The 144,179-nt window shown below is 45.0% G+C and overlaps 2 protein-coding genes and 2 long non-coding RNA genes across 6 annotated transcripts; 3 read left to right on the top strand and 1 right to left on the bottom strand.

Moving 5' to 3' along the window:
• Positions 1 to 362: 362 nt before the first annotated feature.
• LOC120977908 (butyrophilin subfamily 1 member A1-like) lies at positions 363 to 63,396 on the bottom strand. Of its 3 annotated transcripts, none has more exons than XM_040406067.1 (9): positions 63,328 to 63,370; positions 63,017 to 63,174; positions 16,272 to 16,622; positions 3,207 to 3,482; positions 2,945 to 3,061; positions 1,624 to 1,644; positions 1,504 to 1,524; positions 1,076 to 1,102; positions 363 to 978 (listed from the first exon to the last, which is right to left on the bottom strand). In XM_040406067.1, the coding sequence occupies exons 2-9, from the start codon at positions 63,069 to 63,071 to the stop codon at positions 449 to 451; spliced, it is 1,398 nt and encodes a 465-aa protein (XP_040262001.1). In that variant the 5' UTR covers positions 63,072 to 63,174; positions 63,328 to 63,370; the 3' UTR covers positions 363 to 448. The 3 variants fall into 3 exon arrangements, with proteins under 3 accessions (XP_040262001.1, XP_040262002.1, XP_040262004.1); XM_040406068.1 differs by having other exon boundaries at positions 63,017 to 63,192; positions 63,328 to 63,351; XM_040406070.1 differs by lacking the exon at positions 63,017 to 63,174 and having other exon boundaries at positions 63,328 to 63,396.
• LOC120977907 (butyrophilin subfamily 1 member A1-like) lies at positions 63,203 to 95,837 on the top strand. The gene is made up of 9 exons (XM_040406066.1): positions 63,203 to 63,362; positions 65,364 to 65,714; positions 67,522 to 67,800; positions 70,822 to 70,938; positions 72,766 to 72,798; positions 91,655 to 91,675; positions 93,010 to 93,036; positions 94,291 to 94,980; positions 95,012 to 95,837. The coding sequence occupies exons 1-8, from the start codon at positions 63,311 to 63,313 to the stop codon at positions 94,878 to 94,880; spliced, it is 1,470 nt and encodes a 489-aa protein (XP_040262000.1). The 5' UTR covers positions 63,203 to 63,310; the 3' UTR covers positions 94,881 to 94,980; positions 95,012 to 95,837.
• Positions 95,838 to 107,092: 11,255 nt separating this feature from the next.
• LOC121009581 lies at positions 107,093 to 109,461 on the top strand. Its single transcript, XR_005780778.1, has 3 exons — positions 107,093 to 107,274; positions 108,738 to 108,840; positions 109,288 to 109,461. It is a non-coding gene; the product is annotated as an uncharacterized LOC121009581 (long non-coding RNA).
• Positions 109,462 to 130,324: 20,863 nt separating this feature from the next.
• On the top strand, positions 130,325 to 132,023 carry LOC120977399. The gene is made up of 3 exons (XR_005773889.1): positions 130,325 to 130,440; positions 131,305 to 131,407; positions 131,855 to 132,023. It is a non-coding gene; the product is annotated as an uncharacterized LOC120977399 (long non-coding RNA).
• Positions 132,024 to 144,179: the final 12,156 nt, after the last annotated feature.

Here is a 144,179-nt window from a genome sequence, read left to right on the forward strand (position 1 = left end):
CTATAGCTCTAACCTCTGCCTCATATAAAAAATTTAAAAAACCTGTTTCTGGCCCCATTGTGCCCAGTTTCTGGCTGCTTCTGGTCCCTGCAGTGAGGTACCGTTCATGCAGCTGTGACGACAGTGGTCATGAGACGGGAAGTGGCCGTGAGCAGTCACATCTGCTTGAACGATATGACAGCAGTGACAAACCTTTCAAGCAGATGTGACCACTGAGGCCTGTGATGGACAACAGTGGACATGGGACAAAGTCATCTCCTGGTCCTGAAGGGACTGGAAGTGATCTGGAATGAGGCAGTGGTGCAGGCATGGTGGGAGAGCAGACAGGTGATTGTATTGTTTTTTATGAGAAACATGGGTATTGATGGCTCCTAGGCAGAACAACTCCTTTAAATTCCATGATTTCACAAAGAGGCGCTCTCCTTAAATATTTACATCCGTGAACTGATTATTGGTCTCTACCCTTTAACCTCAATTTGTTTCCATTTCTGCCCAACCAGAAAAAAGGTAAGACGTTTCCTCTACCATGTCCGACATTATTGAATGTATAGAGTTTGTCCCAACTTGTTGGATCATAAAATGTAATCTGCCGGGGCCCAGAAAGATTTAAGTAGACCCCAACTCGCTCAGGCTGTTCAAAAGGCAAAGGGGCTTCTTGATTGTCTAGAGCTCTAAAGTCTTCCATGAAACGGGAAATGCACCAAATATTTTCCTGAGGACGAAACATGTATGCATGTCCTTTTCTCTGGACCTCGGGGGAGGCCACTCCAACAGCCCATTCAAGACAATCCCCTAATTCAACTTCCCAGTAATGACAGCCACTGGAAAAGGCAGGTAGGCCAAGGCAGCAACGCTCAGTTTCAAACCGGGAATTGGTTGGAGGTGGTGGGTCCATTGGTGGTTCATTCATGAGTGTTGCAAGGCTGGGGGCAACAGACAGCTCAGGGTGGGCCGTCTCAGGACATAATGTAATGTATTCTGAAAAGAGTAGGGTGAAATTCGGCTGGAGTAAAAAGAAGTAAAACGGTGATAGTAAATGAGTAGAAAACTGCAGGAGGCAAATATGGTCACTTACCTGGAGTCATAACAGCTTGCCTCCAGGCTACAGTAAAGAAATGGCAAAAACTTTATAACCAAGACATAAAATAACCAGTCACAGATGAATATTCAACTCATTTTAACTAAATAATTTTTTGGTGATATTGACATTTTTATTTAATTGAGATTTCGGAACCCTGTTCAGCTACTTAGGGCCAAGGGGGATGGGGTGACATGAGCAATGTCAATGAACGCAGGAAGATGATGTGGTAATGTTCAAAAAGTTTTTTTTTTACTCCAAAATGATGGTTTCTATTAAAAGTTTGAGGGCATTTGAAAGCTTAGTTTGGTTGACACTTCTGCATTTCAGCACATTCTGGACCTGGGGGAATTTTATTGTATCGGTGCCCAATTTTTGGATTTCTTTTAAATTGTCATCTATTATCTATGTCCTTGGAGACTTACCTACTTCAGAAGAGAGGTCATCTGTGAAAAGATAAATCATGTTAGACAGAATACATGTCTGGATACCTTTTACTGTACCTGGTTTGTATAGTATGATGATATATAGTGTAGTAAACTCACCTATGGCCTGTTGGAGGTGCACTAAAACAGAGGAGAAGAACAAGATTACATCCCATCACTTGTCAAAGTCATTATCTTGAAGGTACAAGTAAAGAAGGAACCTCCATGTGGCTATGTTTAATGCAGAAGCTGCAGTCAGACTGAGGACCAGTGGACTGTCCAGGTTTTCCTCGAAGAGGTGAGGTCTATGTCATGGAAGAATTGTGACACTTGACGTATATTAGAGGGCAACTTTCAAGGATCATCATCATAGGGTGCCAACCTGGTCAGCCCGCAGTTCACAATCACAAAGCACAACACCATATTAGAAAAGAGGACAGCACTGATGGACAATTTTTTGACCAGCAGGCAAAATGTACTCCCCCTTAATCCCTTGCTATGCATCTGATGGTAATTGGGGAACTTGTCTACTTTTATGGTGCATTTCCACATAATGGAATCAATATCCATATACTGATATGTTATGCAATGACAGATCAATAATTTCAAGATGCCAACATTTAGTTGCATACCTTGAACCAGATGCAAGTTTTCTAAGGTTGGCCATAGACTTATCTGTCAGCCAGATGCTTGTTATACACACGCTGCTTGGCTCTGTTGAGCGTGCATATAATGTGAATGGGCACCAGACATCTCTGGTGGTCACTTAACTCCCAGTCCAGTCCTTCATTCTTTCCCCTGACATTTGGCTTTGGAGGAAAGTCAGAACATCTCCATAAACATTAGATGGTTGTCTGGTCTAGCTGAAATCAACAGGTTCAGCCAACATTAATTTTATGGGTTTGGCCACCTTAAAGCATTGCTTCATATTGGGTGGAATGCAATATTTTCAAGAGATGGCTGTTTCAAAGATCTAACCCAGATAGATTTGGTATTTTGGCTCTGATTTTCATTTACCCAAACACATATTTGCTGTACTTGCCCTTTATAATATTCCTATAAATGTCTTGTTATGCTTTTTCTATCAATGATTTCTGTACTCTTAAAAAACTTGCCTTCTTTGGACCATTGCTTTTTGTTAGAAGGGTGCTACTAATCTAAGCTGATAAACCTGATGTTAGGACCCCCTCCAACCAGATGTATTTGGTAAAGAAACCTGGAGGCCTATGTTACATTTCCCTATAGCACCCCTACAGGGGAAAGAAAGCATTACATGATTCCCATGGAAATCAATGGACTGTTTGTGTAACGTAGGGACATAATGGGTCCTCCAGACTGGGATATGTTTTTTGTAGCTGCCCTCTACTCTGGCTACTAGATTGGAGTCCTGCAAGGGAGACCCCTTCCCCCCTATTCATTTATAATGCCTTTTATGTCCCACCTTTTTGTTTGTGCTGCTTCTTAATGTGCACAATTGTAATTATGACTCCCGCTGTCAATATCAGAAAGATGAAGATAAAAGCATAGGCCCACGATGAGAGACGAGGAAACATGTCCGCTGGGGGGGGGAGACAAAAAATGGTCACTGATATATTAGGATGAGCAATGGAATAAAATAAAGACTATGATGACAAGGTTGTGGCAGATGACAGATATGGTCCGGAGGTTGTGAAGAGGTAGTGACCAAGTAACATGGGACTTACCTGCAATTTCCATATAAAGTCCAACTTCTTTTCCGGTCACTGGATGCCGCACTGCACCGTACACATGTCTATCACTGGGGCTTTTGAGTACTATTCTGCTCTGCAGTTGGAACAGACCATTGCTCTGGTTGTGAATGTTCTCCTGACCTGTGACCAGTTTGTTGCCATCCACTTCCCAGTGCATTTCTGGAATTGGGAACCAGTCTGACGTGATGAAAGAGATCCCAATGGAATTATCTTGCAAAGAGACCCCCAAGACAGGGATGGAGCCAATGCCTACAAAACATACAAAGCAAACATATAGAAAGTCTGATGGAGAAGGGGGACCCTCTTCAAAACGTGTTGCCTTCTTATGCTTTTTATTCACTTTTACAAAATTATTTTCCTGCTAGTAGCGTCCAGTAGTCCCAGTAGCGCCCATGTAAAAAAAAAATAACTATAGTCAATGAATGTGAACACTAATATTAGTTGTCTATGAACATTACGCCATATCCTGGTTCCATTAAGTGAGATCAATTGTTGCTTTTGACCCCTAGTAGGGTTGAATGAAGACCTGTTGAGGCCTTGAGGCAAAACAATGGGGGAGATTATGAAACTGTCTAAAAGAAGCAGACTCTAGTGTCTTGATATGAATGGCTAGGCTACCACTGTCAGCTGTGACTTCTCTTGACAGAATGATCAGCTATTTGCTGGGGTCAGGGGAGCCTTACCCACAGCATTCATGCCAAAGGCACACATGCCTCCCGGACTCCCAGAAGAGCTCACAGCTCATGAAAGGCTGTCATGTCTATGCTGGGTTTTTGAAAAGGGAGTGTGTTCTCGAGTGTGCACAGGTTTGTGCCGAAACACGTCACATTTTTAATATGTGGCAATAATTGATTAATGCAAGAACACTACATGTAAGTGCCGTTTCTTCATTATCATAATCCTCATAATATCATCAATATCTGATTGGGAGGGGTCTGGCACTCATGGCATATATTAAATATTGTTGAGTTTTCCTGTCAGGCTGCTCAGCCATGATGGCATATCATAGGCAGGATCACATCATTACCATCTATTGTACAGTAGAGTTGTGATGCCCCTTAACCCTACTAATTTATAGTTGACAGTCAAGTCACCCCTCCCCATCTTGGTTCATCCACTCTGTTCCCACCGTAGCCAGGACCACAAATAATATAAATACAAAAAAAACTCCAATACTTTGCCTCAATTGGTTGCCGCAGCAGGTCCCAAATGTGAAGTGGGCTCAATTCACAAAGTGACCTTTTTGGGTTGAACCATCCAATTATACGTATACAGGCGAAGCACCGGATTCACCAGATTTCCCCCTTCCACAACAGCTCCTGTGAGACGTCAAAAACCACACCAATAGTGAGGTACTGTGAATACCATTCACCCACACCAGTCAATCGTTTCCTACAATATCCTGCCAGGGGAACATCACGTGGTTCTTGCTGACCTATCCTGTACGATTGGGTGGACCCAACTTTACAACTCACTCCAGGAAATCTGGTGAATCCGGTGCTTTGCCTGTATACAGTACAGACCAAAAGTTTGGACACACCTTCTCATTCAAAGAGTTTTCATTGTTTTAATGACTATGAAAATTGTAGATTCACACTGAAGGCATCAAAACTATGAATTAACACATGTGGAATTATATACATAACAAACAAGTGTGAAACAACTGAAAATATGTCATATTCTAGGGTCTTCAAAGTAGCCACCTTTTGCTTTGATTACTGCTTTGCACACTCTTGGCATTCTCTTGATGAGCTTCAAGAGGTAGTCCCCTGAAATGGTTTTCACTTCACAGGTGTGCCCTGTCAGGTTTAATAAGTGGGATTTCGTGCCTTATAAATGGGGTTGGGACCATCAGTGGCGTTGAGGAGAAGTCAGGTGGATACACAGCTGATAGTCCTACTGAATAGACTGTTAGAATTTGTATTATGGCAAGAAAAAAGCAGCTAAGTAAAGAAAAACGAGTGGCCATCATTACTTTAAGAAATGAAGGTCAATCAGTCAGCCAGCCGAAAAATTGGGAAAACTTTGAAAGTAAGGGCTATTTGACCATGAAGGAGAGTGATGGGGTGCTGCGCCAGATGACCTGGCCTCCACAGTCACCGGACCTGAACCCAATCGAGATGGTTTGGGGTGAGCTGGACCACAGAGTAAAGGCAAAAGGGCCAACAAGTGCTAAGCATCTCTGGGAACTCCTTCAAGACTGTTGGAAGACCATTTCAGGTGACTACCTCTTGAAGCTCATCAAGAGAATGCCAAGAGTGTGCAAAGCAGTAATCAAAGCAAAAGGTGGCTACTTTGAAGAACCTAGAATATGACATATTTTCAGTTGTTTCACACTTGTTTGTTATGTATATAATTCCACATGTGTTAATTCATAGTTTTGATGCCTTCATAGTCATAAAAATAAAGAAAACTCTTTGAATGAGAAGGTGTGTCCAAACTTTTGGTCTGTACTGTACGTATAATTGGATGGTTCAACCCAAAAAGGTCACCTCATCTAAATATTTGGATTTCGCGTGGTCCTACAGAAACGCACAGGAACAAGTAATGTTTGCATTATTAATTCATTCAGCCAACGTCATTCATTTTATTATGTTTTTGGAGGAAATGACCTTCACGTGTTGGCAGATCTCTTTTGTATAAATAGTGTCTTGTGAGGAGGTAAAATGTCACATTAAAGATTTATTGGTAATATGCACTATATGTCAGTAGCTTCACCTGTAAGCTGTGTACAGATATTTCCAAGCTGAAATCATACATTTTGCTACTCATTTATTGATGTTAATGGGGCCAAGGGTCAAAGCTGAAGCTTGAAGTTAATGGGCCCTTATGCACACTCTGCAACAGGGCCCCTACACCTACCATGTGCCATTTATAATGCTGGTGATCTTATACGGCAGATGGGCCTTTGGGCCTCCTCGGACACCAGGACCTAGTGCAAGGGCTACTTCTGCCTCCCCTACAGCTACACCTTATCAAGGATTGTTTCCAATGTCCGGTATCCGGGGTCATTTAATCTAATTTTAGGTTGAACTGAAGCCTTTAATCAAAGGCAATTCAGAAAGAAGTGAGATTAGGGCTAGCGGACTGACAGAATCAAAAGTCGAAAATTATCCAAGCAATTATAGACAACTGCAAAAATTCTCTCTTATGCTGCATACGTTCTTTAAATAATCATTTACCACTTAAAGGTTAGTTCTACTTAGAACCTGAAACTCTCCTCAATATCTCATTGCCTGAATTTTAGACTCTTAACCTTGAAGCTGAGATCCACTATGAAGACCTGTTTGTTGGCCCCTTCAAACTGTAGAGCTATATTGACTATTGTGACTTGTTAAGATCTCCAGAATATTTTTTCTGACATTTTTATCCTGTGGAGCCACTATGCTATAGTATGAGGACCCATCACACAGCGCTGCATAATCCCAACTTCATGTACAAAAAGAATCAAAGGTGGCTAGGATATTTACAGTAGTCAACCATGAAGGTTCAGAGTTTTGGTGCCCTCAAAATTCAATATGAAAGTAAGCATACCATCATGTAGGGTAGGAGCCATAACTCTCTTTTAAAAAATCTGGTCCTCTAATACTTCTTTTTATCCAAATCAGGTTCTTGGTGCACTGTGGGTAGGGCTGCTCTGGGTCCCCAATGTCCTTTCTACCAGCTTTAAATCTTAGGGACGGTCAAACAAAAAAGAGGGGGAGGTTATTGGCATAGCGGTGGTGCACCAAACTAGGCGACCTCACCCATGGTGAAACCTTGGCAGTATGCTTACTTTGAAAACAGGCTTCCTTTAAGAGGTACAGTATCTGCAGAACATATGACTAATAATAGCAATTATCATAAGTGATCTCGATCTTTTAAAGTGGACGGATTACCTTCTATTGTTAGCAGATCTGTGCCTATGACCCTGGCTGACCTGTTCCATGTGCTCGGCAGCTGAAGACATCTGTGTTGGTCCCATGTTCATATGTGCCCACATTACTGAGAAAAATGATGTTTTAATATATGCAAAAGAGCCTCTAGGAGCAACGGGGATGTTGCCATTACACCTAGAGGCTCAGCTCTCTCTCTGCAACTGCTGCGCCCTCTCCACTTTGATTGACAGGGCAGGGAAGTGAAAACATCATCACGTCTGGCCCTGACTTCTCCTAAAGTCTCATGCTGCGCTGTGTGCTTCAGTAGGAAAGAGGCTCACAGTATAGAAGAGAACTGCGTGCGAGCCTCTTTCCTGTCCTGCAACTGTCCCAGATAATGAAGCGCACGATGCAACGTTGCTCCTAGAGGCCCATTTGCATATATTAAGACATCATTTTTCTCAGCAATGCGGGTATATATGAACATGGGACCAACACAGATGCCTTCAAGTGCACATGAAACAGGTCAGCCAGTGTCATAGGCACATATCTGATGACAGTTTTAATTCAAGGGCATGTGTGCATACTGGGTGCAAATATATCCCTGGAGCGGGGAGTAACCCATTGGATGCCAAATATCAATAATGACCCATCCATTAGACAAAGAGGTGAAGCCTTTCTTTTCATACTGGGCAAGAAGACTCTACAGGCGCTCCTGACTGGGGGGTTATTGGTCCATGCTGGTGTCTTGAGTTTATCCAGCTGGCCACCCCCGTGAACTGAGTTGATCATTATCTTTGGCTACTGCAATATACCTTCATATGGTTAATATATGTGATTAATTCCACTAACTGTGATTATAGGTATGCTATAGTAGTGCGTCTATTGTCCACTAACTCCCCCTTTTTCCTTTTAGTCACCCTGATCAGGGTGAACATCCAACCCTTATTTCCAGCTAATTATCTTTGGATCACTTGATTATATACATAAAATTGTTCTCTGATACACCTTTGGGTTTTGGCGCTTCTTATAGGGGTGTAACTTCCTTGACTTGTTAGTCACTTTTGTTTACTTCCATCCATTAGACACCAGGGTTATTCCTATTAACCACTTAACCAGCCTAGACCATCAGGACTATACTGTATTAACCACTAAACCATCCTAGACATACTATAAGTTACCCTCACATTACCCTTGACCATCATGAATATAAAGTTTAACCCTAAAGGGCATCTGTCAGCACAGAGGATAATACATATAAAAGCCAATTACCCCCTTCACCAAACTAGATAGCCAAAGACATTATCATTCATTCCTAATCCACCCTAGACCACTAGGAACATTTAGTATTAGCCCTTATGCCTTCCTTAACTGCCAAGAAAACAGAATAGCAAAAGTTTTGAGAGCTGTCGTCAATGTATCCTGATAAAAAGACAATGCTGAAAAATTTGCTGCTTGCACCGATCAGCTTCTCCCACCTGTATAATGCTTGTGTTAACTTGACAGGTCAAAAATGACTGCACAAGGGGGTGACCAAACCTTCTGTCTTTTTGGTGACCGTAGTGAAAATACTCACATTAGGTCCATAAAAGGTACCAGATCTCTGTGCCCCTAGACAAATGTTAATTGGACTGTAAGCCACCCCGCTAAAAGTTTCAAATAACTCAGGAACTCTGCATGAGGCAAATGGAGTTCTTGTAGAACCACAGCATCCATGCTGTCACTCTGCCAAGGCTGGTGTTTCCAGATCGGTACCATGCCATACAGTCTACCTAATGTACGTATTATGATCTAGTATTAATTCTCTCAAGGTGTATTCTGAAGAAAGATATCTGCAACTGAAAACTTTCCAACAATTATATGTTATTACAATCCATGTGTCAAGGATGCGGTGTGGGAGGAAAACTTCATACCGAGCACAGGAGGAAAGGGGACAGGAACTAGGCCTGCAAACTAGGGTAAAGGAGAAGGTCACCTCCTAGAACAACCCTAATCCAAGTCCTGACAACCTATCAGTATGAACTGACCTCAATGGTAGGAAAGTTCATACACAGGAACCTAGAGCCCTAACACACCCTGTAGGGCCCTAGTATAGTGACAGGAGTTGGGACAACCAATTTCTCCACCAGAAGGATGAACAGGAGTCTCCCTTAGGCCTAGATACAAAAGTAAATACAAAATACAAATAGGGAAGACGACACTTAACTTCACGTGGAGCAAAGGCAGTGCCAAGAGCTCAACCGAGATCCAACAACTAGCTAGCCCAGAGTCCAGAAACTGAAGCTATAAACTGCACCCCCAGAAGGTGTAAGCACTAATAAATAGGGGAAATTAAATGACCAAACCAACAACACCTGCAAGAGGTGTGGTCATTACCAAAACAAGTTACAAAAAATTCACAAGGAACCAGTCAGATTAACCAACGTGTTGCCAGTCTCTCTGATCCCCTGGAACCTGTCATGGGAGTGTCCGTGACGCCATGCATATTTGGAACCGATAAGATCTTGTTGTTTCGCTCATAAAGCTTGAGGGTTTCAGGATCATCTACTTTCCTTTCTTGCAAGAAGCTCTGTGACTTGTGCTAGTGACTCCAGGAACTTGCAATTAAAAACATTCAGGAATGGAACTCTGCCAAGATTATCAGTTGCCAGATGGGTCACCCTACTAAACATGACATGCCATAGCCTAAAAACCCAACATAGATCTACAGTACAGACCAAAAGTTTGGACACACCTTCTCATTCAAAGAGTTTTCTTTATTTTCATGACTATGAAGGCATCAAAACTATGAATTAACACATGTGGAATTATATACATAACAAACAAGTGTGAAACAACTGAAAATATGTCATATTCTAGGGTCTTCAAAGTAGCCACCTTTTGCTTTGATTACTGCTTTGCACACTCTTGGCATTCTCTTGATGAGCTTCAAGAGGTAGTCCCCTGAAATGGTCTTGCAACAATCTTGAAGGAGTTCCCAGAGATGCTTAGCACTTCTTGGCCCTTTTGCCTTCACTCTGCGGTCCAGCTCACCCCAAACCATCTCGATTGGGTTCAGGTCCGGTGACTGTGGAGGCCAGGTCATCTGGCGCAGCACCCCATCACTCTCCTTCATGGTCAAATAGCCCTTACTTTCAAAGTTTTCCCAATTTCTCCGCTGACTGACTGACCTTCATTTCTTAAAGTAATGATGGCCACTCGTTTTTCTTTACTTAGCTGCTTTTTTCTTGCCATAATACAAATTCTACCAGTCTATTCAGTAGGACTATCAGCTGTGTATCCACCTGACTTCTCCTCAACGCAACTGATGGTTCCAACCCCATTTTAAGGCACGAAATCCCACTTATTAAACCTGACAGGGCACACCTGTTGTAACGGTCAAGTCCACACACACACAGGGGGAAGGATAGTGACCACTGGAGCTCCACCCTCACCCCTGGCCCTGCCTACTTGCCTCACGAGTCCTGATGACAGGGGACAACTGGACGACAGTCCCTAACTTAGGATACGTGCAGGGAAGACAGACAAGACAAAATACGGAACATGAACGGACCGGGTCAGAACCAAGAGAGCTACGCAGTACAAAGGGTTAAGCAAAGAATGGTCAGGAGAAGCCGGGGTCAAATACCAGGAGAGTAGAGAAGTACAAGAGGAGTCCTAAGAGAGTAGTCAGGTGGGAGCCGAGGTCACAATACCAGGACGGATGCGCAGTACAGGAGGAGCAGGCAAAAGGATCGTCAGGGAACAGAATCAGGTGAGTATTCAGTAGTCCAACAAATAGCCAGGAACCTAGAAATTAACAGGCAACCTGTGGCTAGCAGGCTGCCTGTATTTATAGTGGGGAGTGAGGGTCATGTGACGTGGCCAGCGTCACATGACCGACAGACCAACCAGTTGAGCACCGAGGGATCAGCTCGGCGCTCAACGCAGACTTAGGAGCAGGGAGCCACCACGCAGTAAAGCCGCCCTGGGAATGAGGTCAAACACAGATCCTCATTCCCAAAGCTAAGCAACAGTTCTGCGGGCAATGGGGGACTGAGTGCACCTTCGGAACCCTGTTACAGTACCCCCCCTTTTACGAGGGGCCACCGGACCCAAGACTTCAGGCGATGGCTTTTCAGGGTGTTCTAAATGAAATTTACGAACCAGTCTAGGAGCATGAACCTCCCTGGCAGGTACCCAAGATCTCTCTTCAAGTCCATACCCCTTCCATTGAATCAGGTACTGCAAGGAGTTACGCACCTTCCTGACATCCACTATTTTAGACACGACATACTCGACAGCATCCTTAACAAGAACCGGCGGAGGCGAGGCTTTCGATGGTACTACCGGTTCAAAATATTTTTTAAGTAGAGATTTATGGAACACATTATGAATGTGGAATGACTCGGGCAGCTCCAACCTAAATGATACCGGGTTAATCACCTCCGTGATCTTATATGGTCCAATAAAACGAGGAGCAAATTTTCTAGAAGCTACCTTGAGAGATAGATTCTTGGAGGACAACCATACTGGGACGACCCAGAATGAAAACGGGGAGTAGCATCAATAGCCATGACATGGATAGGTGTAGGTAAAGCAAACATTGGAATACCCAATTTACAAGCAAACTCAAAGTCAATAAAGCTGGCCGCTGAACCGGAGTCAATAAAGGCCTTACCCGGCCACTTATTATCCCCCAGAGAAATTGTTATGGGTACCAAAAGCTTACCTTTAGAAAAATCTGGGTGTACCTGGTCTTTAGGTTGTCTTGCCTTAGGAGACTTGTCAGAGAGGACCCTCTTAGGACACTTGTTGATCCAATGGCCAGGATCTCCACAGTAGAAGCACTCTCCGTGACGAAGATTACCCCGGGTTATGCCAACCTGCATGGGTTCCTCGGTGGAGACCTCAGTGTTGTCCCTGGAAAAGGCCTCTGGCTGGACCACCATCTGAGAACAGAACTGTCGTTCTTGTCGTCTCTCTCTAACTCGTCTGTCAAGTCGGACAACTAGGGTCATCATCTCCTCTAAGGTCTCAGGAATTTGGTAATTGACTAATAGATCTTTTAAATTATCAGATAGACCAGACCTAAACTGACTCTTCAGGGCTGGTTCATTCCATCCTGAGGGGACACACCACCGTCTGAATTGGGTGCAATACTCCTCCGCAGGGAGATGGCCCTGAACCAGTGCCCTAAGAGCCGTCTCGGCTACCAGGGCCCTGTCTGGTTCGTCATAGAGGGTACCCAGGGCCTGAAAAAACCCCTCCACAGAAGTTAGACAACTGGCCCCAGGAGGTAACTAAAATTCCCAGTCCTGGGGCTCACCCTGTAGTAGAGAAATGATAATCCCCACGCGTTGGCTCTCGGGACCGGAGGACACGGGGCGAAAACGGAAGTAGAGTTTGCAATTCTCCTTAAAGGAGAGAAACCTCTTCCGGTCTCCAGAAAAGGGTTCTGGGAGCTTGATCTGGGGTTCAAAATGTGGACTGGAGGACAGAGGAGTGGAAGAACCTTGCCCTAACTCATAAGAACGGAGTTTCTCTCCTAGCTCCTGCAGTGCCATCTTAAGAGCATTATAGGCCCCCGGGCAATACAGTGCACTGGGGCCCTGTCTACACAATCACGCACTAGAATAGTATACACCCTATAGTATACAGCACCACACAGTATGCAGTATAGCACCCTATAGTATACAGCACCACACAGTATGCAGTATAGCACCCTATAGTATACAGCACCACACAGTATGCAGTATAGCACCCTATAGTATACAGCACCACACAGTATGCAGTATAGCACCCTATAGTATACAGCACCACACAGTATGCAGTATAGCACCCTATAGTATACAGCACCACACAGTATGCAGTATAGCACCCTATAGTATACAGCACCACACAGTATGCAGTATAGCACCCTATAGTATACAGCACCACACAGTATGCAGTATAGCACCCTATAGTATACAGCACCACACAGTATGCAGTATAGCACCCTATAGTATACAGCACCACACAGTATGCAGTATAGCACCCTATAGTATACAGCACCACACAGTATGCAGTATAGCACCCTATAGTATACAGCACCACACAGTATGCAGTATAGCACCCTATAGTATACAGCACCACGCAGTATGCAGTATAGCACCCTATAGTATACAGCACCACGCAGTATGCAGTATAGCACCCTATAGTATACAGCACCACGCAGTATGCAGTATAGCACCCTATAGTATACAGCACCACACAGTATGCAGTATAGCACCCTATAGTATACAGCACCACACAGTATGCAGTATAGCACCCTATAGTATACAGCACCACACAGTATGCAGTATAGCACCCTATAGTATACAGCACCACACAGTATGCAGTATAGCACCCTATAGTATACAGCACCACACAGTATGCAGTATAGCACCCTATAGTATACAGCACCACACAGTATGCAGTATAGCACCCTATAGTATACAGCACCACACAGTATGCAGTATAGCACCCTATAGTATACAGCACCACACAGTATGCAGTATAGCACCCTATAGTATACAGCACCACACAGTATGCAGTATAGCACCCTATAGTATACAGCACCACACAGTATGCAGTATAGCACCCTATAGTATACAGCACCACACAGTATGCAGTTTAGCACCCCACACTATACAGTACCCCACAGTATATAGTAGAGCAGTATAGACCCCCACACTATACAGCACCTCACTGTATACAGCACCCCAAACTATACACGATACAGCCCCCCACACTATACAGTACAGCACTCTACACTATACCGCACCCACAGTATACAGCCCCCCACACTATACAGTACAGCAGTATAGCACTCCCCCCACTATACAGGCCCCCCACACTATACAGGCCCCCCACACTATACAGGCCCCCCACACTATACAGCCCACCACACAGTATACAGGCCACCCCCCCCCCCCCCCACACACAGTATACAGCCCACCACACAATATACAGCCCATTACACAATATATAGCCCACCACACAATATACAGCCCACCACACAGTATACAGGCCCCCACACAGTATACAGCCCCCCACACAGTACACAGCACCCCACTATACAGTAGTTTACAGTATATTAAAATAACAACCCCATGTCACCTTTTTCTGATGTAATCTTTACACAGAAAAGCTCCACAGTTAACTTCTGCAACACTCCTGATAGGACCTGTGATGACTTCATAGCCATGTGACCAGTAATTGCTAGGTTACTGGTCACATGGTAATGATGTCATTAAGGTCCTAGATCAAAACTCATTAAGGTCCTAGAATTAAGATCATTAACACAGTACGATCATGATGCCTGTGTAGCCGACAGCCTGACACCCGGGGCAGTAGCTAGCAGGGCTCAAGAGGCAGCTGCCTTGGGCCCCCCCAGGAGCAACTGGGCCCAGGGCAGCTGCCCCTTTTGCCCCTTGGTAAAGACGGCCCTGGCGGCAACGCTGCTAAATGACGGTTGGGAAGTTGGCTGGTGGGTTCACTGGGCAGGCGGGCCCCCAGGCAAGTGGGGCCCCCGGGCAACTGCCCAGCGTGCCCATTCGAAAAGACGGCCCTGAGCTCCTGCACCCTCTGTGTCAAGTTAGAGACATGGTCAGTTAGGGTAGTAAGAGGATTCATGATACTGTGGTTATTGGGCCTGTTAATCTAAGCAACAGTTCGGGACCGAGTGCACCTTTGGAACCCCGTTACACCTGTGAAGTGAAAACCATTTCAGGGGACTACCTCTTGAAGCTCATCAAGAGAATGCCAAGAGTGTGCAAAGCAGTAATCAAAGCAAAAGGTGGCTACTTTGAAGAACCTAGAATATGACATATTTTCAGTTGTTTCACACTTGTTTGTTATGTATATAATTCCACATGTGTTAATTCATAGTTTTGATGCCTTCAGGGTGAATCTACAATTTTCATAGTCATGAAAATAAAGAAAACTTTTTGAATGAGAAGGTGTGTCCAAACTTTTGGTCTGTACTGTATGTACGTAAATACCTGACTACACGTGTACACTCCCTTTCCCACAGCAGCTACTTCACTTTCTGCCTCACTAGTTGTGCATTCTGATGGGTATGAAAAGTGCATTCGACTGAAAGGTCATGGAGATGAAGAACTGCAGAGAGATGTTTTTGAGAATTCAAAGTAGGTGGAAAGCTGCTGGTTTGCGAATAGACATGCTGTATGTTCAAGGATATCTGCAGTCATAAATAATCAGTTTCAAGTTCAAATTTTTTCTCGAAAAATAAATTCTAATGTCTCCAAATAAAAAAAAGTATGCATTAAATTTGGTTCCATTCCCACACAGCTGAGGGATCTCCATCATCGGTATCTCCTACCATTCTCTGTTGCATTGTTGGCTACAATCACTGGTCTCAGCTAGGTCACTATGCACAATACTTCGCTGTGTATGAAATGTTGTTGCCTGCGATGTTTACATGACATCAGATGGAACCCTATGGAACCCAACATAAGTCAATAGGGTCCATTGGGCGCCATTGATGTCCATTGTGTAATGATTTGGCACAGCAAGAAGTTCACAGAAAATGTATCACCTAAAATTTGTGCACGGTCTTTTCCATTATCATATTTATTCCTTGGCCAAGAAATTTTCACTATTAGGTCATTTTGAGAGCATGTGGTTTGGAAGGCCAGAAAAGAGCAATGGGACAAGTAGAGCCAATTGAACTCTACAAGAAAAGTTGACCGCGCCTAACCAAAAGTTTCACAAATGACCATGCAAATATTTTATCTGATGCTAGATCTATTATGAAGGGAACCAGTTCACTGGACAAGTTCATTAGGTTAAAGGTAAAGGACAATAACTGGAAAAAAAAATCTATGCTACCATTGAGAAGTTAAAAACGTAAACAGAAGACAAGACGAGGCGGGTCTTGCAGTCTTTTTGCTGCCCCTGGTGGAAACTGCCATAGCTCCCCAAATATTTTTGATGAGAATAAGCAATAGACTGTTGTGACCTCATGTCATGGAATGTCTACCCATGGACGGACATTCTGGAGAAACCTAATTCCTACCTTTCCCCACAAGTGGTGTACTGTTGGCTGGGGGAACATTTGGTAACTTAATTCTAAAGTTGCCCATGGAAGATCACTCTTCACCGTACTTTCTGGAGGAACGCATATTAACAATAATGACCCCCATTCTCACATACTTACCTATGACAATGAGTTCTATGACCACTTCTTTATAAGCTTCGCTGCTGATGTTTTCCACCAAACAGTGATACATATCTGTATCAGAGAGGCTGACATTGCGCAACATCAGAGTGAGGTCTCCAGTGTCAGGTTGTGATCGGAGAACTGTCCGTCCACTGTACTCAGAACTCTGCCGCTCTTTTTCCTCTTTCCCATTGCTCATTAAGAATACTGTTGAGTGGTACAAAGAGCGAAACCAGTGCACTTTCAACTCGGAAAGACCCTGTGGAGACGACAAGGTGCACGGCAAGAAAGTATTTGAGCCGACTTCTGCTACTTGTTTTGTGTCCTGAGTTTTTAGATGAAATTGCCCTGGAAAAGACAGAGAAACTAATTAGATCAATGACACTTGACACCTGTAAGGTAACGGCCAAAGGGTGAGAAAGGCGCTCATAGGGTAAGTAAGTCGAGGTGCAACAGCTTCTTTCAGAGAGCTGGTGGATGCGATAGACTCACCTGTTATGGTTGCACCGAAGTTAAGTGCAACCGTATTGTAGGTGAGCAGTGAAGTATAAAAGGTGCAGGTCAGTGCTGCCAGATGCGTCAAGAAGCCCCTTGGGACGAAGGCCAAGTCGCCACTCGGGTATATATTGGAAAACGTATCTTAGCTTGTCACTGTGGGGTGATCAAGCTGGTAGACGATCATAAGGCGCATTACCACGACCCGGTACAGGATACAATAAAGTTTATTTTGAGACAACGCGTTTCGGGGTCTCGACGGCCCCTTTATCAAGTCTACATGGAACATAGATAATAGGAAAAGTACAGTAAAAAATTATAATAAATAAAAACATATATATGTACGTTTCAAAGTTGTATATGGAATTTGGTATAGACAGATGTGTACATGTATATGTACATTTAAGAGTCGTATATGGAATTTAGTATATATAGTTATATATTTGCATGGATGAATATATAGATATTGATAAAACATATAGATATCAATAAAACAGGGGAAAACACACTCCATTGGGTGGGCAGGTGCATCAATAATTATATGAATATATAAATAAATGTATATAAAACTATATAAAAGAAGGCTGTAAGAAATCTCTCTGTATACATTCATAAATAAATAGGTTAATTATAAAAAATATATAAAACATAGATGATAAAATATTCAAATACTCGGTTAGGTGAGTAGATATCTCATTGGTACTGATTCATTAGCACATGTGAAAATGCCGTATATATATAATTAGTTGACGTATATTGGTAAGACTGTCTTACCAATATACGTCAACTAATTATATATATACGGCATTTTCACATGTGCTAATGAATCAGTACCAATGAGATATCTACTCACCTAACCGAGTATTTGAATATTTTATCATCTATGTTTTATATATTTTTTATAATTAACCTATTTATTTATGAATGTATACAGAGAGATTTCTTACAGCCTTCTTTTATATAGTTTTATATACATTTATTTATATATTCATATAATTATTGATGCACCTGCCCACCCAATGGAGTGTGTTTTCCCCTGTTTTATTGATATCTATATGTTTTATCAATATCTATATATTCATCCATGCAAATATATAACTATATATACTAAATTCCATATACGACTCTTAAATGTACATATACATGTACACATCTGTCTATACCAAATTCCATATACAACTTTGAAACGTACATATATATGTTTTTATTTATTATAATTTTTTACTGTACTTTTCCTATTATCTATGTTCCATGTAGACTTGATAAAGGGGCCGTCGAGACCCCGAAACGCGTTGTCTCAAAATAAACTTTATTGTATCCTGTACCGGGTCGTGGTAATGCGCCTTATGATCGTCTACCAGCTTGATCACCCCACAGTGACAAGCTAAGATACTTGACACCTGTAGCAGTTATCTCTACATGTAAAGGACCGATGTAATATTTATGGCTTATCCTTTAAAGAGGTTTGATCATACACTGTTTCGGTATCTCCCATTGACTTTAAAGGGGCCCTCTTCATGAGAATTTAATTAGGACGCGTGAACATCTTGGAGGGCAGTTCCTTGCTATCTGAATGGCTGCCATGTAGCACTACTTTTCCCCTACAGTAAAAAAGTGTAGTGTGTCAGGAGTCAGACGTGCAATGGCTCTCATGTGTATCTGGTGCATGAAATTTGTGAACTGCCACTTTTCGGCAGGAAATGCAACTTTGTAACCCCATTCTTGGGACTGTTGAGGGTCCAGCCACTGGAGGTCCATGGAAGATGTTTTATTGAGGGAAGTCCTGTGAATTGTCTCAATTGAACGTGTACATCAAAGGTGAGATTGTCATTGCTTATTATGGCCAAGCAATGATGTTTTGCACAGAAACCATATCATACCTATTGGCGTCTTAAAAAATTCATCTTTTTTCATATAGGATGACTGATCTGGACGCCTTGACTGAGGATTATAATATCAGATGGTGACAAGTACGGACTGTCACCCGCCGGCCGGATAAAGTGTACATCATCATACCTCCTGACAGTGGGATGATACAAAAGATTAATTTCTGCTTCCAGTACATTGAGACTAAGATAGTGCCGAGGGCATAGAGCCCCGTACTGAGCCGGTCAGCCACTCCTGCTATCTCTGTTCTCTGCACCACAGCGGGAGGTCAGCTGGAAGAATAGACACGACCACGTAAAGCCAAATAGCCAGTCATATATATTGCTGAGGGATTGTGCTACCTGGATACCAGAACTGTTCTATTTGATATTTTTTGTTATAATGAGATTATTTTTTAATACAATTTCTGAAAAACATATTTAAATGTAAATTAAAGGGGTTATCCCACGAATAATGTAAAAAAATGAAAATCAGACATAATGTAGTCCATGATAATGCTTTTCAAAGAAAGCTAAAACCAGCCCTGTACCTAACATGGATCCAGAGCTCTACCCATTCATTGCTCTACTAGATTTATATCAGGCTGGCAGCTCAAGGGGAGTGTCTTTTCTGCTGCAGCTAAGTGGGCGTGTCCATGCTTTCCCTATCACAGCTCAGGAGACAGTTGAAAGGTGAAACTGAGCATGTGCGACCTTCCTAATGAGCTGGTCAAAGAAATAAGAAATTAAGTGGCACTATACAGATACATTTTATTGAATTAATCAACTTTTTTAATTACATGCAATTACAAAAGTATTCAGATCCAGGTACTGGTTCGAAAACTGTAGATTCTTTTTCACGAGACAACCCCTTTAAAATGCAACCCCCCAAAAAGAGTTCTGTGGAGCAATCTATTGGCCACCATCGTAGTAATGAATGGGGTTGGCATCCAGCTAATACAGACTCCTGAATTAGAAATCTGCCTAGTTATCTAGTGATATATTCCTCTGATCTTGTATTAATTGACACCGGGCACATTGGTCTTAGGGTTAGGGTCAGTGCAGAACACTGAAATTAAAATGTTTTCCAAATTAAGAAGACACCCAACAATAAGGTTCTTAAGGCCCCTTTACACTGCTAAATCTTCGGGCAGATTATCTCTAACAAGTGTTCATATGAATAATATGTTGGTGTAAAGATTCCGCCGATTATAGTTTTACAGTTGAACATAGGCCCGGGCGTCAGCTTGGAAACGCCGATGCCCTGTCCAGGATGTACTTGTCACGAGGGTATCAAGAGCCACGTCTGACTCCGTTATACCCGGGGTCAGGAAGTCGCAGCGGGTGGCTGCGCGCTCTATATCTAAAGATCACGTTGTTTCTTAGTGATTGTTTTCTGTGTTTGCCTTTCTATCCTCTTTGTCTCTCTCAGGGATCCGTAGCTTCTCCTCCTCAGCTGTTTCTTGTCTGCCACTCCCTACCTCCTTATATTCTCCCCTCACACTTCTCTAGTTGCCAGTTATAGAGCTTCCTGCCTGGACATCTATACTGACCCACTGGAGTGGTTAATCCTGGTTGTCGTTCCTGAGTGCTACCCTCCGGATCCCTGTTGGGCTTATTGTTGTCTCCTGTTGTCGCCCACCTGGGAATATATGTTGAGTCTGTGTTGTCTGTCCTCCCCTTGGTGTTTTCCCTTAGAGTTAGTGGTGCGGACTAGTGTTCCCATCGCCCTGTTCACTACCTAGGGCTCAGCTCAGGGAAAGCCAGGGCTTTAGGCACGTGATCGGCGTACGGGTGAGGAACCCGTCTAGGGACGTCAGGGCAGCCAGGTGCCAGGGGTCACCATCTTCCCTCTCACTTGGGCAGGGCCTTCCTCGTTCCCTCCCTCACTGTCACGTATGTGATAGCCACGCCGACCGTGATAGTACTGTTTAAGGGCACAGAGTGTTCCTACCCCAAGGTCGAAACAGGGGGGGAGGATATGTGACAGGACCAGGGGGAAAGTGGTAGAAGGAGTCTACATTTCACCTAGGTTCCTGTCCTAAGCGTTCTAAAAAGCAGCCAGGGAATTGACAGCAAGAAAAACTAGGTTTTCTCTTTGCAAGGGTTTTGTTAAAAAACCTGGTTAGAAGGGCCTGGCTGCTTGGAGCAGGGAGAGTTGGGTGGGTCCCTGCTCCAATTAGCCACTCCAGGTATTCAGGGTAACTGTGGCTAATCACCTTGGAACCTGAGTGTGCTATAAAAGGGCAAACGGCTCACTAGCTGATCTCTCTGCTCCTGGGAAGAACCCTGCTGGGTGAGTGAAAAACAACAGTGTGTTTTGTTGATGGAGCTGGGCATAAGGCTCAGTTTCATGTAGTTAGGGACTTCTGCCTGTTTAGACGTAGTGGCCAGACGGCCAGGTATTTCATTTGTTTTGAACTGTTTTGTTTAATATTTCTTTTTCTGCAAAAGTCAATAAAACTGTCTGAGGCCAGTTGCACCATACTTGCTTGGACTGGACTGAGTTTTATGTGCCTATAGCGCCCGTCTATCCCAGGAGACGGCGGTCCCGTGAGCTAATCCCGTTACATATGGTGGAGGATGTGGGCACAAAAAATCCAGCAAGTTTTATTATCCTGGGTTAAGTCTGCTGTTCTGAAAAAAACAAACAGGGCAGATATGGAGGAAGTGCTGAAACAGCTGATCCAGGCTAACATACAGCTCCAAAAGGCGAATGCTAACCAGCAGGAAACCAATCGGTTGTTCATGGAGACTACGCAAGCTGGTTTCAGAGAACAGCAATCGCTTAATAAAAGTCTGGTGGAGCAGATAGCGGTGCTGGCTGAAAGGCCCCATGTCCGGGAGGAATCCATCTCTGTGGGGAGGAGAGTGCAAGCTTCCCTTCAAAAAATGGTAGCAGGGGATGATGTGGAGACCTACCTCACCATTTTTGAAAGAGCCGCTGAAAGAGAGAAACTCCCAGCCGAACAGTGGCCAGACACCCTTGCTCCATTTCTGAGTGGGGATCCACAGAAAGCCTACTATGATTTGAGTGAGCAGGATGCCAGACAGTACCCAAAACTGAAAGCAGAAATTCTCGCTCGCTTAGGTGTAACATCTGCGGTCAGAGCCCAGCGAGCGCACAACTGGACTTTCCAATTGGATAAACCAGCGAGGTCGCAAATGTATGATCTTTTTCACCTGGCTAAAAAATGGCTACAGCCAGAGGTATCTACAGCCACTCAGGTGGTGGAAAGAGTAGTCCTGGACCGGTTTGTTCGTGCTCTACCAGTTCGGATACAGCGATGTGTGGGACAAGCGGACCCCAGGGATGTGGATCAGATCGTTGCCCTAGTGGAGCGGTATCTGAACACCGAGGAGTATCTCCAAGACCTCTCTCCTACTTGGCCGGCCCCAGGGAGCCAGAAGTCTACTGATCGCGGTAAGACTGTTCCTAATCTAAAGGGGGCGAGGGAGGGCCATAAAGTAGGAACGGAGACTGACCTATTAGCCAGACCTCTTAAGCCAGTTAGCCCTAGACAGCCTTGGGCGGTCAAAAACATTGTTTGCTGGCGATGTCAAGGACTGGGCCACGTGGCTGCCAACTGTCCTTTGGCTGATGAGCCTATGGAGTGTGACAGTGGGCGGAGGAGGTCATTGTTTGCGGGACCTGCCTACTCTGTCTTGCTGACCCCAGATATGGAGCGACAAACTTGCAGCTTGGTGATTGAAGGACACTCAGTTCAAGCTCTGTTGGACTCTGGTAGTCTAGTGACTCTGGTGCATGGCAGCCTGGTGGACACTAGGAAGCTGCAAAAGAGACAGATGGGGGTCATCTGCATACATGGGGATACAAAAGAGTACCCCACTGCTATAGTCTCTTTTGAAACCCTGTGCGGGAAAGTAACCCATGAAGTGGGGGTTGTAAACAGTCTGTTGCATACTGTCATTGTGGGGTGTGATTTTCCTCTGTTTTGGCAAATGTGGAATATGCTTGATAAGTGTTTAAGTGGGTCTGCTGTAGATCCCATTCCCCTGGCTGAACCTGAAAATGTGCAAACAGTAGGGATGAACCAGAGAATTTTCCCTTAGCAGTGCTTGCAGGTGATACTGATGATGTCCCGGATATTGGTCTCCCTGACTTACCAGTCTCCAATGATAACTTTGGGACAGCTCAACTCAGGGACCCTACATTAACCCACGCATGGCAAAGTGTGAAAGTAGTCAATGGGGTGCCTCAAGAAACTGGGGTAGAGAAAATATTTCCCCATTTTTCTATAGAGAATGAACTCTTATATAGAGTTGATGAGCAAAATGGATAAGTTGTGGAGCAACTTGTGGTCCCAAAATCGCATCGCCAAAAGGTGATGGATCTAGCCCATTCACATGTGCTAGGAGGGCACTTGGCTTATAAAAAAACCAAAGACCGGATTTTGCAGAGGTTTTATTGGCCCTCTTGTTAAGTCTGCCAGACGTCACCAATACATTTTGGTTGTCCTTGATTATGCTACCCGCTATCCTGAAGCAATACTTCTAAGGAAAACCTCTGCAAAAGTGATAGCCAAGGAGTTGTTCCAGATGTTTACTAGAGTGGGCATACCTAAAGAAGTACTCACTGACCAGGGGACGCCCTTTATGTCAAAGGTTACAAAAGAGTTGTGTAAACTGTTGAAAATAACTCACTTGCGTACCTCAGTTTATCACCCCCAAACGGATGGACTAGTCGAAAGGTTCAACAAAACCTTAAAAGGGATGCTCAGAAAAGTGGTGGCACAGGATGGGAAAGACTGGGATTGTCTTTTACCATATCTTATGTTTTCTGTATGGGAGGTGCCTCAAGCATCTACCGGATTTTCTCCCTTCGAGCTAGTGTATGGTCGGCACCCTCGGGGTCTTTTGGATATTGCCAAAGAGACCTGGGAGAGTGAGGCTACACCCTACAAAAGTGTGATTGAACACTTGTCCCAAATGCAGGAAAGGATTGAAAAAGTAATGCCCATTGTAAAAGAACACTTGCTACAGGCCCAGGAGAGTCAGTCCCGGGTTTACAACAGGTCGGCTAAAGTAAGAAACTTCAACCCTAGGGATAGGGTATTAATCCTTGTCCCCACAGTAGAAAGTTAATTTTTGGCCAAATGGCAAGGACCTTATGAAATAGTTGAGAAGGTCGGAGAGGTGAATTACCGGGTTCACCAACCAGGTAGACGTAAGCCCTACCAAATTTATCATGTGAACCTAATCAAACCCTGGAAGGACCGAGAGGTGTTAGCAGCTTACAGCAGTGGAAAAAAGGGATGTAGCGTTGAGATACCAGAGGTAAAAATTGCAGACACTTTGTCGGGATCTCAAACCCAAGAGGCAAAGGAGTTTGTACAGAAAATTAAAGATGTCTTTTCTGAGCTACCTGGTCAAACAGATATAATTAAACATGATATTGTAACCGAACCAGGGGTCAGAGTCAACCAAAAGCCTTATAGAATACCTGAGGCTAGACGTAAAGCTGTCTCCCAAGAAGTCCAAACAATGCTTTAGTTAGGGGATATAGAGGAGTCCCATAGTGACTGGTCTAGTCCTATAGTGTTGGTTCCCAAACCTGATGGCACCATACGTTTCTGTAATGACTTCAGGAAACTGAACACTGTCTCAAAGTTTGATGCTTACCCAATGCCTCAAGTGGATGAGCTGATTGATAGGCTTGGTAATACTAGGTTCTTTACCACATTAGATATTACAAAAGGTTACTGGCAAGTACCGTTGACTGAGGGGGCCAAAGAAAAAACTGCTTTTAGTGTCCCTGATGGCCATTTTCAGTATGTAGTCCTTCCCTTTGGTTTGCATGGGGCTCCGGCCACATTCCAGAGGATGATGGACAAAATTTTAAGACCACATCGTAGATACGCAGCTGCCTATTTAGACGATGTGATAATCCATAGCACGGATTGGGAAAGTCATCTACCCAGGGTAAAAGCCGTCCTGAATTCTATTAGGGAAGCGGGTTTGAAAGCGAATCCTAAAAAATTTGCCATTGGGCAAGAAGAGGCAAAGTACTTGGGGTACACGATTGGGCAAGGAGTTATAAAACCTCAAATAAACAAAGTGGAAGCCATCCAGAGCTGGCCAAGGCCTTTGAACAAAAAACAAGTCAGAGCATTCCTAGGTTTAACTGGTTATTATAGGCGTTTTATTGAAAATTTTACCAGCATTGCGAGCCCTTTAACAGACCTTACAAAAGGGAAGGATTCAACTATGGTCAAATGGACCACGGAGGCAGAACAAGCCTTTCAGAACCTGAAGCAGGCTCTATGTGCCCACCCAGTGTTAGTCACACCAGATTTTAAAAAGGAGTTCATTGTGCAAACAGATGCCTCGGATGTTGGTATAGGGGCTGTGTTGTCGCAAGTAAGGGCTGGGGAAGAGCATCCAGTAGTGTACCTGAGTAAAAAGTTAAATGAACATGAAAAGAAATACTCCATTGTAGAAAAGGAGTGTTTGGCAATTAAGTGGGCCGTAGAAGCTCTCAGGTATTATTTGGTAGGGAAAACATTCAAACTGGTAACTGACCATGCCCCCCTTAAATGGATGTGCCAAAACCGTGAGAAAAACAGGCGAGTGACCCGATGGTTCATGTCTCTTCAAGATTATAGTTTTACAGTTGAACATAGGCCCGGGCGTCAGCTTGGAAACGCTGATGCCCTGTCCAGGATGTACTGTTTAAGGGCACAGAGTGTTCCTACCCCAAGGTCGAAACAGGAAGGGGGGGGGAGATATGTGACAGGACCAGGGGGAAAGTGGTAGAAGGAGTCTACATTTCACCTAGGTTCCTGTCCTATACGTTCTAAAAAGCAGCCAGGGAATTGACAGCAAGGAAAACTAGGTTTTCTCTTTGCAAGGGTTTTGTTAAAAAACCTGGTTAGAAGGGCCTGGCTGCTTGGAGCAGGGAGAGTTGGGTGGGTCCCTGCTCCAATTAGCCACTCCAGGTATTCAGGGTAACTGTGGCTAACCACCTTGGAACCTGAGTGTGCTATAAAAGGGCAAACGGCTCACTAGCTGATCTCTCTGCTCCTGGGAAGAACCCTGCTGGGTGAGTGAAAAACAGTGTGTTTTGTTGATGGAGCTGGGCATAAGGCTCAGTTTCATGTAGTTAGGGACTTCTGCCTGTTTAGATGTAGTGGCCAGACGGCCAGGTATTTCATTTGTTTTGAACTGTTTTGTTTAATATTTATTTTTCTGCAAAAGTCAATAAAACTGGCTGAGGCCAGGTGCACCATACTTGCTTGGACTGGACTGTGTTTTATGTGCCTATAGCGCCCGTCTATCCCAGGAGACGGCGGTCCCGTGAGCTAATCCCGTTACACACTGTTTGCCAGTGTAACACCCCAGAGTTGTGTTACTAAACTCTTTTAACCCGTTACAATCTCTTAGGCTCCATTCACACGTCCGCAATTTTCCTTACGGTCCGTTTTTTGGCGGATCCGTGTTTCCGTAAAAACCTTCAGTTTTTTTTACGAAAGTGCATCCGTTCCGTGTTTCCGCAGAAATAAAAAAGGAAGGAGTAACCTGTGGATCTTCAATTGCGGACGTGTGAATTGCGGATGACATGCGGAAGACATTTGGTGTCTTTCCGCATGTCATCCGCATTTTTGCGGACCAATTGAGTACAATGGTGCCGCGGACCGCAATTTGCGGCCAAAAGTAGGACATGCTTCATTTTTTTTGCGGAACCGCATCACGGAAGTGCGGATGCGGACAGCAAATCCGCATCTTTTACTCCCCCATTAAAATGAATGGATCCGCACCCGTTCCGCAAAATTGCGGAACAGATGCGGAAGGAAAATTGCGGACGTGTGAATGGAGCCTTAAAAGCATTTACATTGTCATCTGATGCATTGTAAGCCTTGTTAAATGTATATTGTTATCATTCTTCATGTTCACCAGCAGGTGGTAGCAATGTTCTGGCAAGGACTTAAGTTCAGTTTAGTACATCAAGGCTGGAATAGTACATTCCAGCTTAGCTTTCCCCTTTGTGAGCAGAGTGGGTTAAGCCCATATCCTGCAGCATGGGGAGGGAAGGAAGTTAGAGTCAGTGTGCCAGCCACCCCTGCTAGGGGAAGGCTGTGCGTGTAGGAGCTCCCAGATATAGGGAATAAAGCCAAGATCTTGTCTCGGCTGAGACATTGATCATTCCCAGCCTGAGCCCTTCAGTCTCAGCTGGAAGAAGCAAGCAGACAACTCCAGTTCCAGGAAGAAGCATACCCTGTTAAGATAACTGTGAGTACAGTCCAGAGACCCAGGAGAAGCCATATTTGTCCTCAGCTAGTCAGTCCCCAGACAGCAGAAGATAGAAAGTGCAGAAGCCAAATTCCTGCCACATTACAGAGCTAACAAGCAGACGTCCTTTCCTGCAAGCTCCAGGTACATGAGAGAGCAGAAGATAAATTCCTCCCAACCATTGCCAATACCTGCTGGGACCTAAGACTAAAGCTGTATCTTGCTTGGATGAAAGATACCATCAGTAAAGACAAGTTTGAACTTTACCCAAGGTCTGGATCTCAATTACTGCTGCAAATTCCTCTATTACTCCTACTAGCACTACACTCAATTTATTGCAAGTGAGCCAGGATCCAGGAGTCCAGCCGTACCCAGGTTTGAGACACCGTTGACACCATTATCACCACCAGACAGAGATATTACACCACTCTGGCATTCCTAACCTGGTACGTGAGCTATAACATCCTTAAAGGGCCCTGTGACAGTACCCTGCGCACGCTGCAATTGGAGTCACGAACAAGCAATAGACTATTATACCCCTATCCTGACCCACTGCATAATTTGGCGTCCGTGTAACCGTACCACAGTCCTGCTCATTGCACCAGCAGCAGATTGTGCAGTCTAAACAGCAATAATTCTGTATGGGGACGAGAGATGGCATTAGCGATCGCTGCTTCCCATACTGTGGAGAACATCGTTGCATGTAAATGCAGCTTTCTCCTTCACTGACGAAGAAATGATTGTAAGGAAGGAACGCATCCTTCCAGACAATAGTCTGCTCCATTGGGTCTTGTAAAGGGACCCTTATTCTCCAGACCAACTGTTCGCACAGTGCTGCTATAAAGGAGCTACAATGTGGGGGAACGCTAATCGATGATATAAAAAGTTGGGTGGCACTCCTTTAAAGGGACTTTCACACAAACCGATCCACACTTTGTGGGGATTAACAATCATTAGTGCGAAAATTTGCCCCCAATTCGGTTTAGCTATTGTCAACAGCACAGGCCCTGTTTGCACAGTGAAAAGTGCCTCCGACAACTAATGACAACATATAGGATCTGATCAGTCGACAAACTTCCTGCCATCGGCTGTGCTGTGACCCGATGCACACTGCGCAGCCATAGCACAGCCGATTGCAGAGGACCAGGAAGTGGGTCACAGAGCCTTCACCGCTTCCTGGTCCTCCAGTACTAATGAGCGCTTCCATAATGAAAGCGCTCATTAGTATTCGCCCCATAAACGCACTGATGTTTTCCCCCCACTTTGGGGGGAAAAAAGTGCATCTTATGGGGCGAAAAATATGGTATATTCTCCCCCACCCCCGCCCCATATTGCATAAAGTTTACAAAAACATCAATATCTTTCGAAAGTTAAGACTTTTTTGCATGACCCAATCTTTGATATATGATCAGGGTCAGAAGAAAGGGTAATGACTAGAAAAACCTGTAATGTTTATGTTCCAGGCAGTGACTTGCATCTACCAGGCTGCTCCAGGCAGATAATTGTGATCTTATCTCAGGATATGCCCAGTTCTGGACCTTGCACAAGCTCAATATTTACTGATATATTTTTAGCTTTTATTAATAGTCACTTTATTGTTTGATTTGTACATTTTTGGCATGGAGTGCACACCCACCCACGTTCATGTGAATTAATATCGTAGAGGAGCCCATGGAGATTTGTAGACAAACACAGGTCCTATGTTAACGGGAACCAAAGGACCCTTTGTAGACCCCTAATAGGAACCACAGACAGGGGCATAGCTACCATAGCGGCAGACCCTATGCGACTGCTATGGGGCCCAGGGCAGGAGGGGGCCCGGTTGGGATCATCTCCTCTTCTACTGGGGGTGAAAACTTGGTCAGGACTCTAAAGCAGGGTTTCTTAACTCCGGTCTTTGGGACCCACCTACCGGTCATGTTTTCAGGATTTCCTTAGTATTGAGCAGGTGATATAATTAGTGTCCATGCATCAGGACTTACCACAGGTCTTCACTCTGTGGGATATTGTCAAATCCTGACCGGTAAGTGGGCACTGAGGACCGGAGTTGAGAAACCCTGCTCTAAAGGAACAACTTTTAGCAAATGAAGCAGTGGAAAAATGGCCCAAAAGTCATTGAGAAGGGTTTAAGCAGAAACCCTTCTATCCTGTGTGGGGGGCCTTGCTATGGGGCCCTTACTTCTCTATGTACGCCACTGACCACAGGACCCCCTGTAAACCCTCACATTTACAAAGGAGGAAAAAAATAAGTCTAAAGGTGGGTCTACAAATTAGACTAAGGCTAAACCTGCCTGAACCTGCTAGTGATTGACCATCTAATGAGTATTAGATGTTTGACCAAGTTTCATTCAGCAAATGTCAGAGTAAAAAAGTTTAGATATGAAATTCAACATTTCGGATGCTTTGTTTTCCAGGGAGCTAAGACGCGGTCACGGGAGTCTGGCAGTGATTTATTCTCCTCTCCCCAATCCGAACACATGCACATTTAACCAAACCAAGTGCACATGCATATGTGGAGGTCGGAAAGCATAGCTGTCACCAACAGCTTTTTATAATCCAGTATCCTACAATCCAGAATGTCACATAATTCCGCACTTGTTCAGGACTACCATGTAATGTGGAATTTCATAAAAGCAGAAGACTGAACAGATAGAAGCGATAGTAACAGTTTTTCACTTCTCAAGTGAGCTTGATATAATTATCCAAGAATCCAGAATATTGGATAATCTGACACCTATCGGGTCCAATCGATGACAGATTAGGGTACTTTCACACTAGCGTTTTTGTTTTATGGCATTGAGATCCGTCACAGGAGCTCAATAACGTAAAAAAATTGATCAGTTTTATCCTAATGCATTCTGAATGGAGAGCAATCCGTTCAGGATGCATCAGTTCAGTCCCTCTTACGTTTTTTGGACGGAGAAAATACTGCAGCATGTTGCAGTTTTCTCTCCGGCCAAAAATATTAAGTGTTCCGGCAAAACGGAACCGGCTAAAAATGCAATACAACGGAGAAACGGATCCGGTATTTCAATGCATTTGTCAGACGGATCCTCATCTGGATTCGTCTGACAAATGCCATCAGTTTGCGTCCGGATTGCCTGCTGGAATCCTCTGCCGCAAGTGTGAAAGTACCCTTAATAATAAGTATACAGGACAAACAAGCTCCCTGCTATAGTTGTTCGACTTTATGTTTTTCATGCAAATTCCTAAAGGAGTCACCTTTGCATTCACACTGTCTTTGCGTCACAATTTGGCTATAACTGGAAAAGAACTTCCACGGCTTGCTGCTATGCCAGTGTAACCTGTTTTGCTTGCAGGCAGAGTCAGATATGTTCATATATTGGTCTCGAGACTGGAAATATGTGACATTTACTCTACAAAAACAGACTTAATAATAATAATGTGCTATAAAGTTTTTCAGCAGCCGGCGGTGTGGTTGTTTACCCTTGCTACCAGGAACACATTCGTTCCCCGGCCATAGGTTTCCTTGTTGTTCAGTTGAGTGGGACAGATGATCGTCCTAGAGGACTCTGGATGCACGTCATTGCCTTACCTTTGCACTCGCATGACATTTGCAACCATAGGAAGGCCTTAAATTACACAATTTGTCAGTTGCAGGTGATAAGCTTGGCCGAAGTTACAGCAAATCGGGTCTAAAGCATTTGCATAACCGTTTTACGATATGTGAAAAACATAACGTGATTTCGGTTGCGACATCAAAGTCATTGTTTAGCTCTACCTACCTTTACTCTTTGTCCCTGAGGTGCCTGGTGTTTGAGGCCTCTGAGGTGCCTGGTGTTTGAGGCCTCTGAGGTGCCTGGTGTTTGAGGCCTCTGAGGTGCCTGGTGTTTGAGGCCTCTGAGGTGCCTGGTGTTTGAGGCCTCTGAGGTGCCTGGTGTTTGAGGCCTCTGAGGTGCCTAGTGTTTGAGGCCTTGTGTAAGGTGTTGAAAAGCGTCTCAAGTGTGGACCCATTTTAGGCTAATTGTGTTATATGTTTGCCTGCTACTACTTTATTGCAGGGATGAACTTTGCTTGTGTTATGTGCTTCAGGACCTATGGTCACATGTTCTTTTTGTGCAGGTCCTCAAGTCATTCAGGACATGCTGCTGTAGACAGGCTGTGATGTTTCTCCCTTGGCTACAGGGCTGGGTAGGAAATGTCCCTGAGCGCCATTACAGATGTGTCAGTGTATACCTTTCGGTGTGTGCTGAGGCATGAGCACCCTGTGCTCACATGTTCAGGAGTCAAGTCAAATAGAGTCTACAAAATCAAGTGCCCTCGGCCCCAAGTGTTATTATGGATATACCTGCAGTGGAGAATGGAAATTCAGTAGCAGCAGGGTCAGGATGAAGCTGTGATACAGCAGTGTGGAGATGCAAGTTTAGATGGGCTGGTGTTCATCAAACTGGGCGGAAACGGCAGCCAGTGTAAAGCATTGAGGGACGGTAGGCCAAGACATTATGTTGCGAATAGGGTCAGAGTGTCTGAGGCTGCCCTAGTGTGTGGAGTGCTGTGTGACAGCAAGTAAGACCAGTAGTTGGGGGCTGCTCCTAGAAATCCCATGGATGAGAACAGAAGCTGCAAGCAAGTGAATGATTGATAGGATCCATGCAGAGTGACAGTATGAGAGTCATCATACCCCATAAGATTAACAATGTGTCTCACAGTAAGAAGATGGTGTCAGAAACTATGAAACAGGACAAGCCACCACAGTAAAGCACTATTCATCTGGACACTGTAAAATGCTATATATTTGGACCCTATAAACACCACTTATCAAGACACTGTAAATCACCATGTATGTGGACACAGTAAACCACTATTCATCTGGACACTATAACATACTATTCATCTGGACACTATAAAATACTATTCATCTGGACACTATAACATACTATTCATCTGGACACTATAACATACTATTCATCTGGACACTATAACATACTATTCATCTGGACACTGTAACATACTATTCATCTGGACACTATAACATACTATTCATCTGGACACTATAACATACTATTCATCTAGACACTATAACATACTATTCATCTGGACACTATAACACACTATTCATCTGGACACTATAACACACTATTCATCTGGACACTATAACAAACTATTCATCTGGACACTATAACATACTATTCATCTGGACACTATAACAAACTATTCATCTAGACACTATAACATACTATTCATCTGGACACTATAACATACTATTCATCTGGACACTATAACATACTATTCATCTGGACACTATAACATACTATTCATCTGGACACTATAACATACTATTCATCTGGACACTATAACATACTATTCATCTAGACACTATAACATACTATTCATCTGGACACTATAACATACTATTCATCTGGACACTATAGCATACTATTCATCTGGACACTATAACATACTATTCATCTGGACACTATAACATACTATTCATCTGGACACTATAACATACTATTCATCTGGACACTATAACATACTATTCATCTGGACACTATAACAAACTATTCATCTGGACACTATAACATACTATTCATCTGGACACTATAACATACTATTCATCTGGACACTATAACATACTATTCATCTGGACACTATAACAAACTATTCATCTGGACACTATAACATACTATTCATCTGGACACTATAACATACTATTCATCTGGACACTATAACATACTATTCATCTGGACACTATAACATACTATTCATCTGGACACTATAACATACTATTCATCTGGACACTATAACATACTATTCATCTGGACACTATAACATACTATTCATCTAGACACTATAACATACTATTCATCTGGACACTATAACATACTATTCATCTGGACACTATAACATACTATTCATCTGGACACTATAACATACTATTCATCTGGACACTATAACATACTATTCATCTGGACACTATAACATACTATTCATCTAGACACTATAACATACTATTCATCTGGACACTATAACATACTATTCATCTGGACACTATAACACACTATTCATCTGGACACTATAACACACTATTCATCTAGACACTATAACATACTATTCATCTGGACACTATAACATACTATTCATCTGGACACTATAACAAACTATTCATCTGGACACTATAACACACTATTCATCTGGACACTATAACAAACTATTCATCTGGACACTATAACATACTATTCATCTGGACACTATAACATACTATTCATCTGGACACTATAACATACTATTCATCTGGACACTATAACAAACTATTCATCTGGACACTATAACATACTATTCATCTGGACACTATAACATACTATTCATCTGGACACTAACATACTATTCATCTGGACACTATAACATACTATTCATCTAGACACTATAACATACTATTCATCTGGACACTATAACATACTATTCATCTGGACACTATAACATACTATTCATCTGGACACTATAACATACTATTCATCTGGACACTAACATACTATTCATCTGGACACTATAACATACTATTCATCTAGACACTATAACATACTATTCATCTGGACACTGTAACATACTATTCATCTGGACACTAACATACTATTCATCTGGACACTAACATACTATTCATCTGGACACTATAACATACTATTCATCTGGACACTATAACATACTATTCATCTGGACACTAACATACTATTCATCTGGACACTATAACATACTATTCATCTAGACACTATAACATACTATTCATCTGGACACTATAACATACTATTCATCTGGACACTATAACATACTATTCATCTGGACACTATAACATACTATTCATCTGGACACTATAACATACTATTCATCTGGACACTAACATACTATTCATCTGGACACTATAACATACTATTCATCTAGACACTATAACATACTATTCATCTGGACACTATAACATACTATTCATCTGGACACTATAACATACTATTCATCTGGACACTATAACATACTATTCATCTGGACACTATAACATACTATTCATCTAGACACTATAACATACTATTCATCTGGACACTATAACATACTATTCATCTGGACACTATAACATACTATTCATCTGGACACTATAACATACTATTCATCTAGACACTATAACATACTATTCATCTGGACACTATAACATACTATTTATCTGGACACTATAACATACTATTCATCTGGACACTATAACATACTATTCATCTGGACACTATAACATACTATTCATCTGGACACTAACATACTATTCATCTGGACACTATAACATACTATTCATCTAGACACTATAACATACTATTCATCTGGACACTATAACATACTATTCATCTGGACACTATAACACACTATTCATCTGGACACTATAACACACTATTCATCTGGACACTAACATACTATTCATCTGGACACTATAACATACTATTCATCTGGACACTATAACAAACTATTCATCTGGACACTATAACATACTATTCATCTGGACACTATAACATACTATTCATCTGGACACTATAACACACTATTCATCTGGACACTATAACAAACTATTCATCTGGACACTATAACATACTATTCATCTGGACACTATAACATACTATTCATCTGGACACTATAACATACTATTCATCTGGACACTAACATACTATTCATCTGGACACTATAACATACTATTCATCTAGACACTATAACATACTATTCATCTGGACACTATAACATACTATTCATCTGGACACTATAACATACTATTCATCTGGACACTATAACATACTATTCATCTGGACACTATAACATACTATTCATCTGGACACTATAACACACTATTCATCTAGACACTATAACATACTATTCATCTGGACACTATAACATACTATTCATCTGGGCACTATAACATACTATTCATCTAGACACTATAACATACTATTCATCTGGACACTATAACATGCTATTCATCTGGACACTATAACATACTATTCATCTGGACACTATAACATGCTATTCATCTAGACACTATAACATACTATTCATCTGGACACTATAACATGCTATTCATCTAGACACTATAACATACTATTCATCTGGACACTATAACATACTATTCATCTAGACACTATAACATACTATTCATCTGGACACTATAACATGCTATTCATCTAGACACTATAACATACTATTCATCTAGACACTATAACATGCTATTCATCTAGACACTATAACATACTATTCATCTGGACACTATAACATGCTATTCATCTAGACACTATAACATACTATTCATCTGGACACTATAACATACTATTCATCTAGACACTATAACATACTATTCATCTGGACACTATAACATACTATTCATCTGGACACTATAACATACTATTCATCTGGACACTATAACATACTATTCATCTGGACACTATAACACACTATTCATCTAGACACTATAACATACTATTCATCTGGACACTATAACATACTATTCATCTGGACACTATAACATACTATTCATCTGGACACTATAACATACTATTCATCTGGACACTATAACATACTATTCATCTGGACACTATAACATACTATTCATCTGGACACTATAACATACTATTTATCTGGACACTATAACATACTATTCATCTGGACACTATAACAAACTATTCATCTAGACACTATAACATACTATTCAACTGGACACTATAACACACTATTCATCTGGACACTATAACACACTATTCATCTAGACACTATAACATACTATTCATCTGGACACTATAACATACTATTCATCTGGACACTATAACATACTATTCATCTGGACACTATAACATACTATTCATCTGGACACTATAACATACTATTCATCTGGACACTGTAACATACTATTCATCTGGACACTAACATACTATTCATCTGGACACTAACATACTATTCATCTGGACACTATAACATACTATTCATCTAGACACTATAACATACTATTCATCTGGACACTATAACATACTATTCATCTGGACACTATAACATACTATTCATCTGGACACTATAACATACTATTCATCTGGACACTATAACATACTATTCATCTGGACACTATAACATACTATTCATCTGGACACTATAACATACTATTCATCTGGACACTATAACATACTATTCATCTGGACACTATAACATACTATTCATCTGGACACTAACATACTATTCATCTGGACACTATAACATACTATTCATCTGGACACTATAACATACTATTCATCTAGACACTATAACATACTATTCATCTGGACACTATAACATACTATTCATCTGGACACTATAACATACTATTCATCTGGACACTATAACATACTATTCATCTGGACACTGTAACATACTATTCATCTGGACACTAACATACTATTCATCTGGACACTATAACATACTATTCATCTAGACACTATAACATACTATTCATCTGGACACTATAACATACTATTCATCTGGACACTATAACATACTATTCATCTGGACACTATAACATACTATTCATCTGGACACTAACATACTATTCATCTGGACACTATAACATACTATTCATCTGGACACTATAACATACTATTCATCTGGACACTATAACATACTATTCATCTGGACACTATAACATACTATTCATCTGGACACTATAACATACTATTCATCTAGACACTATAACATACTATTCATCTGGACACTATAACATACTATTTATCTGGACACTATAACATACTATTCATCTGGACACTATAACATACTATTCATCTGGACACTATAACATACTATTCATCTGGACACTATAACATACTATTCATCTGGACACTAACATACTATTCATCTGGACACTATAACATACTATTCATCTGGACACTATAACATACTATTCATCTGGACACTATAACATACTATTCATCTGGACACTATAACATACTATTCATCTGGACACTATAACATACTATTCATCTAGACACTATAACATACTATTCATCTGGACACTATAACATACTATTCATCTGGACACTAACATACTATTCATCTGGACACTATAACATACTATTCATCTAGACACTATAACATACTATTCATCTGGACACTATAACATACTATTCATCTGGACACTATAACATACTATTCATCTGGACACTATAACATACTATTCATCTGGACACTAACATACTATTCATCTGGACACTATAACATACTATTCATCTGGACACTATAACATACTATTCATCTGGACACTATAACATACTATTCATCTGGACACTATAACATACTATTCATCTGGACACTATAACATACTATTCATCTAGACACTATAACATACTATTCATCTGGACACTATAACATACTATTCATCTGGACACTATAACATACTATTCATCTGGACACTATAACATACTATTCATCTGGACACTAACATACTATTCATCTGGACACTAACATACTATTCATCTGGACACTATAACATACTATTCATCTGGACACTATAACATACTATTCATCTGGACACTATAACATACTATTCATCTGGACACTATAACATACTATTCATCTGGACACTAACATACTATTCATCTGGACACTATAACATACTATTCATCTAGACACTATAACATACTATTCATCTGGACACTATAACATACTATTCATCTGGACACTGTAACATACTATTCATCTGGACACTATAACATACTATTCATCTGGACACTAACATACTATTCATCTGGACACTAACACACTATTCATCTGGACACTATAACATACTATTCATCTGGACACTATAACATACTATTCATCTAGACACTATAACATACTATTCATCTGGACACTATAACATACTATTCATCTGGACACTATAACATACTATTTATCTGGACACTATAACATACTATTCATCTGGACACTATAACATACTATTCATCTGGACACTATAACATACTATTCATCTGGACACTATAACATACTATTCATCTGGACACTATAACATACTATTTATCTGGACACTGTAAAACTGTATATATTGACACTATAAAGCACTATTTATCTAGAATCTGTAAATCCCTATTGATCTGGACACTAACATTGTATTTATCTGGACCCTGTAAAGGTGGATTTACACAGGCAGATTATTGGGAATGAACGTTCCTGTGAGCAATCTGCCCGTCTGAAGGTACAGCATATCACCCGATGAATAAGCAAAGCGCTCGGCTATTGAGTGATCCTGTAATTTGTGCAGGCACCTAAATTATTGTTTCTGGGCAGCATATTGTGCTGTCTAAACAGTAATAGCGACTGCTCATTCTCATACTGTGAAGGTGATCGCTGCATGTAAATGCAGCACCTCACCTCTCCTTTAACGAGCAGCCGACAGTCGGGAAGGATTCTTTCTTCCCGACAATCTGTTGATCCTTGGTGCGTGTAAATGCGCCTCAAGGGACGATTCATCTGAACACTGTAAACACCATTTATCAAGATACTGTAAATCACTATTTACCTGGATACTGCAAAGCAATATTTATCTGGACCCTGTAAGGCACAATTTATCTGGACAATGTAAACCACCATTTCTGAAGATACTGTAAAGCACTATTTATCAGGACACTGTAAAAAGCTTTTTATATGGACACCATAAAGCATTACTTATATGGACACTGGAGTTTTATATATCTAGCTACTGTAAATCATTTTTATCACCATTTGTCTTATATAAATGACTAATTACTAATACATTACTAGAGTGGAGCCTAAATATGAAATTTGAATGAGTCACATTAAGCATGTTGCACAATTTGGCACATGTCTCGAAGAGACAAAATGGCGGACAGAAAATATAAATATGGCTCATGTTTTCAACCTACTTTATTAAAGGTGCCCCAGTGTTATCAAGCGCCTAAGATGCAATGTACAGTCGTGGCCAAAAGTTTTGAGAATTACATAAATATTGGAAATTGGAAAAGTTGCTGCTTATGTTTTTATAATAGCAATTTGCATATACTCCAGAATGTTATGAAGAGTGATCAGATGAATTGCATAGTCCTTCTTTGCCATGAAAATGAACTTAATCCCAAAAAAACCTTTCCACTGCATTTCATTGCTGTCATTAAAGGACCTGCTGAAATCATTTCAGTAATCGTCTTGTTAACTCAGGTGAGAATGTTGACGAGCACAAGGCTGGAAATCATTATGTCAGGCTGATTAGGTTAAAATGGCAGACTTGACATGTTAAAAGGAGGGTGATGCTAAAAATCATTGTTCTTCCATTGTTAACCATGGTGACCTGCAAAGAAACGTGTGCAGCCATCATTGCGTTGCATAAAAATGGCTTCACAGGCAAGGATATTGTGGCTACTAAGATTGCACCTCAATCAACAATTTATAGGATCATCAAGAACTTCAAGGAAAGAGGTTCAATTTTTGTAAAGAAGGCTCAAGGTCGTCCAAGAAAATCCAGCAAGCGCCAGGATCGTCTCCTAAAGAGGATTCAGCTGTGGGATCGGAGTGCCACCAGTGCAGAGCTTGCTCAGGAATGGCAGCAGGCAGATGTGAGCGCATCTGCACGCACAGTGAGGCGAAGACTTTTGGAAGATGGCCTGGTGTCAAGAAGGGCAGCAAAGAAGCCACTTCTCTCCAAAAAAAACATCAGGGACAGATTGATCTTCTGCAGAAAGTATGGTGAATGGACTGCTGAGGACTGGGGCAAAGTCATATTCTCCGATGAAGCCTCTTTCCGATTGTTTGGGGCATCTGGAAAAGGCTTGTCCGGAGAAGTAAAGGTGAGCGCCACCATCAGTCCTGTGTCATGCCAACAGTAAAGCATCCTGAGACCATTCATGTGTGGGGTTGCTTCTCATCCAAGGGAGTGGGCTCACTCACAATTTTGCCCAAAAACACAGCCATGAATAAAGAATGGTACCAAAGCACCCTCCAACAGCAACTTCTTCCAACAATCCAACAACAGTTTGGTGAAGAACAATGCATTTTCCAGCACGATGGAGCACCGTGCCATAAGGCAAAAGTGATAACTAAGTGGCTCGGGGACCAAAACGTTGACATTTTGGGTCCATGGCCTGGAAACTCCCCAGATCTTAATCCCATTGAGAACTTGTGGTCAATCCTCAAGAGGCGGGTGGACAAACAAAAACCCACTAATTCTGACAAACTCCAAGAAGTGATTATGAAAGAATGGGTTGCTATCAGTCAGGAATTGGCCCAGAAGTTGATTGAGAGCATGCCCAGTCGAATTGCAGAGGTCCTGAAAAAGAAGGGCCAACACTGCAAATACTGACTCTTTGCATAAACGTCATGTAATTGTCGATAAAAGCCTTTGAAACTTATGAAGTGCGTGTAATTATATTTCACTACATCAAAGAAACAACTGAAACAAAGATCTAAAAGCAGTTTAGCAGCAAACTTTGTGAAAACGAATATTTGTGTCATTCTCAAAACTTTTGGCCACGACTGTAGATGGGGATAACGAGTTTGCAGATGAAGTCTTGAGGACCTTAGTCACCGGGTCCTGGTGCCTCCTGATAAAAGTATTGTAAAGACATTCGCTTCCCCAGCTGCAGGAATCCTAAAGTCTTCTGTCACACATGTCACTTGATTGTTAGAGATAATGACATAGTAGGAGCAGATGTAATGACATGGTCACTGGCTCAGAAACAAGATGGTGATGAGGGGTCCTGGATAATGACTTACATCTTCCCCACAACATCCGGAGCTATTCCTTACACTCGGGATTTAGCTTTTAGTTGCTATTGTTGTATTCCTGCTACAACTTGCACTCGGTTTCTTATCAATAAGCCTTATTTATAGTCAAAAGAGGAGAATTCATCCTATTCATGACTGATGACGGCATCAGCAAAAAAAAAGCTAACATCCAGGCAAAATCCCCACAGCTGTCAAGGTCAGAAGATTGGTTCTTATGAGTGGTTGCCCATCAAGAGAAATTCTGTGGGTGAGTTTAAGACAAGAAGAACCAACAATCCCAGAATACTAGCTAAAAATATACCAACTGTGACATCAAACTGGGGCCCTCGGTCGTTTGGTGTGGCTTCAGAAGCCTGCAGCTCACTCCTTCTGCCACGTCAAGTGCCACCAACACCAAACCATGTGAAACATTGGTCGGTATCCCATCGAGCTACTGATCTAAAAACATAGGCCAGAGAAGCGTAGTGACTTAGATAGGAGACTGTCATTGGCAATCCCATAGCATTCCCAGCCCTGATGAATTCTGCTTGACCATACAGGGTCTGAGGAATCGCTAAGGTGCAAAACAGCCTTCGCCACGAGGTACATGCCTGCTTTATGCTGGTCCACCCCATGTGTACTCTGATGCTTGTTTTTTTGCAAGAAATCTTTGGAAAAAAGGAACCCCCTTGTTTGTGAGTGCCGCTTTTGTGTTTTTTCTTCTCTACTTGGACATACATTCACAAGATTGTCTATTCAGCTGGGACAACCTAGTGGTCACGAGTAATACTGCGCTGTATCACAGGTTGGGGGTTGTAGTTTTACAACAGTTCGTGTGTCACAGGTTGCACACCATATGTTAGGGTTGACTTCTGATCCCACCAATAAGAAAAACGTTTGTTACTTTTTTCTTTACTTTTAAAATTCATTTACCAAAAATATTTTCTTGTGAAACTCGTAAATTACAACTCTCAATATGCACTGTCAACTGATATATTAATACTGATATATGGTATATAAGGAAAGGTTCCACACCATTCCTGCCATAATATAGTTTGCAAACTAACTTAGGTCCCATTCACTGATGCGTTACGAGGTTCAGGCCACCAGAGCTCACCGTATCCGGCAATGCCGAATTCCTATTGACTATAATGGGATCAGGTGGAGATCTGTCTGCTCCCTGGGCAAATATGCCGGGAATCAGCAGGACAAAAAATGCATGCAATGCTGGGTACCGGATTCCAAACACAACTGGGAACAAGGCCTTACCCAGTCTGAACTTGGAAGGAACTGTCTCTAGAGGTCACCAGTGGTACTGGGGTGTAACTTTTCATAACCCCCTACATAATCAGTCCCATGTTATCCAGTATAGAGAAGATGTATTCGGGCAACAACATAACCAAAACTTGGGCAGCATCTAAGACTCTTACAATATAAGGAGGAATCTGCTATGGTGGAGACAGGACTGGCTGTGCAGTCAACACCTCCAGAAGCGATTGCATGCAGCTTATTAATAGTACTATGGGAGGATGCATCCATCTATTTTTAGTACAGAGAAATTATCAATGTCAAGGACAAACCTATAATCAACTATCTGCGATGGAGTATCACAGTACAGTCAGGTCGAGAAGATAAAAATAATCACTATCTATATCTGACATGGCTTCACCTGTACATGCCAATGCCTCCTGGTGCCGTCTCCTGCACTATTATTATCTATAGGTCTATGCTCCCCTAATTGTTTCGGCACCAGCCAACCAAAAAATTGCTAAACTGGTTGAAGGGTATTCTGGTGGTGTCTACAACCACGGCCACATTGGGTGACAACCTTCTAATTAGAGATGGCATTACGGTTCGCCCGGCGGTCAGTTCGTGGCGAACTTTGCTCGTTCACCATTCGCCGAACATGCGAACATATGGCGATATTCGCATGCGCCATATTTTTGTGCATAGCGCCGAACTTTGACCCATGACACATCCATCAGGTGGGACAGGACAGCCAACTGAGACCTTTCAGCACATGGACGCACACCCTACCCTATAAATAAACCCAATCTGGCAACCATTTTACCTTCAGTTTTTTGCCAGTGTAGGGAGAGGTTGCTGTGTGGAGCAGGGACAGACTGTTAGGGACACCAAATGCTAGCTAATAGGGCCACAAAAGTCCTTTTAAGGACTGGTATAGGTGTGCTATCGATAGGTGTGATACACTGAGGGGTGTGATATACCTATAATATACTTTCTAACATCGAAAGTATATTATAGTGCATTTGTATTGTGCAGCAGTTGTGTGCGGTTCTGCTGAGATACCGCAGCTATATAGAGGGACAAACGCTATTCGAATAACTAATTGCAACTGGTGTGATATACCTGTTGCCCCCCCAAAAAACTAATTAAGGGGTGCAATATATCTGATTCCACAAAATACTGATTGAGGGGTGTGATACACCGGCTTCCGCCAAATATAGATTGAGACCTGCGATACACCGGCTTCCACCAAATATTGATTAAGGGGTTTGATTTACCGGCTTCCAGCAAATACTCATTATTGGGTCTATATACCTGTTTCCACAAAATACTGATAGAGGGGATTGATATACCGGCTTCCACAAAATATTGATTGAGGCCTGCGATACACCGGCTTCAACAAATACTGCTCTTCTATAGGGACTTTGTCACAGGGTCATTTTGAAAATGACAGGCAGAGGAAGAGGCAAGCCATTCCGCAGGGGTGGTAGGGGTTGGGCAGGTGCACCAGGCCGGAGCCTAAGTGGGAAGTTGGAGAAGGTGCGTGCGATTATGTCAAAGGACGCACCAGACTTGGTTGAGTTGCTCACTCAGCCTTCCGCTTCTGCACCCTCCTCATCCTCTGTATCAGCACCCTCCTCACTCCCTGCTGTGTTCACCCCCAAAGACACCACCACCACCAGACCTTACCAATGCACAGCCTTTCTTGGCATCGGATAAGTAAGAGGAGGTAGCAACGGCCTCCATCCAGCGGTCTGACGACAGTACCCAGATCAGCCCAAGCAGGGTGGTCCCCGCTGTTGCTGTCTACTCTGAGATCTCTAATGTAAGTGGTGGTGAAGGTGACGATGGTGACGTGTCGATGGAAGTCACGTGGGTGCCAACAAGAGAGGAAGAGGAGGGGAGTTCAGAAACAGAGACGGAGCAGCAGATAGGGAGGAGAAGAAGAAGAAGCAGGCAGAACTCGCAGTGCACAGGAGGCAAAAAGCAGACTGCAAATATATCTGAAACGAGCCATTCACCATGCACGGTCACATCTGGCACTCCCAAGACGCCGGCACATGGCTCCGCAGTGTGGGCTTTTTTTAACGTGTCCGCTGCTGACAATAGTGTTGCCATCTGCAGCCTGTGCTGTCAACGCATAAGTCGCGGTAAGCCCAACACTCAACTAGGAACGACTGCCTTAAAAAGGCACCTGGTCTTCCATCACCGAGCCCAGTGGGAGCAACGCCGTCAGAACCCACAAAGCCACACTCCCGGTGCTCCACGTCCTGCCTCTTCTCCTTCTCCTCTGTCCTCCCATTTGTCCTCCACTCCACCTTCCACCATGCCGTCATCGCGTTCATCTGGCACAAGGCAGGCTTCCGTGGCCCAAATGTTCGAACGCAAAAAGTTGATGACGTCGGATAACCCTCTTGCCCAACGGCTGACCGCCGGCTTGTCGAAACTGCTAGCCCACCAACTACTGACATATAAACTGGTGAACTCTGAGGCCTTTAGAAAATTTGTGGCCATTGGCACACCGCAATGGAAGGTCCCCGGAAGGAAATATTTCTCCCAGAAGGGCATCCCAGATCTATATGACCATGTTCAGTGGCAAGTGAATGTATCTCTGGCACACAGTGTCGGTGCCAAGATACATCTGACCACAGACACGTGGTCTAGCAAACACGGGCAGGGAATGTACATAACTTTTATTGCACACTGGGTAAACCTTCAAACGGCTGTCAAGTATGCAACCCGTGGCACTCGTGTGGATTTGGTGTTACCGCCATAGATTGCATGCAGGCCTGCCTCTTCTTCTCCTCCTCCTACTTCATCCTCCATCTCCTCCTCGGCTGACTCCTCCTTTTCCACTGCTACCGCCTCTTTCGCTGCACCCCCCCAGCTTCCCAGAACCTTTTTCGACGTGCCAGGTGAGACGTTGCCATGCTGTGCCGCAGCTGTTGTGCCTGGAAGCCAAGAGCCACACCGGTCCTGCACTCCTTTCAGCTCTGCGGTCACAGGCAGATCAGTGGCTAACCCCGCTCAATTTGACAGTTGGTAAAGTGGTGTGCGACAACGGTGCCAATCTGAAACAGGGCAAAATGACACACGTGCCGTGCATGGCACACGTCCTAAACTTAGTCGTGCAGTGATTCGTTGCCAAATACCCTGGGGTCCAGGATGTCTTGCGGCAGGCCAGGAAAATCTCTGGCCATTTTAGAAGATCTTACACGCCCTTTGCTCGCCTTGCTGACATTCAGCGGTGACACCACTTGCCCGTCAGATGTCTGATTTGTGACTGCCCGACGCGCTGGAACTCTACCTTGTATATGCTTGATAGGCTGCTCCGGCAGAAAAGTGCCGTTAACGACTACCTGTACGAACTCTGAAGCAGGACAGGTTCTGGGGAGCTTGGTTTTTTTCACCGCGCCAGTGGCTGCTCATGCGCGACGCATGCAGACTTCTGCGGCCATTTGATGAGATCACCAAACTGGTCAGTCGCAGCCAGGGCGCCATCGGTGACATCATTGCGTCGTGTCATTGATCAAGCCGTCGAGGAGCAGGAGCAGGAAGATGAGGAAGTCGCAATGCTGGATGAATTCCCAGGGGGGGCTACTCCATCTGAGACAAGTCAGCAGGAGTCTGAAGAGGAGTCAGAGGAGGATGGTGCCTGGGGGGAGGAGGAGGAGAAAGAAGAGCAGGCTTTAAACTTTTCTGGGATCCCTGGTATTGTCCGTGGCTGGGGCAGGAGACCGAGGACGACATTCTCCTGGGCGATGAGCAGGAGCCAGGCCACTCCACTGCTTCCAATTTAGTGCAAATGGGGCCTTCATGCTCCAGTGTTTGAAGAGGAACCCCCGTATAAAAAGCATCAAGGGTATTGTCAAGGTTTGAATCTCTCTGTGACAATGGCCACGACCATCTGCCTCCCAGCCAAGCTCTTGAACTAATCCCTGCTTACCTCATTTGCATAGCCAATCAGAGGGGGGTTTACAATTTACCAATTGAAAGAGGTGTTCCAACTGTCAATATAAATATTTGTGGTGCATTCAATAAAGAATTCTGTCAGTTTGAACTCACATACAGCCTGACTGGTGTTAGTTCTGTGAGGATTAAAACGACACGAGCGGTCGTTTGAGGCCGGATCATCAACGGCGGAACCAGCAGATATTGTGGTCACATCAGGGATCGCCGTGAGAGCAGAATAGAGCGAGCAGGGGCTCGTTACAGGCATAAAGGGTATAAAGCTGTACGGTGAATGAATCATTTTTGGGGCCTGTACTCCACTGGCCTGCAGTAAAATTGATATCCAATGACCGTCTAATACCTCCAGCCACATAATCACTTGATGTTTTCTGTCCGGTGAATGCCTAATCTTTGGGGCCTGTACTCTCGTGGTCTAAAATAAAAATTTTCTAGGCTCCAGCAGGGCACATTTTTGACAGTTTCCCTCTAAGACGCATAAAAACACATATTTTTTGTGGGAAATTTTGCCATTGATCCCCCTCTGGTATGTCACTGTCCATGTTGTGGGACTATTTGTACACTTCTAGTAAGTATTTGGTGGCTGCAAATATGAGCTAAAGGTTTTTCAGGTTCACCTGCCATTTAAGTGAATGGGGCCCGTCGCGAACTTGCGGTTCGGGAACATTTGATCGTCCCGGCCGATGTTCTTCCATCACTATTTCTCATGTCTATTGTCCACTTCTTGTAAAGCTGCTTTCACCAGATTAACCACAGATATGGTTAACACTTTCCCTGTAAACCCTCCTGATAAGTCCCATGCGTATTTGCTCTTAGATGCTATCGGCCGAGGTCAATATGGCTGCAGGAACCATTATGTAATTGAAGTCTATCAGCTGAACTTCCAAGGAGTTGTTCCAAAGGGTCACCCGCTCCTGGATGACGCACCTATGTATGTAGCGTTCCTCCCGAACAGTAAATAGGATCACGTTGCTCCTGAACAAGATTCATTTCACTGTACTGTATTCAAAAAAACTAGAAAACAAAAATTCCAGTCCAGTAAGATACCAGCAGCTTCCATCAGGGATTAGACAGGACCCTGGTGCCAACAGCGGTCATTCCTCGGGTAATGTATCTGCCTAGGCCTCTAAGGTATAGTCCAGTTTACAAAACCCTTTTCTACTGGGGTTGGGGTTCAATAAATAAGAAGCAGTTATTGGCAGGGACATCTGGCACCAAGTATTCATAAGATAAATGGGCCATTTATATAACACACAGAGTGCCTAAGGCTCTGAAGTACAGATGATGCTCTGTTCCCATTACACCGTACAATACATTCTGCATATGTGCCAGAAACGCTTTAGGCGTATGCACCAAGTAATATCCATTGGATGCACACTTGACATATGCCAAAACTGTGGTAGTAGGCTATGTTATGCAATGCAGACCGGTAAAAAAAAAAAAACATACTCTATATGCATATACCATACATTTTTTTTTATATGGGTAGATATTGGCAATGGATTGTACCTTCCGTCAGAGGTATACACAGCGTACCTGTATCAGCCTTCTTAAGGAAAGTTAGGTAAACTCCAAGAAGTAATGTACTGAGGAGAACAACACTTTTTAATACATGTGATGACCCACTTCATCACATCCAAAAATGTATAAGGCATACAGATCCCAGACCAGAACCCTTAAATATAGACACCAAATTAGACCCGCTAAATACAACCCCCAGAAAACACACGTTAAATTCATATAGACTCTTAAAAGGGTTTTCCGAGATTTTTTTTAACTGATGACCTATACTCTGGATAGGTCATCAGTATCTGATTGGTGGTGGTCCGACACCTGACACCCCGGCTGATCAGCTGTTTGAGAAGGCATCGGGGGTCCCAGTAGCGCAGCAGCCTTCTCGCAGCTTTTCCTAGGCCAAGAGACGTCATGTTCATCAGTCACGTGGCCTAGGCGCAGCCTAGCCCCACTGGAGCGAATGGAGCTGAGCTGCAATACCAAGCGCAGCCACTATACAAAGTAAGGCGCTGTCCTTGGTGAGCGAGGGAGAAGGCCGACTGTGACTGTGAGCACCAGTGGCTTCTCAAACAGCTGATCGACCGGAGTCCAGGGTGTTGGACCCCCACCGATCAGATACTGATGACCTATCCAGAAAATAGGTCAACAGTATAAAAGTCTTGGAAAGCCCCTTTAACTAAAGACCCCAAAGCCCTTAAAACAGAGCCCAGATCAACCCCCTAAACAAATACAGAACTAGGACCCCTAAACTAATACAAACTCCAGACCAGATGCCCAGACCTAATAGAAAACTAGACGCCCTAAACAAATATAGACCCCCCCAGACCATATGCGGCGCACAGATCCGCCGCACTACCTGGGGTTTTCTTAAAGTACATATTTTGTCGTGATGCCAGTTGCAGTGAAGCAACAAGGGCACAGGGCCCCTTTTTGTGATTTGGATGGTACCCAGATGTAGTAATGACAGAGTAGTGTAGGGTGGCCTAATGTCCTTTATTGGTGTTGCACGTGTCCCAGTGCTCCTACCTGGATACGCCGTAACCCCAGGCATGGCCCTCCGAGGGGCGCAAAGGGATAGCTGGTGAAGGGGATGATGAAACAAATTGAGTCCAGACCTTGTGATGAAGTTGATAACAGCTTTACTTGAATAAAATTTTCTCCAAACTATTTACAGGCTTTGTCTTGGTTTCCAGCAGGCTTTGGCATTAACTTTGGCAGGCAAACAAACTCAACTCTGCTACATCAGTTATTCTCTTTGGCTCTGCTGTGCTAACAGGGTAACAGTAGAATTTAGCTGTAGCTGTAGGCTGTACTTTGCTTGGTAATCTGGTCTCTAAATTTATCCAGGGAACTTTCTCCTCCTGGCTTCTGAGGCTTCAGGCTTTGACCTCTATGTGCAGCAGAGCTGAAGGTGCTCTAGCTGGCCTAGGCAAGGCTCGTCCAGGAGGGGCGGAGTCCTGCTGCACACCCTCCCTTGGCAGGGGCTAAAAAAGTGACTTCTAACTAACTAAACTCCTCCCTCCCTTAGAGAGAGCTAGAATGGAAAGAGGGGTTCCATCCTAGGTAAAATAGCTCTTTAATGTTGCCACCATCTGCTGGTGAACCAGGCACATTACACTTGAACATAACAATTGCATGGAAATTTGAATGCACATTTTGCAAGACCTGGAAATTTATTTATAGGATGACATTTGGTTAACCATGGGAGATAATAGCAAGGCGCAAAGGTGGTAATGCCACTCTGGGGTGTTACACATACTCCCTTAATAAAGACGCTAGACCCCCTATACTAATACAGAACAAGATCACAGACTCCAGGCCAGACACCCTAGTAAAGAGCTAGACCCTCTAAACAAAAATAGGCCCTCTGACCATACTCCTGTACCGCCTATACAAATACGGAACAAGATTACCCAAACTAATATAGACCCCTAAATAAAGACTCCGGGCCTCCTAAACTAATAAATACCTGACACCCTAGAGAAACACAGAAGTAGACACCCTAAATCAATATTGCCCCCAGACCAGACACCCTTACGAAATACAGAACCCAGGCCAGACTCTGAAAACAAATAAAGAACAAGACCCCATTAACGAATACAGACTATTGACAAGACCCCCTAAATGAAGACCCCCAAATACCTAAACTAATACAAACACCGAAGTAGGCCCTGGAATCTCTAAACTATAAAGAGACACCAGACCCAAAGCAATACAGAAAGATCCCGAATACATTGTACTGGGACATCCTTATCATCTTCTAGCTGAGAACACACGGCTGTATTATTGCTGTCGCTGGTGCCCTCTTCTGGTAGATGTAACTTACTGCAGAGTCCACAAGTGTATTCTGCAAAGAAAATATTGTTCCTGCATACCAGTGGTTCTAGTGCTTTGTCTTTTATTTGCAATTCAAAGATAAAATAAAATATAATAAAATTACAGAACTTTTCACATGTGTTCTTTCTATGGAGAATCAAGCACAGGCTGCTGGAAGACATGCAGAGGAGACACAGGAACATTGTATTCCTTGCAGCCTCCACTGCTCTAACTGGATATTAATGTTATATTGTAGTATTGTGTTGTGTGCTGTTGACATCCCTTTATTTTACAGGTCTACCGTTAAATGCTATTGTTATGTCTGCATTGTAAATGGTGGACACAGTAGGGTCTGGTTGTGTGTGCGGATACAGGAGCATGGTGTAGCATGGGCTCCATAACTAGGGGCAGCAGGAAAATATTTAGAAGCTCCTTGTGGTTCTGGAGTAGTGAGCTACTAGTGTGTATAAAGTGTTGTACAGAGAACCTGTCAGGTGTGGAATCATTACATATGAGACTGACAATGCAGCACACAACCCACATGGATCTGTGAATGTGGGGCCAAAGGAGTGAAGCCATGCCAGCATAGGACAATCAACAGGTGCATGCCCTGAGAATCCTGCCCTGAGTGGTTGTGGACTGCTTCCAAGACTTTGACCTGACCAGACTGCGGCTGTACTGTAACCACCAAGCTGTATACCAGTGCGTGCAACTGTCAAGCTGTGTGCCTACTTGTGACTGTAAAAGGCAAGCTGTGTTCCATGCAGATATTGTAACCACCAAGCTGTATTCTCAGCAGGGACTTAACCACCAGCCTGTGTGCCCTTCAGAGACTGTAACCTACAAGCAGTGTGCTCAGCAGAGACTGTAACCACCAAGCTGTGTTCTCTGTAGAAACTGTAGCCACCAAACAGTGTGTCCAGCAGAGATTGTAGCTACCAAGATGTGTGCCCAGCAGAGACTGTAACCACCAAGCTGTGTTCTCTGTAGAAACTGTAGCCACCAAACAGTGTGTCCAGCAGAGATTGTAGCTACCAAGATGTGTGCCCAGCAGAGACTGTAACCACCAAGCTGTGTTCTCAACAGGGACTTAAAGGGGTTGTCCCACAAAAAATATTCTACAGTTTTCACACCAGCACCTGGATCTGAATACTTTTGTAATTGCATGTAATTAAAAATTTTGTATAGCTACTGAATTATTCAATAAAATGTATCTGTATAGTGCCACCTGCTGTTTGCTCTTTTTCTTATTTCTTTGACCTGCTCACTGAGAAGGCCGCACATGCTCAGTTTCATCTTTAAACTGCCTCCCGAGCTGTGATAGGGTAGAGCACAGACACGCCCCCTTAGCTGTGATAGGGAGAGCACAGACACGCCCCCTTAGCTGTGATAGGGAGAGCACAGGCACGCTTCCTGAGCTGCAGCAGAAAAGACACTCCCCTCGAGCTGTCAGCTTGATATAAATCTAGCAGAGATCTCTGGAGATCTCTGGATCCATGTGAGGTACAGGGCTGGTTCTAGCTTTGTTAGAAAAAGATTTTCATGTACCATATCATTTCTGATTTTCTTTTTTTTTACATTATTCATGGAATAACCCCTTTAAAGGGGTTGTGCAGGCAATATATATTAATAAACTATTCTCAAAATAGGTCATCAATATCGGATCGGTGGGGGTCCTAGACCCAGCACCCCTGCCAATCAGCTGTCTGAAGAGGAGGCGGCGCCCCATGCGAGTGCTGCTCCCTTTTCATTACACTGTGCTTCGTATCCCTTGCAGCTCAAGTGAATAGAATGAGTACTTGTAATTACATTGTGCCACCAAGACGACGGGCAGTGTAATGATGAGGAAACAGCACTCGCATGAAGCGCCACCTCCTTTTCAAACAGCTGATCGGCATGGGTCGAACCCCCGCCAGATATTGATGACGTATCCTGAGGATAGGTCATCAATATATATTGCTTGCACAACCCCTTTAACCACTATGCTGAGTGCCCAGCAGAGACTGGAACCACCAAGCTGTTCACCAATATTTGTAATCACCCTTCTTTCTGCCCAATTGTGATTGTAACTACCAAGCTGTGTGCCCAGCAGAGACTTTAAGGGCTCATTCACACGAACGTAAGCCACAAATTGCGGTCTGCAATGCACAGGCATATTGACTTGAATAGGTCTGCAATCCGCGTTATTCAGCAAAAGATAAAACCTGTCCTATCTTTTCCGGTGAGGAAGCACGGACACCACAGCCCACGGAAGTGCTTCCTCCATCTGTGCCTCCACTCCACTCTGTATCTTGCAGGTTGCATACCCATGCAAATCAATGGGTCCACATCCGTGATATGGAATTCACACGGCCGGTGCTCATATATTGCGGAACTGACGTTTGCGGTCCACAATATGGGCACAGATGGCTTACGGTCATGTGAATGAGCCCTAACTACCAAGCTGTATACTAATATTTGTAACTGCCATAATTTGGACCCAAATTTGACTGTAACTGGAAAGAAGTGTGCCTCTGCAGAGGCTTTAAACACCATGCTACATATCAGCCAAGTTATATGTCCAATTGTGACTGCAACTTCAAAGCTGTGTCCGATAATTGTGGCTGTAACTACCAAGCTGTGTGCTCAATATAGACTATAACCACCCCACTGTGCACCCAGCAGAGACTGTAAGCAGCAAGTTTTGTGCCAAGCTGTGACTGCAACTTCCAAGCTGTGTCCAGTAATTGTGATTGTAACCACCAAGATGTGTTCTCAACACAGAATGCAACCACAAAGCTTTGTGCCTAATTATGACTGTAACTGCCAAGCTCTGCGTTCAATAATTGTATGAATGTAACCACCAAGTTGTGTGCCCAAATGTGATTATAACCATTACACAAGCATGCAATGTCAATCAGCTGCTTTAAGGCTACCAGGATATTGTCATGTATTAAACAAGGCATGGACATGTGGGAAAGGGATGTAATAAAACCACTTTACAGAGCTTTCGTGCGGCCTTCATCTGGAATATGCAGATCAGTTCTGGGCACCAGTACATAGAAAGGTGGTGCCCCTTAGTCTTTTGAGGGCACGGCTTTTCAGCATAATTTTTGTACGGCCCATTTATATATTTGTATAGGTAATCATGTCCCCCCTTACACGTCTCTTCTTAAGACTACCATATTTTTCGCTTTATAAGACGCACTTTCCCTCCCCAAAAGTAGGGGGGAAATCGCAGTGCGTCTTGTAAAGCGAACGCTGACATTTTTACTTTGCTGACACTGAACATAGGGGCAGTATTATAGTAGTTATATTCTTGTACATAGGGGCAGTATTATAGTAGTTATATTCTTGTACATAGGAGCAGTATTATAGTAGTTATATTCTTATACATAGGGGGCAGTATTATAGTAGTTATATTCTTGTACATAGGAGGCAGTATTATAGTAGTTATATTCTTGTACATAGGAGCAGTATTATAGTAGTTATATTCTTGTACATAGGAGCAGTATTGTAGTAGTTATATTCTTGTACATAGGAGCAGTATTATAGTAGTTATATTCTTGTACATAGGAGCAGTATTATAGTAGTTATATTCTTGTAGATAGGAGCAGTATTATAGTAGTTATATTCTTGTACATAGGAGCAGTATTATAGTAGTTATATTACTGTACATAGGAGCAGTATTATAGTAGTTAAATTCTTGTACATAGGAGCAGTATTATAGTAGTTATATTCTTCTACATAGAGGCAGTATTATAGTAGTTATATTCTTGTACATAGGAGCAGTATTATAGTAGTTATATTCTTGTACATAGGAGGCAGTATTATAGTAGTTATATTCTTGTACATAGGAGCAGTATTATAGTAGTTATATTCTTGTACATAGGAGGCAGTATTATAGTAGTTATATTCTTGTACATAGGGGGGAGTATTATAGTAGTTATATTCTTGTACATAGGGGGGAGTATTATAGTAGTTATATTCTTGTACATAGGAGGCAGTATTATAGTAGTTATATTCTTGTACATAGGAGCAGTATTATAGGAGTTATATTCTTGTACATAGGAGCAGTATTATAGTAGTTATATTCTTGTACATAGAAGCAGTATTATAGTAGTTATATTCTTGTACATAGGAGGCAGTATTATAGTAGTTATATTCTTGTACATAGGAGCAGTATTATAGGAGTTATATTCTTGTACATAGGAGCAGTATTATAGTAGTTATATTCTTCTACATAGAGGCAGTATTATAGTAGTTATATTCTTGTACATAGGAGGCAGTATTATAGTAGTTATATTCTTGTACATAGGGGGGAGTATTATAGTAGTTATATTCTTGTACATAGGGGGGAGTATTATAGTAGTAATAGTCTTGTACATAGGAGCAGTATTATAGTAGTTATATTCTTGTACATAAGAGCAGTATTATAGTGGTTATATTCTTGTACATAGGAGGCAGTATTATAGTAGTTATATTCTTGTACATAGGAGCAGTATTATAGTAGTAATATTCTTGTACATAGGAGGCAGTATTATAGTAGTAATAGTCTTGTACATAGGGGCAGTATTATAGTAGTTATATTCTTGTACATAGGAGGCAGTATTATAGTAGTTATATTCTTGTACATAGGGGGGAGTATTATAGTAGTTATATTCTTGTACATAGGGGGGAGTATTATAGTAGTTATATTCTTGTACATAGGAGGCAGTATTATAGTAGTTATATTCTTGTACATAGGAGCAGTATTATAGGAGTTATATTCTTGTACATAGGAGCAGTAATATAGTAGTTATATTCTTGTACATAGAAGCAGTATTATAGTAGTTATATTCTTGTACATAGGAGGCAGTATTATAGTAGTTATATTCTTGTACATAGGAGCAGTATTATAGGAGTTATATTCTTGTACATAGGAGCAGTATTATAGTAGTTATATTCTTCTACATAGAGGCAGTATTATAGTAGTTATATTCTTCTACATAGGAGGCAGTATTATAGTAGTTATATTCTTGTACATAGGGGGGAGTATTATAGTAGTTATATTCTTGTACATAGGAGGCAGTATTATAATAGTTATATTCTTGTACATAGGAGCAGTATTATAGGAGTTATATTCTTGTACATAGGAGCAGTAATATAGTAGTTATATTCTTGTACATAGAAGCAGTATTATAGTAGTTATATTCTTGTACATAGGAGGCAGTATTATAGTAGTTATATTCTTGTACATAGGAGCAGTATTATAGGAGTTATATTCTTGTACATAGGAGCAGTATTATAGTAGTTATATTCTTCTACATAGAGGCAGTATTATAGTAGTTATATTCTTGTACATAGGAGGCAGTATTATAGTAGTTATATTCTTGTACATAGGGGGGAGTATTATAGTAGTTATATTCTTGTACATAGGGGGGAGTATTATAGTAGTTATATTCTTGTACATAGGAGGCAGTATTATAGTAGTTATATTCTTGTACATAGGAGCAGTATTATAGGAGTTATATTCTTGTACATAGGAGCAGTATTATAGTAGTTATATTCCTGTACATAGGAGCAGTATTATAGTAGTTATATTCCTGTACATAGAAGCAGTTTTATAGTAGTTATATTCTTGTACATAGGAGCAGTATTATAGTAGTTATATTCTTGTACATAGGAGCAGTATTATAGTAGTTATATTCTTGTACATAGGAGCAGTATTATAGTAATTATATTTTTGTACATAGGAGCAGTATTATAGTAGTTATATTCTTGTACACAGGAGGCAGTATTATAGTAGTTATATTCTTGTACATAGGGGGGAGTATTATAGTAGTTATATTCTTGTACATAGGGGGGAGTATTATAGTAGTTATATTCTTGTACATAGGAGCAGTATTATAGTAGTTATATTCTTGTACATAGGAGCAGTATTATAGTAGTTATATTCTTGTACATAGGAGCAGTATTATAGTAGTTATATTCTTGCACATAGGAGCAGTATTATAGTAGTTATATTCTTGTACATAGGAGCAGTATTATAGAAGTTATATTCTTGTACATAGGAGCAGTATTATAGTAGTTATATTCTTGTACATAGAAGCAGTATTATAGTAGTTATATTCTTGTATATAGGAGCAGTATTATAGTAGTTATATTCTTGTACATAGGAGCAGTATTATAGCAGTTATATTCTTGTACATAGGAGCAGTATTATAGTAGTTATATTCTTGTACATAGGAGCAGTATTATAGTAGTTTAACCTATGTACAGGGAATGACCCGAAGGGTACAACCACACAGTCAAGTTTCTACATGTAGTTTTAGAAACCCAAATCAGGAGTGGATCATAAAAGGCGAAAAAGTATAAAAGACAGATACTACTTCTCTTTTTTTAAAATGAAATCTAACCACGTGTCCATACCCTAAATCGGCCAGGAGAGAAACCGGACTGCTACCTCCTGGGATAGTTTTGGTTTAATTGGCAGTTCACCGCCTGGAATTAGATCAGACATACAGACTGGCAAGGACTGGAAAGGCGAAAAGAACATCAGAAGCAGATACTGAAACTAGTACTGTTGCTTAGCCAAGGGGCGAGATAGACAGCACATAAAGCTGGGCTCATTAGCCCCAAAAACACAGGCAGGCACACTCAAACAGAAGTAGGCATTAACCCCTGCACAACTCAGACAGCAAGAGGCAGAAATCCCTGTCAAGGCACACAGATACAGATAGGAGGCAATAGACATTGGGGCACATTTACTAGTGTTTGCGCCTGTTTTTAGGCTTAAAAATGCCAGGGTTTTTTGTAACATTTGCTGTTAAAATTGCGCATATATTGGAGGCTTTTGCACCTCGTTCAACTATTTAGAAGTTTTCTAACTTTTGCCACTTTTTTCCAATCTAATTATGAGAAAGCTGGGTATTCCTGGTGATATGCGTGGGCAGTGGCGTACATAGAGAAATAAGGGCCCCATAGCAAGGATCAAATCGGGCCCCCCACACAGGACAGAAGGGTTTCTGCCTAAACCCTTTTCAATGACCCTTGGGCCATTTTTTCCTCTGCCTCATTTGCTAAAAGTTGTTCCTTTAGAGGGTAGAGACCTGACCAAGTTTTCACCTCCAGTAGAAGAGGAAATAATCCCAACTAAGGCCTGTTGCACACGACCGTATGGCTTTTTCAGTGTTTTGCGGTCCGTTTTTCATGGATCCTTTGTTCCGTTTTTTGTTTCCGTTGTGTTTCCGTTGCTGTTCCGTTTTTCCGTTCCGTTTTTCCGTATGGCATATACAGTATACAGTAATTACATAGATAAAATTGGGCTGGGCATAACATTTTCAATAGATGGTGAAGCAAAAAACGGAACGGAAACGGAAGACATACAGATGCATTTCCGTATGTGTTCCGTTTTTTTGCGGACCCATTGACTTGAATGGAGCCACGGAACGTGATTTGTGGGCAATAATAGGACATGTTCTATGTTAAAACGGAACGGACAAACGGAAATACGGAAACGGAATGCATACGGAGTACATTCCATTTTTTTGGCGGAACCATTGAAATGAATGGTTCCGTATACGGACCGTATACGGAACGCAAAAAACGGCCAGTAAACGGGGGAAAAAAACGGCCGTGTGCATGAGGCCTAAGACTGGGCCCCTCTTGCCCTGGGCCCCGTAGCAGTCGCCGGTCTGCCGCTATGGTAGTTACGCCCCTGCATATGGGGCAGTCTGTTTGACAATGCTCACTTTCTAGTTTGGAACCTATTTTTTTTTGCAGATATTTTCTCATATTTATTGATGTTGCATTATCATTATAATTCTACTATTTGATTTGTTTTTGTATTGTCCCTGACTTTTTTATGTTTGGTCCTTTGTGGTGAGCTTTTTGTCTGTGGCTGGTTTTACCACTATTTATTGTATGCAATTTTTAAAGTGCTGTTTGTGTTTTTCCTCGATAATAACATTGTACTATGTATTTTATATAATTGGAAGTGCAGTCTTATTGCGGTTTTCTTGGTTCTGGTTATGTCTAATTATATAGGTGTGTCTTTTTTATGCCTTAATTTGTGGCAAGAACGGTCTAATTTCTACTCCACCCCAGGGCTGGCGCACTTTTTTTTTGTTTGTTTTGAGTGGTGAAGTATGACTTTTTTGTATTAAAAGTGAGACATGCGACTTTTCACAGCTCATTTGCCCCTTTTTTTTCATGTGCATAGTAATTAGACCAGTCTAGGTGAATATGATCCTGTCTAACTGAAAAAGAACCACCAGAGGTCAGACTAATAACAATACGTCTAGTCTAATTCATCAAGTGCTGACCGACAGATGTAACAAATACGTCCGTCTAACTGTAGCTTGATAAATGTGCCCCATTGGGTCTCATTTATCAAAACTGTCTAACAGTAAAACTGTCTTAGTTGCCCTTAGTACCCGAACAGCTCTGAAAAAAATTATAGCTGAGATTTGATTGGTTGCTATGGGCAAGTAAGACAATTTTAGCCTTAGGCAGTTTTGATAAATGAAGCCAATTAAGGCCTCTTTCACACTACCGTTTTTTTTTTCGTTCTGCGGGCCGTTTTTTGCGTTCCGTATACAGAACCATTCATTTCAATGGTTCCGCAAAAAAAGAGGAATGTACTCCGTATGCATTCCGTTTCCGTATTTCCGTTCTGTTGAAAGATAGAACATGTCCTATTATTGCCCGCAAATCACGTTCCGTGGCTCCATTCAAGTCAATGGGTCCGCAAAAAAAACAGAACACATACAGAAATGCATCCGTATGTCTTCCGTATCCATTCCGTTTTTGCGGAACCGTCTATTGAAAATGTTATGCCCAGCCCAATTTTTTCTATGTAATTACTGTATACTGTATATGCCATATCGAAAATCGGAACGGAAAAACGGAATGGAAACGGAAACAAAAAAATGGAACAACGGATCCGTGAAAAATGGACAGCAAAACACTGAAATAGGCCTCAGGCCTCATGCACACGACCATTGTTGTGTTCCGTTCCGCAAAATGGGGTTCTGTTGTTCCGTGATCTGTTTCCGTTTTTGTTTCCGCGTGTCTTCCTTTATTTTTGGAGTCAATGGGTCCGCAGAAAATCACAAAAAACTGAACAACGGACACGGAATAAAACAACGGTCGTGTGCATGAGGCCTCATGGACACGGCCGTGCCGCTTTTTGAGTTTCGCAAACCGCGGATCTGCAAAAAACGGAAGCCGCCCGTGTTGCCTTCCGCAGTTTCAGGAACGGAACTGGCACCGGCAATATAAATGCCTATTCTTGTCCGCAAAGCCCGGACAAGAATAGGACATGTTATATTTTTTTAACGGGGCCGCGGAACGGAGCCACGGATGCGGATAGCACCCGGAGGCTCGGATGCAGACCCAAACAACGGTCGTGTGCATGAGGCCATAGCCATACGGTCGTGTGAAAGAGGCCTAACTCAGGGAACAGGGAATAGGATGCAAAACACAATGGTACCGTTCACACCCTGAAGAAACCGAAGCATGCACATGGGAACAGTGACACCAGCGAATTGCGAGGAATGCCCCAAAATCGCTCCCATAAATAGCCTGCACGTGTGCACCGAACAGTGAACTGTCAGAAGTGACCACAAATATACACACGGAACAGTGGCACCTGTGAACGCCATGGGAGCAACTCGGTAGCTGAATTTCTGCTTTCTGTGCCAGCAACGTTAACTTTCCCCTACAGCACATACAGGAAGTTGTTGTGACTCCATAGATACAACATTTTTTAGTAACAATTCAAAAGCCAATAGTAAAAACCACTGACCACGGCCTGGAGTTTCCCCGTGTGTGGCTTCAGGGTTACAGATAACAAGCAAGCTGACATGGCACGCACAGAAAAAGGTTGCATGAAATTAAAGAAAACACATTGACACAACCTATGAACAAAGATGGTGCAACCATGGTTTTCTAATATCATAGCTTTAAAAAAAAAACTGCAATGATTAAAGAGGAAATCACTACTGGACCCACAGGAAGCAGAGACTTCGTGGACAGCTTTTTAAAGGGGAGTTTAGGGGTTTTCTATATCGGATCCCAGCTTTAATGGTTGTTTACTGGTGGCACCACATTGAGCAACAACCATTGCAACCAAAAGCTTTGTATATTTTATATCAGTCTTTCACATCATTAAATCTAGAATCTGGTGTGTAAGTCGTAGTTAGGGTTTCCCATTAAGACCTTACTTTCCTCACAACAGTGGCACAAATACTTGGTGGTTACAGGCACACAAAGAGGGCAAAAATGCTTGGTGGTTACAGGAACACGAAGTGCCACAAATGCTTGGTGGTTACAGGAGCATGAAGTGGCACAAATGCTTGGTGGTTACATGCACACAAAGGGGCAAAAATGCTTGGTGGTTACAGGAACATGAAGTGGCACAAATGCTTGGTGGTTACAGGCACACAAAGAGGGCAAAAATGCTTGGTGGTTACAGGAACACGAAGTGCCACAAATGCTTGGTGATTACAGGAACATGAAGTGGCACAAATGCTTGGTGGTTACAGGCACACAAAGAGGGCAAAAATGCTTGGTGGTTACAGGAACATGAAGTGGCACAAATGCTTTGTGGTTACAGGCACACAAAGAGGGCAAAAATGCTTGGTGGTTACAGGAACATGAAGTGCCACAAATGCTTGGTGGCTACAGGAACATGAAGTGGCACAAATGCTTGGTGGTTACAGGCACACAAAGAGGGCAAAAATGCTTGGTGGTTACAGGAACATGAAGTGGCACAAATGCTTGGTGGTTACAGGCACACAAAGGGGCAAAAATGCTTGGTGGTTACAGGAACATGAAGTGGCACAAATGCTTGGTGGTTACAGGCACACAAAGAGGGCAAAAATGCTTGGTGGTTACAGGAACATGAAGTGGCACAAATGCTTGGTGGTTACAGGCACACAAAGTGGCACAAATGCTTGGTGGTTACAGGAACATGAAGTGGCACAAATGCTTGGTGGTTACAGGAACATGAAGTGGCACAAATGCTTGGTGGTTACAGACACAGTATCCCCAGGCTCCTCATAAGGTCTAACTTTTGCCCCCTCCTCCTACTGTTGGGGCAGAGCCCTTCAGCACCACACAGCGCACACCTACATCACTGTTAGGATCTTCCTGGGACTGCGCTAAGGCTGGCAACTCTTCCTGCAAGCTAGCGGCCAGGAAACTATCATTGCTGCTGCCCAGCTACTCTGACAGGACTTGGCAGTACTGCTGCTTACCGTGGCCCTCTATCAAACTGTAACATGGACAACAAAGAGCACAGACAGTGCAGGGCAGTAGTTGGTTGGCAATGAAAAGCACTGTTGTTTCGTACTATTTAGATACATTATGGTCATATTATTTCAAGAGCCTCTGTCAACAAGATAAACCATATTTGGGACTATTGTTTGTATCAATGGACTAAACAGTCTGACATTTCCAGTGACTCCTCTGTCAGCATGATCAACCCTATAAAAAGAGGTATACTGCACGGTAGGTTTGATCACGCTGATTAAAACAATACAGTACCTGTCTTTTGTCTGCATAATAAATAGCTGTGTCCTAGCATGTACATATCACATATACACTACTTACTTTAGCATTACCATGTTGACAATATAGGCTTTCTATACTTACATAGCTAACACATATTATTGGTTTATTCACAGGTGAGACTTCTAGATTTTTCTCCCTCATTTAAGCCATAATAAAAGGCTATAGCCTTACCATTTAAAGAATAGAGGTTAGAAAGCTAGAACATATTACTGGTGTTTTCATAATCATATATTGTACCTATGGAAAAAAACACTAATATGTATTAGCTTTCTAAATATAGAAAACCTCTATACTTAACATGGTAAGGCTATAGTAAGTAGTTTGTATGATATGTACATGTTACTACACAAATCTGCCCTCAGCATGGTGATGTCTAGCCCTAACCCTAACCCTAACCCTGTCAATCAAGGGGAGGGAAGCACATGGGTGTTACAAAACCATAGCTCCAAGGATTCAGCTCCACCCCTTGGAGCTCCAATCTGCTCATTTGCATATGAATCAAACACAGATATCTTTGTAGCTGTTTAACATACAGACAAAAGAAAGGTTTAATTTTAACCAGCATTATCAACCTCACCAGACAGTCTGCTTGGATTAATAGGGTTGATTATGCGGATAGAGGCTCTTTGAGCACTGTATGTCACCTTTGAGGTTTCTTCAAATTGTAGTACACTCTCATTTACTTAGCTAATTCTGTATTAGGCCTCACGTACACGACTGCGTGTCAGCTGAATGGGGTTGAATGGGGTCAGTGATCCACATCCGACGGTCCGCACCGCAAGTGAATGGGTCCGCATCAGTGATGCGATGTGCACACGGCCGATGTCCGTATTTTGCGGACCAGCTGTTTATGGGCGGCAGTACGGGCAGGGACCTGCTACGGTTGTGTACATGAGGCATGAATCCTTAGGCCTCCTGCACACGACCGTTTTTTTCCCCCGTTTACTGGCCGTTTTTTTTGCGTTCCGTATACGGTCCGTATACAGAACCATTTATTTCAATGGTTCCGCAAAAAAAACTGAATGTACTCCGTATGCATTCCGTTTCAGTATTTCCGTTTTTCCGTTCCATTTAAAGATAGAACATGTCCTATTATTGCCCGCAAATCATGTTCCGTGGCTCCATTCAAGTCAATGGGTCCACAAAAAAACGGAACACCTACGGAAATGCATCCGTACGTCTTCCGTTTCCGTTCCGTTTTTTGCGGAACCATCTATTGAAAATGTTATGCCCAGCCCAATTTTATCTATGTAATTACTGTATACTGCATATGCCATACGGAAAAACGGAACAGAGACGGAAACACGCCGAAAAAAATAAAAACGGAACAACAGATCCGTGAAAAACGGACCGCAAAACACTGAAAAAGCCATACGGTCGTGTGCAGGAGGCCTTATGCTGTAAATGTTCCATACACAGAAAGTCTGCACATAATATGCAATGCGTAAATATGCTGATAGGGTGGATGCACACATACGTTTTTAGTGGCGTTTTCTGCAGATTTGCGGTTTTTGAAACGCCAGCTCCAGATGTTAGCTGAATGTTTATGGGGATTAATAAATTCAGGACACATGAATATTTTTTGGCTATTGCTGTAGAGAAAAAAAAGCCTGAAAAAAATGTCACCCCCAAATTCGTTTTCAAGAAAACTCCACTTAAAGCCATAAAAAACGCAAGGGGTCCACGGCAGTAAAAAAAACAAAAAATTGCAAAGAGCAAATCTGTGTGTGAGGGAAGCCTTCATGACTCTTGCTTGCAAAGGAAGCAACTATGATTCAGGGAAATGACTGCCAATGCCGTCCCCTGATATATCGGTCTACGCTTCTGTATAGATTACTGTACCTGACACGGCAGCAGCCACGAGGGTCAGAATAGAAAACAAGAAGGGAGGCTCCATCTTCCCAGCTTTCCTCAGCCCCTGCTCCTTCCGTCAGCTCTCCCTATTCATCATGTGTCTGCGATTTCGGTCTCTGTTGCAAGACTCTGGTCATGTGGTTCTTCTGTTTGAGGAAATCAGACTGACAGAATTAAATAAAGGGCGTGAGAGGCGGCGGCGGCCGGGGAGCAGGGAGGGGGACGAGGAAGGTGGAAGAGTTCCAGAAAGGGTGACACTGTGCTGCATGGTAAAGACGAGGAATGGAGAAGCTGCTCACCTCTCTGGTTCTGCTCCTGGTCCCGGCGGCGTCAGGTAATCTCGCCTTCCACAGTGGGCAGAGGCTGCACACCCCATCAGCTCTGCTTTGCCGAGTAGGGTAAATCTGTAACTCCTTGTTTGCGTTTGATTTGGCGGCCCCCAGTCCTGTCCAGCAGTTCCTCACTGTCTTCCAGATTTCTGTGCTGGCGACATTTTTTTTACATGCCGAAACTGAATGCGAATCCCGCGCAAAGCTGGAGGGTTCGTGGGATCCGATACATTGTAACAAGTCCTGCAGCTGCGTCATCCTTTATACTGAGCTATTTTTCTCTGTTTTCTTTTCAGGCTGATCCCTACTTTATAGCGACTTAGATTGTGAGCCCCATTGATGATAACGCCTGTAAAGCGCTGCGGAATAGAGCAGTGCTATATAAGTGCAGAAAAAATAAAAATAGCACATATCTCCAGAACCGGCCTTAGGCCTCATGCACACGACCGTTCAGTTTTTTTGCGGTCCGCAAAAAAACGGAAAGCCACCTGTGTGCCTTCTGCAATTTGCGGAACGGGCGGCCGATTGTAGAAAACGGACAAGAATAGGACATGTTCTATTTTTTTTTTTGTGGGGCCATGGAACGGAGCAACGGATGCGGAAAGAGTGTGAAGTGAATGGGTCCGCAAAAACGGCGGCTCGGATGCGGACCCAAACAACGGCCGTGTGCATGAGGCCTTAGGGGTGTGCATACTTAATGATATTTTGGTTGGTAAATGCAAGGCATTTAAGGGGGCCACCAGACAATGGCCAAGCCCACCCCGGAACCCCCATTTATGGGGACCCCTATTTTGGCCTGGGGCAAGCAGGATTTGCCAGGATTGCATCTGAAAATGAGGGACAATCCTGGCAGATTCAGGACTGTTGGTAGTAGTGCCCCTTCAGCTTCCCGGGCACTGAAGGCTAGCAATCACCATAAATCCATAAGGGGTTTTCCTGGACTTTAATACTCATGATCTTTAGGATATGCCATCAATTTCAGATCAATGGGGGTCCGATCAAGTGCACTGGAGCAGCACAGCAGTAGCCAGACATGGTCCCTTTATTCCAGGACATTTTGGGGATCACAGGCGCCCTTCAATATCATTGTCTCAATTAAACTAAAGGTAGAATTCCCCTTTAATAACCCAAGATGTAACTGGGCATTTATTATACCTGATGTCACCCATACATGGCACCCGCAGCTTTGTCGCTCTCATGTCTGCCAATGCCATGACAGCAGAATGGAACCGGGTGTAACAAGCGGGCGGACTGGCACCAATAATCTCATGTACGGGGATTGTTGATTTCTATTCAACTACAAATATCATGAAATGAGAGTAGACCAGGACTGCCATTCCCCAGAGTTATATGGAGCATTGTATTACCTATCCGGTGTATACATCCCCTCTTACAAACAAGCAGCTACATCCATTATCATTAAATCCTGCATGGAGGATTTTTTTGGGGACGAAAGCCAGAATTCATTGTCAGGGCCGAAAGCGGCCAGATCACCAACGGATCCTATTATAGTCAATGGGGATCCATTGTGCACAGCCCTATCCGGCAATGTCAGATCAGGCTGCCGGAGTTCTCATCGCATGTGTGAACTTAGCCTAAGCATATCATGTGGGATACTGTCTGATGAGCTGTGTATCTAATCCCAGTCTGCATAGCTGAAGTATCTAAGCCTATCATGTGTGATACTTGGAGTGAACACACCCATGTATAATGCTTTGTATGTATCCACCTGCCCCCTGATGTCCCATTCCTGCCCCCATGATGATGATAAAAATACATCAGAGGCCTGGTCCTTCTCGTTAACCCCTCCCAATTTTTGGAAAAGTGGTGAAAAAAAAAAAAAAATCCCCTTCACATCTGTGGTCCCCCTTTACATCTGTGGTCCCCCTTTAGTTAACCCTTCATTATACTCTGGAACTGTGTCACACACTGCCCCCCAGAGAGGGTTGAAGGTCCTTTCCTGTATCATACCTCGGTAATTGCGTCCCTCTTTCTGTCTATTACAGGTCAGTTTCTGGTACACGCTCCAGTTAAAGAGTTGGTGGCAGAGGTGGGATCGGACATTCTCTTGCCATGTATCCTCACCCCAAGGCTGGCCGAAGCTGGGCTGGAAGTGCGATGGTTCCACAAACTCTTTACCAATATAGTCTTTTTGTTAAAAGATGGAACCGAGGGTCGGCAGCAACAGAGCCCACGTTACCGGGGCCGGGCATCCATGAACGAGAGGTCCACCACTGGGAATTTATCACTTTTTCTACATAATGTCCAACTTTCCGATTCTGGGAAATATCACTGCTTGGTGGAGAACAGCACAACTAAGGTCTACGAAGATGACTCCATGGAGCTCCATGTTGTGGGTCAGTCTTTCATCCATATGTGAACCATGGATGGGTTCAATAAGCCCCCTCCATAAAGCTGCTCTATAAACCATATAATAGAGTAAGGTCAACCCGAAAGGTCTTTTGCTAGGTCACCAGAGGAGAAAAGGTGGCCATATGCCCTAAATAGCTGTCATTTGGCCAACAGCTATTTTTCCCAACTCCCCCATATACACTCGACGTGGCTTGGGAGAGTGGAATATGCCACTTTCAGATAATTGTGGACTTAAAGAGGATCAGACTTGATAAAAAGCACACACACCTGACCCTTTCTTTCCCCGACATCTACTCTCTCATACTCATTAGATGGTCAGCCAATCCCACCAAAACCATCAGTTTCAGATGACAATCATCTAATATGTATGGCTACTTAAAGTTACTTCTTTCTTGAATTAAATTCACCATATGGATAATGTATATAGTGTCAAGCCAGCTCATATGGCTACTACCGGGCCCAGGAAAGATGGCCCTAACGGGTGGAGAGAACCTCTCTAAACACACTACAGTGTTAGCAAGCAGTATCAGACCAGGGTTCTTTGGGCCCACTACAAGACATGATTGTGTGGGCTTCACTTCATTCTTGCTAACATGCCTTTATATTTTTTTTTAGGAATTTCTACAAATTAGAATTTCCTGGTTGCCATTGGAAACAAACATTGGTTTTGCTTCACCCCTACGGTCAGACGTGAACTAACAGTTTAGCTCTAATTGTGTTACTCTGTGCTCCCACAACGCACTGCTCTCTGGTTATATTATGCAAAAAGAGACCAATATAAGTGTTTAGAACGTACCTCGACATTCAATGTCGATTTTAATGGTGAAATGTTGAGTTCTTCCTTAAAGGGTTCATCAAAATTGGGAAGCCCTTTAGATATTGCCAGGTGGAGTGCAGGAATTAGACTAACCTGTCCAGTGTCAAACTCCTTTCTCCTCCACTTCTGGTTCATACGCGGCTGGAATTGTGTGACATGTTGTCTACATGCATGTCACCTCTGCCGGCCAATCGATGCTCCTCAGCGGTGATGTGTGCAGGGACGGCATGTGACCGCTGCTACGGCTGTGAATATTGAATATCCTGCAGATGTCACATGTCCGATCCAGTTGAGGCCAGAGACAGAGGAAAAGAGAGCGCCGGAGTGCCGGTGACAGGTGATTCTTTTTTTTTTAAAATCCCTGCACCCTGCCTGACAATATCAAAAAGGGTTCCTCTGAGAACCCCTTTAAAAGTGTCAGTTTGCTTTAAAAAACATTTGGTAATTGTCTGTCAAAAACAGGAAACGAGGTGGGGAATTTCTCATTTTGTGACAAAGCATAAAAAGAAAAGTGAAACAACTGGCAGACCAGCATGTACGCTACACGGGGTGGATTTTGTTTAACTCTCTCATGCATTTGACTGGTACTGTAAAAATATGTGGATTTGCAGCACACAGATCAAATTTTGCAGTGTCCCGCAGGGGCATCCTGGCCATAGACCCTACAGGGAAATTTCCTAGGGGGCCGATGTCCAGGGGACCACCCGAGGCCTCCTCATGGACACCAGCCAGGAACACAAAGATCTAAAGCTCTCATTAATTTATGTAGAAGCATCAGGGACTTCTGCATCTGGCCAGAGGGCGCATGTGCCTTCCTAAATTCAACTGTATTGCTGTCCTCAGGACAATGATTCAGTTTCGTACTGGTGTCCAGTGTGGCTAGACCTTTACAGTGTTAAACAATGTCCAGAGAGCAGTGCTCAGGTCCTGCACCATAGACCTAATAGTGTGAATTAAACCTCTGTTTCTCCCAGGGTCGGGGTCTCCACCGCTTGTAGCTGTTGCTCTTCAGGGCAGCTCCGTGGTCATCTCCTGTTCCTCTGATGGTTGGTTTCCAAGACCCACAATGTTCTGGAAGATGGAAAATGGAGTCCTCCTCAAACCAAGTGATCCAGAGAATGACACAGACAACACCGAACTGATCCGCGTGAAGAGCCGTATGCTTCTGAACCACTCCTCAGAGGGACGGGTCTACTGTGGCTTCAGACATCCCGTGACTGCGAGAGAGATTGGATCATATGTGACAGTCTCAGGTTTGCATCTGATAGCAAAGTTTTTTTCCCCTCTAAAAACATCCCAAAATGATTATAACCCCCCGACTCTGTTCGGGCATTTTTGTGGGATCAATGTGGTATCATTAGAGCCCTCCTACAGAGGTTGTGTTACCCAGATTGCTGAATAGTAAAACTACCCCGATAAACAATGATGCATCCTGGTCGATCTACCATTCAGAAGTCGGCCATTTGGTTATCACTCATAATAAAACAAAAGCTGGATGGATTTTGATATTAGGGGGGATTATGCTTCAAAGGGGTTGTTCGAATAAAAAAAATTGGCTAAAACCAAGGAATAAGATAAAATTTTAATGACCAGCGGCAAAGCTTTAGTATTTCCAGGCCAGTCTCTGTTTATTTGTCCTGCAGTCATGCATCAGGAACATCCATGTGACCACTGCAGCCAATCACTGACCTTAGCAATAACGTTAGCAAATATGGCATGTGATTTCTGAAATCAGTGACTGGCTGCAGCAGTCATGAAAGTAAGTGATGCCATTAGTACAGGACAACTAAGCAAAGCCCCTTGGTGACCACCAAATTGGTGGCACTACAGCAGCGGGGGATTGAACAGCTACTGTGAGTTCTGGTTATATTTTTATTTTATCACATTCCATTCATGGAAATCCCTTCAAAGTGGGGATTAGAGCACTGGTTTACTCTTCCAGGTTGTCTGATAGCCCCCAAAAGAGTGGAGGCCTCTCTCACACCAGGTAGAGCAGGGCATAGACAGCAGTCACCAGTAGGGGGAGACTGCAGCACACGTAGTTCTATTTCTCCCATTAGAAGCTGTATACAATAATATGTGGTGAGCCCCCTCTGGTGGTGGCTGTAGGGAGCCAGAAATGTCTCATTTACTTCTATGAGATACTCTGTGATACTGATAATGGGGGAAAACTGCTGACAGTATTGCTTATTGGGGGTACTATGCTGGCACTGTTAAATGGGCATCTGGGATTTTTGCAGAAATAACCACTACTTACTAATTGAATACCTTGCCGCTTCGGTGGTTCCCTCCATAGGGTTTAACTGGTAAGTAGTTGTTATTTTTTTTATTTTATACCATGGGCATTTTTCTTATAATCCCGTACAACCACTTTAAAACAATCACTCTTTGGTCGGCTAGAGGGTGGCTATAATTATGTGGGTTGTACAAGGTGTAGAATGAGAAGAAGAAACAGCGGCACTGCTGCTATTCGTCCCACAAACACCCCGTATTGCAAGACGCAGCAACCAACGGCCCAGCAGGTGCAGACAGGTTCGCGCGGTGCTCAGCGAAGCAGTTCAAGCAGACACTTGGTATAATCGTGGTAGTAGATAAAAAGATTTGCCGCACTCACCGCTGTCTTGGGAATACTTCAATGCTTTATTTCATGCAAATTATAAAGAACTTCGCAGGCTGGGGAGCGGAATGGGCCTTCAGTGTTGATCGGCGGTGACGGCCGTTTCGCGCGTAATTTGCGCTTCCTCGGACCGCTATGACACACACGCGCACAGCCATGCTATATATGGGCGTCCACCCGATCATCACTAAGGTAACAGGGAGGCGCTCCCACAGGTGCGCAAGTGTGCAGTTAAAATCAAGCAACAAACAGGACAACCTGTGCGCACACAGCGCAGCAAAGTATCATAATCCCGGCAAAAGGTTACATTATATAAGTGGGGCATGAACATGTGTAGGAGCGCATAAAGACAGGGGAATGTTCATAGAAATACTGCCATGTCATTTTTATCATTCATACAGAGGTAAAAAGATAAAATATCCCAGGGCGCAAGAATCCAGTCCAGATAGTGATAGTAAATAGAAAACGTATTTATTGCAGAAGTACAACGCGTTTCGGGGAGTAGTTCCCCTTCATCAGGTACATAACACTGCAGTGTTATGTACCTGATGAAGGGGAACTACTCCCCGAAACGCGTTGTACTTCTGCAATAAATACGTTTCAGAGACAAATTGGTCCATCGTGTGGTGAGACAACCTAAACAAACTAATTGGCTGCAGAGTAGAAAACCGCAGGGGAACTACAAGTGTGGAAATTGCTCATTTTGCCCCCATAATTTACAGAGTAAAATGTTAAGTATTGGGGAGGTCACACGTAAGGTTAAAGATTTTATTACCTGCCGTACGTCCTTTGTAGTCTATGTCATAGGTTTTACATTGGTAAGACTATTAGACCCCTTTTTGAAAGGGTCCGGGAGCATTTGAGCTCCATTGGAACGGGACGGGGCTCACCCCGCCTGATTGATCATGTCCGTGCAGTCCATGGCGGGGATCCATCGAGCCTCTCTTTTGCTGGTATTGAGGCCGTGGGACCCATCCCGAGGGGTGGTGATCGCCACCGCCTCTTGCTGCAACGGGAGGCCCGATGGATCATCAGAACCAGCGCCATGGGTCTGCACGGTCTGAATGATAAGAATGACATGGCAGTATTTCTATGAACATTCCCCTGTCTTTATGCGCTCCTACACATGTTCATGCCCCACTTATATAATGTAACCGTTTGCCGTGATTATAATACTTTGCTGCGCTGTGTGCGCACAGGTTGTCCTGTTTGTTGCTTGATTTTAACTGCACAGTTGCGCACCTTTGGGAGCGTCTCCCTGTTACCTTAGTGATGATCGGGTGGACGCCCATATATAGCATGGCTGTGCGCGTGTGTGTCATAGCGGTCCGAGGAAGCGCAAATTACGCGCGAAACGGCCGTCACCGCCGATCAACACTGAAGGGCCATTCCGCTCCCCAGCCTGCGAACTTCTTTATAATTTGCATGAAATAAAGCATTGAAGTATTCCCAAGACAGCGGTGAGTGCGGCGAATCTTTTTATCTACTACCACGATTATAATTATGTGGGTATGACCCGTACTTCTGGGCAGAGTTTAAAAAAAAGTGAGAACCTCATACTGTAAGTCTCCCTGATAATGTATTGTCTGTTTCCGTTTGCACTTGTTAGTTATCATTGTATGCTTGTTTCCTGCTTTTCCTATCACTTGTCATACAGATGAAATGTTTCCGCGAACCTCACCCTGGGCGATTGTCTTCTGGTTACTCCTGATAGTCACCATCACTCTTTCTGCTGGGATGGCTTGGTTTTTCTACTCGAGAAAAAGGAATCACGGTAATATAGACACACACATGATTTTCCCATACAATACAAATTCCCCTTTACCTGTGCAGATGTTTTGTTTCCTCCTGAGCCCATATTATAACTATATCACTTCTTGCAGAGCTCTACATGATTAGGATGTTCATTTGGGAATACGTCCTTCAAACAACTGCAATTTACAATCCAATACATCACTTGCTGTTTTTTACCACCACCGCAGACAGCATATTCTTTTCTTAGACATCAATGCACAGCACCCCCAGAGACATAATTTATTAAAATCAAGTACAGTGCATTCAGAAAGTCTTCAGACCCTTTAACTTTTTTCACATTTTGTTATGTTGCTCCTTGTGCTAAAATAAAATAAAAAAAATCAAGGTTTCCCCATCAATCTGCACTCAAATACCCCATAATGAGAACGTGAAAACAGAATTTTAGAAATGTTTAGAAATGTTTGCAAAATATTCAGACCCTTTGCTATGACACTTGATGTTTAGCTCTGGGGCCTGCTATTTCTCTTGATCATCTTTGAGATGTTTCTGCACCTTGATTGGAGTCTCCTGTGGTAAATTCAGGTGACTGGACATAAGGACCCATAAGGAGGAAAGAACTGCCTGTAGAGCTCAGAGACAGGATTGTGTGGTGGCACAGATCTGGAGAAGGGGACAACATTTTTTGCTGCACTGAAAGCTCCCAAGAGCACAGTGGCCTCCATAATTCTTACATGGAAGAAGTTTGGAACAACCAGGAATCTTCCTAGAGCTGGCCAGCCACCAATCTAAGTAATCAGGGGACAGGGGCCTTGGTAATAGCGGTGACCAAGAACCCAATAGTCACTCTGGCTGAGCTCCACAGTGACTGCAGATGGAAGACACTTCCAGAAGGTCAACCATCACTGCAGCATTCCACCAATCTGGGCTGTGTGGACAGAAAGAAGCCTATCTTCAGTAATAGACGCATAAAAGTTTGCAAAAAGGCATCTAAAGGACTCTCAGACTGTGAGAAATAAGATTCTCTGGTCTGGTAAAAGTAAGTTTGACCTTTTTTGTCCCAGTTCTAAGCATTAAGTTTGGAGGAAACCAGGCACTGCTCATCACCTGCCCAATACCATCTCTACATTGAAGCTTGGTGGTGGCGGAATTATGCTGGGGGGACAGGGAGACTGGTCAGGGTGGAGGGGAAACCAAATGGAGCAAAATATAGAGATATTCTTAGTGAAAACCCAATTTAGAGCGATCTAGACCTCAGACTGGGCTAAAGGTTCACCTTCGAACAATACAATGACCCTAAGCACACAGCCAAGACAACAAAGGAGCGTCTTAGGGACAACTCTGTGAATGTCCTTGAGTTGCCCAGCCAGAGCCCTGAACCCAAAGACACATCTCTGGAGAGACCTAAAAATGTCTGTCCACCGACGGTCCCCATCCAACCTCAAAGAGCTGGAGAGAAGCAAATCACCAAATCCGGGTGTAAACCTTGTGGCATCATCTCCAAGACTGGAGGCTTGAATCGCTGCCAAAGGAGCTTCAACTAAGTCCCGAGTAAAGGGGCTGAATAATTATGTCAGTGCAAGTTTTTCCATTTGAATAAATTAGTAGAGATTTTTAACATTCTGCACTGAATGAATCCCCCATTCAGTGCACAACGATGGGGAAAATTTGAACTTTTTTAAATGTTAGCACAAGGCTGCAACATAACAATATGTTAAAAAAGTAAAAAGGGAGTGGTGACTGAATGCACTGTAACTGTCACACATCGCATAGGAATAGCAATCACATAAGCAAATAATATTATATTTATGTCACCGGCCCTTATCTGGTTTTGGTTTTTTAATTGCAGAGATGCAGCTCAAGGAAAAGGACAACTGTATCGGTAAGTGCTCCCCTGTCAGGGTTTATGGTGGTATCTGGTGGTTCAGTGACCCTGTATGGTGGACAGCAAACAAGGAGGACATAATCAAATCTTCAGACCATCTCCTCATTATCTCTTTTAACAGCATTTGACTCCAGTCTTTGATTCCCCCTCACACTGGCAGATAAAGCGCCTAATTTGGGATGAGGCTTAGGACTAGTTACAAATTAGGAACTCTGCCGACAGTCCATAAGCCTGGAGTAAAACCTTCTCCCGCCTTTGATTGGAGTAGCTTTACTCCGCTTTTACACCTGTTTCCAGGCATAATAGATAGCAAATGTGTTGGGGCCAAAGTCCCGGCCCCCGTCACTCCTTTGCATTCCCAAGTAGCAAGGGGGGTATAAAAACGCCCATACAAAAAAACATTGTCAAAAAGAGTGTCTTGCAACAATTTTTAAACCAGAAGCTGGATTAAAAGATTCATAAATAACCCCCAGTAACTCCCCCAGCAGAATCGTGAGCGCAGCTCTGGAGTATAATACAGGATGTAACTAACGATCAGTATAGGATAAGTAATGTAATGTATGTACACCGTAACTGCACCAGCAGAATAGTGAGTGCAGCTCTGGAGTAAAATACAGGATGTAACTAACGATCAGTATAGGATAAGTAATGTAATGTATGTACACAGTGACTGCACCAGCAGAATAGTGAGTGCAGCTCTGGAGTATAATACAGGATGTAACTAACGATCAGTATAGGATAAGTAATGTAATGTATGTACACAGTGACTGCACCAGCAGAATAGTGAGTGCAGCTCTGGAGTATAATACAGGATGTAACTAACGATCAGTATAGGATAAGTAATGTAATGTATGTACACAGTGACTGCACCAGCAGAATAGTGAGTGCAGCTCTTGAGTATAATACAGGATATAACTCAGGATCAGTACAGGATAAGTAACGTATGTACACAGTCATTCCACCAGCAGAATAGTGAGTGAAGCTCTGGAGTATAATACTGGATATAACTCAGGATCAGTACACGATAAGTAATGTAATGTATGTACACAGTGACTGCACCAGCAGAATAGTGATTGCAGCTCTGGAGTATAATACAGGATATAACTCAGGATCAGTACAAGATAAATAATGTAATGTATGTGCACAGTGACTCCACTATCAGTATAGTGAGTGCAGCTCTTGAGTATAATACAGGATGTAACTCAGGATCAGTACAGGATAAGTAATGTATGTACACAGTGACTGCACCAGCAGAATAGTGAGTGCAGCTCTGGAGTATAATACAGGATGTAACTCAGGATCAGTACAGGATAAGTAATGTAATGTATGTACACAGTGACTGCACCAGCAGAATAGTGATTGCAGCTCTGGAGTATAATACAGGATATAACTCAGGATCAGTACAGGATAAGTAATGTAATGTATGTACACAGTGACTGCACCAGCTGAATTGTGAGTGCAGCTCTGGAACATAATACAGGATGTAACTCAGGATCAGTACAGGATAAGTAATGTAATGTATGTACACAGTGACTCCACCAGCAGAATAGTGAGTGCTGCTCTGGAGTATAATACAGCATGTAACTCAGGATAAGTACAGGATAAGTAAAGTATGTACACAGTCACTCCACCAGCAGAATAGTGAGTGCTGCTCTGGAGTATAATACGGGATGTAACTCAGGATCAGTACAGGATAAGTAATGTAATGTATGTACACAGTGACTGCACCCGAAGAATAGTGAGTGCAGCTCTGAAGTATAATACAGGATGTACTCAGGATCAGTACATGATAAGTAATGTAGTGTAGGTGCACAGTGACTGCACCAGTAGAATAGTGAGTGCAGCTCTGGAGTCAACATCAGTACAGGATAATTAATGTTACAATGATTAGGTGTCACGGAACCATGAACCAGACGTACGACAAGAGATAAGTGAAAATAAGAAGGCTTTATTGAAAATAAAGCTGTAAAGCAAAAGTCCAAACGAATGGTGAAACCGAAGCAGAGTCTTTGAGAGGCCAGAGATCAGGAACCAGAAGGGTAGTCAGACGAAGCCAGGATCAGGAACCAGCAGGGTAGTCAGACGAAGCCAGGATCAGGAACCAGCAGGGTAGTCAGACGAAACCAGGATCAGGAACCAGAAGCAGCAGCAGTCTTAGAAGCATGTGAACACAGGAGGACCAAGCAAGGAACTGAAGCCACAGACCTCCTATATATATGAGCTAGGCATCCAGCTCCTCCCAGTGGGAAGGAGGAGCCGCAGGGTGGAAGGCTACAAGAAACCCAGAAACCAAGATGGCCGCCAGCACATGTCAAACGAAGGAGAACAGCAAGAAGGTAAGACCATGACAGTACCTCCCCCTCAAGGGCCCCTCCTCCGCGGAGCAAAAAACGGTTTCTGAGGGAAGCGTGCGTGGAAGGCTCGGAGCAAGGCAGGAGCATGGACATCAGCGGAGGGAACCCAGGAACGCTCCTCTGGACCATAACCACGCCAATGGACCAAAAACTGCACCCGACCGCGGACCAGGCGTGAGTCCAGGATATTGCTCACCTCATACTCCTCATGATTGCCCACTCGGACCGGACGAGGCCGAGGAACCGAGGAAGTGAAACGATTACACACCAGTGGCTTCAACAGGGAGACATGAAACACGTTAGAGATCCGCATGCCAGGAGGAAGCGCAAGGGCATAGGCTACCGGGTTTACCCTGCGAAGCACTCGGAAGGGACCAACAAAGCGAGGCGCCAGCTTGGGAGTGGGCACTCGAAGGTTGAGGTTGCGGGTGGACAACCATACACGGTCTCCGACCTGGTAGGAAGGAGCAGGCGCTCGTCTGCGATCAGCCTGGAGTCTCTGGCGCTGCGCAGAGGCCTCAAGGGACTTCTGGATCTGTACCCAAGAAGCACGTAGGACGGAAAGGTGATCCTCCACCGCCGGAATATCCTGGGGAGAGAATACCTCCGGTAACACAGCAGGTTGGAACCCATAATTGGCCATGAAGGGAGACGTCCCAGAGGAAGAGTTCACCGCCGTGTTCCTGGCAAACTCAGCCCAAGGCAGAAGGTCAACCCAATTGTCTTGGTGATCGGAGACATAGCAACGAAGGAATTGCTCCAAGGCCTGATTGGATCGTTCTGCGGCCCCATTGGACTGAGGGTGGTAGGCCGAGGAGAAGGAGAGATGAATCCCCAACTGGGAGCAAAAGGCGCGCCAGAACCTGGACACAAACTGACTCCCCCGATCCGACACAACCTCCTTGGGCAAACCGTGCAACCGGAAGACCTCCCTGGCAAAAATCGTGGCCAACTCTTGTGCAGAGGGTAACTTCTTGAGAGGAACACAGTGGCACATTTTGGAAAACCGATCCACAATCATGAGAATGACCGTATGGCCTCGGGATGCAGGGAGGTCCACAATTAAATCCATCCCCAGGTGTGACCATGGGCGCTCCCCGGTGGCTATGGGTTGCAGAAGGCCCAACGGAAGGTGCCGAGGGGACTTACTCTGGGCACAAACGGAGCATGCCGCTACATATGCGGCGATGTCGGAACGTAGGGAAGGCCACCAGAACAGACGTGAAACAGCCCAGGACAGCTGATTCTTTCCAGGATGCCCCGCGGTCTTGGAGTTATGGTAGGTTCGCAACAACCGAGTGCGCAACTCCTCAGGCACAAAACATCTGCCGTTGGGTCTCCTAGAGGGAGCACCAGATTGAGCCGCCAAAATCTGCTCACCCAGGGGAGAGGTCAGGCTGGTGCGAATGGCGGCCAGGATCTGATTCGGAGGTATGACCGAAGTCGGAATCGACTCCTCCCTGGACAGCTCGGAGTACTGCCGTGATAGGGCATCCGCCTTGATGTTCTTGGAACCGGGTAGGTAGGAGACCACGTAATTAAAACGTGACAAGAACAGAGCCCATCTGGCCTGACGTGGTGTCAATCTCTTGGCCTCAGAAAGGTAGGTCAGATTCTTATGGTCCGTCAGGATGAGAACCGGAACCAACGAACCCTCGAGCAAGTGCCTCCATTCTTTAAGGGCCTGCACGATGGCCAATAACTCCCTGTCACCAATCTGATAGTTGCACTCCGCGGAAGACAGTTTCCGGGAGTAAAACCCACAAGGAAGCAGAGGACCCTCTGGTGTTCTACGCTGAGACAGAAGGGCGCCTACTCCCGTCTCAGACGCGTCCACCTCGAGGACAAAGGGCAACCCAGGGTTGGGATGCGACAGAATCGGAGCCGACACAAAAGCGGACTTTAGGGCCTCAAAAGCTCGGATGGCCTCGAGCGGCCAGACCTGGGAATTACTGCCCCTCCTGGTCAGATCCGTGAGAGGCTTGGCCAGCATGGAAAAGTCCCTGATGAACTTCCGATAATAATTGGCGAAGCCCAAAAAGCGCTGCAGGGAACGAAGACCACTGGGCTGGGGCCACTGTAAGACAGCCGAAACCTTCTCAGGATCCATGGAGAACCCCTCAGCGGAAATGATGTAACCTAAGAAGGTTACCTGGGATCGGTGAAATTCGCATTTCTCAAGCTTACCGAACAGCTTGTTCTCTCGTAACCGTTGCAACACTCGTCTGACATCCAGAATGTGGGCCTCCATGGATTCAGAATATACCAAGATGTCATCCAAATAGACCACCACACACTGCTGCAACAGGTCACGGAAAACATCGTTGATGAATTCCTGAAAGACTGCGGGCGCATTGCACAACCCAAAGGGCATAACCAAGGATTCATAATGACCGGTCCTGGTGTTAAACGCGGTCTTCCACTCATCGCCCGCCTTGATCCTTACCAGGTTATATGCCGCCCTCAGGTCGAGTTTGGTAAAGACCGTGGCCCCTTTAAGGCGATCGAACAGCTCGGAAATCAAGGGTATCGGGTAAGCGTTCTTGATCGTGATGCGATTGAGACCCCTGTAATCGATGCAAGGCCTCAACTCACCGCCCTTCTTTTTCACAAAGAAAAATCCAGCCCCTGCCGGGGACGAGGATTTGCGAATGTGTCCGCGTGAAAGCGCCTCCCTCACGTACTCCTCCATGGCCTCATTCTCCGCTACCGACAGTGGATAGACTTTGCCACGAGGAGGAACGGCACCAGGTTGTAACTCTATGGCACAATCGTATGGGCGGTGCGGAGGTAGGGCAACCGCGCGCACCTTATCGAATACATCCCGGTACTCCTCGTATTCAGGAGGCAACAGAGAGTCCGAGGAAGTACACAGCAACTTGACAGACCCATGGATGCAACTAGCCCCACACTGCGGTGACCACGAGAGGATCTCGGCCGATCTCCAATCGAAAGTCGGATTATGCTTCTGGAGCCAGGGGTACCCCAAGACCACCGAGTAGTGTGGAGACGAAATAACCTGGAGACAGACCGACTCTCTGTGAACGGCACCAATGGCTATCCCCACTGGAAGGGTCTCATGAGTCACGTGTGACGACAGAAGGGGTCTGCCGTCTATCGCCTCAAGAGCCAGTGGGGAACCTCGAGCCTGCAGAGGAATGGAATTGGCGGCAGCGAACACACTATCAATGAACAAACCACCAGCACCAGAGTCCACCAACGCCTGGGTCGTCACCGAGCCCCCGACCCAGGAGAGGACAACAGTGATCAGTGGTTTGTCAACACGGGAAACTGGGGACGAGGAGACTCCACCCAAGATCTGCCCCCGACAGGATCTCAGGTACGAGCGTTTCCCGGACGGTTCGGACATGTCAACCGAAAATGCCCACCGAGACCACAGTACATGCATCGACCCTCGCGTCTCCGGAGTACCCTCTCCCCCTCGGACAGGCGAGCAAACCCCAGCTGCATGGGTTCACCCCCAGACAAGTCATCCCCAGGAGGCGTGGGAGGAGAGGGAGGCACGGGTGGGACAGCAAACGTAGGCGCCAATCTGTTAGAAGACCTCCGCAGGCTCTCCTTAAAGGAAGGTCTCTCCCTGAGTCTGGTGTCAATCAAAATCAGGAAAGAAATAAGAGACTCGAGCTCCACTGGTAGGTCCTTAGCTGCAACCTCATCCTTCAAGGCATCCGAGAGACCATGAGAGAAAGCAGCGACCAGAGCCTCATTATTCCAGCCCACCTCTGCTGCCAGGGTACGAAACTCAATGGCGTATTCAGCTACGGATCGTGAACCCTGTCTGATGGACATAAGGAGCTTCGCAGCAGAGGCAGCACGAGCCGGCACATCGAATACCTTCCGAAGAGAAGCAACAAAACCGGAAAACTCGGCAACCGACGGATTGTTGTTCTCCCATAAAGGGCTGGCCCAGGCCAAGGCCTTGTCCGAGAGCAGCGAGATCAAGAAGCCCACCTTTGATCTCTCAGTAGGAAAGGCATGTGGCAGCAACTCGAAATAAATGCCCACCTGGTTAAGGAAACCTCGGCACTGAGTTGGCTCTACCCCAAAGCGCTGTGGAAGAGGGGCAGAACACCGCAGGCGCAACAACAGGTGTCGGGGTAGACTCTGGCGCAACAACCGGAGCGGCAGTAGGAGCGACAACCGACCCATCGGCAACGGGAGCGAAATGAGCCGTGCGTTCAAGCAGGGTTTGCAACGCCACAGCGAACCGACCCAACAGGTGATCCTGCTGATCAAGTCTGGCAACCAGCATGGGTAGCGAGGATGGCCCTGTACCGTCAGAACTCATGGCTTGGTCCTAATGTCACGGAACCATGAACCAGACGTACGACAAGAGATAAGTGAAAATAAGAAGGCTTTATTGAAAATAAAGCTGTAAAGCAAAAGTCCAAACGAATGGTGAAACCGAAGCAGAGTCTTTGAGAGGCCAGAGATCAGGAACCAGAAGGGTAGTCAGACGAAGCCAGGATCAGGAACCAGCAGGGTAGTCAGACGAAGCCAGGATCAGGAACCAGCAGGGTAGTCAGACGAAACCAGGATCAGGAACCAGAAGCAGCAGCAGTCTTAGAAGCATGTGAACACAGGAGGACCAAGCAAGGAACTGAAGCCACAGACCTCCTATATATATGAGCTAGGCATCCAGCTCCTCCCAGTGGGAAGGAGGAGCCGCAGGGTGGAAGGCTACAAGAAACCCAGAAACCAAGATGGCCGCCAGCACATGTCAAACGAAGGAGAACAGCAAGAAGGTAAGACCATGACATTAGGATTAATCAGCAAACTGAAGTATAACTGTACTATGATATCCTATACTGTTACTGACTAATATTAGGGGGTCTGACTTGTGATAAGATGCTCTCTAAACCTGATCCTATAGTAAATTTATAAAGAAAGGCCAGAAGAGTTAGACACGATGATCCGGTGTCGCTGCTTCTCTTTCTTCTCCTGTCTCTGTAACTGTCTGGTTATTTCTGAGCACCTGCAGGAAGCAGCAGCACTTGTTGCATACCACTAACTGTTTCCAAGTATCTGAACATTTTGCAGAACTTGTACATGACGCGGGCCGCTCACCTGTGTCCTACTGAGAAATGAGAACGTAAGAATTAGAAGTCTGAAAAATCATCGCTCACACCAGTGGCTGAACCTTATTGGTAGCTCGATGAAGGGTTACGCAGCTCTCATATATACTCTTCTTCAATACCAATCAGGTATCCTGATCTGTGCAGGTGCGCGGCTCATTGCATGTGTAAGCCGTGTATCGGGGTGGGCTCCCCAGGATACAGCGAAGTCACGAACGAGGAAAGCAACTCTGACACCAGCTTTTGCCAAACTGAATTTTACTAACACGTGATAATAAACACAACCACAAATGCTGAGAACATAAAATAGATTTACATACACCCAGCGCGAAGGCTGAGACCCCTGTGCTGCATAGAACGGCGCTCTCTGATGGATGCCGGCGGAAATCGTGCGGTAATTTACCTACTGGTAGGCACAACTAAAACTGCCTCGCCGTACCTATTACCCTGAAGCAAACACGAACAATTGTTTGGGTGCTTAGTACGGGCTAGCCTGCGGTGCAACACAAAAGTTTACAATCTTACCGTGCTCTATAGTATCCCCCCTCCCATAACTAGTCTGGTAGCACGTGCCTGAGTATTACTCCTGAGCAAAAACGCTGAACTGGATCGAGTTCGTGGGGGTGTTTATCAGCTCTCAAATGTGCAATGTCCCTTTTTAGTAATGGAGTCCTTGTAGTAACAGTAGCAACACTTTAGGCCTGGCACAAAACAGAGACCCTAACTAGCTAACTTCAGGCCTGGTCTCAGTCTCTAGGCACCAACACTGTGATGATGTGCGTGCACGATCTTACCGACCCGGGTCTGCTCTTCTTCCACTGATGACTCTGAACCAAATAACCAGTCTCTCCAGCAAATATGAGGTCCCTCAGGGAAGGCAGCTTTGTTCCTCAGCTCTTATCAGCCTTCCAGGACACAATCCTTCTTTCCCTTGACAGGATCTGGGTCTTGGACAACGATCAACTTCACTCAGCTGCAGCTCTGGTCACTCTCATACCTGGATGCCAGATTCACTGCTCAAACACAGCTCCTCAGTCTCAGCTAGCTTCTAAGATGGCTCTGCTGCCTCATTTCTAGCAGGTCCTCAAACCCCACCTCCTTTTAATATTCAAATATCTCCAGTCTGTTATCTGTGTTTAAGAAACAGCGGCATCTTGTGGCCAAACAGTAGACTATCAGTCCTGATCATTTAACTTAATCCACACACAAACAGTGTTCAAACAAGAGAGCTGTTTCTCACACATGTTCCCTGTCTTGCAACGAGTCCTGCACCCTCATCAGCAGGACATAATCAGGACAGCCTATGCATGATGATTTGGATAGTTACTTTGTATAACAGTATGTTCTCACATGACTGCAGATTTTCTGTTATCATTAGGGTATGGCCATGTTTGGTGGGTTCCTTGGATCTGAATGAAATCTGAAGCCAGACTCCTCAATGAGAAGGTGGAGGTCGCTTTGTATACAGATCAGTAAACAGCAAAGCTGTTTAGAAACCTTAATAAATAATCAACTGGCGGTATCCAACTGGTTAACCCCTTCAGGATCCTGCCATATTTCACTTTAAGGACCAGGCCATTTTTTGCAAATCTGACATGTGTCACTTTATGTGGTGATAACTTTTAAATGCTTTTACTTATCCAGGCCATTCTGAGATTGTTTGCTCGTCACATATTGTACTTCATGACACTGGTAAAATAAAAAAATAAAAAAAATACCAAATTTAACAAAAGTTGCAAACTGCTGTACGGGCACACGGCATTGCGCAGAACGAAAGGAAAGCCATATGGTTTTTGGAAAGCAGATTTCATTGGGATAATTTTAAGCTGCCATGTCCCATTTGAAGCCCCCCTGATACACCCCTAGAGTAGAAACTCCCAAAAAGTTAGCCCATTTTAGAAACTACACCCCTCAAGGTATACAAAACTGATTTTAAAAACGTTGTTAACCCTTTAGATGTTCCACAAGAATTAATGGAAAATGGAGATGAAATTTCTGAATTTCACTTTTTTGGCAGATTTTTCATTTTAATCCATTTTTTTCAGTTACAAAGCAAGGGTTAAAAGCCAAACAACACTCAATATTTATGGCCCTGATTCTGTAGTTTACAGAAACACCCCATATGTGGTCGCAAACTGCTGTACGGGCACACGGCAGGGCGCAGAAGGAAAGGAACGCCACATGGTTTTTGGGAAGAAGATTTCACTGGGATAATTTTAAGCTGCCATGTCACATTTGAAGCCCCCATGATGCACCCCTAGAGTAGAAACTCCAAGAAAGTGACCCCATTTTAGAAACTACACCCCTTAAGGTATACAAAACTGATTTTACAAACTTTGTTAACCCTTTAGGTGTTCCACAAGATTTAATGGAAAATGGAGAGGAAATTTCAGAATTTCACTTTTTTGGCAGATTTTCCATTTTAATAATTTTTTTCCAGTTAAAAAGCAAGGGTTAACAGCCAAACAAAACTCAATATTTATGGCCCTGATTCTGTAGTTTACAGAAACACCCCATATGTGGTCATAAACTGCTGTACGGGCACACGGCAGGGCGCAGAAGGAAAGGAATGCCATATGGTTTTTGGAAAGCAGATTTTACTGGGATAATTTTAAGCTGCCATGTCCCATTTGAAGCCCCCCTGATGCACCACTAGAGTAGAAACTCCAAAAAAAGACCCCATTTTGTAAACTACGGGATAAGGTGGCAGTTTTGTTGGTACTATTTTAGGGTACATATATGATTTTTGGTTGCTCTATATTACACTTTTTGTGAGGCAAGGTAACAAAAAATAGCTGTTTTGGCACAGTTTTTATTTTTTGTTATTTACAACGTTCATCTGACAGGATCATGTGGTATTTTTATAGAGCAGGTTATTACGGACGCGACAATACCAAATATGACAATTTTTTGGGTTGTTTGTTTCAGTTTTTATTTTTTGGGCGACTGTCTTGTGAAGGGGCAAATTTGTTTCGATTGGTACTATTTTAGGGTGCATATGACTTTTTGATCGCTTGCTATTACATTTTTTGTGATGTAAGGTGACAAAAAATGGCTTTTTTGACACCGTTGTTATTATTTTTTTTACGGTGTTCACCTGAGGGATTAGTTCATGTGGTATTTTTATAGAGCAGGTTTTTACGGACACGTCGATACCTAATATGTCTACTTTTTTATTTATGTAAGTTTTAGACAATGATATCATGTTTGAAACAAAAAAAAACATGTTTTAGTGTCTCCATAGTCTGAGAGCCATAGTATTTTTTAGTTTTTGGGCGATTTTCTTATGTAGGGAATCATTTTAGATGGATGAGATGATGGTTTTTTTGGCACTATTTTGGGGTGCATATGACTTTTTGATCGCTTGCTATTACACTTTTTGTGATGTAAGGTGATAAAAAATGCCTTTTTTTACGCCGTTTTTTTTTTAAAGGTGTTTACCTGAGGGGTTAGGTCATGTGATATTTTTATGGAGCCAGTCAATACGGACGTGGCGATACCTTTTTTTTTTCCCTATTGTTTACAAAAAAAATTACTTTATTTTGGGAAAAGGACGCTTTTTTTTTTACTTGAAACTTTCCATTTTTTTGTAAAACTTTTTTTTTACTTTTTTTTTCACTTTTTGTCCCACTCTGGGACTTCAACTTTTGGGAGTCTGATCCCCTTTACAATGCTTTACAATACTTCTGTATTGTAAAGCATTGGCTGTAAGTGTATTACCACAGGCTCTCCCGGAAGGCAGCCACGATGCCTAAGTAAGGCATCGGGCTGCATTCCATGCCATCGGGTCCCTGTCACAGCAGCGCGGGGACCCGGTGGCAGCTCCGATCCCTGCATGGACAGCGCGTGTGCCTCAGTCAGCGCGGACCGCGGCACATCAAGGGTTAATGCGCCAGTATCTGTGTTTTCACCGATGCCGGCGCATTCAGCAGGGGTCTGGCTATCAGTGACTGTTGGACCCCTGCCATAGATCGGGCGGGCGCAGCTCCTGCACCCGCCTGATCACCTCGCCGTACATGTACGGCGCTGGTCCTTAAGTCATGGACATCTGCGCTGTACATGAAGAAGGACTCGAACTAAAAGAGGTCTGAAACGCGTAACATTTTTGTCCTGCTATGGAAATTTTAAACCGCTGAAATAAATATTTTCTACTTTTATGCATTGAGCTGGACATCCCGTACTTTTTTGGATCAGCGCCGTACATGTACGGCGTGGGTCCTCTACGGGTTAAAGGAATTCTCCAGTTTGGACAATGGTGGAACCGAGTGTTCATTTCCCATACAGCATCACCGCTGGTAAAATTAGGCATTACACAGTGCCCAATCAATAGGCTGGTTCTTTAATGAGTCCTCCAGCAAGAAACGTTCTTTGTAGCTGCTTTGGTTAATAGATGAGGGTTCTATAGAGGGATCCCTGCAGTTACTTGGTTACCTATTAGATAATATGTAAGCAGCAATGCTCATAACTAGCAATTTAAAAAAAAATCGATTAGGCCGCTTCGCCAATTTTTTTCGGAAAAATTAGCTTTGATCCGAATTTATTTGTGGCGAATCGCGTTAAAAAACATCTATTTCCGGGCTGCAGAGAGCCTTTATAGTGGTGTAGAACACTGTGCCTTGCAGTAACACGCATAGGGAGTCTGCTGTGGTTGTGAAATAACACTGTGAGTCAGTATGACGTGCAGATGACAGGCGTCGCTCTTAGAATCACTGCACACTTCACTTATTTATGCTGTCACGGGGCCAAAACTAACCATATAACTCAAGTATGAACTCTGCCTTACAGGTCGATGTTAGCGCCAAGAAGAAGCGCACTCCTTTTACACCGTCGTCAGCTGTTTCCACATAGATGTCTACAGAACCTGTTCTATTAAACGCTTATACAAGTAGAGCCCCCGACAGAGTGGAGAGGGTGTCAGCAGTAAGTTTGTGTTGACATCACTGGTTAATTTGCCCTTCCTCTGATCCATCAGAACAATAACCCACAAAAAAACGGATCCTGTCTGTTGAGCATCCGCCTTCACTCAGTCAGCATTTGGTCAGTAATCCATCAGTATTGCTAATGCCCAAAAAAAACAGGAGTGGGTCTAAAACAGAGATGACACTTGAATGGAATATTTGCATGTCTTCTGTGTTTTGTTGTGCGTCTCATTTTTCCTTCATTCTGACAGATCAGAAGAAGGGTCAAATAAATGATGATGTCAGGCAGGCCAAAAGCCAAAATAGTGGAGCAGTCATGAAGTGGGGAAGGTTGGGCACAGCATGAGAAGTCTACAGAGTGGACCTATGACATAGTGGTGAGATGGAAGCAGCATGAGGAGACCACCGAGTGGCACAATGACAGAGTCTGGTGGTGGCAGCAGTATGAGTAGGCCACTGAGTGGCACAATGACCGAGTCTGGAGGTGGCAGCAGCATGAGTAGGCCACTGAGTGGCACAATGACCGAGTGTAGATTGACCAAGATACTTCTGGGGGAACCTGCCTGGCATGAATAGGCCTCTAGTAGCTACAGACAATGACAAGACAAAGCGTCAAGATAGCTTTGACCCCGGAAGAGTCGCGAAGTTCATCAAGATACGTCACTAAAGATTTTACCGTATATAACTGCAGCGCTGACCGCAGAATAAATTTAGTTTTTTGACCGAAATACTTCAATAAAGATTTTACCGCATATAACCGCAGCGCTGACCACTGAATTAATTTCGTTTTTTGACCGACATACTTCTATAAAGATTTTACCACATATTACTACAGCGCTGAACGCTGAATAAAATATTTTTCCCACCGAAATACGTCACAAAAGATTTTACCGCATATAAATGCAGCGCTGAAAGCTGAATAAAATTAGTTTAATTCCTCAAAGTTGCGTAAAAACCTCACAGAGGTCAGACATCCATACCCACTCGTCGCTTGTGAAGAGCGGAAGCGGACTAGAAAGGCGACAACCATATTGCAGCTGGTATTCCACTACTGCCCTCTGCTGCTCACAAAGCCTGGCCAACATGTGGAACGTGGAACAGTCGGTGAGCTGGCAATTGCAAGCGCTGCTGCAGCGTTGCCAGACCGGCGGCAGCTATAGATGACTTTCGGAAATGGGCACACACGCGGCGCACCTTCACCAGTAGCTCAGGCAAATTGGGGTAGGTTTTGAGAAACCGCTGAACCACTAAGTTTAACATGTGGGCTAGGCATGGTATGTGTGTGAGCTTGCCAATCTCCAAAGCCGCCACCAAGTTACGGCCATTATCAGACACAACCATGCCTGGTTGTAGGTTAAGTGGAGAGAGCCACAGCTCAGTCTGGTCCCTTATACCCTGCCACAGCTCTGCGGCGGTGTGCTGTTTGTCACCTAAGCAAATTAGTTTCAGCTTGGCCTGCTGCCGCTTCCCCACTGCAGTGCTGCAGTGCTACACTGCTTCCAGCTACTAACTGATGGTTGACTGGTGCTGCAAGATGAGAATTCAGAGGAGGAGGTGGAGGAGGAGAAGGGGGGGATTTCAGCCACTAATGTAGGTGGTGGCGGAAATCCTGGTGGAAGTAGGGCCAGCAATCCTTGGCGTCGGTAGCACCTGTCCGATCCCAGGGTACGACTCGCTCCTGGCCTCCATAACATTCACCCAGTGTGCTGTCAGGGAAATGTAGTGTCCCTGGCCAAAAGCACTTGTCCATGTGTCAGTCATTAAGTGGACCTTCCCAATAACTGCGTTGGTCAGGGCACGGGACACATGCTGGTGTAAGGCGGGGACGGCACACCGGGAAAAATAGTGGCGGCTGGGGACTGAGTAAGGGACAGCCGCCGCCATCAGGATGTGGAAAATCTCAGTGTCCACAAGCCTAATTGGCAACATTTCCAGGGCCAGCAATTTGGAAAGGTGCGCATTTAGTGCTATGGCCTTTGGCTGGGTGGCTTGGTATTTGTGCTTTTGTTTAAAGGCCTGGGGTATGGACATCTGTACGCTGCGCTGGGACACAGAAGTGGATGTGCTAGCTGATGGTGCTTGCGAAGGTCCAGGTGCATGGTGGGAGGCATCCGGGCCTGCGTCTTGGACAGGGGATTGGCCAGCACGTAACACAGGGGAAGAGGAGGCAGTGGTGTGACCCACAGACACTGATTGTGGACCCAGGCATTCGGGCCACCTGTTAGGGTGCTTTGATGCCATGTGGTGGATCATGCTGGTGGTGGTAAGGTTGCTAGTGTTCACGCCTCTACTCATTTTGGTACGGCACAGGTTGCAAATGACAATTCTTTTATCATCAGCACTTTCCTCAAAAAAGCGCCAGACTGCGGAGCACCTACCATTGGCAGGGGAGATTGCCGCAAGGGGGAGCTCCAGGGAACAGTTGCAGCCTGTTAGGTGTGGCCCGCCTTCTCCCTTTTGCCACCCCACTGCCTCTTCCAGCCTGTTGCGGTGCTGCAGATCCCTCCCCCTCTATACTGCTGTCCTCGCTCGGCTTGCCACCTTCCCAGGTTGGGTCAGTGACTTCATCAATCACCACCTCCTCTTACACTTCCTCACTCTGGTCTTCCTTCTGACTTGTTGACCTAAAAAGAACCTCACTTATTGACAACTGTGTCTCATCATCATCATCCACCTCATGAAACACTAATTGCCGTTCCCCACCGCCATCTTTTTCTGACTGTAGATGCTCAAAAGTTTGGGAATCAGTGCACAAGATCTTCTCATGTCCCTCTTCAAGTGGGCTTGGGGAGAGGGCCACATCAAGGAATGGCGATGAAAAGAGCTCCTCGGAATATCCGAGTGTGGGATCACTTGGTTGCCAAGACTCTCCATGGTGGGAGGAAAGAGGATCAGGGTGAGGATTCCTGCGCCGCCCTGCAAACTGGGACATGAAGCTAGGTATCGTGGATGATTGTGTTTCTTGTGCTCTGGCAGCAGGCACAGTTTCACCACGCCCAGGGCCACGGCCTCTGCGTGCACTATCAGCAGCACGGCCACTTCCCCGTACCTTACTGCTCGCCTTGAGCATATTAAATGGTATATATGCTTGCAAGTATGTCACACGTACAGTAGCGCGTGTTTTGTAAGTGTATGCGCAAATATATTAAACTGAATGTCACAGATATTTATGATGCGCAAACATTATACAGAAGATATAACGCATGCAATGTCGCTGTCACCAGCGGTGAAAAAATTATACTGAATGTCACTGATATTTATGATGCGTAAACGTTATACATGAGATGTAGCGCAGGTAATGTCGCTGTCACCAGCGGCGAAAAAATGTAACTGATTGTCACTGATATTTAGGATTCTCAAACGTTATACAAGAGATGTAGAGCAGGTAATGTCGCTGTCACCAGCGGCGAAAAAATTAAACAATGTCACTGATATTTATGATGCGCAAACGTTATACAGGAGATGTAGCGCAGGTAATGTCGCTGCTGTCACTAGCGGCTAATGTTATACAGGAGATGTAGGGCAGGTAATGTCGCTGTTATCAGCAGTCAAACAATTGCATGCAATTTAGCGCACGTTGCGCTAATATATTTCGCAGCCAGATAAAACGATAGTTCTTAAAAGGACTGTTGAGTTTCTAACACTTTTCAACACTCAAAACTCCCTAAAAAAAAACACAACTCCTCTCCCTACACTATCTGTCCCTTCTGCTGCAGCTCGCCCTGACTAAGTCTGAGCCGGACCACGTGTCATCGGGTGCTTTATAGCACTGGATGACGCGTTCTGGCCAGCCACTCACTGTAATGCCAGTAACCAACATGGCTACGACATTACAGTGAGTGGCACTACTTCCCTGCACGTTTATTGGCTGTATAGCGGGGAGGAGACTCGAGCATCGCGCGGTGTTCGGCCGAACACCGCGATGTGCCGAGCATCGCGATGCTTGACTGAAAATGGTGTTCGGCCGAGCATGCTCGCCCAACACTAGTTGGAAGCTTTCTGTTCCCCTTTGTTTCCATGCTGTTCCAGGGCAACCATCAGGGCAGTAATGGGGGTACATCGGCAGCCTGATTATTATTCAATTAAGTTCAATGAATATTAATGAAGCTCTAGGTTGGGGGAGGGCCCTCACATAAACATTTACTAAAGCAATGAAATGTATAGTTCCTTACAGGGATCTGAACACCAGACTTTTTATAGGGCAGGCAGAAACTCTACCTCTAGGCTATAGACCTTCCAGCTTGCAAGTTGACTATTTTTATGTGCTTAAAAAGCTAATACATTTTCTTCACAGGCACAACATTAACTATAAAATATATTACTGAAATTAAGGAAAAAGGTGCACCATTTTTATTTGCACTGTTTACTGATCATCATAAATAATTTGTTCACTATATTGTACAGGTTATTATTGCTACAGACCTGCCAAATACTGTTTTGTCATATTTAATAGTAAGTATGTTGCAAAAACACATTTATTGTAATGGATTTTCTTCCAATATTCTTTATTAAAATGATGCTTGCATGTAACTTTTACCACTAAAGAATTAAAGTAATAGTAATATCGCTTAATAGCTGAAAATCAAGCCTCTCCTGCATAGGTCTTTTATGGACTACAGGAAGACCAGGGGTTCAATTCCTACTTAATGACTATGAAATTGGAACTTTTCGTTTCCAGCTTTTTGCCTTTAAAAGTTATGCTTCTGCAAAGGTAATGTTACTAAACAAATATGTTCTTGTATCATACACGCTGTTAAATAGCACTGGAAAGTGTTTGGTATCCCTGTAGTCATAATAACCTGTACAATATGCTAAACACATTATTATGATTAGTAAACAAAATAAAATAAAAATATCGCTTCATTTTACTAATATACTATTTATTTAATAGTATGCATGATAAAAAAACATTAATACAGTGCCTTGCAAAAGTATTCACCCCCTTGACTTTTTTTGTATTTTGGGGCCTCACAACCTGGAATTAACATGGATTGTTTGAGGATTTGCATCATTTCATTTACAGAACATGCCGACAAGTAGGAAGATGTTTTTTTTTTTATTGTGAAGCAAACAACAAATAGAACAAAATAAAAGAAAAAGTCAATGTGCAGAACTATTCACCCCCCTAAAGTCAATACTTTGTAGAGCCGCCTTTTGCGGCAATCACAGCTCCAAGTGGCTTTGGATAAGTCTCTATGAGCAGTTGCCACATCTTACCACTGGGATTTGTGCCCATTCCTCCTTGCAAAACTGCTCCAGCTCCTTAAGGTTGGATGGTTTGCGCTTGTGAACAGCAATCTTTAGGTCTGACCACAGATTTTCTATTGGATTGAGATCTGGGCTCTGACTCGGCCATTCCAACACATTTACAGGTTTCCCCTTAAACCACTCAGATCACGCACAGAGTGGGACAGGTTCTGCTCAAGATTATCCCTATATTTAGCCCCATCCATCTTTCCCTCAACTCTGATCAGTTTCCCAGTCCCATCCCCCCAGCATGATGCCTCCACCACCATGTCTCACTGTGTGGGGATGGCGTTCTTTGGGTAATGTGACGTGTTGGGTTTGCGCAAGACATAGCGTTTTCTTTGATGGCCGAAAAGTTCAATTTTAGTCTCACCAGACCAGAGCCCCTTCCTCCATACATTTTGGGAGTCTCCCACAGGCCTTTTCACAAACTCACAACGTGCCTTTTGTTTTTAGCTGAAAGTAATGGCTTTCTTCTGACCACTCTGCCATAAAGCCCAACTCTATGGAGCGTACGGCTTATTGTCGTCCTATGTACAGATCCTCCAGTCTCTTCTGTGGAACTCTGCAGCTCCTCCAGGGTTACCTTAGGTCTCTCTGCTGCCTCTCTGATTAATGCCCTCCTTGCCCGGTCTGTGAGTTTTGGTGGGCAGCCATCTTTTGGAAGGTGTGCTGTTATGGTTATGATAGATTTGATGGTGCTCCTGGGGATCATCAAAGATTTGGATATTTTTTTATAACCTAACCCTGACTTGTACTTCTAAACAACATTGTCTCTTACTTGTTTGGAGAGCTCCTTGGTCTTCATGGAAGTGTTTTGTTAGTGATGCCTCTTGCTTAGGTTTTGCAGCCTCTGGGGCCTTTCAAAAAAGGTGTGTATATGTAATGACAGATCATGTGACACTTAGATTGCACACAGGTGACATCATTTCACTAATTAAGGTAATTGGTTGCAGCAGAGCTTTTTATGGGCTTCTGTAAGTCTTCCGTCTACTGTATAGGCGGTCTCAGGTTCAAATCCCAATCAGCAAATTTGTTTCTTTAGCTAATTACCCCCATTTAGCCAATAATAAAAGTTGATATAAATGACAATCTTATGAGTATGGCAAAATGTGAATGTGAGAAGGGAGCGGGGCCCACATGGTTTGGCTGCATCAGGCCCTGACATTCCTGATGGCAGCCTTTTGCTGTCCTATACATTATAATCTGAAATATGTTTCTTGTGTTATATTTTCAGAGCGACTGAGATGGGAAGTTGGTGAGTAGCCCTGATCTATGAAAAATATGATTGTGTTGTTATAGCCACATCCCCGATAATGGATCACAAAATAATAATGGGATGTAAATGATGTGTACACTTCTGATACCATTTGACATCAAATAATCTTCAGCCAATTTCAGCCTACAGCTCCTGTGAAGATTATTGTGTCTCTATGGTAACAGACTACAAACCCGTGTAGTCTGATATTGCAGATGATTGTTAGGAACAAAGCTTTCCTTCTAGGCAATCACCTGCTAGTCAGCAAAGGAGGCTGCTGCATTTACATGCAGCAATCTCCTCCACAGTATGGGGGGAGCGATCGGTAATGCAATTGCTTGTTCCCATACAGAATCATTGTTTGCCAGCAGCAGAGTGCTGCTTATTCGGCACGATCTGCTGCCGACAAACGAGTGATCGCACATACATAATACACTACAGATCATCATTGTCAGCGATTATCTGGCCGATGCCCGTCCAGTGTAAAGGAGGCCTTACTCCAGTCTCTCCAGCCTCCAATGTCTACTGTCTGCAAATTAGCTGTAAAAGGAGGGAAAGGAAGTGGAGGAGCACAACAACTTTTGTAGTCTGTATCCTTGGAGATAAATAGGTTTGCATAGGAGCTGTGTATACAAAATGGTAGGAGATTTTTAAAACTACTTGCAGAAATGCTTCAATGTTTATTTTAGAGGCACTGAAGCAACAAATAATGTCGGCAAAAGTATTCATACCTTTAAAGGGGCTGAACACCATTAAATAATGGGACAAATGTGCATTCTTCAGTCCTCCACTGGTTTTGCAGACTAATATGCAACCAAAGTGCTTATGCCTCGTTCACATCTCGGTCAAGCAGATCAGCAGGCTCTCCTGGCATTGCCAGATTTTTCAGTTCACCGCCGGATCTGGCGGTGATCTGGCCGGGTTTCGGCTGGACAAGAACAGTTGCATGCAACAGTTTTTTTGTCCTGCCGACAGCCAGCTATTGTGCCGGATCAGGCAGCCATATCTGCTTGACGGAGATGTGAACGAGACCTTATGGGCTGCAACATAATGTTCGGCATTTATCAATCCACCAGTCTAGAAATCTCCAGGGCAGACTTCTGCCTCGGTGACGTTACGAGCTCCTGGCCAGCAGCGTTATCATTAATTATTCCCACAAACTGTTTACTTCCAATGTGACCTTGTCAATATATTGATCATGCAACACTTCGAGGATCCAACACTAAGTGAATGTAAAATGTCAGCACTCAGCCACTAGTCATGTAGTCAATGTACGTAGAAGACTCTGGAATGATGTTCTTACAGTCGTTTTTGTCTTCATGTTTTATCCTTAGAATGGAGAACAATATCCACCAGGAAAGGTAGGAGAACATTCTCTGCTTTTGGAATTTTCCTACATTTTTTGTTACTTTTTTTTTATCTGAATAGGTTTTACTCCATCAAAAATAGTTAATGTCCTTATTATCTAATGACAGGTTTACATAGGGTCGGACTATCCCAACCAGAATGTAAAGCTACCCATACACATAAGATAAAAGTTGTCCAAAATAAACAACCATCTTTGGAAAATTTAACACAATTGTTTGCAGTGGCTGATGTCAGACTTCTGTCTCTCGAAAATGTGATCCAGCAAGTTGGAAAAGTACGAGTGAATGTCTTGATTGTGTGAATTTTGGCCAAATTTTTTAAACTGACTCTCCAGTTGGCCAGTTAAGGCTACTTTCACAACAGCGTTTCCACCAGTGAGCCAGGGCTCTAAAACTATAATGGGCTTCAAAAGTTCAGCAGAAGACATCTCCATTTTGTAAGGTACATTGGAGTAGACCACAATTTGGTTGCAGTTAACAGTAGATGTATTCACGTTCTTTATAGTTGGAGGTTGGTTCATCAGATTTGTTTCTTCGGTGAGATTAAATTACCCCAGTCTGATATTCATTTTACCTGTCGATCTGCTTCAACTAGGGATGTCAACAAATTTATTTTTCAAGAAAATACAACTGAATTGTCACAACTCGGTCCATCCACAGGAATTGTCCATTTTTCTAAACCATTTTTTAAACTGATTATAGATAAGATGAGTTCAGTATGGCCATCCAACTTTGGCCCTCACCCTATTTGTTATAGACATAAGCTGCTTTAATGCATGGACATTAGAGCTTTATCAAGGTGAACAATTTAAGCACTGTGAATAGTTATTTGGATCCAAAGGTGCCTTGACAATGGAACAGAGGAGACATCTTAGAAAGAGGAAGCAAATAATATCTTTTTATTTTCTTAGGCTGGTCATGAACATCCAGTTGCAGCCCACCGTATACATGCACGATTGACCTGGTTGAGCGTGCATCTGTTCTTGATGGGGGTCACAGTCTAACACCTCTGACCATGGCTTATCTCCAGTGAGATCATCTGCCATTGAGGAAGAGTCAGGATACTGCCATACACTTTAGATGGTCAGCTGGTTCCTGCCGGAATCAGAAGGTTCGGCCACCATTTATCTAATGTGCATGGCCAGCCTTATGTTCATTCAGGTTGCCCCATAACTAAATTATATCTATAAGAACATATTTGCAAATTGTTCTAAAGAGAAATATTTTGTAACTCTTCTAACTTTGCAGAATCCATTTTGTTTGATCCACTCACCGCTTACCATGGTCTCATGGTCTCTCCGGATGGTCGCCACATCTCATCTAGTGAAAATGCTCAAGACGTTCCCCAAAACGATGCAAGGTTTGACACGGAGCCCTGTGTACTTGGTCAAACCTCATTCCAGCATGGCACTCACTACTGGGAGACAGAGATCAGTGAGAACAATGGAAGGTTTTGGGCTATTGGGGTGGCTATCGAAACAGTGAGGAGGACAGGAGGGCAACGAGAGTGTCCAGAAGCTGGGATATGGGCTATCAGAGGAACACCAGAAGGTTACTATGCACTTTCTACACCTCCTGAGACTATTATTCTACGTTCTCACTCATCAAGGCCATGTGGACCTGGTTTACTGAATGGCCAAGGAATACATGGACCTAGACGACTACAGAGAGTTGGAACACTTCTAGACTATGAGAGAGGGAAGGTTTCATTTTATGATGTGGACACTTATGAGCCCCTCTACATCTTTGAAGAGAGATTTTCCCACCCTGTCTATCCATTTTATTATGTCGGTCCAGGAATCTCTTTTTCACTTTTGAATGAGAGTCCAAGGATCTAAGGTGAGTCTGCGCTGGTCTTAAATCTAGTGGTGGCAGCACCCTCAATGGCCAAGGTCTACAGGCCAAAGCTTTGTCTCAGTGACACAGATTGTGAAAAAGATTTTGGGCCATACCAAGTGAAAATGAAACAAACAGGGAATACATAATCGGTGCTCACTCAATATTGTGTGTTCTTATCTGCTGAGTCAACATACACAGCAGAGCAGTGACATAAGGTTTCAGCAAGCTGAGATAAGGATCATTTTTACCAGGTTCAACAATTGTGAATGGAAAACGATCATTCCCGAACATTGTTCAATATAAACATGCAAACACCTAGCAGGGGATGTGGTGCCGACAATATGCAAACTGAATGCAGGATGAAGGATCGTAGTAACGATCGTTCATCCCCCATTCTCTGAGTATCGAGCTGTGAAACACTTGCATTAGATAATTGTTTGTACTGTGCATTACTCCTAATATAATTTCATAATTTCCTGCACCACTATATTATTCCCTGGAAACGCTCCAGCAGGTTCTTAAAGGGGTTATGCCATGGTTGATGTAAAGAATGAAAATCAGACATCACATAGGACATGACAGTCTTTTCTTTACAAAGCTAGAACCAGCCCTGTGCCTCACATGGAACCAGCGATCGCCCTATTCATTGCTCCAATTGCTCTGCTAGATTTATTTCAGACTGGCAGCTCAGGGGACGAGTCCCAACTCAGGGGTGTGTCATATCTGCTGTAGCAGTTACAGGCCAAGAGCTACAGCAGATATGACACACCCCTGAGTTGGGACTCGTCCCCTGAGCTGCCAGCCTGAAATAAATCTAGCAGAGCAATTGGAGCAATGAATAGGGCGATCGCTGGTTCCATGGCTTCCAATGGCTTTTAACAGGACATATGGCTGGTGGCAATTGAAGATTTAAACTGAACGTGTGCGGTGGACAAATAATAAGGAAAAGAACAACCAGCAGGTGGCACTATACAGATAGATTTCATTGAATAACTCAGTGCCTATACAAAATTTTTAATTACAATAGTATTCAGATCCAGGTGCTGGTTTGAAAATGTTTTAATTTTTTTAAAAACATTTTTGTGGCACAGCTCCTTTAACCTGCTCTGCTCTTTAACGCACAAGACAAAGAAATCTTCCAAATAGGAATTCCAAGTGTGTGTAGAAGACAAACTTCTGAGCAAATATCGATCTTGAGCGATGAGTGACAGGCATCCGCGAGGCTCCACCAGTGACTCCTGATTGATCATTTCTGATTGTTATTGATCTTTCCAGACAGATTATAATTGGAGCGTTTCGGGTGAAAGCTCGGGGTGTAGATCTACCCTGTGCAATCCATGGATACAATTATGACCGTGATAAAGTGCGCTAAGGGAAGGGGGTTTCTGTATGTTCCTGTTCATACAGGGTGTTTTTGACCTTTATTACCTTAGGCGAAAATAAATGAGGGAAACAGTACTAACAAAATACAGAAAAAGGAACAAAATACGAAATAGGCAAAAAAAAAAAAAAAGTAGGTCCAGTGGTGTTGTAGTGACCAAAATTAGAAAAACACTAGGTATAAGCTCTGTTACGCCTAATACACGGTTTGAGGGGATGGAGCATGGCTTCTGTCTGCTATATGTTATAACCCCATTGTCATGCTCCACCGCCTCGGTTTCTTGCACTACGCATAAGGCCTCTTTCACACGACCGTATGGCTTTTTCAGTATTTTGCTGTCCGTTTTTCACGGATCCGTTGTTCCTTTTTTTTTTTTTTTTTCGTTGTGTTTCCGTTTCTGTTCCGTTTTTCCGTATGGCATATAAAGTATACAGTAATTACATAGAAAAAACTTCAATGGATGGTTCCGCAAAAACAGAACGGATATGGAAGACATAGGGAGTACATTCCGTATGTGTTCCGGTTTTTTTTTGCTGACCCATTGACTTGAATAGAGCCACGGAATGTGATTTGCGGGCAATAATAGGACATGTTCTATCTTTCAATGGAACGGAAAAAACGGAAATACGGAAATGGAATGCATACGGAGTACATTCAGTTTTTTTTGGCGTAACCATTGAAATTAATTGTCCCGTATACGGAAAGCAAAAAACGGTTGCGTGAAAGAGGCCTAACTCTGTTTTGCGCAGTGTGTTCCTTTAAGTCAACATCTGGCAAGTTGATATACGGTAGATATACAAATAAAAAATGCATCTTGTAAAAACATTTTCATTTTTTCAATAAAATTTTGTTACATTCATGATTGCATGTTTTTTCCTTTTCCTTTATAACTTTTTATTCATTAATTAGTACACGTAAATATATCAAATATGTCCCCTTTCCCTGACTCTGTAAATGACCACAAAACTTCTAAGTGATAAAATAAGTCCATCCAGAATAATAAATGCAAAAAATAAATAAATAAATATATATATAAAATGGAAGGAGATGCAGCTGCAGTTTCCTGCCCTGTGTCTGTGAGTTGGGAGACATCTGATTTTCTCAGATTGCTGACTACTGATATTGATACTTTGGAGAGAGTTCAGAGAAGAGCTACTAAACTGGTACATGGATTGCAGGATAAAACTTACCAGGAAAGATTAAAGGACCTTAACATGTATAGCTTGGAAGAAAGACGAGACAGAGGGGATATGATAGAAACTGCTAAATACATAAAGGGAATCAACTCGGTAAAGGAGGAGAGAATATTTAAAAGAAGAAAAACTGCTACAAGAGGACATAGCTTTAAAGGTTTAAAAGTAATATCAGGAAGTATTACTTTACTGAGAGAGTAGTGGATGCATGGAATAGCCTTCCTGCAGAAGTGGTAGCTGCAAATACAGTGAAGGGGTTTAAGCATGCATGGGATAGGCATAAGGCCATCCTTCATATAAGATAGGGCCGGGGGCTATCCATAGTACTCAGTATATTGGGCAGACTAGATGGGCCAAATGGTTCTTATCTGCCGACACATTCTATGTTTCTATGTTTCTATACAGGTAAAGCATCCTGCCAAGAAGAGGAAAACGTGAGGAAGAACCCAAAAAAACATGAAAGAACACAAACAAGATCTGCTCCATTACTAGTGTCTGATGGGGTTTCCCACTCGTGGACCTCATTGTTATGTTATAATCATCCAGTGGGCCCAGAGACTAAGCGGGTTCCCAAGATTCCTGTTTGGCATTACCTTAAGGCATCCTGCACACGAACGTATGCGCCCCGTTGCCGTATTGCGGACCCGCAATACACGGGTGCAGTTCCGTGGGCATTCCGCATCACGGATGCGGACCCATTCACTTCAGAATGATGCAGAACAGAAGCACGGAACCCTGCGGAAGCACTACGGAGTGCTTCCTTGGGGTTTCGTTCCCGTACTTCTGTTCCGCAAAAAGATAGAACATGTCCTATCTTTTTGCGGAACGGCCAGATCGTGGACCCATCAAAGTGAATGGGTCCACGATCCGCTGCGGCTGCCCCACGGACAGTGTTCGTGCATTGTGGCCCGCATTTTTCGGGCCGCAGCACGACCACGGGGCGCACACTTTTGTGTGCAGGAGGCCTAAAGGGCATCTAGATGGAATCTTGATAATATTTTTTTTTTACTGATTTTGCAGATTATTAAAGGGAGTCTGTCACCTCCATATGGCCGTATACAGCGCTTACATTGTCCTATAGCACACCTATACATGAATGTAATGGTACCTGTGTTATTTTCTTTAGACTTGCAGAAGCTGGAAAAACGAAGTTTAATTCATATGCAAATGAGCACTCGAAAGTGCCCAGGGGCGGCGTTCAGTGTGTAGGTGCCCAGGGGCGGCGTTCAGTGTGTAGGTGCCCAGGGGCGGCGTTCAGTGTGTAGGTGCCCAGGCAGCTCTGCCTTTTTTCATGGTTTCCCCGCCCCAGCCTCTGCCTATGCACGCCCTCCTATTCCCTTGCGTCATCCTTCGGTATGGCCGAGATCCTGCGCCTGTGCACTGCCTCGCCGGGCCAGAGCGCACTGTGTTGCCCGTTGTAGGCACGGCATCGCTTTAACTACTGCGCATGCGCCGGCAAACGCCACATTGTCGCCGGCGCATGCGCAGTAGTCAAAGCAATGCCGTGCCAACAATGGGCATCGCAGTGTGCATGCCCCGAACCGACGAGGCAGTGCGCAGGCACGGGATCTCGGCCGGTCCGAAGGATGACACAAGGGAATAGGAGGGCGGGCAGAGGCTGGGGCGGAGAAAAAAGGACAAGGATAGGACGTTGCTATTGAAGTGAAGAAGAAAATGGCAGCACGCACACAGCTGAGATCCGTGTTTTGCGGAACGCAAAGCACATACGGTTGTGATCAGTGCATAACTTGTTCTAACCAGAATACTGGGAGTCATAGAATTTAACTCTTCACCGTCTCTCGCCTATAACTTCACTTGCAGAGGCAGCCATCAGTATGTACCGCCATATACTTTTTGTGACATGGACTTTACCTCCCACAAGAAGCGGGATTCTGCAGTCACAGAGGCCGTGCAGATGATGCCTGTACAATACACCCTTCTGAATGTACAAGGGAAGTCCTCAGGACCTGCCGCTGTTCTCAAAATCCCATTCCATAGCCAAGCAGAGCGCTCAGGTCAACCTTCTGTAAATTGGGGCCGTGCTTGTATGAGGCACTCAATAATTAGCTTAAAAGTACGATGCCAGAGAAGGGTCAACATCCAGCAGCAAAACCACTGACCCATCCGAAGCCCCAAGAAACTGTGAATGAAGCAAGAAGCTCAAGGAGCAGTACAAGATTATCCATGGAGTTCTTCCACCACCATGAGGATGAATAGCGTCACTGCATGTTCCTGTTCTGTACTGATCGCAGTAAGGCCTCATACACATTGCAGGATTTTGCATCAGTATTTGAAAAGGCAGAACCAGGAGTGGGTTCATTATACGTCTGAATTCTGTTGTGTGAAAGAGGGGTACAACGAGACTCCAAAATTCACAAGGCCACATTCACAGCACCGTCACAATGTGATCACATTACTGCGCACTAGAAAATCCAAGGCTGACGCATTTTCAGTCACAGACTTCAATGTAATTCTTGTCCGACTGCTTCTCGTTTGCATCACGACATCAATATATTTTTTTTCTTTTGTATAATGTCTTTCCAAATCCTAAATCACAGGTAAAGCGTGGCCTAAGGCTAGGGCTACATGGTGGGTACAAAAAGGGTACAACTACATTACGCGCAAAATTCATGTCGCAATGATTGTCAATGGTGTCACACTGAAACATGCGGCGACCGACGCAACAGTAGCGCAAAAATCCAACTTGGATGGATTTTTTATGACTGTAGTGTCACAGCATGTCTCAATGCAAAACCGTTGACTATCATTATAAAAAATGCAGCGCGACTTTTCTGCCACAAGAAGTCATGCGACACAAGTCGCCGTGTAGCCTAAAAGTTATGCAACATCAACACACCAGGAGGGGGCACGAGATGAAGCTGAAGTGTAACTCTTACCATTAAAGGGGCGATTCAGATAAAATGCTGAGCTTATTAGGCTGCATTCACATGACCTGTAGAATCTTTGGGGATCATTTACAACCTTTGGCGCAGATTGCAGAATAAAGGTTATTTGCGCTGCAATCTGCAACTCTTCCCCGCTCACGCCAGGTCTAAAAAACGTAGGCGTAGAAAATGTAGGCCTGCAAGGAAGCTGGCTTACATTTAGACCGGCACTGGATACGCCAAAGTTGTGTCGAGGCCGGCGCCTCTACATTACCTAGACGAATACACTGACCGTGCAGGGGCTTATTAAGGCCAGCGTCTAAAACTCCAGTCTTAGTAAATGACCCCCTTTATGTTTGGTTTGCATTGTTCGGCCAAGTCATCAATTTTCTGCTAGAGCTCTGGCACATGCATGGCATTGTCATCTCCCCCCAACTCACTGTGTAAAAGTAGCCTTCAGTATTACAGCATGGGTGATGTGTCTGTCCAGGACCTGCTGGTCACGTATCCTACTTCATCCACATTGTGGTCAGTCATTAGGAAAATGAATCCTTCCTTTTCAAGATTTGTAAGCCAAGACAGAGCCCAGTGACGGAGTGAAGATCTGCTGAGCATGCCACATAACAGCTTACATAGGGTTAGAGCCGGTATACAAGCAGCTGACCCTCCACAGGCCGAGAAAAGCAGCTGAAGCCAAAACGAGCAGGACTCTCCCTAAGTTAGGAAGGTTAAATGCAGCAATATATGAAACTGGTTATGTGTGAGGATACTGAAGAATGAGGACAACGTTAATCAGTGCCCCACAGTGACTGACATTTCTCATTCTCACATTAGTTAAATGGTCTCTAACTAGTTCCCACAAATCAATACTAGAGGGAAAATGCCTTCTTCTCCAGTTATCAGCTCTCCCATCCTTCCTAAATTAAAGGGGTTCTTGGGATTTTCACACTGACGGCCTATCCTTGGGGGGAAGCGAGTTGAATGGGACTGAGCTGCACCTCAGCCGTTGCGACTGATGAACATGACATCACAAGGCCTAAGCGCTGCGGCCTCTTCATACTGCTGATCAGCGGGGTGGTCGGACCTCATCAATCTCACATTGACAGCCTATCCTGACGATAGGTCATCAATATGAAAATCCAAGAAAACTCTTTCTGAATTCTGTGATAAATTCATCTTGTGAAAACCAGGACAGGCTGCCGGCTCACTGAAGGATCAGATTACATAGCTCCATAGAATTCTATGGAGAAAGGAGGAAATACAGAGTGAGAGATGCAGAGACAGACAGGATTCAGCATCCAATGGTGTTTATCTCAGCACAAGCGCTTCATTAACATTCATGCTGCTCTATAGGTGGATATAGGAGTTATAGAGCAGAATCTCCTGTCTCCGTATGTACAGTACAGACCAAAAGTTTGGACACACCTTCTCATTCAAAGAGTTTTCTTTATTTTCATGACTATGAAAATTGTAGATTCACACTGAAGGCATCAAAACTATGAATTAACACATGTGGAATTATATACATAACAAACAAGTGTGAAACAACTGAAAATATGTCATATTCTAGGTTCTTCAAAGTAGCCACCTTTTGCTTTGATTACTGCTTTGCACACTCTTGGCATTCTCTTGATGAGCTTCAAGAGGTAGTCCCCTGAAATGGTTTTCACTTCACAGGTGTGCCCTGTCAGGTTTAATAAGTGGGATTTCTTGCCTTATAAATGGGGTTGGGACCATCAGTTGCGTTGAGGAGAAGTCAGGTGGATACACAGCTGATAGTCCTACTGAATAGACTGTTGGAATTTGTATTATGGCAAGAAAAAAGCAGCTAAGTAAAGAAAAACGAGTGGCCATCATTACTTTAAGAAATGAAGGTCAGTCAGTCAGCCGAAAAATTGGGAAAACTTTGAAAGTAAGGGCTATTTGACCATGAAGGAGAGTGATGGGGTGCTGCGCCAGATGACCTGGCCTCCACAGTCACCGGACCTGAACCCAATCGAGATGGTTTGGGGTGAGCTGGACCGCAGAGTGAAGGCAAAAGGGCCAACAAGTGCTAAGCATCTCTGGGAACTCCTTCAAGACTGTTGGAAGACCATTTCAGGGGACTACCTCTTGAAGCTCATCAAGAGAATGCCAAGAGTGTGCAAAGCAGTAATCAAAGCAAAAGGTGGCTACTTTGAAGAACCTAGAATATGACATATTTTCAGTTGTTTCACACTTGTTTGTTTATGTATATAATTCCACATGTGTTAATTCATAGTTTTGATGCCTTCATAATCATGAAAATAAAGAAAACTCTTTGAATGAGAAGGTGTGTCCAAACTTTTGGTCTGTACTGTATGTGTCTCCATGGTTACTCACTGTGCGTGTTAGGCTACTTTCACACTTGCCTGATCCGGCAGGGTTCAGCAAAAACACTTCTGTTACTGATAATACAACCATCTGCATCAATTATGAACACCTTTGAAATCAATAGGTGACGGATCCGTTTTCTATTGCGTCAGATTGCGTCAGAGAAAACGGATCCGTCCCCATTGACTTGCATTGTGGGGCTTGACGGATCAGTCTTGCTCCGCATCCCAGGACGGAAAGAAAACGAGAGAAGGCAACCAAACAGAACGGAATGCATTTTGGAGCGCCCCGTTCTGTTCAGTTACGTTTTGTCCCCATTGACAATGAATGGGGACAAAACTGAAGTGTTTTTTTTTCCGGTATTGAGACCCTATGATGGATATCAATACCGGAAAATAGAAACGCAAGTGTGAAAGTAGCCTAATCTGACCCTGTAGTCATGGGTTTGGTGGTCAATAGCTAATACCAGGTGGTCCAGGATGATTCATGTACATTATACCTGGTGGCTCTGGACCTCTATAGTCTTTTAGGGGTTAACACTTATTATATTATTATATTGTACATTATTATAATATTTAGGTTGGTGCAGGGGTTAGTGGTGGTCTAACCATAGCGCATGCGCGGCCTCGGCGTGCGCTTTCGGGACTGCGCGCGGCTGGCCGAGAGAAGAGAAGAAGTCGTCTGCGCAAGTGTGGCCACCGCGATTCCTGAGAAGAGCGGTGGCCGTAACCAGGGGAGACAGAAGACAACAGTCAGGTAACAGTTGGTTAATTTAAGTATATGTTCATTTTCTTCTAAGGGGTGGGAATTAGTTAATGAAATATATTTAGAAAAATTATCACTGTTAAATCATTAACAGATTTAACAGTGATCATTAAGATGGGAATACCCCTTTAACCCCCGAGTTTCTTTTATGGGGCAACTAGATAGATTCTGTATTCCCGCAGCTGCCACTAGAGGGAGCTCACTGCACAGGGATTTATACAACTGTCATTTAACTCAATAATAAATTCACAGTGTGCAGTGAGCTCCCCAAGTGGTTGCAGAAGGAATTACAGCCTGTAGCTGTTTATTTCTTGAACTTATCAATATTTTTCCTAATTTCTGGGACTCCCACTAAATTGACCACTGATAATATAAATTCTGCAGCCTGGAGATTGCATTATAATGTCACTAGTCTTACATCACAAGGGGTTTCCTAGCTCCTGGACGTCACCCCTCCCCCTGTGTGGGTCTCTGGTTACCTAGAGGCTGCAGCCTGGGTATCTGCATTATGATGTCACTAGTCTTACATCACAAGGTGTTTCCTAGCGCCTGGACGACACCCCTCCCCCTGTGTGGGGCCCTGGTTACCTAGAGCCTGCATTATGATGTCACAATCTGCCGCCATTCTATCTTCAGAACACTGAGCACCTAGCAGTCATTTGGCTTCAGCTACTTGAAGACGACGTTTGATTTTTGTTGTTGCTCTTTCACCAATCCAAATGTAAGTCCTCGACCTCTGAGAGTTTTACCCTCAAACAGAGGGAGGCAGGAGACGACACATGGCCGCCGCACGGCCTGTCTCCTGTTGCTTCCCCTTTGGGATGAACAATTTTACCCGACGTATTTTTGGAAGACTTTGTAAAAAATGCTCCAAAGTTTTTCGTAAGAAGGACAGTCTCTCCAAAAGAGACCATGTCCAAGACACGCTGGAAATCCCCAGCAGGGAACATCTAGACTTGAGTGACGTAATGAAGCCTGGAATCGATGAAGAGGTCAAACCTCTCGATCAGACCACATCACCGGATCGCCGATCACAGACTAACATGGCACATGAGGCTGAAGTGCAACAGGAGAGATCTGCAAAGAGCGGGGAATTAAGAAGAGTGGAGATGAGCCACAGTGACATCCAAACTGTGTGCACTGCAGACATCCATCAACCATCAGAAAACATCATAACTTCATACCATGAAGAGATCCAACCCCCCGACGAGAACATGATAAAATTGTGCCTTCAAGTCATCAAGATACTGTGTTTTGCATATAGAGAACCACCGTGCTTTGTAGATAAAGAACCACCGTGCTATCCAGATACAGATCCATCATACCATCCAGATAAAGAACCATCATACAAGGAAGATACAGAACCATCGTGCAATGCAGTTACAGAACCACCATTCCAAAACCACCATGTCGAAACATCCCACTGCAATACTGAGACCTCAAAAAACATCCTGACGGCAGAGGAAAAAGACATCCATCAACCATCAGATAACATCATACCTTCATACCTTGAAGAGATCCAACCCCCCTACGAGAACATCATGGCATTGTGCCTTCAAGTCATCAGGATACTGTGTTTTGCATATAGAGATCCACCGTGCAATGCAGTTACAGAACCACCATTCCAAAACCACCATGTGAAAACACCCCACTGCAAAACGGAGACCTCCAAAAACATCCTGACTGAAGAGGAAAAAGCCATCCTGAGGAGTAAAGGCCGGGACGGAATCCTTGATGATGAGATAATCAGAAAGGCACAGGAACTTCTTAAAGGGCAGTTTAGTAGCTTTGACGGCCTGCAGCCCTCTGCCGTGCTCCTCTTTCCAGATCTCTGTGTTCAAGGAGAAGCGGTCCAGATCCATTATGAGGCAGAAAGAGAGCACTGGGTGACATCGTGCTACAAGGGGGGCCACATCATGCTAGCCGACAGTATGAAGCCTAAGAGGATATCTGCCACCATCTGTCATCAAATGTCTAACCTCTATGGCCAGGTGGTAAAAAGACCATTGGATAATGTGAAATTGCTTGATGTTGACCAGCAAAGCAATAGATATGACTGCGGAGTTTTTGCAGTGGCGAACGCCTACGAATTTCTGTCCGGAAATGGAAATGTTATGAAGCGATACCAGCACGATAAAATGAGAGAGCATCTTCTGTCATGCTTTGAAAAGGGTGAGATTTCTGCGTTCCCATCCCAAGAATGAAGGCAACAAGGCGACAAGGTATTCCTCACCTGTGATATTGTCTGCAATGTGCACCCCTGATGTCAGCGCTCAGGACAGACAGCGAGCCTGATGATGGAAACAGGGACTACTGCCACAATGGAGAAGAATGCAGCACTACTGACACAGTGCAGCTGTGATCATTCCAGACGGTGAGGACTCCGACTCAAGAGAGGACAACCCTCTCCAGACATAGACCTACAACCAGGACTTAAATATTGATTTATAAGGACAAAATTCCCCAGAAGTTCAGATGAAATGGAAGCTGAATGAGGAGGGGAAGATACAAGACATGCAGATGGGCGTCACATGACCCTGTAAGGTGACAGGCGCCTATCGTGACCGACCAAGACTCCCTGGACTCATGGCCGATCTACAAGCACCGGGCTACATGCTCCATAAGGTAAGTACACTAGACATTTCACTACCTCATGTAAACATATGTGACTTTCTAAACTACTTTGGTTTTCACTATGTCTGCTTGTGCAGCGAGCCCCTCAGGAGGCAGAGGATGGGAGTGGTAGTGGTCCTGATGAGTTGTGTCACTGTATAATCCCTCAGGCCGTTGCCCTCTGGGGTTTGGTGCAGTGAAAAGGTGATGTGAAGGAATGAGGCAGATAGAGAACATCAAACGTTTACTATACTGAGTGCAAAGGACATGCAGCTGTCATCTGTAAAAGGTGCAACGTCTCTATCCCCAGATGATGCGGTATGGTGGCAGACAATAGCACTCTAGGGTAGTCCTTCTATCTCTCTCTTGATTTCTCTTTGCTACGGCTACACACTGGCACCTGTGGCTGTAGGCATCCACTTCATAAATACAGGCTTTTGGGTTTGCCTGAGCTGTGCTATGGTGATGGGTGTCTTATTATGTTCTCCCTCACCTGCAGCAGGATCTGTAAGGCTATAATTGCTGGTCACGCCGCTGACTGTAGTCTTGTTACTGTAGCTCTAAAGTACATCCACAGTCTCAGACCTGTCTGCCTAGAGTAATGTTCCTCACAGTTGAGCAGATTCCAAGATCCGTGGAGCGGGAGCTGATGGTCGTGCTTCCTCACTACTCACTAGCCTAGCTAGCTCTGCCCCCTCCTGGCAGGAAGTCAGACCAGCTCACTGCTACTAAGAGGAGGAGGAATGGGATGGGTAGTCTTGAGCTTGAAAGTGCTGAAACAAGACTGTGCTTTGTTGTTGGAGTCAGTAATTATACTTTTCTAACCCCCACCTTCCTTCCCTCGTATGTTGTAGGGTGATATGTAAGATGGCCGTGCTCATGACACACAGTGAGCCTGATGATGAGAACAGGACTACTGGCACAATGTAGCAAAATACTGCTGTGATCAGTCAAAAAGAAACTGCATGCAGCTCAAGAGAGGACAATTCCTCTCCAGACGTAGACCTACAACCAGGACTTTTGAATTATAAGGACAAATTCACCAGATGTTCAGCTGAACTGGACGTCGGCTGAGGAGGGGAAGAAACGGGGTAGGCAGATGGGCGTCACATGACCCTGTAAGGAGAGAGGCGCCTATCGTGGCCGCCAAGAGGGCCCCGGACTCATGGACGATCTACAACCCCCGGACTGCACACATCCAAAGGTGAGGACACTGGACGTTGTACTGCATTACTACTACATGGCTACTTTGTTTTTCAATACCTCTGCATTCTCAAGATCTATGCTTGCTGTTAGGGGCATAACTAGAGAAGACTGGGCCCCATAGCAAATTTTTGATTGCCCCACCCCCCTCTCCAACAACTTCTGGTAACTCCCCTGCCCTCATCTAGTCAAGAGGTCTACTTTATAGCAAGTTGCCTGGGCCCTGTATGCCCCTTACTGTAGTTATGTCTGTGTAGTGCCCCTTTTAGAGCAATGCTGCCCCTGTGTGCCCTTCTTACAGTAGTGCTGCCCCATTGTGCCCTTCTTACAGTAGTGCTGCCTCTTAGTGCCCCTCTTACAGTAGTTCTGCCTCTTACTGCCCCTCTTACAGTAGTTCTGCCTCTTAGTGCCCCTCTTACAGTAGTTCTGCCCCCTAGTGTCCCTCTTACAGTAGTGCTGCCTCTTAGTGCCCCTCTTACAGTAGTGCTGCCTCTTAGTGTCCCTCTTACAGTAGTGCTGCCTCTTAGTGCCCCTCTTATAGTAGTTCTGCCTCTTAGTATCCTTCTTACAGTAGTTCTGCCTCTTAGTGTCCCTCTTACAGTAGTGCTGCCTCTTAGTGCCCATCTTACAGTAGTTCTGCCTCTTAGTGCCCCTCTTACAGTAGTGCTGCCCCTTAGTGCCCCTCTTACAGTAGTGCTGCCCCTTAGTGCCCCTCTTACAGTAGTGCTGCCCCTGTGTGCCCCTCTTACAGTAGTTCTGCCTCTTAGTATCCTTCTTACAGGAGTGCTGTCCCCTAGTGTCCCTCTTACAGTAGTGCTGCCTCTTAGTGCCCCTCTTACAGTAGTGCTGCCTCTTAGTGTCCTTCTTACAGTAGTGCTGCCCCTTAGTGCCCCTCTTACAGTAGTGATGCCCCTTAGTGCCCCTCTTACAGTAGTGCTGTCTCTTAGTGCCCCTCTTACAGTAGTGCTGCCCCTTAGTGCCCCTCTTACAGTAGTGCTGCCCCTTAGTGTCCCTCTTACAGTACTACTGCCTCTTAGTGCCCCTGTTACAGTAGTAATGCCCCTTAGTGCCCTTCTTACAGTAGTCATGCCCCTTAGTGCCCCTCTTACAGTAGTGCTGTCTCTTAGTGCCCCTCTTACAGTAGTGCTGCCCCTTAGTGCCCCTCTTACAGTAGTGCTGCCCCTTAGTGTCCCTCTTACAGTACTACTGCCTCTTAGTGCCCCTGTTACAGTAGTAATGCCCCTTAGTGCCCTTCTTACAGTAGTGATGCCCACACATTAATAGTCAGGTTATATTAGGTCAGGATAGGATTCAACCTTAGAACAGAGGAAAGTTTTTCTTCCCTTCCAAGTCAATGACAGCAATCAGAGATCTTGAAAGTGCTACAACAAGGCTGTGCTTTGCCGTTGCAGTAATTATTCTGTATATCGTATCTCTCTCCCCCTCGTCTTCCTTCCCTCGTAGGTTGTAGGGTGAGATGTAAGACGGCCGCTCACCTGCAGCAGGATATATATGTGCTGTATACCTGAGGAGACGATCACAGTATATAGGAAGACCCCAGAACAAGGTAAGTGGTCTCCATTACTTCGCTGATGACCCCTGATGTTCTTCATGTGTGTTCTCCAGGAACATGTGTATCTCAGTAGGTAGATGAGGGGTGTAAGATATCTCAGTAACACTGACACCTTTCTTAGATGACGGCTGTATTGTGACTCCACAGAGCGGTAATAGGGCGGCCATAGAAGTCCATGAGGTCGCCTCTGTACACATGCGGCTTTATATGGACGATTAATATGGAATCCAACAGACAAACTAGTGTGCCTGGTTCCATCAGACGCTGTGTGCACAGAGGTCATAGGGGAGACCCTCTCGGTATAGGTGATGCCACGTGGAGCCTGGACAGCAGCCCCCGGAGGCTGAGCAGCTCTGGAGGTGGATGACAGTAGAGGAAATCTCTCCGTCAGTAAATATGGATTTCTCGTCAGTAAATATGGGTTTCTCCTTTGTTTTCCAGCCTGCTGGACCTAGAAGCTGCAATCAGACCGCAGAGATGTCTCCGCTCGCTGCGTTCCAGGCACTACGATGCAGCAGTCTCTCTCCGCTGGAACCTCTGGAGAACGGGGATGACCGGCGCCTCCGAGAAGCCATAAAACTCCCACTTTTCTTTGCTTCTATTAAAAACAGGAGCGCGCAGCTTCCACATTGAAATAAAACAGTGGTCACCTCCGCTTACGTGTTTTTCAGGGTGTAAGTGTTAATTACCGTATACTCAGAGCAGAGGGAATACTATACCGCACGAGGTGCGTTCATCCCGTGATACCACTAAATAGCGGCATAATCAACACATTGTGGGAGATTTATCAAAACTAGTGAAAAATAAAACTGCCATAGTTCCCATAAAACCAATCAGATTCCACCTTTTATTTTCTAAAGGAGCTCTGCAAGATGAAAGGTGTAATCTGACTGGTTGCTACGAGCACTAAGCCAGTTTTACTTTTCTCCAGTTTTGATAAATCTCCCCCGATGTGTTATTTTCTTGTATTCTCAAAGCTGGAGGGCGCCTAGTGGAAAATCTACATCCCTGACATAAAACACCAAGCATCATCCTGAAAGGCAGAGATTTACTAATAATGACCTTAAAGGGGTGCTCTGGTTTTTGGCAAAACCTTTAATTTGTTGATATTCTCTACTGAATGTAGTGACATAGACTGGCCACTGGGTGTCACTATTGGTCTTATTATTTTCCTGAGCCCCTGACTTCTCCTCTGCTCCTCACAATGTGGCTGCTCCTATAAGGGTCCATTGGGGGCGGCCTCCGACTTCTAACCTCCTCCTCATGAGTTGTTCCTCTTCCACAAACCTAGATTCTGTGGAACAATTCCTTTTGGCCCTGAGGACCCATTGGGTGTCCTTGAGGGTGTGGATTGGAAGACACAATGTACTATGGGAGATGGTGCTGCCCGTGGTGGGCTTTCGGTAGGTGCATGCTTCACCCCTCATCAGAAATAATGTGGGTATGCTTCCACCATGCTACAGGAAGGTCCTGTCCTGAGCTTCCAGTCAGCAGTGAGTGTTCCCGCTGTGAGAAGAGAAGGGGGCATTATTATTACTGGGGTTTACTAATTGGGGAATTGCTATTATTGGGGGGCACTAGGTTATTTGCCCTTCAATCTGCAACTCTTCCCCGCTCACGCCAGGTCTAAAAAACTTTTAGGCTACATGCACACGACACTGAAAAATGGCCGTGTGACGGCCGTCTAAGTAACGGACGTCACACGGCCATTTTTAGCACCAGTGAAAGTCTATGGGGCTATTCACATGGCTGTTCTTTTAACGGCCAATGAATAGTGTCCGTCCAAAAATAGGACATGTCCTATTTTTTGCCACTTTCACGGCTGGACGAACCCCATTGAAATCAATGGAACCATTTTAAACGGCCGATTGACAAGAGTACACCTGTCTAATGGCCGTTAAAAACGGGCACACAGGCCATTTACGGGATAAAAGAAAAAAACTCACCTCATCCACTTGCTCGCGGAGCAGCAGTCTCTTCTCTCTTCATTGAGCAGGACCTGCTGAAGGACCTGCCATCTGTGTGGAGATGTAACCATGTGGGAGCGCGCAGTGACGTCATCGCGCACCTTCGGCAGGTCCCGTTCTGTGAAGATAGAAGAGACTGCTGCAGCGCGAGCAAGTGGATAAAGTGAGGGTTTTTAAATTTATTTTTTTGTGCTGTCGGACTCTATGGGGGCATTATATAAACCATGGGGGACATTCTAAAGTTGGGGGCCCTAAAAAAAAAAAAAAAAACACCATTTAAGATGGGGTCCTACATTGGGGGCATTATTAAAGCTAGGGGCGGTTAAAAAGATTATATACACCGTGGGGGACATTTATTTAGCTGGGGGCCTACATGGGGGACATTTATTTAGCTGGGGGCCTACATGGGGGACATTTATTTAGCTGGGGGCCTACCATCCTGTGGGTGTTCTCAGAAGGGTGGGTCTAGAAATAACTGCCAATCAAATTCATCCATTTTTCATGTCTGTTTTTAAGGGATTTGGATTTGCCGCTCTTGTCACCTACCCCTCCATTCAGGACTGAGTGTGCTCTAGAGTCCAGCAGGAGACAATTGTGTATTTCTTGATGGTCCTCCGGTCGCTGGCAGAGGTTTGGTGGACCCATGACTGCAATGAGCAATCTCATATAGCAGGGGTCAGCGACCTAGCTGTTGTGAATCTACAATTCCCAGCATGCTCCCTTCATTCTTATAGGAGTTCAGAGAAGTATGCATGCTGAGAGTTGTAGTTTCACAACAGCTGGAGTGCCGGAGGTTGCCCACATCTGTCGTATAGTGAAGGAGGATGGGATCAGAACATCTTGAGTCTTGCAGGGAATTGACTTCTGTATGCCATCTGATGCTCCCTGCTGAATCTCAGAGGCAATTGCCCCCCAGGCCGCCCTAAAAAAATGGCCGTTGGGCTGTCTTTAACAAATAATTATAATTTAAAAAAAAAAAATTATTCCTCAGTACCGTACTGCCGATCACCACAGACGGCGCGGTCCTGGATGAAATTGCGCCAGCGGTGGTGGTGGCGGGCAGTAGGAGATGAGCACTTCTGCAATGAGCCGGACCGTGGGTACAGTTACACGGACACCAAATTATGCAGTGGGTCAGGATATGTGTATAATAGTCTATAGTTTTGTTTGTGACGCTAATTGCAGCGTGCGCAGGGTACAGTCTCAGGGCCCTTTAAGATGTAATATCTCACGTACCAGGTTAGGAATGCCAGAGTGGTGTAATGTCTCTGTGTGGTAATAGCATTAGTGTCAACGGTGTCTCCTACCTTGGTACGGCTGAACTCCTGGATCCTGGCTCACTTGCAATAAAATGAGTGTGTTGCTAGTAGGAGTAATTGAGGGATTTGCAGCAATAATTGAGATCCAGACTTTTGGCAAAGTTCAAACTGGTCTTTACTTGTTGCAGCATTAATCCACGTGAGATACAGCATTAATCTGAAGTCCCAGCAGGTATTGGCAATGTGTGGCAGGAATCTGGCTTCTGCTCTATCAGGTGCCTGGAGCTCTTTGCAGGATAAGTCGTCTGCTTGTGGCTCTGTAATGTGGCAGGAATTTATCTTCTGCGCTTACTATCTTCTGCTGTCTTGGGGACTGACTAGCTGAGGAGGAATTTGGCTTCTCCTGGTCTCTGGACAGGACTCACAGTTGACTTCACAGGGTATGCTTCTTCCTGGAGTTCTGGAGGTGGCTGCTTGCTTTCTACCAGCTGAGGCTGAAAGGCTCAGGCTGGGAATGATGATCAATTGTCTCAGCCGAGACAAGATCCTGGCTTTGGATCCCTAGATCTGGGAGCTCCTACACACACAGCCTTCCCCTAGCCGGGGTGGCTGGCACACTAACTCTAACTTTCTTCTCTCCCCATGAGGCAGGATGTGGGCAAGCCCACTTCTGCTCATAGAGGGGGAGCTGAACTGGAATGTACTATTCCAGCTCAGAAACACTAAACTGGCTAAGTCCCTGCTAAACACATTGCTGCCACCTGCTGGTGAACATAGAGAATTACAGCAATACATATAACAAGGATTTGAATGCACATATGTGAGAATATTAGAGAAAATCACATTAGATGACAGTATAAATACACCTAACAAGTTGTAGCGGGGTAAAGGCGTTTCGTAACATAACTCTGGGATGTTACACTTCCATTGTGGAAGCGCTCATCTCCATATTCATCTGTATCGCGTCCTCAGGACAGCGATACAAATGACTGTGCTGCGGCAGGGGAGGGAGAGGCGTCTCCCTTCCCTGTTCTTCTGATAGGCCACAGGCACTAATGCCTGCAGCCTATCAGAGGCCGGCTCAGGCGGCGCGATGACATCATTATCATCGCGCCGCCTGTGCCCGGCAGCACACAGCGGGGGACACAGGCCGGAAGAGGCCTGCATCGCATCGCTGCTGATGGAGGTAAGTATAAGTGTTTTTTGTTTTTTTTTCTCTTTGCGGGGGGAGCTGGCACTATGGGGGGAGCTGGTGGCATTTCTTACAGCCCCATTTTTATTGGGGTGGCATTCTGGGGGCATTTATTTCTTGCCCAAATTGAGGGGGGAACTATGGGGGCATTTCTTACTGGCACATTATGGGGGGGCACCATGGGGGAGAGGAGCACTATGGGGGCATCTAGGGGCTCTAAAGGGGCTTTTTCTATTATTGGCACATTATGGGGGGCACTATAGGGGAGAGCGGCACTATGGGGCATCTGTTGGCACTATAGGGGCATTATTTGGGGGCACTATGGGGAAGTGGGGGCTCTAAAGTGGCCTTTTTTATTGGCACATTATGGGGGGCACTATGGCATCTGGTGGCACTAAGGGGGCATTTTTTACTGGCACATTATAGGAGATATTATAGGGGAGAGCGGCACTATAGGGCATTATTTGGGGGCACTATGGGGGAGTGGGGAGAGGAGCACTATAGGGACATCTGCTGGGGGCACTAAGAAGGGGCATTTTTTTACTGGCATTTTATGGGGGACACTATGGGGAAAGGGGAGAGGAGCACTATGAGGGCATTTACTGGGGCACTATATGTGGGTATTTTATACTGGCATACATTATGGGGACATTAGCTCAACTGCGGGCACTAAGCGGGGGTATTTCATGTACTGTCATATTATAGGAGGTATTATGCAGAGATTTACTACTACTGGGGGGCTATGAGGAACATGATTACTAGCATGGGCACTATAGGGGCATTATTACTACTAAGTGTGCTCTGGCAGAGAATTATTTGTATTGGTGGGATTTTGGGGAGCACTGTTACTTTGGGGGGGCACCCTGGCACAGTATAAGCTTGTAACGCACCAAGTTGATTAGTTAGGATCTCAACTGCAGAGTCAATGGACATCAACTATTTACCACACTGCCTAAGTGCTGGCTGTGTGTTTTGCGGCTGCTCAATTTGAACCCCAGGCGGCACTCTCAGTCTTAGGCGGAGAGGTTGGGGTTACCAAAATCATGTACCGCAATAAACAGATTAATTAATGGGGAGGAAGGTCTCCTCTTAGTTGCGAAGGTCAGGAGGTATTTATAGCAATTCCTCAGGTTAATATATAACTGCAATGTCAGCTCTTACCACCGGGTGGCAGCAATTCTTCAGGTTAGTCTGTAACTGCAATATCAACTCTCACCACCGGGTGGCAACAATTCTTCAGGTTAGTCTGTAACTGCAATATCAACTCTCACCACTGTGTGGCAGCAATTCTTCAAGTTAACTTCCACATAAACAGCGGAGCCTGTTAGCAGGCATGTACTTGCGGTTTAGGAGTCCTCTGAGAGGGATCCAGCAGTGGGGAAGCCGTAGCAGATGGTGGTGAATCCTCCAAGAGGAAGGCAGCAGTGTGAGAGCCCGTAGCAGATGGTGGTGAGTCCTCCGAGAGGTATTGGGTTCCAGACCCACATCAGCGATTCCGTCCTCTTGCGCAAATGGAGCTGACAGGGTGCCCACTCCATTAGTGGAACACCCTGTACAGCCCCTGACTCCTATTTATCGGCCGGAGCGTGAGTGGGCGGTGCCATTAGACAGCCAGCGGACGGTGCGTTCCAGCCTGGAACGCAACCCAGCGATCCATCACAAAGCTTAGCTCAATTATTTTTGGGGGACATTATCTTTATACTATTATTGTCTGGGTGCAGTTATTTTTTAGAGCCCTGTGTGCCAATAATTTTTGAAGGGGGCACTATCTGCGTGGTAGTTTTTCCAGGGGGACTGTTTCTGCAGTATAGCATTGGGGGTGGCAGGAGAGGGTGTTGAGAAGATGTGAAGATGATGGAAATGTGTGTCAATCTCTGCAGAGACGGGAGATGGCAGAAAAATCATCATGGCGGTCTGGTGTGAATGGAGAAGATAAAGAAAGAGAGAATGTCTACAACAAAGGTGACATTACTCAGCTTCCTTGCTGGCTTACATTTAGACCATTTTCTACGCCTTGGGCAGTGGGCAGACGGACAATTCACTGATTTGAATAAGTAACTGGTGTTGTTAAAAGGTTAAATGCATTCGGTCCACTGATCTTGCACTGCCAACATACAGAGGGTGGTGCAGTTGAGCTCAGTCTGCCCACTTTAATGCCAGTTCTTGTGCCCAGAACCTGTTTGGACCAGGCTGACCTCAACAGAAAAAGACTCCAGGTGTAACACCCCAGAGTTGTGTTACTACACTCCTCTACCCCGCCACTATCTCCTAAGAGCCTTTATACTGTCATCTGATGTAATTTATATTATATCCTCCACAAATGTGCATATAAACCTATGTTAAGAGCAATTATTCATGTAATTATCCTCGTTACCAGTAGGTGGTGAATCTGAGCTGGAATGGATTATTCCAGCTTAGCTCCCCCTCTGTGGAGAAGTGGGCTGATCCCACATCCTGCAGTCTGGGTGGAGAAGGAAGTTTAGTCAGTGTAGCCTACCCCCTGCTTGGGGAAGGCTGTGTGATAGCGTTCAGGAGAACCCCTTCTTAGGGAAGACAGCAAGGACCTAGTCTCGGCTGACTCTTGAGCACCTTTAGCTCAGCTGGATGAGGAAAGCAGAAACTACAGACAACCTCCAGAGTTCCGGGAAGAAAGCATTCCCTCAGAATCCATCTAGGAGATAAGTCCAGAGACCTAGTGTAGTGTACGGGAACTGTAATACCCGTCACTACCAAAGTGTCACTTGGTGTGCTGTCGTCCCTCCTTAATTATGGAGAAGTTGGTATATGTCAGTTTTATAAAATGTCATGTAATGTTATGTATTTCCCTGTTACTGTGAAACTTGCATGTACAGGCCTGCTAGGGGTGTCATTCTAGCTTCTAGTCAATAGAGGGAGCTAGGGAGCCCTAGTTTATATAAGGCCCAGTCAGGGAAGTGCAAGGCAGACGGAGTCTAGTGTCTGTAATCTACAGTTGGAGATTAGACAATGTCTGAGACAAGTCCAGGCCTGAAGCCTGCTGTCCTGGAGAAGATTCCCTCCTGAATTCCCATATGCAGAAACAGGAATATGTTAGATCAAGAACCTGAGGAAGTTTCCAGCAGCTGAGAGAGACAGAGGCAAAGATCAGGAAAGCCAGAGGTACTCAGAAAGACAGAGGAGGTACTGATTAAAGCTATAGCCAAGGATATAAAGCCAGAACTAGGTTAATGGGCCTTGGTGAAGATATGCTATATTCCAGGATCAGACAGAATTAGAGTGCAAGCTCCTGTGCTGCAAGTCCTGTGTTCAACACTCTGTAATTACCCTGCTATAACTGAATTGCCTGCATCGACCGAATTGCAAAATCGACTGTATGCTTAGGAACTGCATTTCCAATATTGTCTCTGCTTGCAAAACTACTAAAGTTGGAGTTCTGTTTTAAGACCACGTTTCCTCAATTTATTCCTGCATCCGCAAACGGCGTGCCAGCGTTTACTTGGCACTGGCGTCACGAACTATTTCTACCTATACCTGCCCTTGCAGAGAGTCAGCTGTACCAGGTTAGTGTATATTGCACTACATCACCCAGAAACACCTATTGCACACAACTTGAGTACGCTGCACCTCTCTTTTGGCGTCACGAACAGGATACGCACGCTTTCTAGTGCAAGAAGCGTGAACTTTGTGCCTTATACAGTTGCCCTGTGACCAAAGTGACAATTTGCCTGTTTATTGAAAGTGGACTTTGTGGACTGAAAATCGTACCCAAAGTGTACCCAAAACTTCTAAAAAGCGCTGTGCAGTGTTGCGCTACCCAGAGAAAGAAAATCGCCGCATTGGAGTGTGGTTTTGTGGACTTTTTACAATCCTGCTTGCTGTCAGTGAATAGACAGCGTTTGTACCCAAAGATGGCCGCTGAGCTGGCTGAATTTACTGCTGCGTCACCTTCATCCCGAAAAGGCGGGAAAAATTGGCGCCTTTCTGAGGAAAAAGCGGGAAGAAGGTCAAGGGCAGGCGCCACGGCTTATCTGGACATTTGCATGTCTGCCAGCATGGACACCGCCTTCCATATACTGGAATACCTGGGGGGCGGCTCCCCAGTGCAGTGGAAGGAGCTGGCTGCTGTAATTGACGCGACCCTATCGCTCTCCTCAGAAGGATCGAGCATGTTGGAGAGTGAGCAGAGTGTTACTGCAGCGTCCGCACCTGAAATTGCAAAGATGACTGATATCGGTGTAGAGCCAGAAGAGGCTCCACCGGCCTACTCTCCGGGACCGGAGCAACCCACCTGCCGCCCAAGGGAGAAAGAACCCGAGCCCTGCTATGGCTCGTGGAGGGACTTTTTCCAACCATCTTTCAAATGGTCCTCCCTGATGGCGGAGATCCGAGAGGCCGCTATCAAGCGGAATACAAAGACCAAAATCATCTATGAGGAACTAACCAAGACCATACATGAGAAGCATACGCACACCCAACCCCGCCTGGAAAGGAAAAAGGGAGTGGTGCTGTCATTTGACAAACCCCGTGGCTACGGGTTTATTCAGGACTATCTAACTGGCAGAGACCTCTATGTTAATCGAAGGTCTGTCAAAAGAGACTACCTCCCTTCGTACCAGCACAGCCTCCGCGAGGGAGAGGAAGTGGAGTACACCCCTGCCGAGAGCCTACGAGGCCCTTATGCAACTGCCGTGACCCGTCCCAAGCGAGCTCCTGAGGACTGGGAGGCAGAAGAAGGAGAAGACTACTCTGGCTGCGAGCGGGAACCGGAACGCTCTCCAGAGCCGGCCCATCACGCCTTTCAGGAGCGGAGCTCCTTCATTGGGCCAAACGTCTTCTGGCAGCCAACCGTGTTGGAAAAATGGGTGAGCCCCTATCCTTCCCCCGAGCTGCCTCGTCGGGAGAAGACAATATCGGAGCTGGAGCAGTTAAAAGGACTTAGTGCTACCTTTCAGAACATCCGGATGGGACGGAGACCAGACGCATCGCCAGAACCTGCAGAGGCCGAGTCCGCGTCATCGGTGACTGTACCTGCGCCGGCGGCGCCAGCAGAGGACAGCGACTCCGACACAGAGAGCATCGGTGAGCAGATCGTCCGGCTGGAGGAGAAGTTGCGGGAGTTGCGCAAGACATACACCGCCAGGATCCAGACACCGCCGAGGAAGGATGAGGTAAGGGTGCCTGTCACCACCCGTAAACCGCCTTCTGTTGCCACCGCTCCGTCAGTGCCCCAGACCGGACCCGCGATTGCCGTAAACTGCTGCACCCAGAGCACCGGACCGCTTGCTGCGGCGGTGCCAAGCACATTACACCCTGCAGTGATCATGTCAGGACCGGCAAGGTCCACCAGAGGGTTCACCCCTAGGCCTATGGGGCCAATACCTATTAGGGGCCCCTTTACCCTACAGCTGCCCCCTGACACAGTTATGTGGGCACATCCTCCTGTAGAAGAATACTACAGACGATACCTGCCAGTGGAGCCAAGTGGATATGATATGTCACTGTAATCAGCCTGCTAGGCCTTTGATTTGTTTCACTGCAGAAGTTTGGATGTTAACCCTTCCAGGACAGGAGTCCTATGTTTCTGGTCTTTTGTTGCGGCTGCCAGTTTGTCCACGGCTCAGTGGTAGGTGTTGGCCACTGATATCACAAAGCTAACAAGGCCAAGTTTGTTTCCAGGACCTCCTGCCTGCTTTTGCTACCCACGCCAAGTTGTGCCTGTTCCTTTGTTGCACCTTTTACCCTTCACCCCCTTTTCAGGTTGATCAGGGGTATTACAGCACTTTTCTTGCTGTCCTTTTATTGTGCAACTTCATACTAAGGAACCGTGCCCGGAGACAGACTCAAAAGTACCTGAGCCTCTGAGATTCTTACTCTTTTAAAAGTATTGTGCCCAGGGATGGACTCCACCGCATGAGAGCCTCTGTGATTAATAAGAAATAACCTGGGTACGGACTCATGTTTGTTCTTTGAGCCTCCAAGAACTTTTATACTGTTTTATCCATTTTGCTGTTCTATCATGGACTTATTCATTGTCATGGACTATCCTGGTTATAATGTTACGCTGTGCCAGGTCAGCGCCCCCGTTCCATTTATTATCCTGAGAGAAGAGAACGACGCCCCTTGTCACTACCCTTCACTTTTGCCAATTGGACCTGATGTAAATGTAAATGCAGATGAATTACATGTATGTATGCCTGCATGTCTCTATTTTCTATTTCAGGTAGAGATTCCAGTTGGGCGACCCATGATGGAGTACGAGGTCATACTCAGCTTAAAGCAGTGGGGTATGTAGTGTACGGGGACTGTAATACCCGTCACTACAAAAGTGTCACTTGGTGTGCTGTCGTCCCTCCTTAATTATGGAGAAGTTGGTATATGTCAGTTTTATAAAATGTAATGTAATGTTATGTATTTCCCTGTTACTGTGAAACTTGCATGTACAGGCCTGCTAGGGGTGTCATTCCAGCTTCTAGTCAATAGAGGGAGCTAGGGAGCCCTAGTTTATATAAGGCCCAGTCAGGGAAGTGCAAGGCAGACGGAGTCTAGTGTCTGTAATCTACAGTTGGAGATTAGACAATGTCTGAGACAAGTCCAGGCCTGAAGCCTGCTGTCCAGGAGAAGATTCCCTCCTGAATTCCCATATGCAGAAACAGGAATATGTTAGATCAAGAACCTGAGGAAGTTTCCAGCAGCTGAGAGAGACAGAGGCAAAGATCAGGAAAGCCAGAGGTACTCAGAAAGACAGAGGAGGTACTGATTAAAGCTATAGCCAAGGATATAAAGCCAGAACTAGGTTAATGGGCCTTGGTGAAGATATGCTATATTCCAGGATCAGACAGAATTAGAGTGCAAGCTCCTGTGCTGCAAGTCCTGTGTTCAACACTCTGTAATTACCCTGCTATAACTGAATTGCCTGCATCGACCGAATTGCAAAATCGACTGTATGCTTAGGAACTGCATTTCCAATATTGTCTCTGCTTGCAAAACTACTAAAGTTGGAGTTCTGTTTTAAGACCACGTTTCCTCAATTTATTCCTGCATCCGCAAACGGCGTGCCACCGTTTACTTGGCACTGGCGTCACAAACTATTTCTACCTATACCTGCCCTTGCAGAGAGTCAGCTGTACCAGGTTAGTGTATATTGCACTACATCACCCAGAAACACCCATTGCACACAACTTGAGTACGCTGCACTAGTAGAAGCCAATTTCTCCTCAGCTAGTCTGTCCCCACAAAGCAGAAGGTACAGATAAGTGCAGAAGCTAATCCTGCCATAGTTACAGAGCTATCAAGCAGACGTTTTATCCTGCAAGCTCCACATTTAAAGCAGAAGTACTTATTCCTGCCAATGATTGCCAAAACCTGCTGGGACCGAGACCAAAGCTGTATACTGCTTGGATGCAAGTTATTTCAAGTAAAGCAACATTTGAACTTCATCTAAAGGTCTGGACATCAGTTATTCTGCCAAGTTCCTCTATTACTCCTACTTTCACTACACTCAAATTTATTGCAAGTGAGCCAAGAGCCAGGAGTCTAGCAGTACCCAGGTAGGAGACACCGTGACACAATTATCACTATCCTACAGAGACATTATAGGCCATTACCCCACTCTGGCATTCCTAATCTGGGACGTGCGTTATAACACCTTGGAAGGGCCCTGGGATAATACCCTGCGCACGCCACAATTGGCGTCACAAACAAATACAGGATATATTGTCTACCTGACCCGGCCACTGCATTAAAGTGGCATTCCACAAACAGGATCGTATTGTGTGTCTACCATTGCTACAAGGCCTAGGTACTGTGTGAAAACTCTGAAAATTGACTTTATTGCTTTTTTTGCGGTGCAAGAAAATGCTAAACAGTGCGCGCCAGCAAGCCAAGGGTTAATACGCCATATTTCTGTAATGGCGCCACTTCTTCATGACCCTCAGAAGCGGGAAAACACAAGAACGCCCTCTCAGGAGCGCGAAAATGCTAACTACGCCCCTCTAGAAGCAGGAAATCTAAATCCTGCCCACAAAGAACTTTGCATTGTGAGCCAAGGGAGTGAAGACCTCTCCTCTCAGGCTCCACCTTCAGTTCCTGCATTCAACATGGCTGAGGAGCAAAGGAAGATGGCTCTCCGCAAGCCGAAGTGGGACCAAATGCGAACCGGTCTCCTAAAAACACCCACAGGAGATCCGGGTCTTCCAACTTGTGTGCAAGAAAGGCCCGTCAGTGTTTGCTGTGATACCAGAGGCTGCGGATTCCTCTTCAGACGGCGAGAGGGCCGCCACCCCTTACTCAAAGATGGCCGCCGTTCTCGAGCGTGCTCCCGCGGAAGCCGACGTCAGTCCAGATCCCGGAGGCTGTGGGTTCCTCTGCGGCAACTGAACCAGCAACCCAGACAATCCTCAAGATGGCCACCACAGCCAAGCCCGCTCCAGCGGAAGCCCGAGACTGTCAAGCCGTCCAGGCACTGGAGGCGCCTACATCACCAAGTGCCACATCGTCACCTCCAGCGACCGACGTCCTGACCAAGGAACGAGCAACGTCCTCTGAGGAGTCGACCGCAGTTGCGAAGACAGCCGTCCCACCGCTGCGGACCAGCAGGAGGCCCCAGAACCGGCCACCCGGCCGCGACATCAGGTAGTAGCTGTCCCGCTCCCTGAGGCACCGATTCAGCCCTTATCTGCCCCTGCACCGCGCCCGGTGGTACCCGACACCTCTGCTAGGCCCAAGCAGGCCACTCCACTGCCCAGGAAAGACAACCCCAGGCCAAGTCACCTCAACCCCGAGGTCCCCCTCGAGATAACCTGCCATGCCCAGAGTCAATTGGAGCACAAAACGGCAGTGGAGGAATGGGTCAAACAGGTCCTGGATGACCCCCGGCCCGGCGATCCCAAACTCGCCCGGCGCACCAGGACCGTCCTATAGTTTTCGGTAGAGAGAAGTGTTGGGTTTCTCCAAGACAACCACAGTGGGGAGGAACTATATGTGGGCCGCCGTTCTGTTAAATGGAATTATCAGCCCCAGGCCTGCCACAACCTTTATGTCGGGGATCAAGTGGAGTACACCCCGATGCGTTCTGTACAGGGCCCATTTGCTGCCGGGATTACCCTTTCGGTTAAGCCACTATCCCCTGCTCTCACCCCAGAGGCCTGGCAGGAAGAACCAAGGTGTGCTGGGAGAGGCCGATGTCTGCAGGAAGCCCTGGATGGCCACTTGAGATTTAGAGAACGGGCTCAACCTGAACCAGAGCCCCTTATCCTTGACCTGGCTGTACTCCCAACACTACGGGTGGGCCAGATCAACAACTCGGTGTTGACTTTTAATCCCAGGTTACAACCCTATGTCTTACCCTGGAATCTCCCACAGGCACCCCTTGACTGCCTTCCAGAACCTCTTCAGCCAGAGGTTTTGCCTATCTCTGCACCGGCAAGGGATTCTGGCTTGCAGCAGGTTACCACAGCGTTCTCCAGGCTGACTACGCAGCCACTACCAAAAGACACCACTAGAGGGCAGTGGCGCACCACGACAGCTGCAAAGCTGAGTTATCAAAGGCAGGAGCGCCCTCTAATGAGCTTTAGCAGCTCTAGCAGTGAGGAGGACCTGCAAGTCCTTCTCTAAATGTCTCCTTACCTTTAAACAAAAACTTGTGGGTGCCAAAGTCTGGACTGGTCCTGAAAACTGAGAAGACTGTTGTCCAGTTGGTTTTGCTCCGTTGCCATTTGTTATACCCTCAGATCGATGGCCACATTTGTCAGGACTCCCCCCATCTACCTTTAACTCTTTACATCCCAGTTTGTGCCAAAGTTTGCGCATTGTTTTATTCCCTTTCTCAGGTTATTTGAGAGCCTCATGGAACTATAGTTCTCACTTTTGCTGCTTTTCATATGTGTTTTTATATAATATTTTATACCGTTCCTTGGATTACAAATACACCTCCTATTGGATTACAAGTGACTTTTGTTTGTTTCAAGAAGATTACAATTGTAAAGCACTTCAAGAAAAAGGACGCAAGTCATATTTGAGCGCATTATGATAATATTGATTGCACTGATATTTGCATAATGTTTTTGCACACATTTTGCTTCAATGTTTACAGGTTATGCAACGTTCAAGTATCTTATGCCCATTGTGTGTATTCCCGACGCTAAGCAGCAGGTCTGCGGCTGATGGGAGACCGAGTGCACCTTTGGTGCCCCGTGACAACAGCTCTGTTCTCTTTAAACGGACTGCCTCTTTGGACGCTTAATACTAATGGCCTATTCCTGGTGTCATAACCTGAGTACCCACGTAGGACAAGTGGTAAGTCCCAGGCAGGTCCAGCAACTACAAGGGTAACCCTGCTGCTTCGGGAATGGCTAAGGGAGTCATATACCCCCTCCTTCCTGTTTGTTATATGTGGCAGAATTGGTAATGGAACTACTAAACCCTTATCCTGGTATATCTTCCAGGAGTTCCATGGGATTATTATATCATCCTCCTGTGATATTGCCAGAAGCGTTTGGAGACGCGTATACCTCCCCCTTCTGTGCCTTTGCCTAAGGTATGGCGCCTCCACCTTAGAGCCATTTAGCTACCCATAGTCATCATAGTGATCGTGCTATAAGTCTTAATTTCCGACTTTGGTGCAGGGAAGGGAATACAGGATAAAGCCACCCTTCTATTTGCCGGCATTTCATTACTCAATCGTGGGATTACAGAGTAAAGACACCCCCAGGCTTTCTTTGGTATTAGGATCCAAAATACTTCAAAGTCAGTCAGTAATGATTGCTTAGTGCAGACCGTTGGTTCACTGGGTATTCCGAGAGAAAAACTGTTAAAAAGAGACACCCTACTCATGCGGGCAGGAACCTTAGCGTAGCCGTTATATGTTTGTCTTTGTTTGTCTTTATATGTATCTCATGCAGCACTTTGTATTTAATTGGGTAGCCCAGAGCTTAGTCCTCTCATCCTAAGCACAAGCCGAGGATGGCCTGACTCAAAGTAAGGGGGAATGTAACATGCCAGAGTTGTGTAACTACACTCCTCTACCCCGCTACTATCTCCTAAGAGCCTTTTTACTGTCATCTGATGTAAACTGAACGCATTTAGTTTAGATAACACGTCTCATAAATCATGAGTGTTAACTCTACTGCATCTGGACTAGGCAGATGTTTTATCCTGCAAGCTCCACATTTAAAGCAGAAGTACTCATTCCTGCCAATGATTGCCAAAACCTGCTGCGACCAAGAGACCAAAGCTGTATACAAATTTATTTTAAGTAAAGCAATGTTTGAACTTTATCTAAAGGTCTGGACAACAGTTATTCTGCCATGTTCCTCTATTACTCCTACTATCACTACACTCAAATTTATTGCAACTGAGCCAGGAGTCCGGCCGTACCCAGGTAGGAGACACCGTGACACAATTATCACTATCCTACAGAGATATTATCGGCCATTACCCCGCTCTGGCATTCCTAATCTGGGACGTGCGTTATAACACCTTGGAAGGGCACTGGGATAATACCCTGCGCACGCTGCAATTGGCATCACGAACAAATACAGGATATATTGTCCACCTGACCCGGCCACTGCACAGGCACTAACCTCTATGCTTGTAGTGCAAGATCAGTGGTCCAAGATCACTTACAGTATTCCCATCTCAGACAATCGGGCGTATCGCTACGATATGCCCCCATGGTCTGATAGGTGCGGGTCCCACTGCTGGAACCCGTACGTACAACGAGAACAGCTGTGGCTGGAGGACCCCAGATTTCCCGGGGTCTGTCCACCACCAAGCGCAGCTCCCATAGAAGTGAATGGGAGCGTACCCGCATGCGCGGCCCAGGCTCACATTAATTTCTATGGGACCGACTGAACTATTTTCGGCGCAGTACGCCCTCCGTTCATTTCCCCGCTCCGTCTGAGATGGGACAACCCCTTTAACCCTTTAAAAACACCAGTTACTTATTCAAAACAGGAAAATGAGTCCATCTGCCCACTTTGATGCCAGTTCTTGTGCCCAGAACTTGTTTAGGCCAGGCTGACCTCAACAGAATATGATGCTGGGCATCAACCTCTTATGCTCATAGTGCAAGATCAGTTTCCCAAATTCATTTATCTTTTCAAATCACACTGTTCTGTGCCAACTTTGATGCTCACTTATGTGCCAGTCATGAAAAAACAAATGCAGCGAATATGAAACCAACTTTAGCCTAGTAAGTTCAGGGGTCACTGGTCCCATCATAACTGCAGGAGTGTCATCTTATAGAGACTGTCTCTCAGACAGACACGAGGAAAGTGACATCTAATCATTGGGACCCAGCTGTCTTCTAAACCACCCATGGTGCTGCCCCAAAACCTTTGGGTCTACAGATCTGACCAAGGCTGTAGGACATGCCCAATGTTACCATATGGAGAACATGGCTCCTGGTTCTCTATACCTGTTTAATCATTATTCTTAGGACTATTTTCAGACAATAAGGGGCTAATTGTTTAGGTCACTGTCCTTGGGGCATGGTCTCCTGGTGTCCTACCCCCGGAGGATGCTGACCACCACTAACCTCAGTGAGCTCTACTTCTACAGTCAGATAAGGATCCAACTAGAAAGGGTCAAAAGGCCAGAGATCCCATCATGGACCAGGTTCCAGGTGATGTTCATGTTACCTACAGGGCAGCAAATAAAGTTATTACATGTAGATGGATCCTCGATGACACCCACCAGCCGGTCTCACCATCACCCAGTCCTGAAGACCACCAAGTTAAAGGGACAAACTCCAAACTAGTCCCCAGCACTGTGAACCAGACGGAGAAACCGGAGGAGCTGCCTTTTATATTATAAGCGGCACGCGATGACGTCATGACGTTAGAGGAAGAGATTCTGCCAATCGTAACATGGCGGCGGGGAATATGCAAATAGATCTATAGGCATTAGTGCTCACGGAGCCCCTTGTGGCAGAATACGGTAAATGCTCAGGCGTTACAAGGATCCCAATTTAGAGCACGACATTAAAGACGCTGAGTGATGTACAGCATATTACTTAAAGGGGAAGTAACAGCAAAGTCCCTACTCCCATAGAAACAGCAGCTCCTTTGTCATGGAAGCTTTGAACAAGAGAAGCCACTGACATCTATCCAATGCAAACCTTTTTTATTTTATTTGTCAACTGCCTCTAAATTAAACGGGAAGCTGCATTTCAATGAGTCTTGACTATAATTCTGTCATGGTTTTGTGTACACAGCCCCTCTGCAGATGTTTGTGTCTCCATGGTTACTCAAATCATGGGTTTGATGGTCAATAGCTAATACTCCAGGTGGTCCAGAACGATTCATGTACATTATACCTGGTGGCTCTGGGAAACTAATATCCCTGGAGCTCTCTAGTCCTTTAGGGGTTAACACTTATTATACTATACATTATTATAATATTTAGGGTGGTGCAGCGGTGAGTATTTTTCAGTGAAGCTGGACCGTCTTTCTTTTTATTGGGATCAGCGGTGAGCGGTGGTCTTTCTCAGGAAAGTGCAGCTGTAATTTAATTTTGGGTAGGGCTCAAATATCCAAACCCCAGGTTCCTTTTATGCGGAAACTGGATAGATTCTGTATTCCCGCAGCTGCCACTAGAGGGAGCTCACTGCACAGGGATTTATACAACTGTCATTTAACTCAATAATAAATTCATAGTATGCAGTGAGCTCCCCTCAGTGGTGGCAGAAGGAATTACAGCCTGTAACTGTTTCTTAAACTTATCTATATGTATCAGGGGTTTCCTAATGCCTGGGACGCCCTTTAATTGGCTACTCATTACATTAACTCTGCATTATGATGTCATTAGTCTTACATCAATAAGGGTTTCCTAAAACCTGAACGTTACCCATCCCCCTGTGTGGGCCCCTGGTTACCTAGAGCCAGCATTATGATGTCACTATTCTTACATCACAAGGGGTTTCCTAGCGCCTGGACGTCACCCCTCCCCCTGTGTGGGGCCCTGGTTACCTAGAGGCTGCAGCCTGGAGATCTGCATTATGATGTCACTAGTCTTACATCACAAGGTGTTTCCTAGCGCCTGGACGACACCCCTCCCCCTGTGTGGGGCCCTGGTTACCTAGAGCCTGCATTATGATGTCACAATCTGCCGCCATTCTATCTTCAGAACACTGAGCACCTAGCAGTCATTTCGCTTCAGCTACTTGAAGACGACGTTTGATTTTTGTTGTTGCTCTTTCACAGATACAAATGTAAGTCCTCAACCTCTGAGAGTTTTACCCTCAAACAGAGGGAGGCAGGAGACGACACATGGCCGCCGCACGGCCTGTCTCCTGTTGCTTCCCCTTTGGGATTAACAATTTTACTCTACGTATTTTTGGAAGACTTTGTAAAAAATGCTCCAAAGTTTTTCGTAAGAAGGACAGTCTCTCCAAAAGAGACCATGTCCGAGACACGCTGGAAATCCCCAGCAGGGAACATCTAGTCTTGAGTGACGTAATGAAGCCTGGCATCGACGAAGAGGTCAAACCTCTCGATGACACCACATCACCGGATCGCCGATCACAGACTAACATGGCACATGAGGCTGAAGTGCAACAGGAGAGATCTGCAAAGAGCGGGGAATTAAGAAGAGTGGAGATGAGCCACAGTGACATCCAAACTGTGTGCACTGCAGACATCCATCAACCATCAGATAACATCATAACTTCATACCATGAAGAGATCCAACCCCCCGACGAGAACATGATAAAATTGTGCCTTCAAGTCATCAAGATACTGTGTTTTGCAGAAAGAGAACCACCGTGCTATCCAGATACAGATCCATCATACCATCCAGATAAAGAACCATCATACCATCCAGATAAAGAACCATCATACAAGGAAGATACAGAACCATCGTGCAAAACATCCCACTGCAAAACTGAGACCTCAAAAAACATCCTGACGGCAGAGGAAAAAGCCATCCATCAACCATCAGATAACATCATACCTTCATACCTTGAAGAGATCCAACCCCCCTACGAGAACATCATGGCATTGTGCCTTCAAGTCATCAGGATACTGTGTTTTGCATATAGAGATCCACCGTGCAATGCAGTTACAGAACCACCATTCCAAAACCACCATGTGAAAACACCCCACTGCAAAACGGAGACCTCCAAAAACATCCTGACTGAAGAGGAAAAAGCCATCCTGAGGAGTAAAGGCCGGGAAGGAATCCTTGATGATGAGATAATCAGAAAGGCACAGGAACTTCTTAAAGGGCAGTTTAGTAGCTTTGACGGCCTGCAGCCCTCTGCCGTGCTCCTCTTTCCAGATCTCTGTGTTCAAGGAGAAGCGGTCCAGATCCATTATGAGGCAGAAAGAGAGCACTGGGTGACATCGTGCTACAAGGAAGGCCACATCATGCTAGCCGACAGTATGAAGCCTAAGAGGATATCTGCCACCATCTGTCATCAAATGTCTAACCTCTATGGCCAGGTGGTAAAAAGACCATTGGATAATGTGAAATTGCTTGATGTCGACCAGCAAAACAATAGATATGACTGCGGAGTTTTTGCAGTGGCGAACGCCTACGAATTTCTGGCCGGGGATGGAAATATCATGAAGCGATACCAGCACGATAAAATGAGAGAGCATCTTCTGTCATGCTTTGAAAAGGGTGAGATTTCTGCGTTCCCATCCCAAGAATGAAGGCAACAAGGCGACAAGGTATTCCTCACCTGTGATATTGTCTGCAATGTGCACCCCTGATGTCAGCGCTCAAGACAGACAGCGAGCCTGATGATGGAAACAGGGACTACTGCCACAATGGAGAAGAATGCAGCACTACTGACACAGTGCAGCTGTGATCATTCCAGACGGTGAGGACTCCGACTCAAGAGAGGACAACCCTCTCCAGACATAGACTTACAACCAGGACTTAAATATTGATTTATAAGGACCAAGACATGCAGATGGGCGTCACATGACCCTGTAAGGTGACAGGCGCCTATCGTGACCGACCAAGACTCCCTGGACTCATGGCCGATCTACAAGCACCGGGCTACATGCTCCATAAGGTAAGTACACTAGACATTTCACTACCTCATGTAAACATATGTGACTTTCTAAACTACTTTGGTTTTCAGTATGTCTGCTTGTGCAGCGAGCCCCTCAGGAGGCAGAGGATGGGAGTGGTAGTGGTCCTGATGAGTTGTGTCACTGTATAATCCCTCAGGCCGTTGCCCTCTGGGGTTTGGTGCAGTGAAAAGGTGATGTGAAGGAATCAGGCAGATAGAGAACATCAAACGTTTACTATACTGAGTGCAAAGGACATGCAGCTGTCATCTGTAAAAGGTGCAACGTCTCTATCCTCAGATGATGCGGTATGGTGGCAGCCAATAGCACTCTAGGGTAGTTCTTCTATCTCTCTCCTGATTTCTGTTTGCTATGGTTACACTCTGGCAACTGTGGCTGTAGGCGTCCACTTCATAAATACAGGCTTTTGGGTTTGCCTGAGCTGTGCTATGGTGACGGGTGTCTTATTATGTTCTCCCTCACCTGCAGCAGGATCTGTAAGGCTATAATTGCTGGTGACACCGCTGACTGTAGTCTTGTTACTGTAGCTCTGAAGAATATCCAGTCCCAGACCTTCTGTCTGCCTGGAGTAATGTTCCTCACAGTTGATCTGACTCCAAGATCCGTGGAGCGGGAGCTGATGGTCGTGCTTCCTCACTACTCACTAGCCTAGCTAGCTCTGCCCCCTCCTGGCAGGAAGTCAGACCAGCTCACTGCTACCAAGAGGAGGAGGAATGGGATGGGTAGTCTTGAGCTTGAAAGTGCTGAAACAAGACTGTGCTTTGTTGTTGGAGTCAGTAATTATACTTTTCTAACCCCCACCTTCCTTCCCTCGTATGTTGTAGGGTAATATGTAAGATGGCCGCGCTCATGACACACAGTGAGCCTGATGATGGGAACGGGACTACTGGCACAATGTAGCAAAATACTGCTGTGATCAGTCAAAAAGAAACTGCATGCAGCTCAAGAGAGGACAATTCCTCTCCAGACGTAGACCTACAACCAGGACAAATTCCCCAGACGTTCAGCTGAACTGGACGTCGGCTGAGGAGGCGATGAAACGGGGTAGGCAGATGGGCGTCACATGACCCTGTAAGGAGAGAGGCGCCTATCGTGACCGCCAAGAGGGCCCCGGACTCATGGACGATCTACAACTCCCGGACTGCACACATCCAAAGGTGAGGACACTGGACGTTGCACTGCATTACTACTACATGGCTACTTTGTTTTTCAATACCTCTGCATTCTCAAGATCTATGCTTGCTGTTAGGGGCATAACTAGAGAAGACTGGGCCCCATAGCAAATTTTTGATTGCCCCACCCCCCTCTCCAACAACTTCTGGTAACTCCCCTGCCCTCATCTAGTAAAGAGGTCTGCTTTATAGTATGTTGCCTGGGCCCTGTATGCCCCCTTACTGTAGTTATGTCTGTGTAGTGCCCCTTTTAGAGCAATGCTGCCCCTGTGTGCCCTTCTTACAGTAGTTCTGCCTCTTAGTGCCCCTCTTACAGTAGTGCTGCCCCTTAGTGCCCCTCTTACAGTAGTGCTGCCCCTTAGTGCCCCTCTTACAGTAGTGCTGCCTCTTAGTGCCCCTCTTACAGTAGTGCTGCCTCTTAGTGTCCCTCTTACAGTAGTGCTGCCCCTGTGTGCCCTTCTTACAGTAGTGCTGCCCCTTAGTGCCCTTCTTACAGTAGTGCTGCCCCTTAGTGCCCCTCTTACAGTAGTCCTGCCTCTTAGTGCCCATCTTACAGTAGTTCTGCCCCTTAGTGTCCTTCTTACAGTAGTGCTGCCCCTTAGTGCCCCTTTTACAGTAGTGATGCCCCTTAGTGCCCCTCTTACAGTAGTGATGCCCACACATTAATAGTTAGGTTATATTAGGTCAGGATGGGATTCAACCTTTGAACAGAGGAAAGTTTTTCTTCCCTTCCAAGTCAATGACAGCAATCAGAGATCTTGAAAGTGCTACAACAAGGCTGTGCTTTGCCGTTGCAGTAATTATTCTGTATATCGTATCTCTCTCCCCCTCGTCTTCCTTCCCTCGTAGGTTGTAGGGTGAGATGTAAGACGGCCGCTCACCTGCAGCAGGATATATATGTGCTGTATACCTGAGGAGACGATCACAGTATATAGGAAGACCCCAGAACAAGGTAAGTGGTCTCCATTACTTCGGTGATGACCCCTGATGTTCTTCATGTGTGTTCTCCAGGAACATGTGTATTTCAGTAGGTAGATGAGGGGTGTAAGATATCTCAGTAACACTGACACCTTTCTTAGATGACGGCTGTATTGTGACTCCACAGCGCGGTAATAGGGCGGCCATAGAAGTCCATGAGGTCGCCTCTGTACACATGCGGCTTTATATGGACGATTAATATGGAATCCAACAGACAAACTAGTGTGCCTGGTTCCATCAGACGCTGTGTGCACAGAGGTCATAGGGGAGACCCTCTCGGTATAGGTGATGCCACGTGGAGCCTGGACAGCAGCCCCCGGAGGCTGAGCAGCTCTGGAAGTGGATGACAGTAGAGGAAATCTCTCCGTCAGTAAATATGGATTTCTCGTCAGTAAATATGGGTTTCTCCTTTGTTTTCCAGCCTGCTGGACCTAGAAGCTGCAATCAGACCGCAGAGATGTCTCCGCTCGCTGCGTTCCAGGCACTACGATGCAGCAGTCTCTCTCCGCTGGAACCTCAGGAGAACGGGGATGAACGGCGCCTCCGAGAAGCCATAAAACTCCCACTTTTCTTTGCTTCTATTAAAAACAGGAGCGCGCAGCTTCCACATTGAAATAAAACAGTGGTCACCTCCGCTTCCGTGTTTTTCAGGGTGTAAGTGTTAATTACCGTATACTCAGAGCAGAGGGAATACTATACCGCACGAGGTGCGTTCATCCCGTAATACCACTAAATAGCGACATAATCAACACATTGTGGGAGATTTATCAAAACTAGTGAAAAATAAAACTGCCATAGTTCCCAAAAAGCCAATCGGATTCCACCTTTTATTTTCTAAAGGAGCTCTGCAAGATGAAAGGTGTAATATGACTGGTTGCTACGGGCAACTAAGCCAGTTTTACTTTTCTCCAGTTTTTATATAAATCTCCCCCGATGTGTTATTTTCTTGTATTCTCAAAGCTGGAGGGCGCCTAGTGGAAAATCTACATCCCTGACATAAAACACCAAGCATCATCCTGAAAGGCAGAGATTTACTAATAATGACCTTAAAGGGGTGCTCTGGTTTTTGGCATAACTTTTAATTTGTTGATATTCTCTACTGAATGTAGTGACACAGACTGGCCACTGGGTGTCACTATTGCTCTTATTATTTTCCTGAGCCCCTGACTTCTCCTCTGCTCCTCACAATGTGGCTGCTCCTATAAGGGTCCATTGGGGGCGGCCTCCGGCTTCTAACCTCCTCCTCATGAGTTGTTCCTCTTCCACAAACCTAGATTCTGTGGAACAATTCCTTTTGGCCCTGAGGACCCATTGGGTGTCCTTGAGGGTGTGGATTGGAAGACACAATGTACTATGGGAGATGGTGCTGCCCGTGGTGGTCTTTCGGTAGGTGCATGCTTCACCCCTCATCAGAAATAATGTGGGTATGCTTCCACCATGCTACAGGAAGGTCCTGTCCTGAGCTTCCAGTCAGCAGTGAGTGTTCCCGCTGTGAGAAGAGAAGGGGGCATTATTATTACTGGGGTTTACTAATTGGGGAATTGCTATTACTGGGAGCACTAATGGGGACATTACTATTATTGGGGGGCACTAATTGGGGCATTACTATTATTGGCGGGTACTAATGGGGGCATGACTATTATTGGGGGGCACTAATTGGGGCATTACTATTTTTTGGGGGCACTAATGTTGGCATTACTATTTTTTGGGGGCACTAATGAGGGCATTACTATTACTGGGGGCACTAGGTTATTTGCCCTTCAATCTGCAACTCTTCCCCCCTCACGCCAGGTCTAAAAAACTTTTAGGCTACATGCACACAACAGTGAAAAATGTCCGTGTGACGGCCATCTAAATAACGGCTGTCACACGGCCATTTTTAGCACCACTGAAAGTCTATGGGGCTATTCACATGGCGTTCTTTTAGCGGCCAATGAATAGCGTCCGTCCAAAAATAGGACATGTCCTATTTTTGTCCGCTTTCACGGCTGGAGGGACAACATTGAAATCAATGGAACCATTTTAATCTGCCGATTGACAGGAGTGCACCTGTCTAGAGGCCGTTAAAAATGGGCACACAGGCCATTTAGGGGATAAAAAAAAAAACTCACCTCATCCACTTGTTCGCGGAGCAGCAGTCTCTTCTCTCTTCATTGAGCAGGACCTGCCGAAGGACCTGCCATCTGTGTGGAGAAGTAACCACATGGGAGCGCGCAGTGACGTCATCGCGCGCCTTCGGCAGGTCCCGTTCTGTGAAGAGAGAAGAGACTGTTGCAGGGCGAGCAAGTGGATAAAGTGAGGGTTTTTAAATTTATTTTTTTGTGCTGTCGGACTCTATGGGGGCATTATATAAACCATGGGGGACATTCTAAAGTTGGGGGCCCTAAAAAAAAAAAAAAAAAAACACCATTTAAGATGGGGTCCTACATTGGGGGCATTATTAAAGCTAGGGGCGGTTAAAAAGATTATATACACCGTGGGGGACATTTATTTAGCTGGGGGCCTACCATCCTGTGGGTGTTCTCAGAAGGGTGGGTCTAGAAATAACTGCCAATCAAATTCATCCATTTTTCATGTCCGTATTTAAGGGATTTGGATTTGCCGCTCTTGTCACCTACCTCTCCATTCAGGACTGAGTGTGCTCTAGGGTCCAGCAGGAGCCAATTGTGTATTTCTTGATGGTCCTCCGGTCGCCGGCAGAGGTTTGGTGGACCCATGACTGCAATGAGCAATCTCATATAGCAGGGGTCAGCGCCCAGGCGTTCTAGCTGTTGTGAAACTACAATTCCCAGCATGCTCCCTTCATTCTTATAGGAGTTCAGAGAAGTATGCATGCTGAGAGTCGTAGTTTCACAAAAGCTGGAGTGCCGGAGGTTGCCCACCCCTGTCGTATAGTGAAGGAGGATGGGATCAGAACATCTTGAGTCTTGCAGGGAATTGACTTCTGTATGCCATCTGATGCTCCCTGCTGAATCTCAGAGGCAATTGCCCCCCAGGCCGCCCTAAAAAAATGGCCGTTGGGCTGTCTTTAACAAATAATTATAATTTAAAAAAATATTTTTATTCCTTAGGGCCGTACCGCCGATCACCACAGACGGCGCGGTACTGGATGAAATTGCGCCAGCGGTGGTGGTGGTGGCGGGCAGTAGGAGATGAGCACTTCTGCAATGAGCCAGACCGTGGGTGCAGTTACACGGACACCAAATTATGCAGTGGGTCAGGATATGTGTATAATAGTCTATAGTTTTGTTTGTGACGCTAATTGCAGCGTGCGCAGGGTACAGTCTCAGGTCCCTTTAAGATGTAATATCTCACGTACCAGGTTAGGAATGCCAGAGTGGTGTAATGTCTCTGTGTGGTAATAGCATTAGTGTCAACAGTGTCTCCTACCTTGGTACGGCTGAACTCCTGGATCCTGGCTCACTTGCAATAAAATGAGTGTGTTGCTAGTAGGAGTAATTGAGGGATTTGCAGCAATAATTGAGATCCAGACTTTTGGCAAAGTTCAAACTGGTCTTTACTTGTTGCAGCATTAATCCACGTGAGATACAGCATTAGTCTGAAGTCCCAGCAGGTATTGGCAGTGTGTGGCAGGAATCTGGCTTCTGCTCTATCATGTGCCTGGAGCTCTTTGCAGGATAAGTCGTCTGCTTGTGGCTCTGTAATGTGGCAGGAATTTATCTTCTGAGCTTACTATCTTCTGCTGTCTTGGGGACTGACTAGCTGAGGAGAAATTTGGCTTCTCCTGGTCTCTGGACAGGACTCACAGTTGACTTCACAGGGTATGCTTCTTCCTGGAGTTCTGGAGGTGGCTGCTTGCTTTCTACCAGCTGAGGCTGAAAGGCTCAGGCTGGGAATGATGATCAATTGTCTCAGCCGAGACAAGATCCTGGCTTTGGATCCCTAGATCTGGGAGCTCCTACACACACAGCCTTTCCCTAGCCAGGGTGGCTGGCACACTAACTCTAACTTTCTTCTCTCCCCATGAGGCAGGATGTGGGCAAGCCCACTTCTGCTCATAGAGGGGGAGCTGAACTGGAATGTACTATTCCAGCTCAGAAACACTAAACTGGCTAAGTCCCTGCTAAACACATTGCTGCCACCTGCTGGTGAACATAGGGAATTACAGCAATACATATAACAAGGATTTGAATGCACATATGTGAGAATATTAGATAAAATCACATTAGATGACAGTATAAATACACTTAACAAGTTGTAGCGGGGTAAAAGCGTTTCGTAACATAACTCTGGGATGTTACACTTCCATTGTGGAAGCGCTCATCTCCATATTCATCTGTATCGCGTCCTCAGGACAGCGATACAAATGACTGTGCTGCGGCAGGGGAGGGAGAGGCGTCTCCCTTCCCTGTTCTTCTGATAGGCCACAGGCACTAATGCCTGCAGCCTATCAGAGGCCGGCTCAGGCAGCGCGATGACATCATTATCATCGCGCCGCCTGTGCCCGGCAGCACACAGCGGGAGACACAGGCCGGAAGAGGCCTGCATCGCATCGCTGCTGATGGAGGTAAGTATAAGTGTTTTTGGTTTTTTTTCTCTTTGCGGGGGGAGCTGGCACTATGGGGGGAGCTGGTGGCATTTCTTACAGCCCCATTTTTATTGGGGTGGCATTCTGGGGGCATTTATTTCTTGCCCAAATTGAGGGGGGAACTATGGGGGCATTTCTTACTGGCACATTATGGGGGGGGGCACCATGGGGGAGAGGAGCACTATGGGGGCATCTAGGGGCTCTAAAGGGGCTTTTTCTATTATTGGCACATTATGGGGGGCACTATAGGGGAGAGCGGCACTATGGGGCATCTGTTGGCACTATAGGGGCATTATTTGGGGGCACTATGGGGAAGTGGGGGCTCTAAAGTGGCCTTTTTTATTGGCACATTATGGGGGGCACTATGGCATCTGGTGGCACTAAGGGGGCATTTTTTACTGGCACATTATAGGAGACATTATAGGGGAGAGCGGCACTATAGGGCATTATTTGGGGGCACTATGGGGGAGTGGGGAGAGGAGCACTATAGGGACATCTGCTGGGGGCACTAAGAAGGGGCATTTTTTTACTGGCATTTTATGGGGGACACTATGGGGAAAGGGGAGAGGAGCACTATGAGGGCATTTACTGGGGCACTATATGTGGGTATTTTATACTGGCATACATTATGGGGACATTAGCTCAACTGCGGGCACTAAGCGGGGGTATTTCATGTACTGTCATATTATAGGAGGTATTATGCGGAGATTTACTACTACTGGGGGGCTATGAGGAACATGATTACTAGCATGGGCACTATAGGGGCATTATTACTACTAAGTGTGCTCTGGCAGAGAATTATTTGTATTGGTGGGATTTTGGGGAGCACTGTTACTTTGGGGGGGCACCCTGGCACAGTATAAGCTTGTAACGCACCAAGTTGATTAGTTAGGATCTCAACTGCAGAGTCAATGGACATCAACTATTTACCACACTGCCTTTGTGCTGGCTGTGTGTTTTGCGGCTGCTCAATTTGAACCCCAGGCGGCACTCTCAGTCTTAGGCGGAGAGGTTGGGGTTACCAAAATCATGTACCGCAATAAACAGATTAATTAATGGGGAGGAAGGTCTCCTCTTAGTTGCGAAGGTCAGGAGGTATTTATAGCAATTCCTCAGGTTAATATATAACTGCAATGTCAGCTCTTACCACCGGGTGGCAGCAATTCTTCAGGTTAGTCTGTAACTGCAATATCAACTCTCACCACCGGGTGGCAACAATTCTTCAGGTTAGTCTGTAACTGCAATATCAACTCTCACCACTGTGTGGCAGCAATTCTTCAGGTTAGTCTGTAACTGCAATATCAACTCTCACCACCGGGTGGCAACAATTCTTCAGGTTAGTCTGTAACTGCAATATCAACTCTCACCACTGTGTGGCAGCAATTCTTCAAGTTAACTTCCACATAAACAGCGGAGCCTGTTAGCAGGCATGTACTTGCGGTTTAGGAGTCCTCCGAGAGGGATCCAGCAGTGGGGAAGCCGTAGCAGATGGTGGTGAATCCTCCAAGAGGAAGGCAGCAGTGTGAGAGCCCGTAGCACATGGTGGTGAATCCTCCAAGAGGAAGGCAGCAGTGTGAGAGCCCGTAGCACATGGTGGTGAGTCCTCCGAGAGGTATTGGGTTCCAGACCCGCATCAGCGATTCCGTCCTCTTGCGCAAATGGAGCTGACAGGGTGCGCACTCCATTAGTGGAACACCCTGTACAGCCCCTGACTCCTATTTATCGGCCGGAGCGTGAGTGGGCGGTGCCATTAGACAGCCAGCGGCCGGTGCGTTCCAGCCTGGAACGCAACCCAGCGATCCATCACAGTACCCCCCCCCTAAGGGGACCCCTCCGGGGTACCCCAATAGGGGAGGGTCGGTCGGGGAACCTCCGGTGGAACAACTTTTGGAGCCTGGGAGCATGAACGTCTTGCACATCTTCCCAAGAGTCATCCTGGAAGCCATACCCCTTCCATCTAACGAGGTACTGGATCCTCCCCCGTCTTCTCCTGGAATCGAGGAGCTGTTCGACTTCAAATTCCTCTTCACCTTGGACGTCTATCGGGGGCGAGGGTCGAGGATCCCGTGATGGGAACGGGCTAGGTCTAAACGGCTTCAACAGTGACACATGGAATGTGGGATGTACCTGTAGTCGAGGGGGAAGGGTGAGTCTCACCGTGTTTGGGTTGATAACCCTTTCAATCGGAAAGGGACCCAAGAATTGTTTTCCCAATTTCTTGGAAGGTACCCCCAACCGAAGGTTTCTCGTCGACAGCCATACCGAGTCCCCGACCAGGTAGGAAGGATTTCCTCTTCTGCGGCGGTCGTAGTAGGTCTTTTGTCTTTCCTTTGCCCGTTGGAGGTTGTCTTTCAGCGTTTTGAGAGTAGTTTGCAGAGTAGTAAGATAATCGTCTGTGGCTGGAACATTTGTAGGAAGACTGGTTTGAGGAAGAGACCTGGGGTGGAATCCATAATTAGCAAAAAATGGACTATGTAAAGTGGAGGAATTCGTGGAATTGTTATAGGCGAATTCGGCGAGGGGAAGTAGGCCTTCCCAGTCATCTTGGAGAAAAGAGCAGTGACATCTGAGGAACTGTTCCAGGCACTGATTCACCCTTTCTGTCTGCCCGTTAGTTTGGGGGTGATAGGCGCTAGACATCCTGTGGTCGATTTGGAGTCTGGAACAGAGCGCTCTCCAGAATTTGGATATAAATTGCGAACCCCTGTCTGATATGACCTGACAAGGAACTCCATGTAACTTTATGATATTGGACAGGAAGGCCTCGGCTGTTTCCCTGGAGGAGGGTAACTTTTTGAGGGCCACGAAGTGTGCCATCTTCGTCAGCATATCTACTACCACCATGATGGTGTTGTTTCCTCTGGAAAGGGGGAGTTCTACAATGAAGTCCATCGAAACCCATTCCCAGGGTCTGTTGGCGATGGGAAGACTCATTAGTAGACCATATGGTCGATTCCTGTCACTTTTGCATGAGGCACAGGTCTCGCAGGTGGAAACGTATACCTCAATCTCTTTGGACATTTTTGGCCACCAGAAGTTCCTGCGTATCAGGTTTATGGTTTTGGCTATGCCAGGGTGCCCCGCGAGGGGTGAGTCATGGCAGAGTTTGATCACCTGGGTGGTGAGGGAGGGTGGTATGTACAGTTGGTTATCCTTGTAGAGGAAACCTTGTTGGTTCTGCAGAAGACCTGGGGGTGTGTTGGCATGGTCCATAATCAAAGCATCCTTGAGCTGGGTTTCCAACCCGACGGTGGCGAGGACTAGTTTCTTTGGTGGTATGATCCATGTGGGGGCCGTGTCCGCGGCGCAAAATTCAGCCACGCGTGATAGGGCGTCGGCCTTCCCATTTTTTGAGCCTGGTCGGTATGTAATTTGAAAATTGAATCTGTCAAAAAAGAAACTCCACCGTACCTGACGGCCTGACAGTGTCTTACTGGTTTTCAGATACTGTAAGTTACGGTGATCCGTGTATATTGTGATGGGGTGTGTTGAACCTTCAAGTAAATGCCTCCAGTTTTCCAGAGAACATTTTATGGCGAGGAGTTCCTTTTCCCCTATGGGGTAGTTAAGTTCGGCGTTATTTAGTGTCCGGGAGTAGAACCCGATAGGATGTAACGGGGATGAGAAGGAGCTTCGCTGGGACAGGACCGCTCCTATGGCTGCCTGGGAAGCGTCCACTTCCAGCACGTAATGATGGTCCGGATTGGGAAGGGTCAGTATCGGTGCCGTAGTAAATCTGTTCTTTAGTAAATCAAACGCTGATTGTGCCTCGATGGACCAAACAAATTTCGTATTGACACTAGTTAACCGGGTTAACGGTTTAGTGGTAGCGGAGAAATCCTTGATAAATTTCCTATAGAAGTTTGAGAACCCCAGGAATCGCTGAAGGGCTTTCCTGGAGGTCGGGATCGGCCAGTTTTGAATGCAAGTGATCTTTGAGTGATCCATCTGGATCCCCTGAGGAGAAATTATGTATCCGAGGAACGGAAGGGAAGTAGTCTCGAATATGCACTTTTCCGGTTTGACGTATAAGCGATGAGCGCTTAATCGTGCAAATACCCAACGGACATGTCTCCGGTGGTCGTATAAGGTGTCGGAATACACTAGTATATCATCTAGATAGATGATTACGCATACGTCCAGTAGGTCCCTAAAGATGTCGTTTATAAAGTTTTGGAATGTGGCAGGGGCGTTGCACAATCCGAAGGGCATCACAGTATACTCGAAGAGTCCGTACCGGGTGTGGAAAGCTGATTTCCATTCGTCGCCCTTTCTGATCCTAATCAAGTTGTATGCACCTCTTAGGTCCAACTTGGTGTAGATTGTGGATGTTTGAAGTCTTTCTATGAGTTCGGATATTAGCGGCAGGGGGTACCGATTTTTTTTTGTTACTTTGTTCAACGCTCTGTAATCGATGATGGGCCTTAGGCTTGAATCTTTGTTTCTTACGAAGAACATCACTGCGGCTGCCGGGGAGGTTGAAGGCCGAATGAACCCTTTCCGTAAGTTTTCTTCCAGATACTGTTTGAGGTGAACAAGTTCTGGTTGTGCCAAGGGGTAGATTCTTCCTGTGGGTATCTCACTGCCCGGCAACAAGTCAATGGGGCAATCGTAAGGTCTATGGGGCGGAAGGGATTCCACCTTCTTTGCACAAAATACCTCCGCGAACTCTGCGTATTGGGTGGGGACCTGATTCACTCCCACATACATGAGGGTCTTGAGAGGGAAGCAGGTCTCCACGCAATAGGGTGAGGTAAACCCAACTCTCCCCTGTTCCCACAGGATGGCCGGCTGATGTAACCACAGCCATGGCAACCCCAAAATCACGGGGAACAAAGGAGAGTGTATGATATCAAAGGATAAGAATTCTGTGTGGTTATTTTCGCATGTCACCAGGAGGGGTTGAGTCTGACTGTGGACAGGTCTAGATGTGGTACCGTCAATGAAACTCACAGATATCGGAACGTTTTTTCTCGTGTGGGGAATTTTATTTCGCTCTATCAGATGCATATCGATAAAATTCCCACAAGCTCCCGTGTCCACCATGGCTTCAACGATAATTCGGTTTTGGTCCCACTGTAAGGTGAGAGACGTATATATGTAACCACCTGTGCTATTATTCCTATTGGCTAAGGTACAAGACGTCATCCTCTTACCTTCGTGTTTCTTTCGTATGAGGGGACATCCATCAACTGTATGGTCGGCAGACGCACAGTATAAACAGAGGTTGAGGTTACGTCTCCTGGCTTTCTCCCTCTCAGTCAGAGGACCCCGAATCGCCCCGATCTCCATCATCTCTGCTGCAGGACCCGGACTGGATTGTCTCGGGATGGGTATGAACCCTGAGAGTCTCTCGGCCCTACGTTCCCTCAACCGTCTGTCAATGGTGGTGGCCTTACGCATCAAGGCGTCAAGAGTATGTGGTAACTCTCCTCGGGCTAATTCGTCCTTCAGGGCCTCAGAGAGACCGAGACGAAACTGATTCCTAAGAGTGAGATCATTCCCTTCAGTCTCTAGGGCCAAACAAGTGTATTCCGCAATGAAGTCTTCTACAGGTCGTCTTCCTTGCTTTAGGCTGCGGATGGCGGTCTCTGCGGTCAGTTGTTTGCTATGGTCTTCATAGAGGAGGGCCATTGTTTCAAGGAACAGGGGAAAGGAATCCAGGAGCGGGTCTTCCCTTTCTAATTATGTATTGGCCCATGCTCTGGGCTCCCCCCTGAGGTACGAGATTGTTGTAAGTACTTTTGTTCTGTCTGTTGGATAGGTCCGGGGCCGTAATTCAAACATTAGTTTGCACGCATTCAGGAAATCACGGAACTGCTTCCGGTCTCCCGAGAATAGTTCAGGTGGGCTGACCTTGGGTTCGGGTCCATCTCGGGGGTGACCCGTGCCCTGAGTGACGAGTTCCCGTAGGGTCTGATTTTCCAACTGGAGGGTTTGTACGGTCTCATTGAGGGTCCCCACCCTCTTTGTGAGGGTGACCAGGTGTCCAGCGAGCTCTGCTGGATCCATTAGGGTTCCACTAATATGTAACGCACCAAGTTGATTAGTTAGGATCTCAACTGCAGAGTCAATGGACATCAACTATTTACCACACTGCCTAAGTGCTGGCTGTGTGTTTTGCGACTGCTCAATTTGAACCCCAGGCGGCACTCTCAGTCTTAGGCAGAGAGGTTGGGGTTACCAAAATCATGTACCGCAATAAACAGATTAATTAATGGGGAGGAAGGTCTCCTCTTAGTTGCGAAGGTCAGGAGGTATTTATAGCAACTCCTCAGGTTAATATATAACTGCAATGTCAACTCTTACCACCGGGTGGCAACAATTCTTCAGGTTAGTCTGTAACTGCAATATCAACTCTCACCACTGTGTGGCAGCAATTCTTCAGGTTAGTCTGTAACTGCAATATCAACTCTCACCACCGGGTGGCAACAATTCTTCAGGTTAGTCTGTAACTGCAATATCAACTCTCACCACTGTGTGGCAGCAATTCTTCAAGTTAACTTCCACATAAACAGCGGAGCCTGTTAGCAGGCATGTACTTGCGGTTTAGGAGTCCTCCGAGAGGGATCCAGCAGTGGGGAAGCCGTAGCAGATGGTGGTGAATCCTCCAAGAGGAAGGCAGCAGTGTGAGAGCCCGTAGCAGATGGTGGTGAATCCTCCAAGAGGAAGGCAGCAGTGTGAGAGCCCGTAGCAGATGGTGGTGAGTCCTCCGAGAGGTATTGGGTTCCAGACCCACATCAGCGATTCCGTCCTCTTGCGCAAATGGAGCTGACAGGGTGCCCACTCCATTAGTGGAACACCCTGTACAGCCCCTGACTCCTATTTATCGGCCGGAGCGTGAGTGGGCGGTGCCATTAGACAGCCAGCGGCCGGTGCGTTCCAGCCTGGAACGCAACCCAGCGATCCATCACAAAGCTTAGCTCAATTATTTTTGGGGAACATTATCTTTATACTATTATTGTCTGGGTGCAGTTATTTTTTAGAGCCCTGTGTGCCAATAATTTTTGAAGGGGGCACTATCTGTGTGGTAGTTTTTCCAGGGGGACTGTTTCTGCAGTATAGCATTGGGGGTGGCAGGAGAGGGTGTTGAGAAGATGTGAAGATGATGGAAATGTGTGTCAATCTCTGCAGAGACGGGAGATGGCAGAAAAATCATCATGGCGGTCTGGTGTGAATGGAGAAGATGAGGAAAGAGAGAATGTCTACAACAAAGGTGACATCACTCAGTTTCCTTGCTGGCTTACATTTAGACCATTTTCTACGCCGTGGGCAGACGGACAATTCACTGATTTGAATAAGTAACTGGTGTTGTTAAAAGGTTAAATGCATTCGGTCCACTGATCTTGCACTGCCAACATACAGAGGGTAGTGCAGTTGAGCTGAGTCTGCCCACTTTAATGCCAGTTCTTGTGCCCAGAACCTGTTTGGACCAGGCTGACCTCAACCGAAAAAGACTCCAGGTGTAACACCCCAGAGTTGTGTTACTACACTCCTCTACCCCGCCACTATCTCCTAAGAGCCTTTATACTGTCATCTGATGTAATTTATATTATATTCTCCACAAATGTGCATATAAACCTATGTTAAGAGCAATTATTCATGTAATTATCCTCGTTACCAGTAGGTGGTGAATCTGAGCTGGAATGGATTATTCCAGCTTAGCTCCCCCTCTGTGGAGAAGTGGGCTGATCCCACATCCTGCAGTCTGGGTGGAGAAGGAAGTTTAGTCAGTGTAGCCTCCCCCCTGCTTGGGGAAGGCTGTGTGATAGCGTTCAGGAGAACCCCTTCTTAGGGAAGACAGCAAGGACCTAGTCTCGGCTGACTCTTGAGCACCTTCAGCTCAGCTGGATGAGGAAAGCAGAAACTACAGACAACCTCCAGAGTTCCGGGAAGAAAGCATTCCCTCAGAATCCATCTAGGAGATAAGTCCAGAGACCTAGTAGAAGCCAATTTCTCCTCAGCTAGTCTGTCCCCACAAAGCAGAAGGTACAGATAAGTGCAGAAGCTAATCCTGCCATAGTTACAGAGCTATCAAGCAGACGTTTTATCCTGCAAGCTCCACATTTAAAGCAGAAGTACTTATTCCTGCCAATGATTGCCAAAACCTGCTGGGACCAAGAGACCAAAGCTGTATGCAGCATACGGGTAGGTTACCCGACACTGCTATATTATAATGTGTATCTCCCTTTAAGAA

The sequence above is a fragment of the Bufo bufo genome, chromosome 8, assembly GCF_905171765.1.
Source record: "Bufo bufo chromosome 8, aBufBuf1.1, whole genome shotgun sequence".
NCBI lineage: Eukaryota > Metazoa > Chordata > Amphibia > Anura > Bufonidae > Bufo > Bufo bufo.

Bases quoted from the DNA above. Each gene is read 5' to 3' on its own strand.
- LOC120977908 (XM_040406067.1), bottom strand. From the start codon at position 63,071: ATGGAGCCTCCCTTCTTGTTTTCTATTCTGACCCTCGTGGCTGCTGCC. The intron at 3,062-3,206 runs GTAAGTCCCATG...TCCCCCCCCCAG, and splicing joins ACTTTATATGGAAATTGCAG to CGGACATGTTTCCTCGTCTC. The intron at 979-1,075 runs GTAAGTGACCAT...TACTCTTTTCAG, and splicing joins GCAAGCTGTTATGACTCCAG to AATACATTACATTATGTCCT.
- LOC120977907 (XM_040406066.1), top strand. From the start codon at position 63,311: ATGGAGAAGCTGCTCACCTCTCTGGTTCTGCTCCTGGTCCCGGCGGCG. The intron at 65,715-67,521 runs GTCAGTCTTTCA...TGTTTCTCCCAG, and splicing joins CATGGAGCTCCATGTTGTGG to GGTCGGGGTCTCCACCGCTT. The intron at 72,799-91,654 runs GTAAGTGCTCCC...TTATATTTTCAG, and splicing joins GGAAAAGGACAACTGTATCG to AGCGACTGAGATGGGAAGTT.